The 144,179-nt window shown below is 43.2% G+C and overlaps 1 protein-coding gene across 1 annotated transcript; it reads right to left on the bottom strand.

The window, feature by feature from the left end:
• Nucleotides 1-11,446: 11,446 nt before the first annotated feature.
• Nucleotides 11,447-112,288, bottom strand: LOC147659594 (keratin, type I cytoskeletal 18-like). The gene is made up of 9 exons (XM_086951621.1): nucleotides 112,204-112,288; nucleotides 49,658-50,088; nucleotides 47,815-47,897; nucleotides 40,798-40,954; nucleotides 33,553-33,717; nucleotides 29,078-29,203; nucleotides 22,516-22,730; nucleotides 15,931-15,953; nucleotides 11,447-13,144 (listed from the first exon to the last, which is right to left on the bottom strand). The coding sequence occupies exons 2-9, from the start codon at nucleotides 50,078-50,080 to the stop codon at nucleotides 13,032-13,034; spliced, it is 1,305 nt and encodes a 434-aa protein (XP_086807747.1). The 5' UTR covers nucleotides 50,081-50,088; nucleotides 112,204-112,288; the 3' UTR covers nucleotides 11,447-13,031.
• Between the last annotated feature and the right edge of the window lie 31,891 nt (nucleotides 112,289-144,179).

A 144,179-nucleotide genomic window follows, 5' to 3' on the forward strand; every position in this document is an offset into this window, starting at 1 on the left:
CTTTGCTCTTTCTCCCTGCGTATTATCTTGTTTAATCGATCCTCTCTTTCTTTTTCTTTTCTTAATCTCTATTATGTATCTATCTTCTCTTTTTCCATTCTTATTCATGGGCTTTTATCCTGATTTTGCTTACTTTGTTTCCTATGGATTATTGTTTATAGTATGTCACTGAATATTGTATCGTGGAATGTTAAGGGTATTAACTCTCCAATTAAATTTCAAAGAATGTTATCACACCTAGCCAAATTGAATGTCGATGTGGCATTCCTCCAGGAAACCCACCTTTCCGACATAGAGTCTGCAAAGCTTAAGACAGGATGGGTGGGTGAGGTTTTTTATTCACAAGGTGATGGTAAACGTAACGGTGTAGCGATTTTATGTTGTAGATCTCTCCCTCTTACAATCATTTCTCAAGAGTCGGATACCAACGGCAGATGGACACATGTCAGACTATCTCTTAGAGGTGTTCCAATCTCTCTCCTTAATGTCGATGCTCCCACCACTGGCGAACCTTTCTTTTGGGCTGAGTTCTCTCAACGTATTACCCAATTTATGGATGAAAATGTTATCCTCGCTGGTGATTGTAATCAACCCCTAGATCCTTTTGTAGACAGGAATTCCGATGCCACTTATATTCCCAACAAATCACATAGACTCTTTACTCAAGCAATATCCCAACATAAGCTCCTTGACTCCTGGCGACTATGTAATCCGACCTTGCGGGAGTTTACTTTTTACTCTCCGTCTCACCGATCCCAGTCACGGATCGATTACATTTTTGTGTCTCACAATCTTGTCCAAACACTCACTGCTGCTGAAATTGGTCCGATCCTACTCTCGGATCATGCCCCTGTTCTAATTAGTGTTGACGTGCTCCCTAAAAGTGATGGGCCCAAAAGATGGCGTTTTAACAATACCCTCCTCCTGGATCCCAAATTCACCACTTCCTTCACTGCCTTTTATGATGAATTTTTCCTGTTCAATGATACCCCTTCCATCCAGAAACATACCATTTGGGATACCTGTAAGGCAGCAGCATGCGACTTTATTATTGGCTACGTCGCAAAGAAGCGTAGGATTGCACGTTAATTCACTAAAAATCTTCTTGGTGACATTAAGAGATTGGAACACGCCTACTTCACGTCGCATTCAAAAGATAGTCTGACGGCTCTTGTTGCTGCCAAGATGAAATTTCTTTTTTGGTGTTCAAACTGATTTATTGAATGATGAAATTTAAAGAGAAATCTACAGAAGATTCCTCCTTGTATTTGCTAAAGTCAAGTGCTAAGTTCTATGGTGGTAGGAACAAAGCTGGGAAACTTCTTGCTAATTATTTGAAGGTCAAGCACAATAAGCTGAACATTGAATCCATTTATGATACCAATTCTAATTTACAGCACAAAGACGCCGACATCCTTATTGAGTTCTCCCATTTCTATAAGACCCTTTACACCTCTGAGACTCAACCCTCTCTCCAATCCCTCACACACTTCTTCTCTTCTATCCAAAAACCTGAGCACTTCCCTCTTGATCTTTCCCTCTTGGAGACTGATATTTCGCAGAAGGAGTTACTTGCTGCGCTCCAGCATCTCAAGCTCAATAAAGCCCCTGGACCAGACGGTTTTACCATTGAATTTTATCTTCACTTTTCAAAATTATTGATTCCAAAACTCCATTCTCTCCTACACACTTTTGCTGCTCTAGGCAACTCCTCAGGGACCTTCTCCGATGCACACATTTGTTTAATACCCAAAGAAGGGAAAGATGCGAAGCATTGTAAAAATTACAGACCTATTTCCCTTGTAAACATTGACTATAAGATCTTCGCTAAGTCTTTGGCGATCATGCTGGACCATCTACTTCCTGAGCTTTTAGGCGAAGAGCAGTCTGGTTTTGTTAAAGGGAGGTACATTACCGATAATACCAGACTTTTATTCAACATATTATCAAAGTCCTCGCATCTCCAACATTCCCTTGCAGCCATCGCCCTAGATGCCGAGAAGGCGTTTGATAGGGTCGAATGGCCATATCTTTTCCACACTCTCGGATGGTTTGGATTTGGTCACAAATTAATTTCCTTAGTTTCACTGTTGTATTCTCACCCACGCGCTGGGGTATGTGCGAATGGTCAGATCTCCTCCTACTTTGACCATGGTAGAGGTGTTCGCCAAGGCTGCCCCCTTTCCCCTTTCCTTTTTAACCTGGCCTTAGAGCCCTTTTTATCCAAGATTCGCCAGAATCCCGACATACATGGTTTTCAGACCGCGGAATCTCCCATTAAGATTGCTGCCTATGCAGATGATATTTTACTCTTCGTATCCAATCCCACAGACTCGATTCCTGCTTTCCTAGAGGAAGTGCGGAACTATTCCTTAATCTCTGGCTACAAGCTCAATATCGACAAATGTGAGATTCTACTCCTGACGAAGTTCACTTTTAAACCTGATTTCAATGCTTCCAACTTTACCTGGAGTCCCTCCCATAATAAATACTTAGGTTTGCACATCAACCCCTCCATCTCAGACGCCATCTCCCTTTGTTTGACTAAATGCACTCAAAAAATATCTGACCTAACGACTAGGTGGCATCCTCTCTATTTGTCCTGGTGGGTTCGTCTCGACACCATTAAGATGATGCTATCCCCCATAATCCTTTACACAATCTCTACTATTCCTGTTTCCATCCCAGCCAAATTTTTCAAGAAAATCATTTCGGTATTATCCTCCTTTTTGTGGCATAACAAAAAACCCAGAATGTCCCTTGCTAGATTAATTTGTCCTACTTTTGAAGGTGGGGTTAATTTCCTGGACTTTCCAGCTTATGAAAAAGCCTTTTTGTTGTGCCAAGCTTCCCCCCCTGTGACCACTGCTGACTTTCTCTCATCCACCATTTGGCATAATAAATATCTTTTAATCCATCATAAGCCATTTTATTGGAAATCCTGGAGGAACAGAGGGTTGATTTGGGTCTCGCAGTTATTCTCACTTTCTACTTTTCTGCCCTCCACACTCTTTGTTCCTCCTTTGGTTTGCCCCCGTCCTTTGCTCCCAAATATCTTCTACTTAAAACAGCGGTCATGGAAGTCTACACTCGACTCCTACAAGCACAACCTTTCCCCACCTCTCCTACTCCTGCTCTCCGACTTCACTCTCTCCTACATGCTACTCCTAAGTCCTCTGTTATTTACAAGTACCTTCATGCCACCACATCTGTTCGGCCTAAGTCAAAGGTGGAGGAGCAGTGGGAACAAGACCTTGCTACATCATGGCCAGTATCCTTTTGGGACAAGATCTGGACAAAGGTTTGTAAAACGTCCAGAGCAGCGTCATTGACACAATCCTTGTTTTTTATATATAATATGCTGTTACATACTCCCTTTACCCTAAACAAGCGGTTCTCTACTGTCTCACACGCTTGTTGGTCTTGTTCCTTACCTTACGCTACCTTATTTCATATGTTATTTCTCTGTAAGCATGCACATGATTTTTGGTTGCAGGTCTGGGCTCAAATCAATGTAATTTTCCACACTTGTATTCCCTTGTCTCACACCCATATCTTTTTGGGAAGTCTTTCACCTTGTTGGGAGGGGACTGACCTACATGTTCGTATTGTTGACCTGCTGTTGGCTGTTGCGTTCCAACAGATTACCATCAATTGGAAAGCTGCTTCTAACATTTCTTTTAAAGCCTAGTGGTATAATGTTTGTCATAATCACAGGCTTGACACTGCTTTTGTTTTCCCTGCCCAAATGGCAACAAAATGTGCAGACTTATGGCATCCTGTTACGATGTATTTAGATAACTTTGCAAGTCTTTCATTTGGCCCACGACCTGCCCAGCAGGAGGTTCCCAAGCCTCCCTGATACCCTTTGTATTTCCTCTCTATTTCTGCATTATTATCTGATATGTTCTCATTTGCACCTGCTTTTGATGTATACCCACTGTACCCCTTATATTTAGTTTTATTGCCCATGAATTGTTTTTTTGTTACCTAACCCCTTGCAGAGTATACCCTGATTAACCAGCAGAGGTACTGTTGTTTGTTACTGTATTTTTAATTTCCGAGTAGACACAATGGAGTCGTATGGCACGAGTTGTTTCCAACTCTGGCACGGTTTTTATTTTAATCTCTGACATTTGTTCCTTTACACTCGGGGTTCTTGCATCGCATTTAATTAAATTTTTAATACCCTGTTTTTTCTGCAATGCATGCATACACACGAGCAGACATGATGGAGTCGACACGGACGTTGTGCTTTCCACTCTGATACGGTCTTCCCTCTAAAATCTCTGTAGGCTGGCTCTTGACACTCTGGGACTTAGCAGCTCTTACTGAATGCAGATCACCACTCCCATGGTCCCGAGCACCATCGTGACTAGCCTTTCCAGAAGCATGCTCTCCCAGGCATGTGCTGTTTTGCATTCAACACTCCCTTAGGTCTTCCTAATTTTGGCTTTTCAGTTTTGAATTGGGTGTTTCACGACGCTAGTATTAGCTGGTTTTTATTCTCCACCCAGATTTAATCGTCCTTCCCGCATTTGATTGACTCAAGGCCTCAGTCATTTTCAAACAATTCTTTTGGGACTCCCGATCCCGACCTTGACAGATGCGTTCCTTTTGAGGAGACCCTTTTCGATACACTTCCAGTAAGTCTGTGGTGCCCCTGTTGTGTCATTTATGACCTTTTTGTATCAAGCACCATTTAGTTTGGCTAACGGATACCTTGTTCCCACATGTGTCTTTTCACTCCTACAAAAGAGAACCTTTTCGAGAGCTACGGAACCCTCCTTTCCTCCACGATTGTCACGTGAGAGACCCCACCGTCCCCGCATTATTGGTAATAATAATTAACCTATTTGGGACAATTTTAAATCTCAATTATTATTTCTTTCAAAGTTATGATACATCATCCCTTTTTCTCTTTAGGCGCCCCTATCACTTACCACTTTTCACTTGTCATGAGGAAGACCCCGCGAGTAAGGTTCGAAATACTTACACATCAAATGGGGTTGAAACGTCGACACTTCAATGTTTGCCAATTTACTCAACAGTAAATTAATATACTGTGTAGTTCTGTGTGTTATGGCAATTGTATATAACATCTTATGTACTTTGATGAAATTGTACTGGACTATTTGGCATATGAAGACTATATGCTAAAACTGTTTGTAATTATATGTCACCATCACTTATAATCTTTCACTATCACTTCTCAATCACCCCTCCCTTCGTTTCGGGCACTTTTATTTTCAAAGTTGCTGTCTTTATATGTGACTTAAGATTTGTTCTTTGCATAAATGCATATTTTCAATGTGATTAAATAACATTGGGATAATATCAGCCTTGTTCATATATATCTTGAATGTTGCTTTGAATAGTTTGCATCCCCCTTCTATGTTACCACTGCACTGGGGCCACTTATTATGTACTGTCTAGCACCCAGGTCCCAGTGACTCCGGGTTTTACCTTTTTTTGTAACTGGAAAACAAATAAGAACACTAGTTTGCAACTATCTTCTTGACATCGACAACGTTTTCTCAGTTTTAGATTTGACTCTCCAAAGAGAAATCTAATAATCTGTATAGAAAGGTCCAATCCGAACCTAGTGAACTGTTTTCTTTCCTATACATTGTCGCCAGAGCAAATACATTTCAGAATCTATGATTGTTTTCATGGGAATATAAGCTTTTATATATGATTGCTCAGTTGTTTTACGTTTTGAAGTTCAATGTTACAGAAATAAATGATAGAAATAGAACCATGGATTATTTGGCGGCATTATTATACCATCTACCTTATACAGTGGTACAGGGGCCATCCAGATGTACTTTTAACATAAGTTAGCCAAACAACGTGTCCTGCTGTTCTAGTTGGAGTATGTCATCACTATCAGGTACGTTAAAGACGCCTTTAGTTTTGTCCAGATTGATATTCAGGACAACTTTTAAATAAAATAGCTGAACTTCTTCATGTAAAACATACCTGGATGAAGGACAAGGCGGGGCCTAAGAAGACACCTGCTTTCTTTAGTTTGAATAGAATTAACTTTAACGTTTGCCAGATGCATTTGCTCCATGTTGCTATCCTCAAATATTTCACCTTATACATCTTAATCATCTGAGAGAGTGCTTGGTTTCAAATTTCCTTGCAAAAATAACAAGCATTGGCAAAACTATCCCTAAACATGCTCACATAAACGTACATTGCCAAACAAATGCATACAAACCAGGAGATGTAAAGGCATCCACACACACACAAAAACACCTTCGAGCACTCATGCACATCTTCCGTCAAAGATTGATACATGCAGCGAAGGGCAAGGCAGCGAGATCCAAGGGATTAACTCAGATCCCCTGTGGGAAGCAACTCTGAGAGATGTTACCTGGGAGAAGCTCTTGGTGGCTGGATGACTTCATGGTTACTGATCATCCACTGATGATTTCTGTTCTAAAACCAGAAACAGCAACTACATGATCTCCAAGGCCTAGATTTACTAAGACTGTGTGTCAACCTTGCACCGCAAGGCATCACACTTAGAAAGAGTAAAATGCCTCTTTGGATTGTTTTTGTGCAGGAAGGTATTTCTTCAAGCGCAAAAACAATTGTGTCTGTAATGCAGGTATATTTGCACTATGGTGCAAGGGTGCTTGCTCTGGCGCTAGGCACCCACATGTGCTCCAGAGCAGGGAGAAAGCTGAAGGGTGCCCTATCTTAGAAGATATGGGGCTTTTCAAATGTCTCCCATTCACGCAACGCAGCAACTTTGCTCACTGCTCTACGTTGCGTGGACTTTTGATAAATATGCACACAAGTGTAAGAGGATTGACTAAAATGTAAGCTACTGTCTCTTTGGAGAGCCATTGATGAAAATAGAGTTCAAAGATTCACCTCACTTACCTACCAAATCTGAAGATGTGTCTGCGGTGCCCCTTTTCTGCCCATACTATGACCTAAGAGAGCGAGCGTGGCGAATGTTGTTTTCTTTCATCCACAGAGTTTGTGCTGAACTGGCCTCTTACAACCGCAAGTCGCAGGCAGTAATGTCAATAGTCTTGTAAAGGATTGAGTATGCTAACCAGACATACTTAGGGCTCCTGCAAGGATCCGTGTTTCACTTGTATTGCCACATAATACATCTAGGCGACTTCTACTGAGCCCAAAACATACCATTCTCATGTCACCTCTCTGGACGCTACACTGACTACTGTGGGAGCAACACAAATGGTTCACATCATTTTGCATTGACCGTCAATTATCAGGGTCCAATATTTCAGATCAATAAAATAAAATAAATATTTCCCCAGCCCCATATAGATAGCCTCTGATCATCATGTCTGAAACTTTTCTCTTATTTGCCATGTTTATGGCTTTACTCTTGAAACCTTAAAAAGTCTTCACATTGTACCGCCCTTTCTGCGATGCTGAAATAAGTCAATGTAGTGAATTGTTGTGGTATGTTTGACTGTATTGTTTCTTACCAATTGATAATATAGCGTTCTATTAGTAGGAAGGCATGAGAAAGACACTAGTGCTGGACATGCATGTCATCGTAGTGTGTTAATCACTACGGCATCTCTCTACAGGCTTCACATATTGGCAGAGGGTTCACATAAGCTTCCTGTTGATTACACAACTCCTGTTGGTAATAGCCACAACCTTCTCTACCACAGAGGAAGGAAGCAGAGACTCAAAACCCTCTCTTGCTTTCTCCGTCAAAGGGACTTCCTGTAGGCATGATGGCCTGGTGAGATCAGAAAATTCAAATTAGGAAAGACAGGATTTTTTCCAAGGACAAGTGTGCAGAATATAGGTTTCTAGTGTTGAGGCTTAGAACCCCAATATGTGGAAATGGCACATAGGTCAAGGTTCTTGCCTAGAAACCTCCCAACAAAGGGATCATAATAACCTTTTTAGGCTGGGTGGCCGATGGCCGTGCATCATGTTTTAGAAGAGGTGAACTACTAGTGGTGAGTGAAGGGAATTTACACTTGCAATGGCAGGAACTGGATAGGATTCTCTGCTAACTAGCGCTCCTAACCCTCCCACATCATGGAGCCATTTCGTCCTCTGAAATGGGATCTACTACCAATACAAGATGGGGCACACAAGAGTTACGTGGTCCATGTATCAATAACAGCAACGGTCGCACCTATGAAGCAACCCGTCCCCAATTCATCCAAAATCAAGTAAAGAAAAGCAGTACAAAAAAGAAACACCAGGAACACAATCGATTAGAAAACCCCAACAGCAAAAGGTAAAATGAAAAAAAGAGGATAAACCACCTAAAAATGCAGCAGTACCAATAAATTCAACCAATAAATAATCAGTGCATTCAATAAGGAATCAGCCACACTTCATGCATAAGACTGCAGCTAAGTTAAACAAGCAATGTTAAGAAGACAAAATATGCATAGTTTGAAACTCCAATTCATGAAAGAAGGAACCCCTTTGGCGGGCAGTACAACTTTGTAATTGTCTACCAACTGGTGGCTCAGTCAACGGATGCCCTAATCTAAGTGGAATGAGGGAGCAGCACGCTTTGAGGGGGTAAGAGAAGCACCAATTTAGAGCACTGAAGGTTTTCTGCATTGGGTTTACTTACGACTGGGTCAGCCAGGCCCAAAGTTGCATACAATTATGGGAAAGACACATCAAATGCTGGTTATACCAGCAGAGGTAGGACGTTGATGATATTGACAGTAACAATTCACATATCAGCAGCCACTTCTCTTTCCCTAAGACTAAGGGGCCCATTATGATCGCGGACGGACTTGAGTCCGTCTGCGACCATAGAGGATGAGGGAACCTCTGCATGGCCTGCGGAGTTCCCTCCTGTCCAATTAGGATGTGACCGCCACCCTGGCGGTCACATCCTCTATTTTTACCATTGCGGCGGGTGCGGCTTCAAGCCGCACCCGCCGCAATGGTAAAAATGCATACATTGCATTTGTATGCAGAAAGTGGCAGGCACCGTGCGGTGCCTGCCGATTTATGCATACAAATGCAGGGTGGTACCATAGGTACCCCCCATGTGCACCCCCCACCCCCCTTCACCCAGGGGGCCCGCAAAGGGCCCCCGCAGTGAAGTTCCACATGCTTTTCCAAGGCGGAAAACCCGCCGCGGAAAAGCATTTTTTAAAGCCCATCCTAATATGGCTGGCGGTGTCTGAGAGACACCGCCACCATATTAGAGCGTTTCAGCCGCAGTTGTAAGCCAACCGCAGCGGAAAAGCTGCGGACGGAAACCAGGACCCACCAGCCATCCTAATGTGGCGGTGGGTCTTTGGTGGGTTCGCTGCGGTTTTTCCACATCCTCCGGCCCGGCGGTGGCTTCCGCCAGCCCGGAAGATGCGGAAAAAACACAATCGTAATAGGCCCCCTAAGTGTCATGGTAAAGAAAGTACCACCACTGGCAGAACTCCTCAGTTGTAAATTACACCCCTGCATAGAAACATTCTCTGATTCTGAACTAGTGAAACAGGAATGGGATTCAGAAAGCAGAGTTTGTTTACATCCTTTTTGCTCAAGTCAGTCTTGTAAATAAATGCTTTTAAGAATTCTGATCAATAATATTATTTAATAACACTGTTTAAATCTTTAGCTAACAACATTTATGTATGTTTACCCTCCCTAAAATACATGCTAATTATGCTATTTGAACACACCTCATAGTGAAGTTTACTTCAATTGATTTGTCTGGGTTAATTTGACTAGGCACATTCTGGTTTTTTTGCCTTGTGTTGTCCTGCCCCCTTATAATTACATTAAATGGCTGCAGAAACAATCACTCTGTGTGTAGATATGTGCATTGTGGCTTAAATTCAATTATCTACATAGATGGTTCCTTGTGTGTAATTTCATAATGACTTTAAAGACTGAGGCTGTTTATTTTCTTTAATAGATGTTTAATATATTAATAAACTCCGAACACAGAAACATTGGACTAGAATAATAATAGCTTGCGGTCTGGAGACAGTATACAAAGCTTTTGCAGCATGCGCGTACGTCACAGCGTAAGCATAATATTTATAAACTGCTCTGCAAAAAAAAGAATTCCAGGACTAACATGCAATAACAGAGGTTCTACTGATATGTCGAACCACAATTTCATTCTTGGTCCATAGAGAGTTGAGGTTTGTAGTTCCCAGTGCTTGACACCCACACATTCACAAATGTCTCTGTTTAAAATGTTCACCCAACACAGTGAAAATATTTCAGGCATGATAGTTGTACAAATCAGTTAAAATCAGAAGCATTCTCATTATGAAGTGAATAATATTCTGCATAAAGTCTAGCTATTTTACTACATATTCAAATTTCAGGAAATTCAATTCAATGCAATGATTTTAAATGAAACTCGTTGGCATTGTCGGTGGAAACCCTGCAAATAAAGCACGTGTCCAGTCTTGATGGAGCAGCCTGAGCACCCCTAAAGCTTCACAGCTTCCATTACGATTGAATCTAATAAAAGTACAGTAAAGACCTAACTAATAATGTACTACGTGTGGACAGTTCTGTAGAGACATGCTGTACTATAGAGAGCCCCTTCTACCCAGCACCAGCCATCCATGAGAACCCTCAAGGTCACTCATAAAAGATGTGAATGAATGAATGAATGAATGAATAAATGATACGGGATCCCAACACTCAGATCACAGGTAGAGTCACCAGTTTTGGCAAGACCTCTATTCTTGTGTGAACAGCCAGGTTTTCAGTCTTTTTATGAACATGGAAGTAGATTCCACAGAGCTGAGTTCAAGAGGGAGCTTATTCCATACTGATGGGCCCAGATAGGAAAAGGCCCAACCCCTTTCTGCCATCTGGCCAAAAGATCTGCCATGTTGCATGGGAATTATGACCAAAAATCAGAACCTCGGTTTTGGCAGCGTTGCACTTTCATTGATTGATGGTCATTCAGTGAAATAAAGCCGCTAGACAAGATTTTATAGATTCGCCTGTAATCTCTTCTCCCTTTTCACAGGAGAAAAGTAGCTGTGTGTTGTTGTCGTAAGAGATCACGTTTGCCCCCAAAACTTCTGCCAGCTGAGCTAGTGGTGTAGGATAAATGTTGCACCATTGAAGTCCATCTTGAAAAGCAAATTAACTTCTACATTGGTGTGTATTTCTAATGTAGAGGGGGAATAGGAAGAGAGTTGAAGTACTCATCGTGTTTAGGCCTTTATTGTACAAGGTCTGTCAATCTGATGGGGCTAGTAATGGGAGTTTTTTGCCCATACAATTAGGTGAAATGTCTGTTTGAAAAACCTACATGCCAATGGCATAAAACATATGGGAATCAACACAGAAAGCGGAGTAATGATGGTTTTTCCTCCCCCGCCCCCAACCCGTACAATTGCCATCAGTCTATTTAAACCTTCACAACCAGTATAAAGAGAGACCAGGACGAGAAGTAAATTACCCCCGATCTTAAAAGGATACCTTTGACATTTTCCAAAATAATATAGCCGCATCTTACAAATCTCCTGCTGGCTTTCAGTCTCATGAACATATGTAGAGGTGTCGTATTTAATCACATTTAATCTAATATACGGGCATTTATTTAAACCTATTGTGCATACTAGGCGATCAAATGCCCAAGGTAAAAAGCGGAACAGGGACAGGAAGTGCTTGGTATTGTTTATAGCTCCCAGGAAGTGAGCTGGTAGTCAAAGACCAAACCAAACCTCATTCAATTAGCATGCTGGGGCACTAGTGCTGAGGATGGAGTGCTGAAGTAGAGATATTTGTGATTGGACAAATAGGGGCGATTGAGTCACGCCATGAAGTACAGACTGATAGAAAGGCAAAATAATTTAGGTCCATATTATTTATCTACTTTTGAAATTCAGTTAAACAGGCTGTCCAACAAATGATGAGACAATACATCTCAAAACATACTCTGACATCAAACAAAGCAACATTCTAGAATGCCTATTGTTGGTGACTGTTAGGGATGCAGGACCGGGGAAAAATGACAGTTTTTTCTCTTCTCAGAATTGCTCTTTTAAATGGAATATGTGCCTTACAATGGGATTTATGTTTTCTGCTGTAAACTAACTTGAAAGTGGGTGGTTCTAAAGCTGTGCATTTTTTTTATTTAGTGAGGATATAACGTTTTAAATCAATTATAAATTATCCAAGGTGAGCATAAAAGCGTCACTGAGTTCAGTAGTGGAATGTTAAGCATTGGTAGCCACATTAATTGATTACTGGTCAGTTTTCATGAATCTTGGGTGTCCATTCTAGACAGGAAGCCATGTTTTTACCTTCCTGCCTCGTCACCTAAATTGCACAGAAATCAAGACATCATCCACAAAACAGATACCCGCAGCGCGGGGTGGTGCGTAAGGTCATTCGTATGGAAGGGCGGGGATCATTGAATAAGATAATTGCAAACATATAACTTCCTAACACGTACTACGACGAATGAACATACACACAGCTTCCAAACTATGCTGCTGGTGAAACTGCTAAAAAGGCAGTCAGAAAACAAATATGCACCTGTAAAGTAAGTTAAAAACGGATACTAGGAAAATAAAGGAAGCAATCTCAGCTTTTCTGGCTTTTAAATACCCCCTGGGTGTCCCCTGTTTGCAATATACGATCGAAGCTGGACGATAGTGAGTGGAGAACAGCCACCAGGGAAGTGTTGTCTTGTGCAAGAAATGTGCTTATGGTTGCTAGAAAAGAGTATGTATACAATTAACTAGAGAGCCCTTTTCCCTTTCTCCGGTTCAACATTGTACTTTTGGGATTGTTTCCAGCAGATGTATTCATTTTCCAAGTAGTCACTTCTTACTGCCTTTGTCATGTTTTATATTGTATATATGTCTCTTAAACTGCGTCACAAAATCATTAAACTCTTTTTAAGTGGTTGGTACAATGTTATACGTAAGTAGCGGCATTTTTTCCCGTGATTACGTCAGGTATGTCGAACATAACAATGCAGTTAAAGATGACAGAAAAGTTTTCAGTGCATATGGAAGTAACAGCGCAGGCGCAGTCGTGGTGACATCATCTTCGTCTTAGCTTTATTTTTTCTTGACGTCGAATTCTTCAACCTCGCTGGATTCTTCGACGACCTTCCCATCAACCAGGGTTTGAGTAACAACTTTTACAATCTTCTTGGTTGTGGATTCAGGTTCTGGAAGGGAAGGAAACAGCATAATAGACACACATCGATCTTACAAGGGTGCATCATCTTAATTACATATGCCATTTTAAACACTTTATGAAATGTTTACATACACAATCCTTCGTAAATTCGAGTAATTCATTGTTTTTTTTTATAGCGTGTCATATTGCACGCTTGATGTTTCCTAATCCCCTGGAGCAATAGGTCTTACTATCATCCAACTTTTTGATATTTATTTAGGCTTGAATGTATGTACATAGGAAGCGGCTTTGTGGTACGCAGCTTAAACCTATGGAGTTTGATAGATAACATGAAGAGGATGGTATTACTGCTAGTGGTAAGTGAGAGGCAATGCAATCCATTGCGAGCAACAATCGGTATGCATATTTACGTAGCAGCAGGCTTGACAAGGATATATGAGAATTCTTAGTACCATTATTATTCTGGGAATATTTATTTCATCAACCTTGGAAGGATTGAGGCGTGAGTCAACCATGCCAGGATTCAAACTCCTGACCTTTAGATAACTGCATTTCTGAGTGGCAAGCAGTCAGTTCACTGAGCCATCCTGCATACTTGGGTATAGACATTTTTTTGCTTTCTTTTTGGACAAATATGGTCAATAATGTAACTTACACTGAAACATCATTTACAACCATGATAGAGTTTACGCAGTCACAACCTTAAGGTTGGAGAGTGCTCCCGGAGGGGAGTGATCAAGGGTGGCCAATGGGAATGCAGCAAACACCACAAAAATCATAACTTTGTGGGTGTTCACTACTATTCCCAATAGTTTCTTACACTTAATGTGATAATCCACACTCAGTGATACAAATTCTGCATTAGGTGCGTAAATTGGATGTGAAAGAAATCACTAACGGGATTACAGCAAAGAAAAGATTGTGTGTTTTCATCTTAACCCTAAACTGAAAGTAGTTGAAAGGAACCAGTACAGGATTAGAGGTATGCACAGAAATCAGTGATGGCTATAGATTTTGATGTGTAGACTTTGTGATTCTTATGAGTTCCAGAGAAGTATTAACTTTCTGACTTCAGTAGTCATTAAATATCCGTCATAAAGTTACTACTTTTCTGCACATTTTCTACTCACTCCTCTCCTCCTGCTCGTGGCGTCCTTCGTACACAACTAAAACAACGCGTAAAGCAAATCTTGAAACCTTCTTAATTTGCAAGGCGTGACTACATTTTTCTTTCCTGCTGTCTTGAGTTGGAAATTATCGATTGATCTCCATTTCTCCTTAAATTGCAATTTATTTTATTTAATGTGTTCTTCAAACCTATATTGGGCGAAGACTGATGCTGACACATCTGCATTCATCAAACTAAATGCTGATATCTCTTCTGTCTGAGCAACTGAAGTGAATAGGTCACCCCCTCTGGAGGACATGACTCTTACAAAGACAAAATCATGGAGCCTTCTGATTAGTCTAAAATGGACAAGAAACTAGAGAAAATTTGAAACTGTGTTTGACGGCCAGTCAATGCCATTCCACCAAACTCATTGAAAGAACCATCAACCCCCAATTCAGGAGGGTTAGGGTAATATCCGCATACCAGCAGCCTAGATACCTAACGACAAAGCATCATGGTTCCAATATGGATTTGACGATTTGCATGTCACAAATTCACATTTGTAGTAGATTTTCACAAATAGTCCCAATTTTTAGGCCTAGTAAGATGGAGCTATTTGAACAGAGACACACCATGTTCAGTCAAGTTACAGACCCATGCTTAGCACCTAGGTTTCCTATTTTCTAAGTTTGCCGTTCAGTCACCAGACTGCATCCACTCCTGCTGACATCAGGGTAGTAAAGCTGTGCCAGGCCGTGTTTGCCAGAAGAGAGTGTTTGCAAGAACAGACAGGAAGTCGAGGGCCAGTGCAAGGTTTTTTGGAGAGCCATACTAAATGAAAGTTTGTAATTTCAACTCTCCTCCAGCAACAAGGTTATATTTGAGACCATTTGTTGTAATCTGATGCCCTCCTCTGGCCACTTGTGGTAGTGTGGCAAGTCAGCTGCCCTCAGTGGCCTTACGATACATGCGGGGTAAGGCAAGTGAGAGTATAATTCCATATTTGGATTTGAAGACCAGAATGTAGAATTTATGGACAGGGTGATGTATGCCATGTGTTGACTGCTAGTTCTCAGAATCAAAAAAACCAGTATGAGAGTGAAGCTACGAGAGGCCCCTTTCTTGCACCCTTTCAGTGTCATGTTATTACATGTGAAACCACCAGCTGGGGTATAATAGAAAATTACTTGGCCTCATGTAAAACGGAGTGAAGAATTCTGAGATTGCAACCAATCGAATGCTCTGGTGCCCAACTCACTCATTAAATGGCCAATCCACTCCTGAATGGGACATACACTAAGTAGCATTTGGCTCCAGCTTACTTTATTGTTTTTAGCCCAAAACAGGTGGGGCCTTCTGCCCTGCGGGATCTAGGTTACAACCCTAATTACCTGCAATATTCATAATTCATAAAGCAAACGCAGAAACCTGTGCTAGCCAATATTGCTTAGTACATGTAGAACATGTTTGATTGTGTTCTCTGTATACAGATGTTGCAAACAGGGTTACTCTGCCTTTACAAGGCAATTATCCACTAGTTAGCACATTGCACTGTGCAATGAATTAAACGGTTGCTGACATTAAATGGTATTTTCATGTATGATGACATAGTAGACTGTGTAAGGAATATAACACCTCTTATCTTTCGTTTTACAGTGTTTTGTTATTAATTATGGAATTACAAGCATGCTTGAGACACCTACCTTTAGGGGGCAGTTTGATTTCCCTGTAAAAATAAGTATGGAAATTAGAGTTAGGAACGTGAAAAAGTATACAGATGGTTTGATTATTGTACACATCACTTTAATAAGACCTGTTTATACAAATATGCACTTCTCTTGGCCACCTGGGCAAAGGGATTTTACTTTTTTTCTTTTGGGTGCCCAGATGGTATTATCTAACAAATATGAATCATCCAGATTTTTATTTGCGCCTAAGAGCCTAAATGTAGACCTTGCTGGGTCTCCGGTCAGCCTGCCAGGTCAGTGGAGACCCTGACCTCCACTCCCCTGGCACAGGACTCCTGCCATATTTATAGGCACCTTTGCCTGCCAGGTATCTCTATTTTTTTTAAGTACCTTTTTAGTAGCTTTGGTTATAAAATTGAAACAAACTGATATGTTTTCACCTTACTGTTCAGAAGTAAAATACCTGTTAATGACAATACCTGTTAATGACAGATAGTGCATATACCCTGTCATCACTGTCACAAAATAGATATCACAGGTACATCCCATTCCCAACAGGAGAGTCTGAGAGTAAGGTTTATCAGAACTTTCCCAATACAGTTGTAAGAAAGGATGCACCCAATATTTTGACCAACTTGACATGTCCCAGTCTATCAATCATATCTTCGCTCACCTGAGGGTTGACCTCCCCACTCGGCTGCAGTGTATAATCCTAGGACACATGTATTTGTACAAAGTAAATTGTTCAGGTTCTACCTAGGTCTGAGAAATGGTACCAGGGGCCGTATCATACATTCTGCACATTTTCCATGTTTGCGCCAAAAAGGAAAATGTAAATGAATGTGTCTTGTAAAGCGCACTGCTGCCCTTAGGCGTTGTGGTGCTGTAGACCGCTGGGGAACCCGTCCTGGCTATCCCTGTGAGATGGTCCCTACTGGGTATCTCCAAGGTGAAACCAGGCATCCCCGGCAAATGTGGGGGTCCGTTGTAGAGATGAGGCAAGCTAATGCCCAGAGTTGCCGAGTGTGATCCCTGGTTAGAGTAGGCACCGAGGCGAGAATTATCGAGTCCGCTGACCCTGGTCCACGACCCTGCCGTGTGGGGAATTGAACCCTGGTCTCGGGCCGTTCTCTGCTTCCGGGTCTGCCGCCTCTAACCAGTGAACCACACCACTCCACACTCCACAAATGTGCCATGTTAGGAGGAATGCGCTGCCCCCAGGGCAGCGGGGAACTTGTGCTGCACTGATGGCAGAGCATTCATGTGAAAAAGGGTTGGAAGCCGCTCTGTATTTCACAGTGCAGGTGGCAGCCCGCCAGCACTTTTAAGGGGGTTAGAGGTCCCCTTGCAGGCGGGTGCTGTGAGTGACTGCACTTGCTTGTAAGGGGAGGTCTGGGGAGTCCATGAGACCCCGTTCCCCCTCCAGAGGGCTGCCATCAGGGTGCGTACTGGCAGTGTACGCCTTGTAGGTGACACACTGTCAGTGCGCCTCCTGACAGCTTCTTTCCCTCTGCTCCCACATCCTTAATGCGGGGAAGACGCAGAGGAAAAGGGATTTCCTCAATTGCATGGGGCCACGCACCTGTGCAAATGAGGGAACAACCTCAGATGACAGTACTGACGCTTACGTGCGCCAGCGCTATCGGTGTTACAGAAGGGGATGCACAAGGTTCTGTGGCCTTTCTGTAATACCAAAGTACCCCAAGGGCGTTCAAAGCGGGCGCAAATGCCCATTGCACCCCTGGGCACTCTGGTAACATGGCCCATAGTCATTTCACATTCAATCACCCTCACAACTTCTGTTAGTCACTCTTCATGTGACATCACAGAAGGGAATCTCCAATGTCGTGGAATGCCTAATTTAGCACCAGCTATGGAGATGGCTGTCCATCTACATTTATCATTTATGGAAAGTGTACATTCATGATAATCATGTAGGAAGGCTGGACACACAGATGGTTACAATCACAGGGTCAGGAGTGGTGGAGAGTGTGGTCAAGACCTTTGACCAGATTTTTTGGAGCGCTATGGATGAGGTCACGGTCTAACTGCAGTGTTAGCATTCAGAAAGTTGGAGTAAGCCAGCCTTCTGCAAATGATTAGTGGTCCAGAACCAATTATGAAGTCTTTTAGATAGTAGACTGCAAGCCTTCATTCTGTTAACAATCTTCCATGCAATTTTAAAAGAGATTTCCATTCATCGTCTGGGTCTTTGGTTTGGACAGCAGTTTGCCATGTGATCTTTGACACTAGCATGGACGTGGTAGAGTAAACCTGATCTATCAGCATACCATATATTCTCAACATAACATCCTGTAACCTTCCGGTTTGTATTGTCAAGTTCGGGATACTAAGATAGCAAAGACCTTTGGGAACCCATTTCATTGGGTAATTAGTGAGAAAGGCATGTGTAGTTGCACAGGATATTCATAGTCAGGTTTACTGCTAGCCAACAATGTGCTGAAACCAAACTGGAACACTGGTTCCAACTGGAGGCCCCAAAGGAAAGAGGGCCATGCTAGGGGACCCAAAACACGCTTTCCGACAGGGTTCCATGTCAGAAAGGCTGCCATGGAAACCCTTCTGGAAACCGTGCATCGTAATCCGGATGACGTAACCCGCGTCCATTTGGATTATGGGCCGGTCCTGACTGGCGGACGGACTCCTTGAGCCCGTAGGAAGCCAGCCAGAATGACCGGACGGTTTTAATTCTGACTGGCTGAATTAAAATCAGCCAGTCGGAATTGAAACCGACAATGTCGGTCGAAGGCCTCTGACATGAGGTCGGAGTTCTTACGACCGACATCGTAATATGCCTCAAGGAGTCTACAATCTGGTTGAGGCTATCCTGGTCTGATAGTGAGATCCTTACAGGGCCTGGGAGTTGGTCCTAAGGTCAGTCTTGTTCTATGTCATTACTGGTCCTTGTTTTTCGACCTGGTGGTTATCTCTCTGACAAAAGTGCATACACCTATGTGCCAAGTGCATTTCTGTCACCATGTGTTTTTTTGACTCACTCATTTGTTTTTATTTTTTAGAAACAACCCACGTCCGCCCAATGCTGTGATTTGTTTCTGAAAAAAGAAAAATGAAATGGCCTTGAGTGTCGGGCCATTGATTTTTTAATTTTCCTGGTGCCACCATGCAGTTCCTGCCTGTCAAGACAAGGGAAATCCAGGGGTGATTGCCTAGACCAAAACTGGGCAAGGTGACTGTCACTTTGGACAGGTGACCCAAAGGCAAATGTGCCACCAGATCTTGAGTTTCTAACAGTGCAGCCAGCTGAGGCTCCATGTCAGAAACCCTGAAGGACTTCCACTGCTAAATGGGCAGGAAGACAGCAGGGTGGCAGATGGGGCATCTGCCATTTTAGGCGGCTTCCCAACCCATGCTAACCTCTAAATTAAGCCATAAACATAAACCGGGGGGCATATTATTAAGGAACAGGGAAAATTAACGCTAAGGGCGCTTAGCGTTAATTTTTTAACGACCGCTATCGCTGGATAATATCGCCTGGTTATCGCGTTATTAATAACGCTAACCGCCTAGGCGATAAAAAATCCAGCGATAGCTGCATTTTGGGAGGTTATCGCTGGTAATGCAGCGATAAAAGTGCTAGGATAGGGATATCCTTGTTGATAGCCCATGGTGGATTTAGCCATGTAATCCACCTCGCATTAGATTACTTGGCTAAGTCTAAAAATTAGCAGACATAAAAAAGCAGTGTTAACCGTGGTCAGCGCTGCTTTTTTGTCTCCAACAGGGTTAGCGTGAAGCTTGATAATAGGAAAAATGCCGCTTAGCGACATTTCTCCTATTATTTTGCTCTGGAACGCCTACTTTGCATCTCATTAGAGATGCAAAGGGAAGCGTAGTGAAAAAGTATGCTAACATGCGATTTTGCATGTTAGCACCCTGTTGTTGATAGAGCGATATTTTTATCTCCGCTTCTTTGGCTTTTAAAACCAAAAAAGCAGAGATAAAGCCCTTGTTAATATGCCCCCGAATTTCTAAAGGGGTCACCTTTCATTTTCAGAATATGTTTCTTATTAAAGAAGGCTCATTTGGAAAACACATGAATGTCACTACAGACGAAAAAGACTGCGGAATGCCAAGTTTTTGACTCACAGATTCAAGGCAGAGCTACAAATGAGCCAATGAGAAAGTTTGCAAGCTTTAACTGCTTATCGAGCAAATAACTAGTTAGAGAAAGTGCCTAACCCTCAAAATTGCTTAAAAAGCCTTCTAATGTAAGAAAAGATAAACAAAACTGTATACGTTTATCTCGGCAATTATTTATGCCTTTTATTTGATACTTATTTGTAATTTTGATGTTTTAATTCATCAAGAAAGACACATCGTCCTTATCACAGGATACCACATTATTACAACATAGTTACAAACAACAACAGTAAATTGTGCATTATCAATCCTATAAATAAATCATACAAGTGTTGAATATATTTTAGAAAACAAACAAAACAAAATATCATGAACATTTCTTATGAACATGTTTTTTAGAAAGTATGAGATCTTTCATATACAGTTGCCCAATAAACACAATTTCCTGACAACTGAAAAATCCCTATTCATAGCCTTGTTATGAGAAACCTGTTAATTGTCTCTAATTTATCAAGGAATTTTAGGAATATGTATCCTATTTTCTGATTATTCATGGAATGAATGCCGTTGCCGACGCGTTTCGAGTTCTGGTTCAAAGTCACCGGACTCTCATCAGAGCTGTATTGATCTTAAACTTAAAACACTTCATATTTTCACGAAGCGAGTGGATTTAAAATGTCGTGAGTGCTGGTGGTATAGTTCTCATTCGTAAAGTATCTGATACAAATTGGGATAGAAGCCGGTGTTTCTTTTCGTTTGGCTGAATGTGAGTGAATCAAACCCAGGCGAGTGATTTGTTTTCAGGGTGTGCCTTGTTTAAAAATAGTGGGGCTGCCGCTTATGGAATTATTTGCGTTCAAGACTTAGCATCCGCGTTTGTCATGTCGACGGCCTTTTTCCTTTTCGATTACAAGGCTATGAATAGGGATTTTTCAGTTGTCAGGAAATTGTGTTTATTGGGCAACTGTATATGAAAGATCTCATACTTTCTAAAAAACATGTTCATAAGAAATGTTTGTGATTTTTTGTTTTGTTTGTTTTCTAAAATATATTCAACACATGTATGATTTAGTTATATGATTGATAATGCACAATTTACTGTTGTTGTTTGTAAATATGTTGTAATAATGTGGTATCCTGTGATAAGGACGATGTGTCCTTCTTGATGAATTAAAACATCAAAATTACAAATAAGTATCAAATAAAAGGCATAAATAATTGCCGAGATAAATGTATAAAGTTTTGTTTATCTTTTCTTACATTAGAAGGCTTCTTAAGCAATTTTGAGGGTTAGGCACTTTCTCTATGTGTTTAACTATAAGGCCCAGCCTACCCTCTAATCCCTAGGGCCGAACCCCTCCTTTTGCATAACTATCGAGCAAATAAAGCATAACATGGCCGTGATTGTTTATAATTTTTGAGAAGTACCTTTCTTGAGTTGAAAATGGTATGTTGCAGGAGCTCATATACTGTGCTTTTTTCTGCGCATCCCCTTTGTATCTCCAGGGATATATAATCATCATTTGACCAGTGCGAATTAGCAATCACAAAGTTTGTTATTGTGCCTTGATTGTGAGGCAAAATCCCTTGATAAAGGGCTGCACAGCAAGAGGTTTATTTGCTGCAACTGATTACATTAGATGGTTATTTTCTCATTGTTTATCATCACAATTTCCTTCATGTGGGCTAAGACATGGTTTTTTCCCTTGCTGCAAATACACATAGGTTAAAAACAATTAAATGGAGTGCCTCTAACAGACATTTCCAGTTAGTAAGACACAGTGGTTCAAGTAGTTTCAACCATCAGTATTTTGTTTACTCAATGAATCTCCTAAAGTGGGTGGACTTAAGTACTCAAGCTGCGCCCTACTGATGAATTGCAATGAAGCCTAAAAATCTCAGAGGTTGCTTTTGTTCCTGTGCAGTGCCTATGTGACCTAGTAGGTTTGGCTGATCTGCGTATGACGAGTTGCATTCAGTAATGGCTTTGAAGAGCTAAAACAATGGAATATAATGACATAGAGAATTCCCAATGAGTGAATCAGTGGTCCAAGCATTTTCGTCCATTGGTATTTTGTTGTCTCTGTGACTTTGTGTTGTGGAAGCTATGTCGCTGTGCCTAAGAACTTAAACTGTGCCTTATCTACAAGGTGTAATAAGGTCAATGGGTTTCTTGATTTCCAGTGAAAAGGGAACATAGCTAGGCAGTTTGGACTGGACTGGACTACTCTAATGGGTGTGGCTCAGAGATAATTTGTATATTGGTGGGTGTCCAGTTGCGACCCAGACAAGCTAAATACCAATAGAATTACATTTAATCTGAAGAATTCCCAGCAGTAATGAAACGTTGACTCAAGCATTCCTAATAATCATATTTCAGAAATATCCTTCACTGTTTGATAAGTTCACGCGAAGACTGAAATGTAATGTCAGTGACTCTCTGCCTATCTGCATCATCCAATAGACTTGGGTACTTACTCCTCTCCGCCCAGGAGGCGTCTGTAGACAGCAATCTCATTCTCCAGTGTCTCCTTGACCCTCAGCAGGGCTTCGTACTCCAGCTTTTCATTCTGCATGTTCTTCTGAATCTCCATGAGCTCGGCTTCCATTCTTGATATGGATTCCTGGAGTCTGTCCATTTCATCTCTGTACCTCAGGTCAGTTTCCTCTAGGTCACCCTTCAGGGCATTGACCTGTTGGGATAATGGATGAGATAAGACGTTTTGAACATTACAGAAGGGATATACAACTTGGAATGATTCATGATACCCCACCACTGAAGAATTTCCTTAGGTCCGTCATTGCCAAGTGTTGGTCGTGAGTAGACAATTGAATTATATTGCAATTTAGTACTTGTTCAATGGATTTATAATGGGAAAAGCAAAAATAAAGACACAACAGTGCAAAGAAGAAACCAAAATCCCTTATAGATTTGTAGTTTGTATGCCTGATCATACATTTAATTGTCTTTTAAACCGTGCCAACGTCAGAACAACGACCTTTAGTATCTGGCCAACCTATTTTCTCTCTTACAGCAATATATAGCAGTGAACTATCTTTACATCATTGGTAGCCTTGGGTCTGAACTAATATCAGTCAGGAAGCAGCAAAAACAGAAGGTGATAGGGAAGGAGAAGAATAGAAAAGTCGCTTATTTGTTTTAAACCAACTAAAATTTAAATACTAACTTGTACAACTATTCAGCGCATTGTAATTGTGTTCCGATGTAAAATCAATTGACCATATCTTAACATACTTTTTTCTCAATTTACGTATTGTTTTACTTCCGAAGGGGCATAACAAATGGTTTTATAGCAATAAAAAAATCATCCTGGCTTTATTACAGAAAGAGAGGTCTGAATCTTGCACCAAAGCCACTATTTAGAAATCACCACCAGAGAGATTATACATCTCATTAATGGAGGAAGAAAAAACACCAAATTTTTCTCTATTGTGTGATTGCCATAGGTAAAAACATCACACATTGCCATTGGGAGTAACCTGCTCAATGGTGTTTAAGAATGGCAACATTTGCCATGGGATATAAAATGCTTGATTCCGTTCTGGGAAGGACATGGCTTTTGTAGTTCGGACTGGACTGTTCCCATGTGGCAACAGGGTCAGAGCTGATTTTCATATCGCCATTGTCTAACCCAGGGTGGTGTGGAGTGCAAAAAAACGATGGATTTGGGCCCAGATCTTTTGACTGGGGGAGTGTGTGACATTGATCCACATTCAGTCCATCACTTGTTGTTTTAGTTCGGACTGGACTGTTCCCATGGGGCAACAGGGTCAGAGCTGATTTGCATATCGCCATTGTCTAACCCAGGGTGGTGTGGAGTGCAAAAAAACGATGGATTTGGGCCCAGATCTTTTGACTGGGGGAGTGTGTGACATTGATCCACATTCAGTCCATCACTTGTTGTTTTTGCAATTGCCGCCCTAAGTGCGCTGGGGATGCCCAGACGTGGGTCCCAGGCACTCCACACCACTTGGAGTCAAGCTAGCCGGGCTGATGAGAGGTGTTACCTCGAAACCGGTCCGGTCCTCGGATGCTTGATTCCGTTCTGGGAAGGACATGGCTTTTGTAGTTCGGACTGGACTGTTCCCATGGGGCAACAGGGTCAGAGCTGATTTGCATATCGCCATTGTCTAACCCAGGGTGGTGTGGAGTGCAAAAAAACGATGGATTTGGGCCCAGATCTTTTGACTGGGGGAGTGTGTGACATTGATCCACATTCAGTCCATCACTTGTTGTTTTTGCAATTGCCGCCCTAAGTGCGCTGGGGATGCCCAGACTTGGGTCCCAGGCACTCCACACTACTTGGAGTCAAGCTAGCCGGGCTGATGAGAGGTGTTACCTCGAAACCGGTCCGGTCCTCGGATGCTTGATTCCATTCTGGGAAGGACATGGCTTTTGTAGTTCTGACTGGACTGTTCCCATGGGGCAACAGGGTCAGAGCTGATTTGCATATCGCCATTGTCTAACCCAGGGTGGTGTGGAGTGCAACAAAACGATGGATTTGGGCCCAGATCTTTTGACTGGGGGAGTGTGTGACATTGATCCACATTCAGTCCATCACTTGTTGTTTTTGCAATTGCCACCCTAAGTGCGCTGGGGATGCCCAGACGTGGGTCCCAGGCACTCCACACCACTTGGAGTCAAGCTAGCCGGGCTGATGAGAGGTGTTACCCCGAAACCGGTCCGGTCCTCGGATGCTTGATTCCGTTTTGGGAAGGACATGGCTTTTGTAGTTCGGACTGGACTGTTCCCATGGGGCAACAGGGTCAGAGCTGATTTGCATATCGCCATTGTCTAACCCAGGGTGGTGTGGAGTGCAAAATAACAATGGATTTGAGCCCAGATCTTTTGACTGGGGGAGTGTGTGACATTGATCCACATTCAGTCCATCACTTGTTGTTTTTGCAATATAAAATGGTAGATACTGCAGAATCATATTTCCTGCAATTGATTTGTTGTATTTCTAGTTGTATTTTATATCACTGTAACTGTTAGAAATTGGGCCTCTAGTTGGCAGAGGTATGCACCCTGTCCATGTTGGGACCACAATCCTTGTCTGGGTAAGTCAGATACACATCCTAAATTAACCTGTGCTCACCCTCTGGTAGCTTGGCACAGAGCAGTCATGCTTAACTTAAGAGGCAATGTGTAAAGTATTTGTGTAACACTTCAAACAGTAGCACAGTGGAAAAACCACAAAAAGACTCCCCTTCTCTTTAGAAAAATCGATTAAGATTTTACAAATAAGACATAACAAACACTACAAACATACAATAAGTATAATTTGAGATATTAATTTTTAAAGATTAAATGTAAGAATAGCGCTTAAAAGCAATAAGGTCCTCTGGGGGTTATCTGGTCGGACTGGACCGGGGCAAAGTCAAGAGTGCAGGCAGAATGTGATGGATTGTGTTCCGTATACAGGAGCCACGCAAGGCCCGCTGAACAAAGAACCTTGATCCTGGTCGCAACAGCAAGATGTGGAGCACAGCTGAGCGATGTGTCAATGTAGATCCCACAGTCGATGTGATGCCTCAATTTTTTCCACACAACAATGGTGATGCATCGGTTCCGAAGACGAAACTCTGAAACTGAGATGCGTTGGTTCCGAAGCTGATGCTTCGGGTTTTCCCTGGCAGTCGAGGAGATGCGTCGATCTTCTCACACTGCAGAGGTGGCGATGTGGCGGTTCCGATGCATCAGTTCTGAAAGCAATGCACTGGTTCCGTTCACCCAACAGTGGCGATGCATTGATTCTGCTTCAATCAGCAGAGGATGCATCGGTTCCACTGGACTAAGCACCTGGATCCCCTTCCAATGGACCAGGCACATGAACAGGAGGTGAGAGTTTGATATCCCTAAGTCTTTCAGACAGGAGGCAAACCAGCATGCCCTTGGTGATTACTCTGGAGTCCTGCAAGCGTCCAGATCTCCCTCAAGAGTGGCAGAGGGTAGCAGGCAGCAGGGCCGCACAGCAAAAAAGCAGTTCTTCCAGAGCAGCAGTCCAGCTGAGCGGTAGTCCTTGTAGCAGCACTGCAGTCCTTCTTCCTGGCAGAGTTTCTCTTTAGGCCCAGAAAGAGCCTGATTTGGAGGGGTCACAGACCCAGTACTTATACTCAGTTGTGTGAGGTGGAAGTGACTTCAAATAGGTGCTTTGAAGTGCACAGAGGACCTTCCTTCCGATTCCTGGCTTCAGACTCACTACAGGGGGTAATAAACCCTTTGTGTGGGGACAGTACACTGCCCATGCAGGTGTGTCAGCTCCTCCCTCTCATCCTGCCCAGGATAAGCCATCTGGGTGCACAGGATGCAAATGGACACTCAGTTACACATAGCCTTCCTTTGTGTGTGGCTTTCTAAAGGGAATGCACAAAGTCCAGCTCTCACCCACGCCAGATGTGTATTGGAGACAGGCTGCACACAGAGCTTAAAGAGCAGAGAAATGTCATATTTCTAAAAGTGATGCTTCTAAAATAGTGATGTTAAATCCAACTTTTCCAGCAAAGAGGATTTATCAATATCAGTCCAATAAAATTAAACATCACAGAGCTACTCCTTCTCAACCAGGAATTACATCTTGAAAGTGTAAAAAGGAATTCCCAATGCTAACCTGTGAGAGGAGTAGGCCTCACAGTAGGGAAAAACAAATGTAAGTGTTTCTTACTATCAGGACAAGTAAAACGCAAAAGTACATGTTCTATCTTTTACTTAAACAACTCATTGCCCTATGAACTACCTAAGGCCTACCTTAGGGGTGACTTATATGTAATAAAAGGGGAGTTTAGGGCTTGCCAAGTCGAAGTGGCAGTAAAACTGTACACACAGGCTCTGCAGTGGCAGGCCTAAGATGTTTAAAGGGCTACTTGTGTAGGTGGCACAATCAATGCTGCAGTCCCACTATTAGCATTCAATGTACATACCATGGGCACAGGTAGTACACTCTACTAGGGACTTATAGGTAAATTAAATATACCAATTGTGGATAAGTCAATGTACCCATGTTTAGGGGAGAAGCACATGCACTATAGCACTGGTCAGCAGTGGTAAAGTGCTCAGAGTCCCGAGGCCAACAAAAAGAATACAGCAAAAAGAGAAGGTAAGAAGGTAAAAAAAATTGGGAAGACCACCCTAAGGATGTCAGGTCTAACAGTAACCTTTTAAAGAAGTATGGGGCATATTATCAAGCATGTGCGCTAAAATTATCGCCGCTTTATCGGTCGAAAACGGCCGATAAAGCGGCGATAATGGGCTTGATAATATGCTCTGTGGAATTCCAATCGAAGCCCATGTTAGATGTCTTCACATCTAACATGTGCTTCGATTGGAATTCCATAGAGCATATTATCAAGCCCATTATCGCCGCTTTATCGGCCGTTTTCGGCCGATAAAGCGGCGATAATTTTAGCGCACAGGCTTGATAATATGCCCCTATGTACTTTAATCAAAACACAAAGTAATTGAAACCCATTTCCGAGTAGCCAATTGATTGAAAACAAAAATTTTAAAAATACAGACTTGTCAATATTATTTGCCAAAAAAAAGAGCATTTGAAAAACTTACCAAAAATCCAAAATACCCTCAGGGTTTATAGAAAACCTCAGTTAGAAAGCACTGATTTAGTATTAAAGTAGATAAAAGTTAAGGATTCAAAGGGGCAGGGACACACGGTAGAGAAAGGGTTAAGAAGAATTATTAGGGTACTGAAAGGTACCCCCACAAAAAGTGTGAAAAAATAGAAAAATTGGGTATGTAGGAAATAACCAAATTATTGAAGATGGATGAAAGAGTGGGGTTAAATATACAAAGTGGGGAGGAGGAGTTGGAAGCAAAAAAGAATGTGAAAGGGGAAAGAGGGAATGATCGTTCGGGGTGGTGGAGTAGTTCCCGCATCTGCAATTTAAAAAGTTCCAAAACGTCTCCCAGTAACAGAAACAGATCATTGGGAGGAAAAGCAGTGAAGGCAAAAAAGGGTCAAAGCATGTAGAAAAATTAAGAGGGCAACACATTTCCATATCATTGCCATTTCCACCCCCAAAAAATGCTAGTTAAAGGTAATTTCTAAAAATGGCGTTCTATGAATTGGCCTGAATCAAATGATGTGGCTTATTTCTATGAAAAATGCCTTTCTTTTACCAGCCCTGGTTATTCTCATGATCAGGGGCCAGAAGTCAGCCCTGGTGAACCAATAGCTTTGGGCTAATTTTCAAGTATGCCTTTAAAGTCAGGATCTTTGAACGCTTCAACAAAACAGTTGGGTATCCAATTATATTAGTTACATTGTTTCTCTTGCTATTGTCTGCAATTGCAGAATTTCCATTTTAGCTACCAAATGTTGTGACACAGGCCTGGTTCCGGGTAATTACCACTAAAGGTAAATAAACAAACCCACAGGTGACAAGGATATATATCCTAAATTTAGAAAATTACTGAACAGTTCTCCCTTACCTGCATATTCAAATTAAGCATTATCCAGACTAAAGAGATTTGGTACGGAATTATTTTTAAATACCGTTAAGAAGAGTATACATATATTGCATATTTCTTATAGTATTTAATGTCAATTAGTGGGTACTGGTGCACTTTGCAGTAACAACAATGGAGCCCCAAGACTATTCCTATATTAAATAATAGAGGATTCTAGAAATAACAACGGGATCTGTAACAATATGCAAATCGGACAATATCTACCACTGCGGGGGGATTAGAAGGGATATGGTTAAGTATCTAATCACTGGAATATCTCAAGATTGAGGAGCTTGGCACCAAAGTGAATAGAGCAGACAGAAGGTCAAATAGTGACTTAGCATCAGTGTAGTGACTAGACCACTGGAGTAAGAAAGAAGGAGGAGAGATAAATAGAGAAGTAAGCTTGGGATGCCAGAAGTGGAATTTGAGATAATGATAGTGGCAGAGACTTGGGTGGTGCAGTGAAAATAAGAGGCGGAAACCTACATAACCAAGGGTAGGGAAGCATAGAAAATAACCAAACAGTAGTAATGACTAGAAAATCCAGAGCACCTGATTCTTTATGGATTCAAGCTCAATTTCCAGTCCTTGCAGAACGCGCCGTTTCTGAGTCATCTCTTCTTTGCCATTCTCTAAAGTCTTGGTGTCATGCTCCACTTGCTGCATAAGAGAATTCACCTACGAGGCATGTAAAAGAAAGAGAGGTTTTGTTGTTTTTCTTGCCAGTGCGTACAGTTTTGCTATTTATTTTCATTAAATATTGTGTTGCTATTTGCTTGCATAGCTTAGTTAATGCCTAACTAAAGCACATGTTGGTTCAGTATGAGTTGGTACAGCTTTGAATTGACCCAGCATTAAATTTGATAGGATGCCAGGTGATCAATACTGCAGCTGTGATGCTGTAACATAACATCCATCAGACCTTTATATTATGAGGGGAGCAGCCGACAATCACTGCTTCTAGCTCTAAATCTACTCCAAGAATGTGTAGCAGGCATAAGAGCTTCACTCTGAAGCACATTTTGCCAATCTTACCTAGTAGTCAAAATAAACGGTCTTGTTAAAATTAGGTACAACATGAATCATCAAATTGTTGATTAGTCGCAAGGTTCGTCAACTTTCCTTACTTCAAAGACTCGCCATCATATGACCAAAGAATTCTAACACTGCAGCAGTTTACAAACACCAATTATGATCATTTTGATCACAACCTATTGAATGCTGAATGAATACATTAACATTAACATAAAACAAGGCATGCAACTTTTGAATAAATACAACTAATAGTCACAAAAAACATATTGAAAAGACAGAAACTACCGACAGAGTGATTCACTTGAGTAACAACAGAAGCCAAGAAAGTTTTTCATCGCAGCACCAGGTCCAAAATAAAGTGAAGATCATCTGATGTTGTACATGTTTAAAAAACTGTGTGTGAATAACTACAGAAAGGGCTTTTTACTGGTTCTCGCTCATGTCAATGGTGTCAAGACAATCATCTGACTTTACCTAGCTCTGGTACGCCAATGACATATATCGCTGACTTGTATCCTATTTAATAAATTCTGCTCAGCACCTTCAAAACACTGTAGGTATGTTTCTAACAAGAGCGACCTACCAAGATCACAACTACCCTGTGCTGGAAGCACTTCACTGGCTACCAGTCAAGAAAAATCTGTTGAGTAGGGTTTCATATTTTCAACATTGACTTTTGTGGATTCAGCTGTTTATACAATGCTTTCCCACATCATGAAATTATGTTTTAGTCTGTGCAAACACATTTGTTTTTTTTATTTCAAGAGTTTTATTGAGAAGATTTTATAATACAGTACAGTAGTAATGCAAGGGCTATACAGGTGCAATATTCGGCGCATTCTTGGTTACATTAGGTATGCTGCAGGTTATGTTGGTCTTGGCCGTTTGTTCTGTACGAGGCCCGTAGAGCGAAAGGAGAGAATAGCGCAGAGGAGGAGAGAGTGAGAGTAAGGGGGGGGGGGAACGTGTCATTACTTGATTGTGCGCCTCTTGCCTGCTTGTGCATGCTGGTGGTGTGAGACAGGGTGGTCATATGACTATGGGGGTTTGTGGGACCCCAGGTGTGCGTCTAAGGCGGTCCACATCTCGTTCCTGGCTGTGTGGTTAGGTGAGTATTTTGCTGTGATGTTGTCCGCTCCTCTGAGGAAGGTGACCCAGTTGACCCGGCCTTTAAACGTCGCTTTGGCTGTGTTTTTCCAGTTTTCTAGAATGGTTTTGACTTCTGCAGTGAGTAGTAGGTCCACTAGGTCCCTGTCCTCTTTGCTTCCTAGGTCTGGAGCTATGCAAGCGGTGGCTAGACATCCGAAGCTTGGCTGTGTGCATCCCCCCCCCACCACTGTGTTTATTAGGTCACCAACTTTCCCCCAGAATGTCTTAACTTTACAGCAGTCGAAGATGAGGTGTGCTCGGTCCCCTTTTGCTTTGTGGCAGTAAAGCAAGAAATGAGGTGGTAGAGTTGTTTTCACTGTTTGCAATTTCCCACCAAATAACACAAAGGTAGTATGCAGAAAAGTACAACATCCTGAAGCACCAAAACCTGATGGTCTCCCCTCTCCCTTATCCCTACGACTAGTCACAGACTTGCTGTCTTAAAATCCCAAATCCCAAAGCAAAGACCCATTCATGGCACCATACCACTCTACACCTCCCACACATAGTGCCATATCTGGTGTCCTTCCATCCTTGTTCCCACCCATCAAACAAATCGTTATATCAAAAACATACCAGTCGCCCACCTTTAGGATAAAGCTCTACACCTGACACTCTTTCTCTCCCTCACCCATAAACAATGTTGTACCTGCTATCCATACAGACACCCTCAAAACAAAGCCTTGTGCCTGATGCTGTGCCACATGTTGGTGTCCTGCCACCCTGCGTCATTCAAACATAGACCCATACCTCATATTCACAAATGCTACCCCGCCCCACAGCTGACGCTATCTGTGACTACGGTGACTGAGCTCCTCGGGCATATGCTGAACAGGCTGGAAGGGCAAGAGGAGCAAGAGCTATCTTGTCACATTACCCCAGTCAACATTGTTTTAGATTGAAGTGACAAGAGGCTGTCAGGAAGGATGCCCCAGGCATATGATTTGCTGTTAAAAGGATCAGGAAGAGGAGCAGGATCACCTATGGTGACCATGCCCCAATCTACGCTACCACGTGTCAGGTTGCTGAGAACCTCCATCCAGTGTTTCCAGGTTCCCCTGTGCTGCCCTCTGTGGAGAAGTGGTAGAGACCTTACCTCTCAGCCTTTTCCGCAAGTGCTGTTCTACTTCGAAAAAAGCATTACTGGCATGATAGTAGTAGGAGTGCTAATACAGGAAATGCACTCGACTGAATCTGGATAGTGCATCAAAAACTACTGAAAATGAAATAGGATTTCCAGTGGCTTTTACATGGGTTTGCCGATTTAAACAACAAACCAGGAAATTTACCAATGTTTACCGTACTGGGATTCTACGACAAGCCTTTTACACTACTCGTCCATCAGTGAATTCGGATACTTCATCCTCTGTAATTTTCTATGTCATTTATATTCAGCCTCATTAGATAAGGTTACTGTTTCTTTTGACTGCGAAAGTCAAATAGGCAGGTAATGGATCACCATCATTCCATCTTTACGACCCCTTTCCTTGGAATGGTGGCTTTTGAGAATCACTTGCCATTCATCTAAATGCACAAACCATTTTTACTCTTTGAATTGCTGACCTCGAAAAACTTGTAGCTATTTAAATTGTGGCCTCAAAACGAAGAAGCTACGCAAATGGTGCAGTTTTCTAAAAAAATACATTTTGACACAACATAATGACTTCAGAAAACATTAGCGAAACACCCAGGCAGGCTGTAAATTATATTCACTGAGGTGATAAATGAATTTCTCTCAGGTTGAAAGGGAGGAAATAAGACCTGTGCGGATCATTTTCATGCCCACCTAGTCATTTCAACACAGTGGTCTGGTAGACCAACATGCAGGAATGACTATTTTAAGCGATGGGTCCGTGTGGGGTCCCACCACAAATGTGCCTTCTATGCATCTCTCTGTGGGTTTTCCCATAACACATAATTGTCTTCGGTAGCGGATGATGAGAGAAAATGGGAATCTCTCTTGAATGTAGTGCGCCATGCTAGGAAGGCTCCAGTTGGCCACTTCGAGTGGTGGTGGGAGAAAGCTTTCACCAGCTGGATTTCCCACCTGGCATCAACCTCCCCGTGTCATTAAAACGCTTTGTGTCATGAGTATGTATGGAATATTTTACTAATGTGATGTTTTGAAGATTAAAAGTAAGACACTACTGTACCATGGTTAACAAATGCAAAATATTGAATATTCAGGAAGTTTCTCAGAGTTGAAATTCCCATTCGTCATTAACATGTTTGTCATATGCATTTTAACAAAAGACAGCTTGTTGGTCTGCTCCTGTTGATAAGTGATCTAATTATTGAACACAAAGAGCAGCTAATGCGGACTTTTCTAGCATAGGTCTGTGAAGAACATTTAATGGGCAGATTTACTGAATATCAACTAAAGAGAACTTCAAATTCAATGTGTGTAAATGGACTCGGGAACATAGTCATTCTGAAAATATAGCATTGATCTGGATAGCTTGGGCTTATGGCTGACACCGCTAAACTTATCGACGTCTAAATTTTAGGACAGATGCCCACATGGATCAATAACATGCTCTAGTCCATCATTTTCATAAAACTTTGGGGTCTCATTTAGATTTAAGGGGAACTGAAAATCCTCCAAATTCTAGAGGAAACCCTAAATGTGGATAAGAATCCACCCGTTGATTTTTCCTCCACAATAATACCCTTATAGTAGAGGAAAACCACCTGGTGAATTGTAGTTTATTTCACAAATTGGAGGGTTTGATTTTCAGTTCTCTCAAAACTTGGAGCCTCGTGCACAGGTGTGCACAAAGTGAGAAACTATGCATAAAATATTTGCACCATAAAAAGCTCAAACCCAGATTGTTGGGGCTTACCTTAGACTTGAAAAGAGCGTCCGCCTCTTCCTTATTCTTCTGCATAATCGCTTCGTACTGAGAGCGGACATCGGCCAGGATGCTGGCGAGGTCGGGGCCCTGAACGGCGTCTACTTCCACGTCTACCTTTGAACTTGCAATAGATGCTCGGATTGCATCCATCTCCTGTAGAATGACATTTTTTTGTTAAACATTGTATTTATTCGAAGGTGTCTGTATACCATGGAACAGGAGGCAAGACCTTTATCAGAATGTTTCATGACATTATTACCTTCACAATAGTGTAAAAATTGGTAAGGCCAGTTAAGAGGACACATGTTTTCCATTTTGTCTGCCTGTCAGTGCTTTGAAGCATCCTAAGGATGGCATAACGCACTATACAAATAATTAACCAGGCATACCGTAAGGGTCTGTGCACCACATATACATCAGTTTATATCAGTAAATACTGACGCAGTGCCACGGCCATGGGCTGCCCTGGGTTATTGATATCAGTTTATCTGCATCTAAGAATCTGTATATGCCACTCAAGTTTCAGGGACAGTAGCAGACTGCCTTGCATTTCTGTAAGACTGTATCTCCTGTTTATGGCCTGTCCTTGCAGAGTTAAAGGGTCGGCTGGCAGAGAGGGCACTTGCCAATAGCGGCTTCTCTGATGGAGACCGACCTCCAGAGTGTCATGTCTGTGGTTGGATACCGGGATTTCAATAACCTGATTGAGCCATGTATCATCTACAGCCCACCTAGGAGACACATATGGACAGAAGGACACCACTAAACCAAGAAGTAGGGATGATATGTGTCAATTTTTATTTTTGGCTAGGATAGTCTAGAGGGCCACCTAGCCATGCAGATCCTTAGGAAACGTGCCATAGCTGTATTAAGGTCAGTGGATATGTCTATGCCTCAGGTTAGAAATCTATTAAACCTTTGGTTAATGTTCTAGGATTGCATGGCTAGGTGGCCCTCTAGACTATCCTAGCCAAAAATAAAAATTGACACATATCATCCCTACTTCTTGGTTTAGTGGTGTCCTTCTGTCCATGGATCACTGACATAATATAGAATGACAAAATATAGACTTACCAAAATATAGTCACCAAAATATAGAATGCCAAAATATCGAATTCCTATCTACAAACAGGTAAGTACAAAAATATCGAATCCAAAATATAGTCTGTAAAAAATATAGTCAGTCAAAATATCGATTTTTTTAAAATGTCTTAAAAGTAATTTAAAATTAATGAAATAATAAATATAATTAACTAAAACATACTTAAAAATACTCAAATAACCTTAAAATTAAGACATAATTAATTTAAGTTATTAATAAACAATGTACAATATTTTACCATAGGATAGCAGGAGGGTAACATTTAATATTACCACTCCAGTGAGTGCAACAGTAGGGAAAGCGTTGGATAGCGTAGGGGTAAAAAATACTATTCCCACTCCAGTGAGTGCAACAGTAGGAAAACGTTGGATAGCGTAAGGGTAAAAATTACTATTCCCACTCCAGAGAGTGCAACAGTAGGGAAAGCGTTGGATAGCGGGAGGGTAAAAAATACTATTCCCACTCCAGTGAGTGCAACAGTAGGGAAAGCGTTGGATAGGGTAGGGGTAAAAAATACTATTCCCACTCCAGAGAGTGCAACAGTAGGGAAGGGGTTGGATAGCATAAGGGTAAACATTACTATTCCCACTCCAGAGAGTGCAACAGTAGGGAAAGCGTTGGATAGCATAAGGGTTAAAATTACTATTCCCACTCCAGAGAGTGCAACAGTAGGGAAAGCATTGGATAGCGGGAGGGTAAAAATTACTATTCCAAATCCAGAGCGTGCAACAGTAGGGAAAGTGTTGGATAGCGTAGGGGTAAGAATTACTATTCCCACTCCAGAGAGTGCAACAGTAGGGAAAGCGTTGGATATTGGAAGGGTATAAATTACTATTTCCACTCCAGAGAGTACAACAGTAGGGAAAGCATTGGATAGCGTAGGGGTAAAAATTACTATTCCCACTCCAGGGAGTGCATCAGTAGGAAAAGCGTTGGATAGTGTAGGGGTAAAAAATACTATTCCCACTCCAGAGAGTGCAACAGTAGGGAAAGCGTTGGATAGCGGGAGTGTGAAAAATACTATTCCCACTCCAGATAGTGCAACAGTAGGGAAAGCTTTTGATAGCGTAGGGGTAAAAATTACTATTCCCACTCCAGAGAGTCCAACAGTAGGGAAAGCGTTGGATAGCGTAGGTGTAAAAAATACTATTCCCACTGCAGAGAGTGCAACAGTAGGGAAAGCGTTGGATAGCGGGAGGGTGAAAATTACTATTCTCACTCCAGTGAGTTTAACAGTAGGGAAAGTAATGATTTAATATATTATTAAAAATAAATTAAATATCAATACCAATAAAACATTAATTGAAAATAATAACCAATTTAATATTATTTAATAATTAATTAGAAATACAACTACATATTAGTTATTAAAAATTAATAACCTATTGATAATTATTCAACAACGAATTAATTTTAAATAACAAAAACTAATTAATAATAAAAATTAATACCAATTAAAAATTAACAGTAAATTAATTATCAATACACAAAAAGTATTTTTAATATGTAATTAATTACAATTACATTACTTCCCACCCTATTCCCCTATAAACCCACATCCCACTACAGAACATACATTAATACAATTATCATAATTATCAAATATTTAATTAATACAAAATAATTACCAATTAATAAAAATGAATTGCCAATTAATAGAAATTAATTACCAATCAAAAATTAATTAACAATAAATTTAAAATCAATACGAATAAATGAAAAAAAATATTTACTTTATTACAATTAAATTACTTCCCACCCTATTCCCCTATAAACCCACAACCCGCAACAGAAAATAAATTTAGAAAATTAACATAATTAACAATTAATCAATTAATACAAATTAATTGGCAATTAATAAAAATTAATTACCAATTACAAAATAACAATAAATTCAAAATGAATACCAATAAATAAATAAAAATATTTAAATAATTACAATTAAATTACTTCCCACCCTATTCCCCTATAAACCCACAACCCGCTACAGAATTAAATTACGCAAAAATTAAATAACATAAAATTCATTACTTAAAATACATTAAACATACATTATAAAAATTAATATACACTTTTCACACATATACTAACATACAAAACACTTTAAAAAATTGATATTATTAAAAAATCGATATATTTAATGCCTATATTGTATATTTCGATATTTTGACTTCTATATTTTGAAAATCGATATTACTTACCTTAAATTCAATATTTTTAACCACTATATTGTGTCCATTCGATATTTTGTCCATTCTATATTTTTACTTCGATATTATGTCCATTCTATATTTTGGAATAGATATTATGACTCTTTACCGTTTCCTAAATAGCTGTTTTGTCAATTTTGTTTTGGTTAAGGCCATGCCTCCAGCAGCTCTCTATTTATGAAAAAAACGTGGATGGGAAGAATGAATGTGATCAAATTGAAATAGGAAAATAGGAGTACCATTGCATAGGAGACTTTTGCATTTTCAGAGTTGTGGCATGTGCTGCACCTATGCAAATGGGGTCAAATGTAGGCCGCCACATCAGTAACTGGTACGTGTCAGACCACACATTTTGCTGGTGTCCCAGCAGGAGAAGATCAGCGGGCGAGTCAGAAGCAAGTTAAAATGCTGTCGTGCTTGCCCTGGCCTCGGTGTGGAGACAAAGTCACCTCTTTGATTCATGCTGCTCCTCTGTGAACTGTTGTTGCTGCTCCTGATTACATAGGAGAGAACCACCTTAGCAATATAGGGATGGACTGGAGACGAATGGTAAAATTGTACGAATAGAAACAAGGTGATGGAGAAATGAAGGAGAAGTAGATGTAAGCTATGCATATGTGGACTATGTGTGTGAAATTTGGACCTTCCTGTCTACTATTGGGCTTTTCACGAGTGCTGCCGTAGCATCAAAATCTGAGAAAAAGGCCAGTTGGGGCATAATGCCGCCCCTACAGCCCCTGCGCCGCAGGCGTGCCATCACTCTTCAGTGCCACCATTCATTCTTAGGAATATCTGTGACATATGAAGGTCTCATTAGTCCCACAACACATTCTTCATGGTGCCCCCATGATTGTGCATAACTCCACTGGCATTACCCCACAATTTGAGGATTTGCAGAAACTGCATTACTCCAGAAGCTAAAGTGAACAGTTTCCTCAGCAAAAGGTTGCAATAAAGCAAACACAAATGAATGTGGTAATGACGGCTATTCTGCATTCATTTGCACCAGCGGATGTATATCGTAATCTCTGAGCACTCTGTGATATTTTCTCCAGACTTTGTATAACACTATATGAAAAGTCCAAAAATTCAATCTTCTCAGACTAGCCACTCAAAATCTGAAACAAAATCCCCATTGACATCAGAAGTGACCCTACCATTCTGCAATTCAAGCAAAAATTGAAACCCATCTCTTCCCAGATCGTTATTATGAAGCCCATAGGTACCTTCCCCATTGCCTCTCAACACGTAGCATAGGCTCTTGTCCCTCTGATCTGTGCTTTGTTGCTTCTCAGCAAGGTTCTCTCCGTAAGCCCGCCACACAGGTACATACTGTAAATGAGCTCCGATGTGCTACCAATAGAAGACTGGGATAAGGGCTTGAGGTGGAAGGATTCCTAACTCAAGCTTCATATGCATCTGTCAATCTTTCTGTCAGTTTCCCATCCTTCATCCCCTACCTACAACACCTTCAGACGAACATACTAGCTTCTCACAATTGAAGGCAGACAGGGCTGCCTTAAAAAATTATATAGTTTTATTTTGTGCAGCTCTTGCTAACCTAGTCCATGGTAAGTAGTCCATAGAGCTCCATTTAGCACTCATAAAAGGATAAACAACTGAGTTGACCATGCTAGAAATCCTGCCTCTCATTTAATCAGAGAGCACTTATCTGTCTGGGACACTTTAATATAGCAGGGCCTTGAACCTACCACTCTGGTTGTAGTAATATAACACAAACGTGTCACTTGGTTGCAGCAGAGTCCCTTGAGTAACAGGACAACCAACCAACAATGCAAGGTTACAGCATGCACAGATGAACATATAAAGAACTCCTTGTGTACTGAATACAAAATACCATTGGGGGATAGAATGAGGCTAGAAAGGACTCACAAGAGAGGTTGAGGTAAAAGGGATAATTCTATCAGAGGGATAGAAATATAGTAAGGGCAGGAATTTCTACTTCTTTCTGCGGCACCAATAAAGGCAAACAGACTAACCGCCTTTGACATCTACAGTTTTTAAAATGTCCCAATATGTGAGTAAAAGTGATGCCATTTCGATTGTTGCAAAAAACACAATTTTAAGTTGCAGCCATGATTCCTCCACAGTAACTTTTTTAAGAGACTACACCGTTCTACGATTGTAATAGTCATAGAGAACACATACATAGTTTTACATACCACCATAAGGCAGTTCTTTGCTCATGTATAAAATTATATGAAACGTGAAAATGAAAAGTAACAGTGACACAGTGCAGTGAAAATGTGCTATAAAACCTGGTAGGATAACACCTAATCAAGACTTCAAACTATGTTGTGATTAAAAGTCCAAAAGTCACATAATGGTAACTCATTAAATTTCAACCTTTTGACCTCTATATTAGTCGAGGGTCCTCGTCAGAACCTTAAAACATACAAGAAACATCTATGATTGTCATTTCCACAGCAATCAAAAGATGCGGCCAGTCAGAATGCTGCAATATGCGAGAGGGAATAGAGAAAATGCAGCTCTCAGAGGTAGTTTAGAATCCGATTGAAGGAAAGAGTGGATTGAGAACACCCACAAGAGTTATATGTGGAGAGGATCAGGCTCACCTTCACACCTTTAGACAAACTCACACCAACATGGATAAAAATACTATCCCAAGGGAGGCTTCTCTTGATTAGTCAAAGTGCTCATCAAAAGCGTTTATGTCCTGATACCAGATTTGCCTACATTTGGACCCACGCTATACTGAAGTCATTATTGTTGGTTGGGATAAGCTGTTGCGTTCTGCTGGATGTTGTGGACCCCCTTTGAATTAGACTCAAGAAATCACTGTTTGGTGGTAAATTTTCTTTGTTTGGACAAAAGTCAATACAAGATCCTCTACCTTTAAGCCATCAACACGCTCACTGCACTCCTGATATGGGCTTAGTGGATCTATCTTTATGTTAACACAATTGGATGAGACAAAGCCCTTCAGAAGTGCATTAACTAGATTTGTTAAGGGAACTTCAAATCACTGGGAAATCCGATACTCAAATGCTCAACGCTTTACCAGCATGATCTTATTCTCCCATTATCCATAATGTACACTCACAGCTAGTACAGTTCTACATTTAATCCAAAATACCCCATTTGACTTTAAGGAATTCTTGGTGTCTTGCATCTAGGATATTTGACAAAGCAATCAACTATCAAGGATTTGAGCACTATAGTCTAGAATTATTTAATTCCTTTATATCTATGATGTTTAGAAAATGTGTTCCAAATACAGTATCATGATTATTCAGCCACGGCCCGTGGAGGGAGTTTCGGTGGGGCGGAGAGGCAGGGCCGGGGAGGGGCAGGGTGGGGGGTGCTAAAAACTGGAGTATGGATAATTGAAGGTAAGTAAACAATTTAATTAATAAAACGAATTTCGTAGCGCGCCCTGCATCGCATCGCAATGCAGGGCGCGCTACGAAATTTGTGATTATTGCCATGTGCCTAATATTGTCTTCCTACACATGGCAGCACACAATCAGTGCTTTGTATCCAAAAATACTTGAAGGTCTTCAACTCCCATGCACTGATTTTGTGTTTGGATAATATATTTATCCATTCTTCAATTTCCCTGATATTTTTTGCAAAAACATCATTTGCAATGTCCCGTACGTAGAGGACCAGGGATAGACCAGGAAATCATGGCCAGACTTCAGAGAATTCCACCTTTGCACCATCAGTGACACAAGAAAGTTGATTTAAAATGTTGAAAATGGTACAAGGCAGTGGACATCCCTGTCCCTAAGCCCTTCCACTATTCAAATATAATACAGCTGTTTAACTGCATCATTTTTCTCCATCGCCACTAACAGACAGGGGGCCACACATGTCTTTCTAATGGCAACACAATTTCCTTTTTAACAGAAGAAGTATGCAGCGTTATTTCAATACCTCTTTGTGGTTTTGGTTTAAGAAGTGTAGTTCATCCTCTAGACTTTCCAGCTGAGCCCTCAGGCTTCCAAGAAGGCCTTCGTGCTGCCCTTTTACACTCCTGAGGGAGGCGATATCTCTTTCCACAGACTGGCAGATGGCCATTTCTGTTTCCCATCTAGAAAAATGTCAAAGTATTTGGAAAAGCATTATTGTTATTTGAAAATGACGCTCAACAACTAGACTAAATAAAATATATTCACGTTAACAACAAAAAAAAGAAGAAATACAATAATCCGTATCATTTCGAAGGATCGCTTTCAAAAGGTTAAAAACCAATTTAGTGACAACAAATATGGGAATTCCTACAGAAGCCCAGGTTTGATGTCCTTCCCACCAGAACCTGGGCTTCTATTGGAATTCACAAGGGCATATTATCAAGCCCCTTATCGCAGCTTTAGCAGCAGTTTCCTGCCGCTAAAGTGGCGATAATGTTATCGCCCGTTCTTGATCGTATGGCCCTTCATCTTGTGCGCTGGGTCTCGTTTTGGGGGCCCTCATCTCCAGAAAGGATAGCCTTGAGATAGTGCAGAGATGGGCCACCACAAGTGTGCATGGTGTAAGACACAATCCTATATTTGGCAAAAACTCAAGAATTGCAGTATTTGTACAGTAATGGTAAACAGGAATGGGGATGTGAAAAACATATTCACGTTCTTGACTGGACTCAATATGACTCAAGAGCCCACATGATTCACACGAACAGAGGCCGTCCGTTCTAAGGTAAGTGTTTTAAAAAAACTAAATTACCCTTCGTCACCCCCGCCCCACCACCCGGCCCGGTAGCAGCCGCTACTGCCTATGGTAAGCAACTCTATAAATGTGTCCTTTGCTTTTGCTTATTGAGCTGGCTCTGATATATTTGCTAAGGGACCCTTTGGTTGACTAAATCTGTGATTCCCAAATATTGTTTGAGAAATCCTTTCAAATTTTGATTGATGTGCGCATATTTTTTTATAAGGCAGAGATTTGGTTCTTGTTGTACTCAGCATAGTTATATCCATTCTTCTGAGCTACTCAGAGATTAACCTAGACACATTTGTAGTTTTAAAATGTGCAGCATTCAGGGTTCGCACATACTAACATAACGTGTACAGGACAAGTGCATGCTTTGTATACATGCTTTGTATTGGACAGGGCAGAGTTCAGCATAGCCATATGTTAAGTGTTGGAGTGTGCTGTGATCAGTATAGGTACATGCACAATATTTTTAAATGCTGTGTTCAGCAAAGGGAAAACAGAATGTTTTCTGTAGATAACCCTCACCCACCAGGGTTTATTGAAGGTCACCATGCAGATAGGTCTTTCCTCTTTTTCTTTTGGAGGTAGAGTCTCTAAAATGGTGTCCCTGTTTTTGTTTCTGCCCCGTGTCATGATACATGATATGATTCTTGGTGGATAGTTCCTTGCCTCTAGTGTGGTTGCCAAAACGTCTGCTTGTGTTTTATAATCACTGAGTCAGGCACAGTTTCTCCTGAGTCTAAAAAACATGGCAAACAGTAGGTTTTCCTTGAGATGGCGGAGGTGGAAACTACATATAGAAGTTAACAGTTTTTTGCTGTAGGTTTTTCGTGAGTGGTGGTTGTGAGTGTCCCTCCGTCAGGTATGATGTGGAGATTAAGGAAAACCAATTCTTCCTTGCTCAAGGTGTGTGTGAATTAAAAAAATTCGTTTTGTGTGTTCACCCAGTATTCATCAATCTATTTTACACCTATAAGTGCTCCCACGTATTCTGTAGGTCGCAGCACACCACGTTCCATAGCAGAACGGGATAGACCTAAATGATGACTCATGCCACCAAGGGGAAACCCTGGTGGGTGAGTGTTATCTAAAGAAAACATTCTGTTTTCCAAATAGTTGTGGCGATCAAGTCCATGATCAATGGGCGGGGCCTTTTTGGTTATTTGATCAATATTGACAGGATGGCGAGTCCCTCTGGTATTTTTCTCTACCTCCCTCTTTGTTTTAAATTCTTCAGCAAGGGTACATGCCGATTATTGTCATTCTCAGAGCTAAGAATAAAAACAAATGTAGGGCCTTATTACGACTACACCGGTCCATAGGACTGCTGTGGTTTGATCACTGCTATCACTGCAGCACCGTGCCCTATATTATGAGTGTTGAGGTCGGACTGACGCAGGACCACTGCGAGTGTAGGTCAAGGATCCTGCGGAAGTCTTGCAGCGGTTGAGGGCAAATATGCTGGAGGTGCTGCAGCGGCACTGACAAGCATATTTCATGGCAGGGAGACTACCATGAAAAGGGTGGTAGTGAAGCAACCCCATACGCTTCTGGACCCTGGGGTGAATGCAGAGGGGCACATGTTGTACCCCCTGTAGATTTGAACCCTATTTCCTACATGGTGCAGTATCCACCACGTGGTGCATGCCTCACCGTGCAGGAATGTGCTGCGGCGGTGTCACAGCAATGCCTTTCTAAGGCTCTCCTTTGAGCCTTAGACAGGCACCGCTGTGACACCGATGCATCTTCGCCCGCCCACCAAAGATTACTATTATAATACAACAGCTCGTCTCACTCTGGGATGGGCGGTCCTCTGGCAGAGCCCTGGCGAGCCGGCTTGCAGGAGGACCGCCAAACTCAGAATAAGGCCCTTAGTGTTAGAATGAGTCTGGGCAAACCACACACGTGCATTCAGTTGTTAAAGTTGGACAGTTCAGCCTGTTGGCATGCTTGATAATGGAGTGAGTGTTGTCCTGCATCAGTACAGGTTTAGCAAATGAAAAGGCAGTGTCTAGCTTACAGGCATACTTTTAACAATGTGCAGATATAATCAGAAACAAATGCCTAGTTTTGGAATTTATATTGACCATATGCATGCTAATATTTCAAATTTCAGATTTAAGAACTGGCTCATGATTAGCACTTGGATACACAGTGGACAACCAGAGACACTTGCTTTGGGTGTTCTCATTTGTGTCGGTCAGGGAAGGTTCACATTAAGAAATGAGCAGTAACAGAAGGTTTCTATTGAAATGTATAGGGTTTAGCATCCACGTGCTTGTGTTTGGAATGTGGGTTTTGGGACTGGAGTGTGCAGTCTTCAGATCGACATTGGCTCTTTGTATTTGACAGTACAAGTCTCAGCATAGACAAATACTCTGTATTTAAATGTGCAATGTGTAGCATAAAGACTTACTTTAAGTATTGGAATGAGAAAACTTCGGCTTAGGAAATTGGTTCTGATACCTAAATGCACCTTTCAGGGTCAGTCCAAGCCCTAGAGGTCAGAATGAGCAGTTTTCAGTATACTTCAATACTATTGGCTGTAGAATGTCCAGTTCAATCTACATGAAATCACTGATGCTTATCTTTGAGTGGAAGGTGACTGCAATGTACTGGGAAGCTGAATACATGTTGAAACCTCCCAAACAAGACATAGCCTTAGAAAAGGTAAGGTTGCAGAGCTTGGTGGGACCAAGAGAGAAACTGAATCTACAGAATCTACAGTTTCACTGCACCTATAGGCTGCTGGGGATTCAATTAATTTTTCAGTATTTCATTTTATTCAAGGAAGGTGTGATGGCCCCAGATCCATGGTCGCAGAAGATGGTGGTACAGTGTAAAGATTTCTGATTGAGAGGTGAAAACGTTGAGCCAAGGAGATATTTGGCCCACGTGGAGCAATAGCTGGAGAGATCAGAAACCACTGAAGACAAGATTGGGCACATGGGGGCAGATTTATAAGCCCCGTACGCCACATTTGCGCCGCCGTTGTGTCACTTTTGTGATGCAGCGGCGGTGCAAAGCCAGCGCCATGCTGCAAGGGATTTACAACGTGACACATCTAGGGAGATGCGTCACGTTGTAAAGCCCTGCACCACATGTGGGCATTCCGGTGCGGGGGGGGAGGGGGCGTTCCGGCGCAGGAACGCCTCCTAAAAGTGGCTGAGTGAAATCTACAAGATTTCACTCAGTCACTTTTACAGCCATGCTGCATCAAAACCCTGTGCCTGCTTGAAGCAGGCGTAAGGATTGACCAGCATGTTAGGCATAGGGGCACCCGAGCCTTGCTGGCGCTGCATCGCAATGCGTCACCTTTACTGCAGCAGATACGTCACGCATCGGTATATCAATGCCCCATGGTGCACCGCATTGTAAATGCGGTGCATCCATGGTGGCGCAAGAGGTGTCTGCCGTGACGCACAATATCGGGCGCATCCCTGCTGATATGCAGGGATGCGCCAGTTATTGTAAATCTGCCCCATGGTGTTTAATTTTGGAGCCCCAGACCAGTCAAAGGTGGAGTTAGAACCTCTTCGGAAGCTAGGGCACAGAAACATCACTGATCGACAGAGGAGGACAGCAAATACAGTCAGCAGAAACCTAGAGAACCAGTGTGTGGAGACCACAGCAGGCCAAAAGGAGTCAGGAGCCGCATGGAAAGTATGTTGGATAAGGTAAAATCCTTGCCAAAAGAATGTATGTGGTAGTACTTATGACAGCCTATCACAAGAATAACTAAATTTCCCGGGAGAGTATCTCTAAAGGGATATTATTTTTATTACAATAAGAAAGCTCACAGAGATTATTATCCAAACTTAAATAGTGAGCCACATGCTGTATCAATTAGCAAAGTTTGTTTAATTCCTAATTTACTGCCTCAGTGTTCGAATATCTGTCAGGCAATATCTAGTCAATGCACATCCATGTATAGTTTTTTTTCCTTAGGTCATTAAACCTACATTGCATAGTTTAGATCCAAATAGCTTTGTCATTAAATTTACAGGGCTCAGTGTACAGAAAACTCAGCAGACAGGTGTTTTACCTTGATCAACATATGATGTTTCGCAGCTCTTATTTCCATGAGCCTTTCATTCTCTGTGCATGCTGTGATAAGCAACATCCTGGATGTAAACTGGAGGAGTCACACCTTGTGCAGCACATTCTGAGCCAGTCATCTGCACTTTTATTCAACGCAGTGACTAGGGTTAGGATACACTGAACATTGTTGTGCAGACCCTGACTTGGAACTTACATTTAACTCCCTACACATCTACAGAATTAAAGCAACTTTTAGGGTTCCCAGAGAACTAAAGGGTGTGGGGATTCCCAAACACCTCTACCCAGGTCTGGGAAGAGGGTTCAAGAGGATGCCTTGACAAGCGTGGTGGGACACTGCCCCACTCATTTTTACCCAGTGGTTCACTTCCATCGAGAGCTCCACCGAGCCCCAATGTCAACAATGAGAACGGAATAGGGCAATCAACCCGTTTTGCCAATTTTATGGGATGAGATGGTGTGCCACCTCTGGGGATGGTACTACAATATTGGATGAAATGAATATTGCATCCTAAATATTGTTTAAAAATATTGCCGATTGAAGTTAATAGGAAAGCGATATAAAAGGGGATGATGGACGGAGCGTTTGAGCAAATCAAACACTCACCCCAGTCAACTGATCTGGGTTTAATCAATCACCATTATTTAGCTCACTCCGCCACCCCAGTTCAGACATGGCCATATGGAAATCAGTCTGACCCTGTGCCTCATGGGAACAGTCCAGCCCGAACTGCCAAGCCATGTCTTTCCCGGACCGGAAACAAGCATCCTGGGGCCAGTTTCGGGTTCATAACCCTCATCAGCCAGGCTATCTTGAATCCAGTGGCAAAGTGAGCAAGGGACTCACGTCTGAGCATACCCTGCCAACTTAGGGCGAACAAAGCGATACAAAAGGGGATGATGGGCGGAGCGTTTGGGTAAATCAAACACTCACCCCCAGTCAACTGATCTGGGTTTAATCCATCACCATTCTTTAGCTCACTCCGACACCCCAGTTCAGACATGGCCATATGCAAATCAGTCTGGCCCTGTGCCTCATGGGAATAGTCCAGCCCGAACTGCCAAGATCAGTTGACTGGGGGTGAGTGTTTGATTTTCTCAAATGCTCCGTCCATCATCCCCTTTTGTATGGCTTTGTTCGCCCTAAGTTGGCAGGGTATGCTCAGACGTGAGTACCTTGCTCACTTTGCCACTGGATTCAAGCTAGCCTGGCTGATGACAACTGAAATGCCAGAAACCGTTCCCAGGATGCTTGTTTCCAGTTCAGGGAAGACATGGCTTTGGCAGCTCGGGCTGGACTGTTCCCATGAGGCACAGGGTCAGACTGATTTGCATATGGCCATGTCTGAACTGGGGTGGCAGAGTGGGCTAAAGAACGGTGATGGATTAAACCCAGATCTTTTGACTGGGTGTGAGTGTTTGATTGATTCAGATGCTCCGTCCATCACCACCCCCTTTTGTACCCCTGTAGCCACCACAACATGCAAGGGGTGGGCAATGGGTGTTGCGATTGGCGTTCCACCGCAACACCCATTGATTTTGACGCTGCCTCATATTTACAAGGGCAGCGTAAATAGGATGCAGCGCCAAAATTAAGGCAAAACGAGGAGAAATGCTTTATTTCTCCTCATTTTTGCTGTTTCCATGTGTGCTGCAGCCCACATAAAAACAGCAAATTGGCTATGAGTGTTTATGTGCAGGAAGGTCTTCCTTTCTGTACATAAACAATCCTTTAAAAAAAATTCGTTTTGGAACTTTTGTGTGTGCTCCATTAAGCAGCACACATAGGAGTTACAAAACGGAATTTAAAGATTGTTTATGTGCAGGAATGGGGACCTTCCTGCACATAAGTAATCTCCCTCTCAACACTGGCACCCTTGCACTATGGTTCCTACGTTGGCACTAGGCAGCTAAGGTTTGAGCCAGCACATGGCGAAACGCAGGGCTACACCATATTTTAGTAAATATGGTGCAGCCCGGTGTTTCTAAAGTGACGAATCATGTCGTTAGCATTCTTGGTTTAACGACACGCTTCGCCACATTATGTAAATATGCCCCTTAGATGCATTTAGGCTGAATGGTTTTCAATTTAGAGTTGCTGAATGTCGTTGAAGGTTGTGAATTGTTACACAACACTTGAAAGACCTGTGTAGTAGAAAGTGTGTTAGATTTACTCACTTCATTCTGAAGTCGCCCGCAGCCAGTTTGGCATTATCAATGGCAAGCAACAGCCTGGAATTTTCCTGGGTGATATTAGCAATCTAAAATAGAGACAAAGATTTTAATTTTACACACACACTGGATATTTATCGAAGAAAATTAAAATTAAAATTCTCTACCTGTTTTGGAAAATAATAAAGGTTTTCTTTGCTTTTCAAAGTTTGTTCAATTCAGTGCAACAGTTTGATGTTTGCATTATCACCTCATCCATCTTTCTCATCACACCCCTTAATCTATGATGCTCATTCTCCCTCTAGAGGTAAACAACAACTTTATTGCATTAAGAAAAATAATGGGGCATATTTCCAAGCATAAGCGATAATTATCGCTATGCTTGGTTAGCGGCAATAATTTTATTGCTGTGCTTTACCAATTTTTATCACTTAGGAACCTTGGTATTATCAAGGTTTATCTCCTAAGCGATAAAAATCGGCCGAAATGCATGAATATCGCTGAAAAGTCAGCGATATTCATGCATTACCGAGCAAATGCTCTTAGCCATGTTATCCACCTCCCATTGGATAACATGGCTAAGAACTGCTCAGGGCAGGCGTTAGCTTTTGGAGATATTCATGCTTAGCGCGAATATTTCCAAAAGTTGGTAATCGTAGATAGCGATGTTAGCGACTGTTTTCAGTTGCTAACATCTTGGCACGCCCATTTTGCATGTCATTAACGATAATTATCGCTGACATGCAAAGAGGGCCCCTAAATGCCAGCTATCACCTACAAGCTGTTGGTAACTGGTGTTAGCAACAGCTTGGTAATAGGGCGATGAAATTATCGCCGCATTAGCGGGAAAAAGTCCTGCTAATGCGGCGATAATGGCCCTTGGTGATATGCCCCAATGTTTCATTGGCCCTTTGGCTGCAAGAGAGCACCACAAACCTTCCTCTGAATGAGCAATGCAAAGGTAATCAATACTAAGGCAACACTGAGGGTGACGCGTGGGGCAGGGTGTAGGACTGTGATTAGGTAGGACTGGGCTCCCGGTGATGAAAACTAACAGTAAGAAACTGAGGTAATCGAATGCAGTTACAAAATTGATTAGTGTTGAGAACTAAAGTTGCTCAGTCACAGAGCTCTTTACTAAAGCCCAATATAGTTCATCATTCTATGAATTTTTAGACCCCGTTTAAAGATCTGTTTCTTCTAAAGAGTGACATATTGGTATTCTCTTGGGGCCTATTCACAGAACTACATGCAAGCTATTTTTTACTGCTTTTCTGCTTGTGCAAAGGGAAGTTAATCTAACACATTTGCATCGGTGTATCTTACAGAAGGATATTAGCACCACGGCCATGATGGGTGGAACTGTATTGTGAAACATTTGTGTAGTTACAGAACACTTTTTTATGGAGTAGAACATTTTACAAATAAATCTTAGCACATAAACAACCGGTTTTAATTTAAATTATGCAAACAGATTTTGTTACTAAGTTTTACTACTTATTTAATAAAACAGAGACCACCGAGTTTGCCTCATATATGGTCCTATCTTTCCCTTTAAATGAGGAGACATTGTATTTTCTTTTTATGTAAATACAGCTAAACGTGTGTTACAAAGGTCTTCGCTTTGTCTTATTTTGTAAAAAAAAAATGGAGGCTTTTAGCAAGAAGCAAATGTGGTGTAAACTAATTTGGCCCCTTTTTGGGCCACTACAAAATTTTGAAGCATGACCTTGGAGTTACAAACAACCCATAAAGACGGTTAACACAATTTAACACCATTTTATAAAAATAAGATTATAATCCATATGAACAAATGACCCATTAGCTGGGTAAGCAGAAGTTGTCTCACCTCTTGCACAAGAGTGTTTGCCTGGGCAAACATCGGTCCATGGTCCCTGACTACTGGGGCGTTTGCTATCACCTTTTCTTGAATTTTTATCTCCAGCTCTTGGTTTGTCTTCTCCAGGTAGCGCACTTTCTCCAAGTACTTTGCCAGCCGGTCATTCAGGCATTGCATGGTCTCCTTGTCGTTCATCTGCATGGCGGCGTTTATCACCTGCTCGGAGCTGAAGCCATTTTTGATGGGGGAGGTAGCAGTCAGTTTCATGGTGGACGCTGAGGCTCTGGACTTTGGGAGGGGGGAGGTAGCAGTCAGTTTCATGGTAGACGCTGAGGCTCTGGACTTTGGGAGGGCTCTTCCACCAACTGAGTAACTGCTAAAGGCAGGCCTCTGGCCAAAGGACTGACTTCTGACGGATAGGGTGGCTGCCATGATACCTGCTGGAGTACAATATTAATATTTTAACATCCACTCATTCTAATGCAGCACAACATTTAAAAATAGATGAATATAAAAAAAAATACTTTTTATTTTTGGCATTTCTAAAAGGCGGGCTATTTCAGAAGAAAATGATGGCTCCAATTTTTGCTATGCATTTTGTTATAGAGAGGCAGAGTAGCGCTACCAAAGGGCAGTGTGTTGCAGTAGAGTTTCAAGAAGGATTGGGAGGCACGGAAGTGACACACAACATCCCCTCAGTCTTTTGTCGTCACTTCCTGTCCCCTGCAGAACAGAGCTGCCCTGCTGTCCACGCATGCCTACTGGCTCTAGATGTAAACATGGCATGCTGATTCCATTTAATAGACAGCCATGTCCCTTTTGAAGGTTATGCATGTAGCTAACAGCAGTTTAATGGTAGTAAATGTTTTCAGCTGAGAATGTTAGACAATAAATTGCGAATGCTTGGATGGCAATATGTGTGTCAGTAAACTAATCAATTGTTGGAAATGGGGGAGTGTAATGATGGGCTTACATTAACATTGATGAGTCCCATCAAGTCAAATTCGACCAGCCCAGTGTTTATCCAGCAGCAATCTGCATGCCATGACGTAGGCCCATATGTATAGTGGGTCCATGCACCTACAAGCCCCTGGATTTAGACAGCGCTTGACTAAATCCCAGGGCTGGTTGAAGGTGACAGCATGTTGTGTGTCTACACAGTATTTGCCCACCATCTACAAGTGGCCTTAGGCTCCTGAATGTTTATTGATTTTCTGAATGGTTTTTGCAAGATACTAATAACAATGTATTTCTCAATTAATATGCTATTATACAATTTAGCTTAGGTCTAGTGTTTTCTTATGCAAATATTGGCATGTAAGACTGCAAGAAGGCCCATGAGATTCTTCATACACTGTGCCAGATATCACGTGTTGGCTATGAAACAGAGCCCTTAAGTATCACCCTGAAGTATTCAAGTCACATATAAAGAAACTCGACTAAAACTTAAGAATGGACTTTGTAAACCCATAATACACAAAAATTGATGCGATGATGTATCTCAGACACTATAGATTAGTTATTGTAATTTTCTCTATTGTTCGAAGAGCCAATATGTTAAAGACTAGGCAGACTGAACTGCCCATATTGGAAATGTGTTTGACCTACACTCTAGCCACCTGCATAAAACTATATGGTTTGGATACAGAAAAGAGCCCATATCCATTATAAAGAATATAGCCATACTACAATTATATAGAACATGACCCAAATAAGACACTAGTGGTAGTAACAGGAAGATAAGGCCCTATGCAATACCTTGTTATAGACCATCATCTACCCATTATGCTATAGCGTCACCTTTATCAAAGCAAATTACTTATTACCAAGTGCATTTCTAAAACAAAACACTGGGGTACTTAACTAGGTACATACTGGGCACAAATGGAAAGTAAAATAGATGCTCACATGGGGACATTATTTGTAAATAAAATAGGTGAAAAAAGTTAATTTCTCCTCAATTAAGTTGTGATCCTGTGAAGAGGTTTGTGATAGGACCTTTCAGAAGGATTTGCAGGGTGGTCTACGATAATGGGATTAGTGTTTTTTTCTACTATTTACTAGTACTCTAATCCCCTGGTGTGCACGGGGTCTCTCTCATTTGATTACCCATCGTGTGCATACACCAGGGCTACTGGGGTTATCCGGTAGCAGAGGTCCAAATTCAGTAAGAAGGCTGGCAAAATATGCAGCAATACAAGACAAATTATGTGGCAAAATAAGACCCAATCTTTAATATTATTCTTTGGATATGTTGTCATTTTCAGTGTCTGAGCGAAGCTGCACCTGATAAGTATTAGTTGAACACCAGAGTACATCAAACAGCAATTGAAATGTGGTGTGTTAACATTTGCAAAAGATATGACACAGTGCGGATCTGCGCATGGCACCTTTTGCTTAGCAATTTTTTATTCATTTGAGGTAGAAACTATTTTTGTGAATTCTGCAAATTATACGGTAGAGGATGGAATATGTGGCAAATGTGGCCAATCCAAAATGTTGCAGAAACCGCCATGTCCACATGAATTAATAATTTCACAGACCGACACACATAGAGGCAGGAAAAGAGGTACTTCTGTACCTCTTTTCACAGACGATCTCAAAGTGGAAAAAGTTCTTGGCAGACACACGCCTGTCTTGCATTGTTCCTTCCAAGAATGCGCAAGAACGTCATAGGGGGAATTATATTTTTGAATTACCCCTCCCACCCCCTCTTTATGGATTAAATACTCTGCTTGAGACGCGCACTTTAGGGCCCCTCATTGGCCCTGCGCTCACATCACCACTTGGACTTGAGGAGACTGCTACAGTAAACAGGCCGCAATATCTTCACCCACGTGGGTGGTGGCAGCAAATGAATGACGAGATATTGTGCGCGTGCCTGGCAGCTATTGTTGGAGGGTGGGTGAGCTTGGCACTTGTGCTCACTGGTCAGCCTTCCAATGGCATGCCCACTTCCGAAGACAGGCAGGCGGTTCGACGATTCACATTTGTGTTTGGATTGTGTCGAAACGAACGATGATTTAAGGATTTACACAAAGAAGCACTTGAATCGCTCACTATCCAGCTCCAATTACACAAGTGTGCAAGTGCTTAGAGTTTCTGTGCTTCCCACCATAAGCGACACATACACAGACGCTCTTTAAAAATTGGCTAACAGAACTTCACTTTTGTTTTTCACTGGGACACGCACACACATTTTAGTCAGGGCCGAAGTTTCACTGTGAGGCAACTCTTGGGATTTCCGGAAACAATGTGACCTGCACGTGACTTCGTGGGGGTTTTGGGCGATGCCCAGCACATATTTGTTGAAAGTGATAAAGAAATGTTTGGCATGTGAATTAGAAAATACCCCAAGGGAATGGGAAATGCAGCACCTTTTGGAAAGAATGCACAAAACAAAGAAGGGTTTCTTTTAGATTGTCTGAGGATGCTACCCGGAAGTTCACACACTCAAGATAACCGAATTCTATTGCACAAAGAACAAAGAAGTGTTTTGTAGATGGCCTAGGCTGTCAATCACCCGCAACCCATCCTTTGACCCTAAATACCCCACATAACCAAACATACCCTACTCTTTGGAAGCTGGGAAATGTTTTTTCTCCCATGGAATGTTCTCGTTCTGACTTGTCGCCAAATGATGTGTCTTCTGGCTGTTTGTTGACTTTACTTGACTCAATACATTATTACTAAAAGCTAGAAAAAGAGTATCCTACTTTCAAACTCCTCAAATATTTCAGGCTTTACTTACCTATATACTTAAATCTTTCTCGGATTCAGGCTTAACTTATCTAGTTAGGTAAATATTTCTCTAGTTCATCAATATTTTCACCCATCCATTGATACAGTCATCTGTTTGTTCCTTCTTCTCATGGACTAAGCTCCCACTACAATGCCACCCAATGATTCACATTACCAACTTCATCTGCCACCCGTCCACTCACCAGCCATCCATCCGACACTGATGCATTCGCTGTATTAGTTATTGATGTTATGCTATGTGTAGCGCTTTATATCTACTAATGTATTACATTAATATTGATATAAAATCACCTCATGGACTTCTTTATTTATTGAGGTTTTATATAGCATGAACAAACCCCAAGAGGGGATCTGAGGGCCAGATGTAGGTAGCCCTTTACCGATCGGAATCGGCCGGAAATACCGATTTTCGGCCGTTTCCGATCGGTGAAGGGCTATTGAGATGTAGGGGCACATTTTCGGTAATTTTACCGAATCGGTATCATTACCGAATCGGTAAATTTACCGATTCGGTAATATGTACCGAATCGGTAAAATAATTACCGATTCGGTAATATTTACCGATTCGGTAAAATTACCGAAAATGCAATGTAGGTAGGCAATGTACCTTCTGCACATGGCTTACAGAATCGGTATTTTACCATGGAATACAAATCCATGGTAAAATACCGATTCCGGTGTGCATGCACATGTGTGCATGCACACCTATGTCATGTGACAGGCAGACCTGCCCTTAGGGCAGGGATGCCTGCCACATGGCACCTGTGCCTGTTTTGGGGGTGCCAGAGGGTGTCAAAGTGACACCCCCTGCACCCTTGTGAATTCTTTAATTACCGATTCGGTAAATACCGAATCGGTAATGCCTAATCATTCCTATGGGCTTCAAAGCTGGTCCCTGAGGGACCCCAGAGGTTAAAGCATGACACATGGATGAAGCGCTACTTGAGGAAACCTGAAAGGTTCGACCCTTCAGGAAGGAGAATAGCCAAGCCAAAGCATTTTCCTGGGTCCCCAATTGTGTCAGTCTCCCTAGGAGCATGTCATGGGACACAATATCAAAGGCAGCGCTCAGATCGAGTAGAATCAGCGCTGCTGTAAATATGACGCATCATTGGTGTCGCAAGGAGGGCGCAATGAAAAGTGGCGCATCGCTGTTTTCACGCTGCGATGCGTCACTTTTCATAATTGAGACCCCTGAGATCTTGCACTTCCCTGCCCACTTTTTCGCATACAACTAAAGACATGGCTGAGCCGGGAGAAAATGTATCTTTTTCTAAAAGCGCCGGGAAACCCAAAGCATTTTAACGTAACATAACTTATACTACTGCATACAAACAGTTTACAAAAGAATAGCTAAACAGGTTTTACTGCATTCAAACATTAAATTAAAAAGACATCTTACAAAAGAGCATAATCTTATAAGTAATGGTTATTCAAATAAAGTTGTTAAAACTACAATAACAAAGGTTGAACAGAACTAAAGGTTATTTATTACAGTAAATGCCTGGCTCATTTTTTTTTGCGAGAGGAAAAGGTGCTGCACATCAAAAAATGCTGCCAAATCTGTCTTTAGGGTATATAAAGCATTGAGCCATCTAGATGTTTCTCCAGGAGTCCACTCTAACAATATGGCCGCTTCCTTGAAGGCTACAGAGTATGGATGATGAGTTAAGCCAGCTCAGAGTGTCCTTGCTCTCAGGTGTGACTCGGAGAGTATACACTTCATTGGGAGCTCGGTGCATGGCTAAAATCACCAAACTTGTGGGGAGACGAAGGCTCCTAGAAAGGTTGCCCTGGTGACCTTTAAATATATACTGAGGACCTTACGCATGCTCCCCCGAAGTGCTCAATAGTATCCCACCTTCTGCATAGCCCTCTACGTAATATGGAAGCTCACCTTACATACAGATCAATGAAACACACCTTCCCTAAAGCCCTCTATGGTTTCACCCCTTCCGTAAATCCCTTATTGGTGTCAAACCATCCTGAAAATTCTCTATGGCCTCGCACCTCCATTAAAGCCCTCTCTGGTAGCACATCTTCCCCAAGGCATCGATGATAGGACAACTTCCAGGAAGACTTCTTTTGTATTCTATGGCTGCTCAAAGCCTTATATGATAGCACACCTTTCCCAAAGCCCTCCACTGTAGCACACCTTCCCGAAAGACTTATCCAGTAGCGCACCTTCCAGAAAGGCTAATTTTGTACCACAGCTTACCCAACAAATCTTCCCCAAAACCCTCTATGGTAGTATGCCTTCCCCAAAACCGTGTATTGTAGCACATCTTCTCCAAAGCCTTATGTGGTAGCACACTTTCACCAACGTCCTCTATGGAAGGCACCGTATCTAAAATCCTGTATGGCTTGGACACCTATGCCAAAGCCCTCTATGTTACCACATCTTCCCCAAAGCCCACTATTGCTGGACACCTTCCCCAAAGCTCTCTGTAGCTGCAGCACACCTTCTCCACCCAAAGGATGGCTACGGGGGACACCTTCCTCACAGCCCTCTATGTCTACACGCCTTCCACAAAGGCCACTGTGGAAATATAACCTTCCCCAAAGCTCTTTGTAGTAGCACGCCTTCTCCACAGTCTGTCTATGGCGGGACACCTTCCCTAAAGCCCTCTGGGGCATATTTATGAAAGGCTTGCGTTACGTTTGCACTACAGAAAGTAGCACATGTGTGACGCAAGCCTCTAAGTCAGATTTCTGAAGCCACATTATGTGGCTTCATAGATCTGGAGTGAGGCAAAGCAGATCAAATTGCTGTATTGCCTCACTCTGCTCAAGGTAGGCATTCCATGGATGTTGCGGTGGGTGCTCCAACGCAACTCCCATGGTTTTTGATGCATTCCCAGATTTACAGGAACTTGTAAACCTGGGAATGCTCTAAAATCATACGCCTCCCCAAGTGAGGTGTAAAGAGGAGAAATATCTTTATGTCTCCTCGGTTTTACATCTTTCTACGTGATCTGCATTCTGCAGCACACATAGACCAAGGAAAAAGCCTCTCAGCATTGTGTTTGTGCAGGAAGGTGCCCGATCCTGCATGCAGAGGAGGCACCCTTGCTCTATGGTGCTGGATGCCTACCTTGGTGCTAGGCTGTCAAAGCGGTGCCGGCACAAGGGGAAGGACAGGGATGCACCGTATTATATAAATAAAGTGCATTCCTGCCCTTTCTCCCTGCTCCACTATTTTCATAAATATGCCCCTCTGTGCCTACTCACCTCCCAGAAAGCCTACTTTTGAAATACACCTTTCCAAAGCTCTGTGAATTAGCACACCTTAGCAACGGGATGACTACTGTGGGACACCTTCCCCAAAGCATTCTATGTCTACACTGCTTCCACAATTTCTCCGGTGGTAGTAAACCTTCCCAAAGCCCTCTGTGGCAGCATATCTTATTGGCAGGATGTCAATGGCGGGACACCTCCCATAAAGCCACCTAGGACCGCACACCTTGATTGAAAGTACACCTGTCCTAAACTCCTCTATGGTTGGACAATTCTCCCAAACTCCACTATGATAGCACATCTTTCACTGCTGTATACACATGGGCATAACACAGGCTCCTGCAGCCCCTGAGGCACACAGGGTCCCAGAGCCTTTAGAGGCCCAACCATTCAGAGCACCCCCATTTAGCCCAATGCCAATGAATATCTGTCACATATGGGAGGCTTCGGGGCCCGCTCATCTATATTCTGCAGGAGACCCCCATCATTTTGCCTTATAAGACTCTACACAGCGACACAGGCATAAACAAATTCTCTGAATGAATACATCGCTAGCAGGTTTAGCAGAGGTGAAAGTACAGAGACTTTACAATATTGATAGCAGCTCAAGCACAGCATGATAGAGCATGCATAGAGCTTGAGATGGAGTTTGCTACTGCAAGGACCATCATGTAAGGTCATGCCTTTAGCAAGGTGACTCAGTGAGTTAAGTGCTTGCCACTGACCTCTAAACAGTGGAGTAAGAACGAGGGACAAATGGGTGCTGCGGAACCTCTGATTCTGAACACTTGAGCGCTGTCATTGCTAATTTAGGTAATGTCAATAAAATTAAGACTACTAAACACACATACCATAGACGCGTTTTATATCTAGTTTACAAGAGATACTCTATTTTCTAGACTCACTCCCCCCACTCCACACGTCATTTACATTGAAGTGTGCTTCTCCCTTACTACAATTGGTCCAAGATTTTAACAGCATGTTCATATTTTAGCGCTTACTGTTTCAGTTCTGCAATTTCAAAGCACTATGGTATAGCTATTTCCCAATGTAATGGCCTCCAGAAAGTCAGAGAGGTTGCATGCGTGGTTGGCCATGGCCTGATTTGAACTCGTGCCATGGAATTCACACTCAGATGGTGCTGCGTTCACTGGCAGGGCAAGGGAATGTAATCCTGATCGTGCACCCTACACACTCTCTTTTACCATCTCGTTTGATCATAAAGATTCACTGGAAAACTAAGCAGTATCACTGCAGAAACCGTAGGAAGCGGCGGTTTCTGCTTGAGCGCAGGGAAGCATCGCTCCCCGCCTACTGCAGCTGGGCTAAACGTGGAGAATAAAACACCAATGAAAGTATTTCATTGCCATTTTATTATTCACACAGCACTGCAGCTGCCAGCCTACCACCAGCCGGGAGAAATGGGGGTGTATCCTCCTTTGCTGCCGATTGGCAGCAGAAGACAGCAGCAGTGGCTGGCTGGATGCTCCTAAGTGCGCATGTCACTTTGACCAGCAGTTGTGGGCCGCCCAAAGTGACATGTGCACTTTGAAGCTCTCCACTCAGCTGTACCAGACAGCTGGGTGGAGACCAAGCACAGGCCTACAGGGCCCGAAGGAGCGTCCAGCCAGCCTGCTCCATCCAATCCTGGTGCTTCTCTCATGCTGGTTATCCGCATGAGAGTAGCACCAGGATTGGTTAATGGAATTGACTGGAGCACTCGGAGCCGTAGGACCGGAGTGAGGACGTCGGACGTGAAGCAAGCAAGGTAAGTGGCTTTTTTATTTTATTTGTAGCTGCTTACATTGCCTGCATGCACGCTATCACCCACCACCCAATTGCCCACCCCACCAATATAAATTCCTATCCGCCAGTGCCGGCTCGTGTAGGGCGTTCCACCGGGCGGTGACGTGGGGCGGAGGAGGGGCAGGGTGGGGGGGGGGGGTGTAAAATACGGGAAACAGACGATTACAGGTAAGTAACGTAAAAAATAAATAAAACAAATTTTGTTGCGCGCGCTGCATCACATCACATTTGGCGTTGCAGCACGCGCAACCAAATTCGTTTTATTTATTTTTTACGTTACCTGTAATCGTCCATTTCCCATATTTTACACCCTCCACCCTGCCCCTCCCCCGCCCCACGTCACCGCCCGGTGGAACGCCCTAGACAATCCGGCACTGCTATCCGCTCCTGCTAAGGCAGGGTTTTGCTAAAGTTTAAAAGATGGAGGAAAAGGGGTAGTAGTCCCACTTTAAATCACAACAAGCAGAGTACGGGCAAAACAAAAGAAGGAGGGAGAGCAGTAAAGAGGAGTCAAATAAAGTATGAAAGATAAACCAGTGAGGGGAACACAAGGAGGGTTATATTTCCATTGTAAAATCCGTTTAATGGCATGCAGAGAGGGGTAAAAAAAACCTTCCTTACGTTTGCTATGAACAAGTATCCTCCCTCTCAGCACCTCATTTCTGGTGCAGTTTGGCTCATATCTCAACCCGGTTGGCAGATTTAGGAAGGTTTTGCACCAGTGCAAAGTCACTCAAAGTGACACAAATCGGTTCACAGATCTTGATAAAGTACTTACTTTCCATCACAAAAGTTTTTTTGCACTTGAAAGGTTGCTCTAAAAGTGATGTGACTAGTGCTTTGTACTACTTTGTGATAAGGGGATGTACCATTGGAAATAAATGGGCATTCCCACGATCCACCCATCATTGTGACACTAATCCCTATGTACGAAAATTCCAACGTTTCAATTTCTTCTACCTTTTGTGCTGCACTGCATGGCACACATCTAATGCATGCAAAGTATTTCAAGTTATTCTAAGCAATCGTACCTAGGCAGGTAGCCTGTATGTGTGCCAGAATCGGAGAACAGGTAAACAGTGACACATCTTAAGAGATGTGTCTCTGCAATACTGTCTTCCCCTGGTGCAACACGGCACACGTTTACTTGCTGCACTGCATTGAGATGAACAGTAATACACCTGCCCAGAGATATTATGTGTGCCAAGCTGGCCACAAAAAGTTGCTGCTGAAGCCTATGCCCTCGTTGCATTGGAGGGGCCGCCATACCACAGTGCGTCCATGTGTGGGGCACCCAATGCTTTGCATGTGTTTTGTGCTACACAAAATACATCTGTGCACGTAGAACTCACGCACGTACAAGATGCACCTCAATTGGGACACTACTCAGTTACCACCACCAGGGGCAGGGGATACTGAAAGAGAAAAGGGACTCAGGGAAAACATTGGATAACATCCTCCAACTCAGGTGTTCCTAAGTGACTGAGAGGTAGCATGTAGTGCCTAAGAATGGAAGAGTCAGCCAGGCCCAGAGACAGAGGAGTGAACATAAGGCGCACCAGGGAAGCAGAGCTAGTGGAGAAAAAACTATAAACACGTTATGAATAGATTAGGGTGACCAAAGGAATCATTAGGTGTTGAAGGCTGGAGACCCAGCAGCTTCTGTGAGTATTGAAAAGAGCAGGCAAGGAAAGGCAGACTGTAAGTGCACCTGCCCACTAAATTGCTTCTCTGGCTAAAATAATCTTAACTTTGGAATACTAGTAAATCAGACACTTTAGTCCCTGATACCGGGAGTGGTGTTAAACTGGCGAGGGAGGGCATATAAGCCCTACTCTCAAATACGCTGTACATCTGAAGAGGGCGTGTGACTCTCCATTGACGATACTTACAACTACATACCCGAGGAATAGAGCTCTCAGGCGTGGGTGTCTGCCCCTTAATCAGGTGTGTAATTTACATACCTAAATGCATGCTTTTCGGCAACATTTCTAGCATATTCCCGTATTTCCTAACCGCACATGGGTGCATCGACAACATTCCGTGTATCTGCATGCATAGGGACGAGAATGTGTTTCCATGAATCATCGTTTCAGTACTGACACTGCTGGCAAAAAGAGATAATAATGCTGCAGACCAAATGCCTGTACCATGGATGTGTAAGTTAAGAACCGAAGACCAGGGTGGGAAAGGTTGTGTACTGTTTGTGAGTGAATTCGATAAATATGAAGCCACGTGGGGGGTTCCCTATCCTGTAGGAGTTTTGTGTCACCTTGTCAGCTGTTGACATTTACTAGAATGCTCACAACAAGTCTTCTAAGCGCTTTTCCTACCCGTGTGACAACTCTAGTGGTTGTGATTCACCTTGTCAGCTGTTGACATTTAGTAGAATGCTCACAACAAGTCTTCTAAGCGCTATGTAGTAGGGGATACCAACCTATTATGGGCGCACTACCTTAACTTTAGGGTACTAAGTTGTAACTAGTGACAATAATCATACGGTGCTTCTAGAGGAATGATGCGTATCCTACATCAAACAGCTTCATGTGAAGCAACAATAAGAACAGTATCCTCTGAGCACACCCACAGTTCACACATATAGTTCCAACGTATATATGGCAAGCAACTCCAATCCTCAGGAGTCGGATCAATCAATATAGTCTCCAAGGTCAATGCACAAAATAGTCCACTTTCTGTATTTGCAGTCCTTTTAATGAATTTCAAAAGTTGATTACACCAGCCAACACGTGTTTCGTCGTGCATAAATTATACCTCGACTTCTTCAGGGCTGTAATCAAACAGAACATTTCCTACAATCAGTAAAAATATTTTCCTCGTATCTTAAGAAAGATGTGGGATAGTACCAACCACCATCTAGTCAGATAAAGGTCTGCCAAGTGAAGAGTTGGAAGTAGGAAAATAATTCGTCAAGAAACCATTCCAGTACTAGTAACCACCCTGTGTATAATAGAAAAAGACCCCAACCACCAAGATATATAAGCACGGTGGGGGTAACTTATCACCTCTATATCTTTCCGTAATCTCTCATCTTTATATGATCCTCATAGTGTAAACAAATCTATCAGTCTGAAAAAAAGAGGCATTTCAAAATGATATATACCCTAAGTACTGTCACTGATATCAAAAGTGCAACTGAATATTTCACTGGTGAGTCCAAACAGAATTAATTTGCCAAATTAAAATCCAACGTTCACCCCCTATGTTGTTATTAAATTGGGTTTACCTTTAGAATCTCCTCCCAATTCATCCAGCAATGTGTCAACCACCTCTATTTCTTTATTCATCTATAATGTCAACCGAAGTCAAAAATAAATATATTACAATCCAAGTTATTATTGCTGGGTAGAATTGATACAAACGTATATCCTACAACACTCACCCAGTAATTATCGTCTGGTGTGTTCTATACGTGATCGTTAAGGCTTCACTTGTCCACTATATTCTAAATAATAGAGTAGGCACATGTCACTCCCCGATTTCAGGTCCATGTACCATGCATAAATTATTAGACCATCTTGTGAGTAAAAACATATAACTCAATGCATACTCCTAAACCAATTACAAAATTAAATAGAGTTATTCACATAATCATTCTGTACACGAGATTTCCTTATCTTCTACATTGCTAGTATAGAATTCACCCCCATCATAAGCGAGAGCAGTCTATTACCGGTAACTCAGTAGAATAAAGAGCGCTAATCTTAAACCTACTCCCGCATCAAATATTGTGAAATTACTTGTACTCACCAACGGTAAGTATATAATAAAATGTGCACAGGGTCGTCGTCTTCTTTCGGTCAGTATACGGCTATCTGTGTCAAGGTAGCGACATTAGTAAGATAGCCCGTGTAAGAACTACATTTACTTCAGGTAAATAAAGTTTAGCCCACACTCACCAATCGTCGGTTTCTTATAATATCTCGACTACCTGAAATATATATACAAGGAGACGGCATTAAATATCTCGTACCGTCCCGAAATTAATGTCTAAGTATAACCCTAGCTAACTTTGCTAGAAAAATTACCTGTGTTCAGCTTATTAGCTTGTCATATCATCCGGCCTCATCCAAGCATTGGCGTCAAGCATGGGCGCCATCTTGAAGTATCCTTAAATATACCGGTATACCGGCTACCTTGACACAGATAGCCGTATACTGACCGAAAGAAGACGACGACCCTGTGCACATTTTATTATATACTTACCGTTGGTGAGTACAAGTAATTTCACAATATTTGATGCGGGAGTAGGTTTAAGATTAGCGCTCTTTATTCTACTGAGTTACCGGTAATAGACTGCTCTCGCTTATGATGGGGGTGAATTCTATACTAGCAATGTAGAAGATAAGGAAATCTCGTGTACAGAATGATTATGTGAATAACTCTATTTAATTTTGTAATTGGTTTAGGAGTATGCATTGAGTTATATGTTTTTACTCACAAGATGGTCTAATAATTTATGCATGGTACATGGACCTGAAATCGGGGAGTGACATGTGCCTACTCTATTATTTAGAATATAGTGGACAAGTGAAGCCTTAACGATCACGTATAGAACACACCAGACGATAATTACTGGGTGAGTGTTGTAGGATATACGTTTGTATCAATTCTACCCAGCAATAATAACTTGGATTGTAATATATTTATTTTTGACTTCGGTTGACATTATAGATGAATAAAGAAATAGAGGTGGTTGACACATTGCTGGATGAATTGGGAGGAGATTCTAAAGGTAAACCCAATTTAATAACAACATAGGGGGTGAACGTTGGATTTTAATTTGGCAAATTAATTCTGTTTGGACTCACCAGTGAAATATTCAGTTGCACTTTTGATATCAGTGACAGTACTTAGGGTATATATCATTTTGAAATGCCTCTTTTTTTCAGACTGATAGATTTGTTTACACTATGAGGATCATATAAAGATGAGAGATTACGGAAAGATATAGAGGTGATAAGTTACCCCCACCGTGCTTATATATCTTGGTGGTTGGGGTCTTTTTCTATTATACACAGGGTGGTTACTAGTACTGGAATGGTTTCTTGACGAATTATTTTCCTACTTCCAACTCTTCACTTGGCAGACCTTTATCTGACTAGATGGTGGTTGGTACTATCCCACATCTTTCTTAAGATACGAGGAAAATATTTTTACTGATTGTAGGAAATGTTCTGTTTGATTACAGCCCTGAAGAAGTCGAGGTATAATTTATGCACGACGAAACACGTGTTGGCTGGTGTAATCAACTTTTGAAATTCATTAAAAGGACTGCAAATACAGAAAGTGGACTATTTTGTGCATTGACCTTGGAGACTATATTGATTGATACGACTCCTGAGGATTGGAGTTGCTTGCCATATATACGTTGGAACTATATGTGTGAACTGTGGGTGTGCTCAGAGGATACTGTTCAAGTCTTCTAAGCGCTTCTCCTACCCGTGTGACAACTCTAGTGGTTGTGATTCACCTTGTCAGCTGTTGACATTTAGTGGTTGTGATTCACCTTGCCAGCTGTTGACATTTATTAGAATGCTCACAACAAGTCTTCTAAGCGCTTCTCCTACCCGTGTGACAACTCTAGTGGTTGTGATTCACCTTGTCAGCTGTTGACATTTACTAGAATGCTCACAACAAGTCTTCTAAGCGCTTCTCCTACCTGTGTGACAACTCTAGTGGTTGTGATTCACCTTGTCAGCTGTTGACATTTAGTAGAATGCTCACAAGTCTTCTAAGCGCTTCTCCTACCCGTGTGACAACTCTAGTGGTTGTGATTCACCTTGTCAGCTGTTGACATTTACTAGAATGCTCACAACAAGTCTTCTAAGCGCTTCTCCTACCCGTGTGACAACTCTAGTGGTTGTGATTCACCTTGTCAGCTGTTGACATTTACTAGAATGCTCACAACACGTCTTCTAAGCGCTTCTCCTACCCGTGTGACAACTCCAGTGGTTGTGATTCACCTGTCAATTTTGCATGCAGTTTTAGAATTTGTTAATGGTGTAAGCTTGGAATTTAGAATTAGAAACCTTTGTGCTTCAATCCCAAAATGTTCAAACACAAGAAGAAAGGGATGGTGATTGGGCAAGAGAACAGGTGAGGCATATAGATGGAGTGGTGTGTGGGGGAGAGCTGACAGCTTTTCATTCTAAGAGGTCTTACAAAAGCCATCATATAAAACCCGGTATTTGTAAAGCGCGAACTAATCACCCCTAAGTTTCTCAAGGCGCTGGCGGCCATCTGAGAGTATAAGCGAGCTATTTATTACGCAGGTCACATGGTAGCAGCCGGAAATCGAACCATGAGAACCTCGGACTCGGGAGGCAGCCGCGCTGGCCGCTGCGCCACATCTCTCCCTCCGTATCTTTGCATGGGAACTAAAGGTCTGGTTCACAAAGATTTTCGGATGAGGAGTTGTGTTGTACTCCTGTCCTGGATGTCACACCTGAATATCCAGGTTTTCTAGAGTATGTGAATATTCTTTTATAGAGCCAAACAGTTGAGTAAACCGCGTCCAGGCGCCTATGATAGATAATATGTACATTTCCCTGTGGGTAACTAGAAGGTCAGAACAATTATTATTTAAAAATAATGCAAATTCATGTCTAGCTGAGCGAGGTGTGGGTGTTCACACATCACTGCCTTTCAGACTTCATTCCTAATTCAAAAGGCGTAAGGAGAGACAAACCACCTCCTGCAGGTTCAATTACTAAGAGCAGAAACTTCCCTAAGAAAGAGACAAAGAGGTCTGGAGCTCCATCAGAAAATGAGTCAAATATTAAAGTAATTTGAGACCTGGTCGCCGAAAATTGAGGTAAGGAGTGAGCTAAACCCACTGAGCAACCTTGCCATCAAGACTGCAGGAACGGATGAGCAGCTGGTCCTGTACGAGTGCCCTCAAATAAGCTGCTTGTCATGCGTGCATTGTAGACATTTAATAAAGCACAGACTTAGCTCCTAGAAGCAGCAGAGCGCTTTACAAAGTATATTGCAATTGTCACAGAAATTCCAGACATGTTGTGCTGAGGGCAAGGGTGGATGTAAAGGTACTACTCGTAATTTACCTTTGTGATTACCAGAAGTCATAAACTTAGACTTTTGATGTAAGTGTACCTTTATGAATCAGGCCCGAAATTGGCATTCTGATGTCTTAGACAGAAAGCCACGAGACCAAGGGACAAATCAAAAAAATGACCAGATCTGAGTACAAAGTTGCTGGACACTGGTGCAATGTTTGGGCTACAGCTCCATATATCCTCCAATTTATCTCTGGAGTTCTGATTTACTACATTCTCTGGGCAAATTTATCAAGAATTCGCAAGAATGAAAACTTGCAGAAAGTGACACAAAGCTGCACAAAGTCTTGATATGATATTTTTCTTTCCAGCTATAAACTTTTTTGCGCTGAAAAAGTTCAATTGTTTTCAACACAAACAGCGCTTTGCACCAATCTGCGTCGAAGGGGTGTTACAAGGGTGGTACATGGGTATTTCAGTGCAAGACCCATGTTTTTTAAGCATAGCCATAGCTACTAACATTTTCAGATCAGGTTGTGTGTATAAAATAACAGCTCCTCGAGACAAGCACAACATTGGAGCAATATATTTACTTCTTCAAAAGGTTCACATATGATCACATGTGTACTGCACTGAACGGCACACATGCATTGTATGACGCCTTTTACAATGTGCCTAGTTATTGGAATTCGTACTGGAAGGCTTCACTGCCAGTTCAAAAACGACACTAAACATCACACACACACTACACCTTCGCACCATGGTGCAAAGCTGTGTGCATTGCTCTAGAGAGTCTGTTTGTGCACCAGTTTAAGGAAATAGAGCAGCAGGCCACATGAAGTCAATATGGCCCTGCACTGCTCTCTCCCCCTCGCGCAGCGCAGAACAGCAGCTTTGGTAGTTACACTGGGTTGTGCTAATGTTCGTAAATCTCCCCCTCTGCGTGCCTTGGTCCCCATGGCCACAGACAGTGCTAAATAACCTAGAGAGCCTTTTCGATCAATCCCCGTATACTGAACTGCGAAACATTAAAACTTTTTCCCATGGCATATTGTCCGAGACTTCTTCTTGAGCATGTGTATGCCATAATTGCATGTAAGACAGCTCAGTGAGTCAATGCTCAAACTGCAGGCACCTGTGCGGAATCTACAGGCTACTGATTTCACGCCCAAATCTATAAAACGAACAATATTGGCGAGGGTAATGGTGCACTTTTTCGTGCAGTGCTTAGAAGGAGCGATGCTCTGGAAGGAAGCGCTGTATAATGAAGAAAGTTGCACCACAATGAAACGTTCCCTAAGACTCATTCATCAGTTTTCCTTTGCTTGGGAAATAGGTTGAGCGGTAAGAAACAAGGTACGTCCCTTTACCAACCGCTGAGCTCTTGACGCAGCCTGTCAGCTGCAGGTTCGATTACTGGCACCGTGGGTTCAACCTTCGGTCATTACGATTTCACGAGGGGAATCATTGAGTATAGTGGGATTTAGGATAACAACAATACAGATTATTTACAGCGCTTCGAACGCACACGCATGTGGTTAGTAAGTGACATTAAGTCCTGTGCCTGTGCCAGGAATGTATAAAACGCGGACATGTTTCTGTGTCCAAGAATGCCTGCTCTGTCATGTATGTCTCTGCAGAGGAGGCGATCCCAGCAATGATAAAAGTAGGTTTAAAAGGGGACACTTACTGTCTGTGCTGGGCCGGGCAGATGCTCTTACAGTCTGTGCTGGGCCGGGCAGATGCTCTTACTGTCTGTGCTGGGCCGGGCGGGATGCTCTTACTGTCTGTACTGGGCCGGGCAGATGCTCTTACTGTCCGTGCTGGGCCGGGCAGATGCTCTTACTGTCTGTGCTGGGCCGGGCGGGATGCTCTTACTGTCTGTACTGGGCCGGGCAGATGCTCTTACTGTCCGTGCTGGGCCGGGCAGATGCTCTTACTGTCTGTGCTGGGCCGGGCGGGATGCTCTTACTGTCTGTACTGGGCCGGGCAGATGCTCTTACTGTCCGTGCTGGGCCGGGCAGATGCTCTTACTGTCTGTGCTGGGCCGGGCGGGATGCTCTTACTGTCTGTACTGGGCCGGGCAGATGCTCTTACTGTCCGTGCTGGGCCGGGCAGATGCTCTAACTGTCTGTGCTGGGCCGGGCAGATGCTCTTACTGTCCGTGCTGGGCCGGGCAGATGCTCTTACTCACTGTCCGTGCTGGGCCGGGCGGGATGCTCTTACTCCGTGCTGGGCCGGGCAGATGCTCTCAGACGGTGCTCTAGCAGGGAGGGTGTCTCGCCGTCACCCGAGGATGAGACCGGGGATGCTTATATTGCCAGGAGAGGCAGGTAAGCTGATCTGCTTCACCAGGCGTGGGCGGGGACTCCGGGCCACGCCAAGGAAGCGCGGTGGCTTCGAGACACTAATTAACCAGATGAGGCCTCGGTGGCGGCTACATTACAGCCCCTGTAACCCGAGACCCACCCGGAGCAGGTTCGAGGCTCCGCTGCCCTCCCTCAGACCACGGGCGGACGAGCGCTGCACCACCCGGCACAGGAAGCGGCCTTTGTTAGACATGAAAGGTGTGGGTGACAGGTGATATACCCAAAAGGCAGAATTACTAGCAAGCACGAAAAAAAAGATGTGAAAAAGTAAATGAAATGAGAATATCTGAAAACGGGCTTTCCCAAGAACGCGTCGGAAGCGAAAATGTTAGAAGCAGCACAAAGGACAGTTTTTATGTGGTTGAGCTTTGCTAAGTCCCTGGAGTCTGGGCTCATTGTAGAATCCGGCATCAGCTTTCAGGTGCAGTTTGTATGGACTGCAAGATACTTTTTTTGTATTCAGATGCCTGATAGTCAAATGTTTAGTAGTGGTTTGTTGGGGGAGATATAACCTATATAGTTTTAAAGGGGGCAATCAGTGTAGAAAAAACACATTTCTAACAATCACCATCAACAGGCATTCCAGAATGTACCTTTGTGAAATCTATTATGACCTCTATCAGGGAATGGCTCCTTTAAGACACCCTCCACCCTGGATCTCCTTTCGGTCCCTGTGCTGTGTGACTTCCTGTCTGCACCTGAAAGTCATGCTCCCACCATCTTGTGACTCCCACCATCTTGTGACTCCCTGTAGCCAAGCCTCATTGGCTGCCTAACCTTATCTGAGACCAAGTGGCATCCGATTTCTTTTTCATCGCCAAGTCTCAAGCAATCAGGGGAATTGTAAGCACACTCTCCACCCGTGAGGGTCTCAAGGTGCTGGGGGAGGGGGTGGGAGAGGCAGCTCCGTTCAGTCGAAGAGCAAGGTCTTGAGTGTCTTCCTGAAGGTGTTCAGGGAGGGTGTACATCTGATGTCGATCGGGAGCTCGTTCCAGGGTTTGGCCTCGATGTAGGAGAAGGCTTTTCCACCTGTTCTGGCTCTGCGGATGCAAGGGGTTTCGGCGAGGTCGGCGGTTCAGAGGTTTCTTTTGGGTAGGTGGTTCTTTCATTGAGGTATTGGGGTCCGATGTTGTAGAGGCATTTGTAAGCATGCATGAGTATCTTGAAGGTGACTCTCTTCTCAACGGGGAGCAAGTGGAGGTTTTGCAGGTGCTGGGTGATGTGTTTGTGTCGAGGGGTGCCAAGTACGAATCTGGCTGCGGTGTTCTGTATGGTCTGGAGCTTGCGTAGCTGAGACTTGTTGATCCCGGCGTAAAGGCCGTTTCTGTAGTCAAGTCTGCTGGTTATGAGTGCTCATGAGGTCATCAAGTTACTCTCTGCGCAGTACTGTGATTCGTGGCCTCCCTTTTATTTCTGAGGCTGACCATTTTGTGACCCCCTCAATACATCAGAGACTCGAGGATTGAGGGTGGTCCGCCCTGCCTATACATGGCACTCATGGGATGCCCATCCACCCTGTGGCTCACTATATCTGAGCAGCCGCGGCCAGTGGTGGGAGTACCGGCCGGGCAGTGACGTGGGGAGGGGTAGGGGCAGGGATGGGGGTAGTAATGTATGGATTACGGAGTTTAACAGGTAAGTAAACATATAAATAAATAAAACAAATTTCGTTGCATGCACTGCATTGCATTTGTTGATACAGTGCACGCAACAAAATTCGTTTTCTTTATTTATGTTTACTTACCTGTTAAACTCCGTACTCCATACATTACTACACACCACCCTGCCCTTTCCCCTCCCCACGTCACCGCCTGGCCGGTACTCCTACCACCGGCCGCAGCTTTATCTGAGACTGCAGAGCAGTGACTCCCTGTCTATAGTGAGACTTATGCGCAGTCCACGTTGCGACTCCTTATCTATACAGCCAAGACGCGCAAGCTCTATGCAGACCCAGGGCTTATGATCCCCCCACCCTGTGACTCCGTCTATACATGAGACCAATGGGCTGTTGCACTGTGACCACCTTATCTATACTTGTGACTCTAGGACAGATCACCCTGTGCCCCCTATCCAGAGCCGGGCCTTATGGGCTGCACATGTTATGACCCTCTAGTTACATCTGAGTCTCAAAGGGTATCTATACGCTAACTCCCTGTTTACACTTGAGACTCACGTATCATCCATCTTGTGACCTCCTATCTATCACCAATACTCTTGAGTGGATCACCCAGTAATCCTCTATTCATTACAAAGATTCATTAGTGATTTACTCTGTTTCTCCCTCCCTATGCCCAAAACTATAGGAACATTTATGCATGACTGCCTATCCATTCCAGTGCTAGTCGGCTGTCTGCCGGGTGACATACTGTGTATACTTGACACTCATGGAACGTCCACCTTATGACTTCCTATCTATATATGGGCCTACCACCGTACAAGTCAGAGGCCACCGAAGTCATCTGCGGCCTCCCCCAAGGATCCTCGCTGAGCCCCACCCTCTTCAACGTCTACATGAGCCCCCTCGCGGCCATCGCACGCCAACACAACCTCAGCATAATCTCCTACGCCGACGACACCCAGCTGATCCTCTCCCTGACCAACGACCCCGCCGCCGCAAGAGCCAACCTGCACGAAGGGATGAAAGAGGTAGCCGAGTGGATGACGACCAGCCGCCTGAAACTGAACTCAGACAAGACGGAGGTCCTCATCCTGGGCTCTTCACCCTCCGCCTGGGACGACTCCTGGTGGCCTCCCGCCCTGGGCACCGCACCCAAACCGACAGACCATGCACGCAACCTGGGCTTCATCCTGGACTCCTCCCTCTCCATGACCAGACAAGTCAACAACGTCTCCTCGGCGTGCTTCAACATCCTACGCATGCTACGGAAGATCTTCTGGTGGATCCCCACCGAGACCAGGAAGACCGTCACCCAGGCCCTTGTCACTAGCCGACTGGACTACAGCAACGCCCTCTACGCCGGTACCACCGCCAAGCTCCAGAAGAGATTCCAGCGGATCCAAAACGCCTCAGCCAGACTCATCCTCGACATCCCACGAACCAGCCACATCTCCGGACATCTGAGAGACCTACACTGGCTCCCCGTCAACAAAAGAATCACCTTCCGCCTCCTCACCCACGCACACAAAGCCCTACACGACCAAGGCCCGAGCTACCTCAACAGCCGAATCAACTTCTACGCTCCCAAACGCCACCTCCGTTCAGCCAACCACGCCCTCGCCGCTGTCCCCCGCATCCGAAGAGCGACCACAGGAGGAAGGTCCTTCTCCTACCTGGCCGCCAAGACCTGGAACTCCCTCCCGACCGACCTGCGCCTGACCCAAGACCACCTCTCCTTCAGGAAGAAGCTGAAGACCTGGCTGTTCGAGCAGTAGCGGCACCCCCCTACCCCCAGCGCCTTGAGACCCTACGGGTATGTAGTGCGCTCTAGAAATGTCTTTGATTGATTGATTGATTGAAGGGTCATCCACCCTGTGGATTCCTTTTTATATGCACAACTTAAGTGTCATTCACCTTGTGGGTGTCTATCTACACACAAGACACATGAACTGCCTCCTATCTATACCCGAGGTTCAAGTTCCTCCTGTCTGAAACACCAACGCTGTGCTAGGGATGCATGACATCTGAAACCATACCTGAGATTTATACACCATCCATTTTGTGACTTCTTGTTTATAGCCAGGGCCCATAGTCTGTCAACTTTGTGACTCTGTTTATTGTTGACACTCATTGGATGTCCACCTTATGATTCCCTGTATCTCAGACTTCAGTGCAACCACCTTGTGTCTCATTATGTAAATCTGAGATTCTAGGGCCACACCCATATGTAAGACTGTCTACCTCACGGCTCCTAATCCTTGTTCAAAACTTTAGGACAATCCGACCTTTGCATCCCTGTGTAAATCCAAGGCTCATGGGCCATTCACCTTGTGGGTCTCTATCTAAAGAAGAAACTAATGAACTGCATCATTGAGAATCTTTACCTGTAGTCTGTAGTCAGTCCACCCTGTGAATCAATAGCTATACCGGAGGCCCATGATTTTTCAAGCAATGACTTCCCATCTATACTTGAAACTTGTAGTCCATCCACCCTCTAACTCCCTATCAGCACCAGCGGCGGCTCATCTGTTATGGTGCAGGTGCACCGCCCCACTTCTCGGAGGCAACTGATAAAAAAATAGAATGATAATAAAATAATTTATTAGCATTTAATTTTTTCCTGGCTGAGCCAAGTCCGCCGAATGGCCCGAGTCTGTGGCGGGGTTATCCTCTCTAGACAGCAGCAGGGAGGAGGTGAAATGGGCACTGTAAGTGCCCATGTCGATTTGGCAGCTATCTTAGGATGGCCAAACCCACATGCGCACTTACATTCCTGCAACCCAACTGTTTTGCACAGCCAGATGGAGAAAAGGCACAGGCTCTCTGTCCCTGAGCAAGCATCAAACCAGCACACTCAGACCAATCATGGATAATAGCATGAGAGCATCATCTGGATTGGGTGGGGAATCTAGGACCTGTGCAGTGTGGCCCATGGACTGCGATCGTGGAAGAAGCTGGACCCTAGCAGGTTCAGTGGCAGGTAAGTCCTTTAAAAATATTATTACTCCAGTGCTTCTCACCACTTTGTATTGGAAGCAGCCGCCACTGATCATCAACTGAGACTCATGGTTCTTCCACCCTCATGCTTCCTATCTACACCTGAGTTCAATGTGGCATCCTTCCTGTAACACACATTCAACAAATCCCTCAATAGATGGTTTAGCCCATTGAGTGTCATCTTTCGGATTGCAAAACTGCCTATCCTGTAAAGCGCCCTTATACCCTCACGGGTCTGGTTTGCGCTCTATAAAACTCTAAAACAAATAAATAAAAAAATAAAAACTGCCATGACCAATAGATTATAAATATATCTCTGTAGTAGGTATAACAACTCTCTGGTCATCTTCAGTGACCTGTGGATTACACACAGATCTCTCACTCATGTTCTAACCTGAAAGATGCAGAAGCACTCACCATCAAACCCAAAAACTGTGCACCCCCTCTACCTCTTTAGCCTTTTGTGTGTACCCCTGTCGTCTCCTGTGTGTGAGCAGGGAGCAGTTTCCACTCTAAAAAAGCTAAACTAATTGGCTTTGTGGATATTTTTTTAGAATATCTTTAGTGATTTGTCCTATGCTTGTTGCAACATGGAAATAAGAAACTGAAAAGTCTGAACGAGGAAACCTGGAGTTGCTCTCAAGGGCATTACACCAGACATCAGTGGAGGTGCTCTTTCTATGATACATGGGCTCAGAGATGGGCTTCATCCATGGCTTCGTCCATGGATCAAAATGTCCTCTTTATTCATTGGCCCAGCATCACTATCCAAGGGAGACATGTTGATTCCTAGTCCTGCATGCTTTACATTGAAGGAGCCAGATAGGGAGATTTATTGAGAACCCTGAACAGTCCTTTCGACCTACAACTCAATATCCAGAAAGTGTCCTCTCAATGTGTGTCGGAGAGTGAAGCAGTCAACATTTGGTGTCTCAGCCCCTACCTCTGTAGGCACAACTCATCATTTAGCCATTTTGGTGTCTCACCAGACCACCGGCACAATTTAAGCTAACATCTCTGCCATCCCGGCACAGGATCACCTAACTGCATTTAGAGGTCCAGGCCGCCTTGGCAGGGATTCCATCCCAGGAACTGAATCCATTAATGCACTTTTCCTCAAACTGCAATGCTGGCTGTTCGCCACGTCAAAGTAGTTGTGCGGTGCTTCTGTTTGTATTACAGAGACAATACACCAAAGTGGGGGTGGGTTTCCGAAAAGCAACAAATAAACAACCCTGAAGTGGAGGTATTTCTGTTCCTGCATGTGGGGGCATTGATCTTTTTTCTTGCCTGGGTCCTCCTTGCTTCGCAAGGAGATCCAGAGCGTGAAAAATACGGATCCAAAGGCTAGCCCTAAATAGGAAGAGCCTTCTAATACACTGACCAGGAAGTCCTGTGGCCAATGAGCTGTCAATTCATAGATTTCCAGGAGATGAGTCAGCTATGGCTTCGTCACAGGAAACCTGGCCGTTCCCCCACCATAGTGAGGTGGGGGAACTACAGACTGGAGCATTGCTGAGTCATAGAAGGGATATTACTCTGCCAAACTCTGTGAGGCCCACTGATGTTCCTGAGGGTCTGGAAAAGATTTTGGTAAGTAGAATGAGCTTCCTTGGAGACAGTTTTTGATGATCTTATTTGGTAGATATATTCGTGGGTGATGCAAAGGCCCTGTCTGTGAACATTTGAGGCCTGGTCTGGAGTGGGTTGATCAAATCCCAGGGGCCTCATTTATGAAAAGTGACGCATCGCTGCGTGAAAACAGCGATGCGTCACTTTTCACTGCGCACTCCTTGCGACACCAATGATGCGTCATATTTAATGTATGACGCATCATGTCGCAAGGAGTTACAGATACGTCAGTATTTCTGACGCATCTGTAAGCGCAAAAGTGACGCATTGCTGAAGTGTGTCACAAAAGTGATGCAACTCCAGCAATGCGTCCTTTCACATGGGGAAAGCCCCATGTGAAAGGGCTTGCGTCAGTCTTACGCCTGCTGTGAGGCAGGCGCAAGATTTTGACGCAACCGCATCCTAAAAGTGACGCAGTGAAATCTCATAGATTTCACTGCATCACTATTACAAGGCTTTTTGCGGGGGAACGCCCCCTCTGCATACATTATACCTGACGCAGGTATAATGTGGCGCAGGGGTTTAAAAAGTGACGCATCTACCTGGATGCGTCACTTTTTAAATATGGCGCAACAAGGCGCATGTTTTACGCTGCCGATGCGTCACAAAAAGTGACGCATCCGCAGCGCAAAACTGACGCAAGGCCTCATAAATGAGGCCCCAGGATTTTTGGCAGTATGATTTCAGTGTTTTGAAAAGCTTTGAAATAGATTTATTATGGTGCTGGGCCAAGGTAGTGCCGCACAGTCAGGAGTGTATTGTGTTTACCACTACTATTCAGAGGGAAGCGGGAGTAGCAAAGGGGATGACAGAAATCAGGTGTTAGAGAAGACAGTGAAAGTGTTGAGAGGCAGGGTGCATGGCGACGGCGCAAGTTATAGTTACTTTAGGGCACACGTTATAGTTACTTAAGATAACTATAACTGGTGAATAGCTGTGGTTTTTAGAGTTTATGTTGTTTTTGAACATTTAACCTAACTATAATGCTACTTTAACCTTTATTTTTTTCAGTGAACACAAAACAATCTATCTATCTATCTATGTAAATGTAAATGTATTTGAGCTTATATAGCGCACAGCTACCCACAAAGGGTTTCCCGGCGCTTGCTTAGGGAACCCGTCCTGGTATTCCCCTGTGAGATAACCCCGGCAGGGTATCCACAAGGTGAAAGCCAGGCATCCCGCCGCGAGGGGCCGTTGTGGAGATTAAGCAAGCTATTGCCCAGAGTCACAGAGTGTGAACCCGTGAGTCGAGAATTATCGAGTCCGTGGAATTTTTGAGCCCAAGACCCGCCGAGGCGGGGTATCGAACCCTGGTCCAGGGCCGATCTCAGCTTCCGGGTCTGCCGCCTCTAACCCCTGAGCCACACTTCTCCACATCTATCTATGTATCTATCTATCTATCTATCTATCTATCTATCTATCTATCTATCTATCTATCTATCTATCTATCTATCTATCTATCTATCTATCTATCTATCTATCTATCTATCTATCTATCTATCTATCTATCTATCTATCTATCTATCTGTCTGTCTGTCTGTCTGTCTGTCTGTCTGTCTGTCTGTCTGTCTGTCTGTCTGTCTGTCTGTCTGTCTGTCTGTCTGTCTGTCTGTCTGTCTATCTATCTATCTATCTATCTACATTTTTTATCTGGTGTTTTCTGAGCCTAGAGCCCGATTTTTAAATCGGTACAAACATGGAAAATAACAGGTGCAAATTGAAATTATACTATTTGTGTGTGCTGTTTCAAAAAACAAAAATACGCTGTTCCCCCACAGTTATCACCAGCAAAATATGATAGTGCGTGCGAGTGAAATCTGTGAGTGCAGTTTGTACAAAGCTCGAAAAGAGCACTAGCACTTAAACGGGCCCATTTCAGCTCGAGCCCAAGGTCTACGTGACCTTGTCTGATCTCTATTTTTCCATGGCGATGTTAACTTAAGGAGTTGTTTAAGGCACTAGGAAGAAAGAAAAAAGTATCTAGTTGTGCGTCAAATTATGTGACCCTATCTCTAGGCCAATCGCACGTGCCTTTTGTAGCACTGACCTTCCCAGGCTCAAAACCGCTGAGCAAAGCCCCCTGCACTCCTTTCAAGGGGTTTCACTCCAGTGCTTGGTTTAAGTAGATGCCTCTGTCTGAGATATTTACGAGGCTGCTTTAGGAGGCTGTAAAGGCTGGAGGTTATCTTATCTTGTCATTTGCTAAGTACACACGTCGCTATGCTTTACGTCTTCCAAAGCCTCATGTTTGGCCAAACATATGTTGTGTATCAGGCAGCTCCTGGGGAGAGGCTCTTACCTAACCTTCCCACAGGAGTTTCTTGGGCCCCAGTCAATATTTGGTCCATACATAGCTCAGTCAATTGATAGGAATGCTTCTTTTTGCTGTTGCTCTCAGTTAAAATGTAACAGTGTTAATTCATTAATCAGCGTTACTCACCCCTGAAATTAAGGCCAGATGTACAACCCATCTATATGTTCAGAGTTTTCGACCATGGCTTTTCTAATGTACCAATTCCATTTTAAGAGTCAATACATTTTTATAAACTCCTTAAATGAGATTGAAATGCCATACAGAATCCGTATTCGAAAGTGGTATGATGTGGCCGTCCCTTCTAAATACCGGAACAGTAAGTGACGTATTAATGTTTTGCAATTGTTATCTGGTTGAAAAACATTGAAACATTAAATACTCATGATTTGGGGTGATAAGACATTCTCAAAATGGAAGGGGTCCCATTGGGTCCCTTACCCTTTGTGATTGTTAAAAAAAAGTTTGTTTGAGAGTAGGCAGTAGCCCAGAAAACCACTCTCAAACAAATTTGAGAAAAAGGAAACTTTTTTTTAAACAAAGCAGTGTTTCCTTTAAGGTAAAGGACTGCATTAAAAAAAAAACTTAATTGAAAAGCATTCACAGACAGGATCGTCTGCTTACCTTACAAGGCCACCATCCCTGTGTTGGCCAACAGTTGGGGTGAGTGACAAGTTGCTTTCTACCTCCTTAATATTAATTAGGTAGGTCAGATTTTGACCCACTTGGATTCAGAACTTCATGAACCTACCCATTAGTACATAGGCCAACTTGTGAAATTTTGTATTGGTCACAAAATGCAACAACGTTTTTGCAACCAGTATTTAGCACACGTGGTCCTTAACATTAACATATGTATTTCTGCTAAATTCCTGGACTATCAACGTATCCCTAATTTGCAGCGCAATCACACGAGAATTGTTAAACATTGAAACCAAGAACAAGTTGCCAAATACATTGCACAGCTTTTCATGTATTAAGCTCGCTATTCACACACACAGCAGCCAGGTGCCACAGAAATGCCATTGGACCAATTTCCAGTTCTGATCTTAATGGCCATATTGCAGTTAAGAGCATTCCCTAATGGGCTTTTGCCCCATTTTCGAATCACAATGGAAAAGGTTGCAGTTTTGCAACAGTAGACTGATACCCCATTGCAGGAAGGTACAGTCAGCAATGCTACCTACCTTTGAGCATCCTTAAGACCACTGGGGATTCCTTGGAGTTGGGTTCCTTCATCCCATGAAAGAGTGGTGGGTGAGACCACTGGTCTGATAGGGTATGCAGATGGCATGCTTGTGCAAGTATATTTGCCACCGTCAGCAAAATGTAATTTTAAAATCGCCCTTCTCAACTAATGAGGCTGCATTTGAGGCTTTCAAGATCATTCTGGTGTCCTATGCTGTGGCTAGGTTTGATTTTTCGTAGAACTCACCTGTGCTTGGCGCTCATCAGGACATCCATGAGGAAGGTTGTACATTGCAGGAAATTGCGACAGGCACAAGTTGAACCCCTGAGATCCGCTTACAGTTTTAAAAGTGCAAATGTAGCCTATTTAGGTCTACTTCCATCCATTGCGATCCATGTTTCGGACATATTTTTCCATAATGTGGCTGCAAGATGCATGTCTTAGCACAGCTTTCTTACTACAACAAGTGAAGTCACAGCTATTCACATCTTCACATTAGATGTCCTTTCCAATAACATTATCAAGGCAAGTATTATCTTCAAGACAATCTCCTCTACAAGCACATCTCAACTGTGTGTAACCTTTTGAAGGATGGACCCTTCGTTTAATTCCACTTTCCACTTTCCTGCTTACATCACCTCTTGTCTCCTATGTAATATTTTCACCTTTGCCCTACGTCTATTGGTCTGCGTGAGCATCTGGGCATCTAAGTAGTTGAACCCGGAGCTCGATCCAGTACATTACCGTGCAGTATTAATTTATAATGAGTTTCAATTAATCTGTCAGAGATATAGGAATGTACTATGAAAAAATTGTTTACTTTGTTGTTATTGGAAAACATTTGTAGACCGTGGCTGTTTTCTCTTGTTTTTTACCTTGCTTATATATTGCACTATATCTCTTTTTTTCCCCTATGAGTGTGTGAATGTGATATGGTTGTTTGTGATATGCTTGGAATTTCGAATGAATGATTGAATGTATAGTTAATGCTTCAATGTCCCACGTGTTTTTTTTTAGAAAAATCCTTTTTGTACTATGAATTAAACCTTGAAACATATTCTTTAAAAAAAAATTTGAATAAAAAGCTATTGATTAGCAATTCCCATTCCTGAATTTTCTTTTCTTGATGTGGATGGACATTGGTTTGCCTAATCTGTGGCATGGAACTTTCAAGGGGTAACCCAAACAAAAAATATTCTTTTGGTAATAATACCATGATTAGACACATGCAGCGGAAGCATCCGAAAAACTATTCTGCTGCAGAGATGAGAGAACTGGCCAGTAACCCTCCCCATTCTTCAACCACCACCTCCAAAAGAAAGCAACCCACTCCATCGGGACCAGAGACAAGGGAGACGATCCCTTGCATACAACCACGGTTTCGGGAATTCAGAATTACATGTATTTTTTGTGGTAAGACCATCTCCTATGGTGAACAGAGCATAATGCTCATCCTCCTTGCTGGTGACAACCACAATTGCCCCAAAAAACCCTAATTTTTTCCTGATTTTTTTTTGCTTCAGTTGAGCCATTTTGAATTCCCTGCTTTTTGTTTCCCCCCATAAAAATAAAAAATAAAAAAATAAAATAGTTCATAAAAGCCAAGAAAAGTACAAAATGTTCAAAAAACATCAAAAAAAATAAAACAACAAAAAGAAGAAAAAAACAGTTCTTTTTAGAACTACCTCCAATTTATAAAAAAAGGCTACATTTTTAAAAAACTCTGTCATTCTTTTTCCCCCATGGTACGCTCCCCAGTCCGCTCCCCGGTGCCCGTACCGGGCGCTCCCCCGTGCAAATCGAAAAAAACAAACATTTTTTTTTGGTCCCGCGGGGCCCTTTTATGGCCCCCACATCAAACCTAGGGGATCAAGGGGGGTCTACTCTGCCCCCTTATGGTCATTTCCCCCTTCGTTTTTGCCTCCTCTTGTGTCTCGATCTTACCGAGACACAAGATGGCGGCCGCTCCGGATTGTTTCGAATGTTTACAGACACCCGAGAGCCAATCAGCTTTCCGTGCGCAAGTCGCTTAGCGCGCCCGAAGCACTCTCCGGTGCGCGTACCGGAGTGCGGCCATAGATATATATATTTTTTTAACCTAAATTACTCAAAATCCACTGGAGCACATATCTTGAGACATAGCAAAGGCACATCGGGTTACCAGTCCCTACAATTTTGCCAAGTTTGGTGGAAATCCATTCAGCCGTTCGGGCTAAAAGTGAGGTTGACCACCCTATGGAAATGAACATGGGGAAATCACATTTTGGGACCCCCCTTTTATCTTGGCCCCAGCTTGACGAATCCCCCCCAAACTTTCAAGGAAGGACCAAAGCACCGAGAGGCAAATTTGAGGAAATTTTCAGGCAGATTCCTCAACCGGCGCCAAAATTATTCCCAATAGAATGTTGAGATTTTGCATTGAAAAAAATCCTAACTATAACTACCTACTGGCGACCGCCAGTAGGTAATATATATATATATATATATATATATATATATATATGAGGATAATTTGCATAAAATGAATTTCATGTGAAATTATGGCATATTCCTAATATGTCCAAAAACATTACCTGATTTTGCCGTGATGGTTCAAGCCCAGCTCTGACCTAAATGAAGAGACATCATGCAGATAAGGAGTGATTTCTTCATAAACACGAACTGCCAAGGAAAGGAAGAATGGGTGGTATCAACCCCCCACCATGATGTTCAATCAGTCCTCCCCATTGTCCTTCAGATAGTCCATTGCAAATCGCTATTTGGTAATCACTATTACTAATGTACAAAGGGATTATTTAGCACCTGCTCTCTCAATGGCGATTTGCAGTGGGTCACAAATAGGTCTACCCCATGAATATTGAAGAGGTAGGTTGCAATTTGTGACCCACTACAATTCGCTGCCATCAGCAGCAGATGTTATGTTATGTTATGTTATGTTATGTTATATTGATTTATTATGCGCACAGATACCCCAGCCAAGGGGCGTCCCGGCGCAGAGACAAGGTAGAACATAACACAACAGGAAACTAAAAACATGAAAGCAGCTAAAACAGGAAAGTTTTTAAAGCCCTCCGGAAAGTCAAGAGGTCCTCCATCAGACGAATTTCAACAGGAAGGGAGTTCCATGCTGACGCGGCCTTTACACTAAACGAGCGGCCACCCATGCGACTAAGCCTAAATCTGGGGACCACCGCAAGGGCCAAACCCTGGGAACGGAGGGTGCGGGTGGGAACATAAAAGGAAAGACAGCTGGATAGGATTTCCGGGCCAATACCTCTCAGAATCTTAAAAGCGAGACACAAGACCTTAAAAAGGATGCGCTTCCTGACAGGGAGCCAATGTAGGGTACGAAGGACAGTTGCCACCGAGCGGAATCTGGGCAGGCCGACAATCGCCCTCGCCGCAGCATTCTGAACCCGCTGCAGACGGGTTAGCTCGGCCTGGTTAGCCCCAGCCAGAAGAGACCTGGCATAATCCAGGCGGGAGATGATAGTTGCCTGGATCACCAGCTGCCTGGTCGGGGCGTCAAAGAACTTGAGAACAGGTCTCAAGCCCCTTAGGAGACCGAAACAACAGGCCGCAGTTTTTTTAGTATGCCCTACAAAGGAGAGGCCCGCATCCAGCCAGACCCCCAGGTTTTTCACCTCAGATACCGGGGTCGGAGTGGGACCCAGCTCAGAGGGCCACCATTGGTCACCCCACAGCTCCACTCCCTTACCGACAACCATCACCTCCGTTTTTGTGGCATTTAGCTGAAGGCAGTTGCCTGTCAACCAGCTAGCCACCGCCTTCAGTCCAGACTGAAACCTGGGGGCCTCAGTCTCCGCATCCCCGCTGAGAGTAACCGCCAGCTGTGTGTCGTCGGCATATGAGACCAAAGTTAGGCCCCACTGCCTAGCGACATCAGCCAGCGGTCTCACGTAAAGATTGAACAACGTGGGACTCAGCGAGGACCCTTGCGGAACCCCCATGGCCAGCGGTTGGAAATTGGACTTGAAGGGAGGGATGGCAACACAGAAGGAGCGGTTATCTAGAAAGGAGTGGAACCATTGCAACACCTGACCGCCAATGCCAGTCTCCTCAAGCCGATGCAGGAGGATGCTGTGGTCTACCATGTCAAAGGCGGCGCTAAGGTCTAACAATATAAGCGCCGCCGTTTGACCAGCATCCAACCTTGCACGGAGATGTTCCACCATCACAAGTAACGCGGTTTCCGTGCTGTGGCCGGCACGGAATCCGTTTTGTGTGGGGTCGAGGGCATTGGTCCGTACAAGATGTTCAGACAGGGCCAAGTTGACATGGGCCTCAGTAATCTTGGCTGGCCAAGGTAGCAACGAAATGGGGCGATAGCTTTCAGGCTTGGCCGGGTCCAGGGAGGGCTTTTTGATAATTGGGGACACCACAGCTTGCTTCCACTTAGCTGGAACTACTCCCGTTTCCAAGGAAAGGTTGACGACGGAACATACAGCTGCACGTCCCATAAAAGCCTGATCTCGAAAGAGAGCAGGCCTTACTGGATCGGATGGAGATCCAGATTTGACGCAAGTTTATCAAACCCGTCCAAGGTAAGGGGGGGGAAGACAAGCAGTGTAGACTGATGGTGGGTCCCATTGATACTTTCCCGACCGGACCCTATGCTAGGGAATGTCCGATAAATAGCTTGGACTTTCCCCAGAAAATAGGAAGCAAGGGATTCACAGTGGGAAAGAGAGCTTACGGTCGTAGAGGTAGTCCGATCATGATGTCTGTGATTGCTTTTAAATAAGCAATATTTTAAAAAAAAATACAGCCTGTTTTTCTTAACGAAAAATGAGATGCGTTAAAAAAGAAAGAAAAGATTCCTTTTTATTTTTTATTTTTCAAGAGTAGGCAGTGGTCCCTGGAACCAATGCCTGCTCTTAAGTTAGGTTGGCTCTAAAGTGCAAATGTTGCATTTCGGTTGCAAAACATTTGTACATACCAATACATATCGTTATTTGGAAGGGACCCCTTCCAAATGCCAATTTGCAAACCCAATTAACAGGTTACCAAATCGCAGTTTGTACATCAGAAAAGCCATTTTTGCATTCGCAAACTGACTGATTCTGTGAATTGGGCCATTTGCGAATGCAAAAACTTTTCATACATCTAGCCTCAGATCCTAAAACAATATGGGTGCAAGTAGCACTCCCTGCAGTATTGTGAGGACACTTTACTCCAGGTCCTCTCTGGTGATAATGGCATGTGCCGAATTGTGTAGTATATGTAATAATGCATGCAAGACCTGCTCAAAAGTAACTACCACCAGTTGTTCCACATTTGTACACAATATCAGGTATAAACAACAAGTCTTATTCACATGAAAATGGAGCAGGGTGGTGCTGCAAGCAATTCTGCTGCACCTAGCTGCGTCATTTTAAAAATGCAGGGATGTGCTGTATTAACAAGAATACAGCGCATCCCCGTGGTCACCCCTGCACCGGTGCTGAAAAAGCTGCCTCGCACCACCGCAGGCACCCTTGCACCATGATGGATTAAATCCAGATCCTTGTGACTGGGGGTGAATGTTTGCATTGTCCAGCATTCCGTTCATCAATTATTTGTTTTGCAGTGGTGAATGTGCAGAAAAGGACACCTTCCTACACAAAAACAACAATGATGAATTGGCATTTTGCTCCTGTGTGTGCCATAGAATGCAGCACACATAGAAAGAGCAAAAAATGAGGAGAGGATTTCTCCTCGTTGTGCCACTCTAACGCCTCCTTTTGAAAGCAGTGTAAAAAAGCCATAGGTGTTGCTGGGAATGCCCACAGCAACAACCATTGCCCACCCCTTTGCCACATAAAGCTGCATTGCAGAGGGCCATATTTAAAAAGATGTGTTAAGCCACGCTAAAGGGCTTAGCGCCGTGTTGTAAATATAGGCTAGCATAGAGTGCATGGGAGCATCAAACAAAGTGAGGCTTCAGTGGCGCGGGTCTTGTAAATATGCCCCAACATCCAGTAAACAGCTCATGTCTTTTTTGTGTGTGAAATGTTTTCCTCCTGCTGTGTAGACAAGTGTGAATAGGTGCGATAGGAATGTGTGTGCAGCCCGACATTTACAGGTTTGAATCCTGGTGTAGCTCACGCAGGGTCTCATTCTTCCTACGTGGATGTGATAAATATAGACAATTTGAAATCGATAATAGGAGCCCTGGAATTTTAGAATCACTTAGATGCTGTAAGGAAATGGTGGCAAATAGCTGAGGGATGCCATGATGCGCCCAAAGTAGGTGATGGATGGAAGGAAAGAGCACCCGGCTGTAGACTGAACCACTTGAAAGAGCATCAGGTCCAGGCACTGGTGAAATATTTATGCTGCTGGCCTCGTGCCATCTCCTACCGCCCTGCAGTCATTTTTTATGTTGTGGTTTTTTGTTCTTGCTAGAATGAAGAGCTGACTGCACAGGTTTTGCAGGAGGCACCTGTTTGAAGTTTAAGTGTCTTTTAGTATGCCACTCAAAACAAACAATTTTGATTTTGTCTGCATTGTTGGAGGTCCTAGTTAGAAATTCATGGTATACTGAAGCTCATTTACTAGGCACGCTAATTAGCTAATCATCAAAGGAGTAAGCGATGCAAGGCATGTTATGTTAAAATAAGGTAGGCCAGTCGTGTTGTTCTAGTTGTTGGAAGAATATTGCAGGCTGTCAGACATTGTGGGGCCAGGCTCCACTGTTTCAATAGCGAGCTTTGTTTTCTTATGTTAGAGTTGCTCTGTTTCTATGATAGGTCATTAGACTCAAGGCAGAATAAATACAGCTACTATAGTTCAAAAGGATAAACAGCATTGCTACTAACAGCCCCCAAGGAAGTGGCAGAATCACATGGCCTGAATGAGCATTCTACTCCTTCTGTTTGGTTCATTAGGAGATTGTTCATGAACAGTGAAGACAGATTTGCATCACAGACATGGGTATCAGCATCACTCTTCCCATTGAGCACCTCCCTCAATAGTTTCTCAATGAGACCTCCTTTGGTGATCAAGCAGGATCTCCAATATCGTTACCCATTCCACTGCACTACGCACTACCATGACTACAACAGACTACACATAATAGGCAGGTGGCACACTAACAAACCTCTTCAAAGGTTCGGTATTGATGTACCTTCTGCCGATGACGTTTGTACGGATTGAAAGCTTCAATCTTCAATCCATTTAAAGTAGCAGAAACACTTTAATGTACAAACCCTCAAAGAATATGGCAACCTAGACCTCTCTTCTTATTCAGCAACATTTCCCATATCCCCAGAAGTCCCTCTGATGGCTTCGTATTCAGCCTCAGCATCACTAGATGCACAATTATTACAACAGTCTGAAGAGAACAGCTCACACTTGAGTCAACCCCACGTAAGAATGAAATCAAACTTCAACAAGTCCAACATTGTCACAAACTCATTCCTTTAAGAACTCTTCACAAAATCACTCAACTTCTAAAGAGCCACCAGATTGTAATGCTAAGAAACCCCAAAGTGAGCGTAACCATATAGAAATGTGAAATACACATGTTAGAAAACTTCTACTTAAATCAAAAGATCTAGCTTTTCAAGCCCAACAATACAGCAATACCTTCCAAGAAACGCAAATCCCCCTAAAAAAGTCAAACAAAGAAAAACACACAAAGACTAGAATACCAAATTAAAATGCTGAAATCCAACTCCTGAAATGCATAGAACAATTGTCTAAAGCAGAAAACAACAGCATGCAAGACATACAAATCCTCTAAAAAATACAGAGAGGACATTCCTTCTCCATAATCATAACACCATGGTTGAAAATGTTTTGAAATAACTGTTCCAGATCCTACAAAGCTTCAGTACCATGAAATAACACTACAGATCTTTGCATCCTCTCATATATCATCAAACAGTGCACAACTGCAGCAGCGTCAATAGCTGCTCTTTAAGCAGAGAGAACAAAACCACTGGCCCATACTCCGAAAACAACAAACCAAAAGGGTATTTGTTACATAGAGACTTCAGGAGCGAAGCTGAGATAACAACATCGCCTATTTCATGAAGTACAAGGTAATAAATAAGGAGCCCACACGCAGCCTGTCCTCATGCATCAGACGCTCAACGAAGACTGAGCAACCAATGCGGGACAACAATGCGGGCCATAAAGCAGTAACTTAAAAGGAAACATAGCAGCCAGAATACTCTGGAGTAATGGAGCGCGTTATAAAACAGCAAATAATAATAATAATAATAATAATTTACTTGTGACAAGTGAGCTCACTCTGCAAAGCAGGAGCTCATTCACTCATAAGAAGTTCTTGAAGGTACCGCACACTCCATACATTACTGCAATGTCTTATGGTACAACACCTTGCTCATTTTTAAAAAAACGAAGGAGAATACTTTGTATGAAGAATTATAAAATAAAAATATCTAAAATAAGCATAACAACACAATATGTACATCACTACAGCTCTTGCTCTATTTTCTAAGACATATAGTAATACTTACATTTAGATGGCTTAGTAGTATTTCATACAGCTCTGATGTTACAGGACGCAATGCAATTGTTAGATTGTTTAGGAACAAGGGGGCATATTACCAAGCAATAGCGATAATTATCGCTATTGCTTGGTTAGAGACAAAAATTAACCGCTGAGCTGCGGCGATTTTTATCGAAAATAAACCTTGGTATTACCAAGGTTTATCGCAAATGCGTTAAAAATCCGCCGCAATGCATGAATATCACTGAAATGTCAGCGATATTCATGCATTACCGAGCTAATGCTCTTAGCCATGTTATCCACCTCCCATTGGATAACATGGCTAAGAACTGCTCAGGGCAGGTGTTACCTTTTGGAGATATTCGCGCTTAGCGTGAATATCTCCAAAAGTTGGTAATAGGAGATAGCGATGTTAGCGACTGTTACCAGTCGCTAACATCGTGGCACGCCCACTTTGCATGTCATTAGTGATAAATATCACTGACATGCAAAGTGGGGCCCAAGATGGTCGCTATCTCCTACTAACTGTCGCTAACTGGTGTTAGCGACAGCTAGGTAATAGGGAGATAATTTTATCTCCACTTTCTTGGCTTTTAAAGCCAAAAAAGCGGAGATAAACCCCCTTGATAATATGCCCCAATGTCTGTATCAGGTTGCCTAAGAGTAAGTAACAAATCATTTGCCTTTTCAAACTGAGATGACTCTTGACTGTCAGTTGAATGCTCTTGAGTTGTTTCCCACCAAGTGCTTTCAAAAGAGGAGTTGTTACCATCCTAGCCTCCCACAGCTTGAATTTTTTGGCTGCCTGCACCTGGGTAATATTTAACAGATTTCTCTCACTCTACCAGCCTTTGTCCTTTATAAGTGCTGAGCCTTAAGACACTCTTAAAAAATAAACTGGTTTTGAAAATTTTGATAAATCCTTCTTGAGACACTCTTTAAAAAGAAACTGGTTTTGAACATTTTGATAAATCTTTCTCGACATTAGTGCGATTTCTGATCAACACCCAATCCCCTGCTTTCAATGTTAATTCTTTGACATGGTGTGTTTTGTCAAAACGTTCCTTAACCTGACTTTGCATTGCTTCAACACTGGATGCAATAGTCTGCAAGTCAGGTGTGCTCTTTTTGCTTACATCTCTCACACCACCAGGACATACAGAAGCCCTTGGAATTTTTTTGCATAACATCATAAATGGGGACTGTTAGACTTGGCATCCTTGGCGTGGTTTCCCTGACTTTGTGCCTCCTAACCTCCTGTTTTGATTACTTCTTTTTTGCTGGCTTTAGGATTATGGGCACTTTACCATTGGTAAACAGTGCTAAAGTGCATATGCTCTGTTCTCTAAACATTGTAACATTGGCTTGTCCACAATTGGCATAGTTAATTTAATTGCAAGTCCCTAGTAAAGTGCACTACATGTTCCCAGGACCTGCAAAGTACATGCTACTAGTGGGCCTGCAGCACTGATTGTGCCACCCACTCAGTAGCCCTTTAAACATCGCTCAGGGCTGCCATTGTAAAGGTCATTATTTATGGTGTAGGAGGGGGAACATCTTTGGTAACTTTTTCAGAGGCTGGGTGCAGCCATGTGCCTCGCCAGAAGGTAGAATGTTTTTTTGTTCGTTTAGAAACTGCTCTGTTCAACAAAACTGGCAAACTGGGTTTTTACATTTAATATTTAAAAATTAATATCTCAAGTTCTACGTATGTCATTTTTGTCATTTTCATCTTGTTTTACTTGGATAAATATTCTCTATGTTTCTTAACTGGTGTGGAGTCTAATTGTGGTGTTTTCACTGTGTTACTGTAATTTAAGTGTTGCACAAATACTTTACACTTTTTCTCTTAAGTTAAGCCTGACTGCTCTGTGCTAAGCTACTAGAAGGTGAGCACAGGTTAATTTAGGGTGTGTATCTGTCTTACACTGAGTAGGATGTGGCTTGGGCAGGGTGTATACTCGGTCAACCAGAAATGTTAATTTCTAACAGGGACATACCTGTTGTACTGCGCGGAGTTACTAGATTTAACCAAATTGTCTTCCTGAGAACAGTTTTATCCTCAAGACCCATGGTCAAGGCTGTTTGCGCACCCTTTTTTAAAATTGCATTCATTGTCTGTAACAATTTCTTTGGGTGCTTCTTCTACATCAAAAATTCTTTTTATGTGATTATAGAGTCATTATTGAGAACAGAGGTAAAACCAAAATACACCTATTTTGAAAAATAACGAATTAGAACCATCATGTATCTTTTGTTAATAGGCAATAATTCAAATGGACCCGCAAAAACAAGTGGCCCTTTTTGCCAAGCTTCCTCCGGTAGAGAGATCATATGCATAGGTGACTTGTGTACCTTCAAGTGTTTATCAGATACCAAGCAGATGGCACAATTATCAATACACCTAGAAACATAAGCTTCCAATGCAGGGCACGACTACATTATTTTTATGTATGTATATGTGCTACTGACCCCTAAATGGCCCTTGAGTGCATCCTTAATAATATCATCTCTATTAGTCACAGGAGGCACACAAATCAATATGTACTAGCACCCCTTCCACAACTGATAGGTCCTCTGAAATCTGTAAACAAGGTCTCACAGAGGACTCAACATTTCTTTCCTTGGGCCAACCTTCTTTCATGAATTTGAAAACAGACTGTAACGTGACATCTTGTTTGGAAGCTTTTTGTATGTGATCACCCCTTTATTCCACAGCATATCCTCCACAAAAGCAATAACATTGTCATTGTCTTGAAGTGTGTTGGATTCTTCACCTCTGGATTACCCATCCAGAGAGACAGTCTGCTTTTATGTTTTCCCACCAGTTATGTATTTTACCATAAAATGTCATTCTTGCAGCTTTGATAACAATATGACTAATTGTGATGATGAATACCCTGAACCATTGCCACTCAACTGGTGGGGCAATGGGTTGTGTTCTGTAAATAGATAAAAATGGGAACCCCAAATGAAAGTCTTCAACCTTTCCACCTCCCAACCGCATGCCAATGCCTCTCACTCAATGGTGCTGTAATTAGCTTCCGCACTACTGAGAGACCGAGAGGGAAAAGCAATGGTGTTTTATTTGTCCTGACATAACCTTGAAAACACAGCCCCCAATCGAACTTGACTGGCATCAACAGTTATGATGCACTTTCTGTCTACAAAAAATGGAGTTAAAGTTCGTTGGTTTGATAATGCCATCTCCAACTAACTTCTCTAATATATTTTTCAATGTTGCTCTAACACTTAAGGGAACAGTTCTGGTATAGCATGCCTTTTCAACCTAATTGTGTGCATTTATTTCTGAATGAGCCCAATCTTACCAGAAAAAAATCAAGAAATATTTTAACACTACCTTCAGTGGGGTTAAAATCATCAGTGGTGAGTACATACACATTTGCTACCCTGTCTGGTGGATCAACACCAGGCACACAAGCATAAGACCAAGTTTTGCAAGGTCCTGTCAGCCAACTATATTTCTACCTTTGACTGCAACATAGATTTTAGTTGACATTGATCTGCCAAGACAAGCACAGCATCTAAGAAGAACCCAACCATATCAGTAACCTGACCCCCATAAGCTTTAGGATTTATATCCAGTCTGCTCAGGATAACTTTAGACCCCTCACTGTTGGTAAAATAAACTATCAGATATGATAGTAATAGGTGCACCTGTGCCACACATCATGTTTAGAGTTATATTGGAACCTAGAGTTACCTGGCATAAAGGTTTCTTTATTTTGTTAGTAGACAAGAAGTCAATCTCCAGATTCAGGACCATATTTGAAAGATCCACAGGACAGTCCCCTTTATTTAAGTCAACACAGAGTACATTAACTTGATGTTTACCAGATCTGCAAACACTGTGAAACTGACCTAATTTCTTGCACTTATTGCATTGTTTGCCTACTGCTGGACATTGCTTTTAAAAACATTTTTTTAAATTTATTTTGGAAGGTCAGGTATTTGCATACTTGCATAAGTTAATGCTATTACATCATGTTTATGCTTAAAGCCAGTGTTTCAGTACAATACATTGCCTTGAACATTCCATATTTACATATTTACACATTGATTCCTGTATTCCATTATTATTTATCCATAACAATAGGGAGTCCCATATCTTCATTCCCTTCTTCCTTGGTTTTTCTCCTTTACATTTGTATAAGGAAATTTCTTGTCGGCTAATACTCAATACCCGGTGCAGCCATAGATAATATGTAGGAGGCTCTCTATCTTTCCATACATTAGCTATCAACAGGCGCGCTATAGCTAATCTTATGCATACAAAATCTCTTTGTGCTGTATCTAGATTTGCCCGACTGTCATATCCTAGAAGCATCGCGGCTCGGGTGATCATAATTTCATTATTCAATGTCTTTAGCCAAAATTCCTCTATACCACTTTTAAGGTTAGATAGCTTAGTGCAGGAATAGAACATATGGATAATGTCTGCCAGTCCACTTTGGCACCTCAGGCATTTATAATTTTCCTTCTTACCGATCCGTAAAGCTTAGCTGGTGTGTAATACAAATTATATAGGGTTTTGTAGTGCTGGGCTTTTAGATTGGCTGACAGAAAGATATTTATCCCTAACTCAAGTGCTATGTCCAAATCGACCTCCCCGTCACCTAGCTTTCCTTCCTATTTTGATTCAGTTTTATCCATATCATCTGGGAGGGGCTTAATTAGTTTGTGATTATAGTTCCTAATCCTACTATCCTGGCATTTTATAATTTCTAGTAATGGAATTTCCTCCAGATTAATAGAATCTAAGCATGGGCGAATTTTGCGAATCTGGCGTTCGCGAATTTTGCGAATTTGCGAACTCGCAATCCGCAAAATCCGCGAATTCTCGCGAATTTGCGGATTTTTTTTTGTGTTCGCAAGGGTTTCTGCCAGTTCGCGAGGGTTTGGTACCAGTTCGCAATTGCGAACTTACTTGTCGGCTCGCAACGGTCGCGACTATGTTGTTTCTACGTCTGGTTCATCATCACAGGTTCCCAGCAACCTCTGTTCCACCACTGCCACCCTCTGTTTCACCCATGCCACCCTCTGGTACATCAATGCCACCCTCTGGTTCATCATCACTGTAGATTATGGGGGGGAAAATCAAGCACACCTGCCCTGCTTCAACTGACATGAATTAATTTGGGGTTGGTTTATTAATGTGTCACTGTTTTAAAATTCCAGGCCTGGCACCTGCTTCCTTATCAGTAATTTGCTTTCTGTTGCAGTGCATTTTTTTTTTCCAGGACCTTTGTGGCCTACTTGTAGCTATTCTATGAGCCTGCTGTGAGGGTCAGAGCAGGGTTATACAATTGTTGCAACTAGCAACTGAACTCTGGAGGGGCCCCAGTCAGGAAGCACTACAGGGAATGGTTACTAATGATGAATTTGAACTCTTGCACCTGCTGAGTGCTTTCAGTTTTGCAAAACTCGTTTTTCTGCAATTTCGTGGGATTCGCGGGGCGCGTACTTGCGCGAGATCGGATTCGGAAGCCGCAAATTCGTGCGAATATGCAATTTGTTTTTTTGCGGAGTGTTAGTTTGCAAAGTTTTGTGCGTTTTAGCAAGCCGCTTGTAGCGCAACGGCGCGAAGTTACCCTCGCGGTCGTTCAAGGGCGCGGCCATCTTGTTTGCATGACGTATTTCCGTTTCCGGGCGCGATGTGTAATCTCGCAAAGTGTGCGGCTCGCTAGTACAATTTCGCGTGTGTTCGCGAGGAAAATCTCGCGCGAACTTACCCGCGAGGTCGTGAATGGGCGCGGCCATCTTGTTTCTCATTCATTGCTATGGTTCTGGGCATGCTTTTTGTATCCTCTCTGTATATCTGCCATCCTTTGCTTGTTTGAAGTTTTTTTTAATCTATTTTACTTATTATCGATCTCTCTATTTTTCTAGCTCTATATTTTTGTGTTTTCTGCTACTTTTGGTTAATTTGAAACTACTTTTTTAAACTCTTTTCTTTTCTTCTCTTCCCTATTCTATTTTCTTTATTATTTAGCTTCCTTTCTGCCCAGACCATGGTGAAGGGAGCCGGGAAGCATCCCGAGAAGGGGAAGGGTCCCGCACCCCGTGCCCGGCTCCCGTACGGGCGTTTGAGGGGGGAGCAGGTCCACCCCGGGAGATCTTCAGCCCGGAGGAGGTGGCCGCACTCATTTTTTATGTTCAGCGCCGCCTCGCCAGGACCATCATGGCAGGCGGCAGGATCGCTAGCAGGTACGGAATCCAGGAGCGCCGAAAGCGGTGGGAGAAGGTGTGCCAGGCCATGTACCACCACTCTCGGGTCCGGCGCACCTACAACCAGGCCACCCACCGCTGGATGGATGTCCTGGACCGGGAACGCGATCTGCTCGACCTGCTCGGCCTTGAGATCCCCGGGCTTGGTGAGTAGTAGTAGCTATTTCTTTACTATGTTTTCTCCTGCTCTGAGTGTTATTATCTTGCAAATTTTTGATTTTACCAAGAGCAATAATGCTGCTGATTACATTGTAGGTAAATTCTATTTCAAAATCTTCTGTGCATTTCAGGTGCACTGCTCTCCTTCTCAGTAGCGCTGCTACTATGCTTATTTGTTTTCGATTTTGTGCTCATTTCATTGGCCTGTGAAATTATACATGAGTGTAGTTTAAAGAACTGCCTAATGCTAGACACTAAGGGTCAGATTTTTAATTACCGGCGCATCCCTGCAAACTAGCAGGGATGCGCCAGTAATTGTGCGCCACGCCACCACCACCCATGGTGCACCGTATTTACAATGCGGCGCACCATGGGCCCAAAACGTCACCAAAGCGTTACGCATCTGTGCCGTAAAGGCGGCGCATTGCTGGAGTTGCGTCGCAACGATGGCGCAGCTCCAGCAATGCTCTGGGGTGCCCTATCTCCCCAATGCTGCGTCAAGCCGTACGTCTGCTTCAAGCAGGCGCAGGGTTTAAGTCACGCATCATTGTCCTCAAAGTGACTGATTGAAATCTTGTAGATTTCCCTCAGCCACTTTTAGGATGCGTTCCTGCGCTGGAACGCCCTCCCTTGCGCCGGAACGCCCCCTGATGGCGCAGGGCTTTACAACGTGATGCATCTCCCATATGCGTCACGTTGTTAATATACGCCGCACCATGGCGCCTCTTTTGTTCTGCCGCTGCGTCACAAAAGTCACGCAACAATGGAGCAAAAGAGCCGAAAGGGGCTTCTAAATCAGCCCCTACAGACTCAAGTCCAGTCCTTCCTTTGTACACATGGCGATAAGAAGAAATAGTGGTGGTGGATTGATAGTTTGAGTATTTTAATGACTGATTAATGTAGTAGGAAACTTTACTGTTGTCGCTGATCTGTAATCACGATGGACTTTGTCTGTCACTTCGTGTGCTGCGGACTGCTGCCTGCCAGTCCTAGGAAAACCTTTTTAGTACTTTTTTTAGTGAGTTACATAAGAACTTTCAAAGTCGACGGTCCGCAAATCAAGCAATACTGATAACGTAGTAGACCACATGAGATCGGTCAATATATCCCGTGGAATAGTTGTCTATTTGCTATTTCGCCAAAATATTTTGTTATTGTTCTTTTGAAATGTTTGATTTGGTTGACAAATCTCATCCATGTTTTCTGGTCTTTCTTTCTTTCATGTTGTACATCAGCTCCCCCAGGGGCAAGAGGGCATTGGAGGAGGCTGCTGCTGCTGAACAGGATCGGTCAGGCGAGGGCTCCTTTGCTGGCCCCGGTAAGTTTTAATTTTAATATAGAGTACCTATTTTTTCCTAGCGTTCCTCATTAGATTTTTTTCTAAATCGTCTTTGATCTTCTTGTAGACTGTATCTAAATTCTTATCCTGCCTCGACTATGACTCCCTGTGGTATTACTAGATTATTCTTATTAGTCTGTCTGTGTAGCTAAGTAAGATTGCACATTTGGCAATTCCATTGGACTCCCATTCTAGTCAGCAATAGCTCTATGCACTGAGTGCAGTCCTCTGGGATTGTCCATAATGTCTTTTCAAGTCTTCTAAATGTTTATGCTTTGACAATTGCCAACAATAAAAAGGTGAATGACCACCAAGAATGAATAAGATACTACTTTACTTTTGGTTTGGATAGGAGGACAATCCATTCTACTACTGTTGCAGGGACAAATCTGCACAAACAGAACTATGGACACTAAATAGTGCATTGTTTATCAATTATAATAGGCGCAGGTAGACTTTCCACATACCTCAGTGATATCAGACTTTGAAGAACCCCCAATCTCCTTACTGACTAGATAGTGTGGCAGAGTCATTTAGCTCCCGAATTCATCGATGATTGATCCCCAATCATGATTATTATCCAATGCAGGACAAGAGTACGGAGTCAGACTCCAGAAGTGTCAGAGGCACGGGCTCATGCTTGCAAATTGCAAAACCTTTTGCTCATTCACTCATGACCAAAAAACACAGAGTCTATTTAAGTTTTAAAGCTTTATTAAAAGTAAAAATATTTATTAAAATCAAGCTTGTCATAAAACAGAAACGGTCGATTAAAAATGGAAAAGTGCTAATAGTTATTAATTTCACACATTTATTGTGGGCGAGCCGAGCCCTCACCTGGTTTGAACTTTAATTTTTCTTTTTGGTGATGAATAGTTGGTCCCTCTGTCCTAGTGGTGATGATGATGATTGTTTCTTAGAAGTGAAGCTTCTGTCTGTTATGAGAAAAATGGTGCGTGTTAAAAAGCAAGCATTCATCAGTTGTGCCAAAAAGTGCAGCAAGACCAGACCCTTCACTGGAAAATTTTACTTTAGAGTAGACAGTCACAAATTATTAGATTGGTTTCTGTATTCACATTTCTTCATTCCTAGACAAAATGCTAGTGAGTGGTGTATGTCTATGACATCTAACATTCTTAAATGTACTTTGTAGGTGGAACATCTGGTACTGGGCCCAGCGCGGAGGTGGAGGAGGGAAGCTCTGGGGAGGAGGCGGTGCAAGTGCCGGAGCCGGACCAAACTGCTGTGTGGGTTGCCACGGTAGTGGCGGGCAGTGGTAAGCTCTTATATTCCTTACTTTTTGAGATTGCAGACTGCATAGTGTGCTGCTCCCCGTGAGAAAACGTAAGGTTTGTCCAGATGAGAGACATGAAGAAGAATGATTGACATTTAGGGGCCTATTATGATGGCGGACGGACCTGAGTCCGTCCTCCACCATAGAGTAGGAGGCACCGTCCGCAGGTGCAGTGGCGGTCCCTCCGTGGTAATTAGGATGTGACCGCCACCCTGGTGGTCACACCCTGTATTTTTATCATTGCGGCGGGTGCTGCTTGAAGCAGCACCCGCCGCAATGATAAAAATGTAAGTTGTGCATTTGCATGCACAAAGCGGCAAGCACCACGTGGTACCTGCCGCTTTGTGCAGGCAAATGCAGGGGGGTACCATAGGTACCCCCCATGTGCACCCCCCACACCCCCCCTTCACCTCTGGGGGCCTGCAACGGGCCCAAAACAAAAATCCGTATGCCTTTGCACGTCGAAAATGCTGCCGTGTAAAGGCATGTGTTCCTCCAGACATCCTAATATGGCTGGCGGTGTCTGATAGACACCGCCAGCCATGTTAGTGCTTTTCCGCCGCGGACGGGAGGCGACCGCGGCGGAAAAGCTGCGGACTGAAAAACGATCCCCCAGCCATCCTAATCTGGCGGGGGGTCTTTTTCAGTCCGCTGCGGATTTCCCGCATCCTCCGGGTCGGCGGTGGATTCCGCCGGCCCGGAGGATGCGGGAAATCCGCAATCCTAATCTGCCCCATAGTTTGAACGGATGGATGCCTGGATCATGGTACTATCTGACTCTTAGATAGCATATGTGTAACTAGAGAGAGTAGACGGTCACTGGATGAACTAAGTGTTACTTTGAAGAGCATGTAACACCGCACCCATACGTCAGTCCCAGTGTAGGAAAGGCAAGGAAAAGAAGTTGTAATTTTGTCCGAATACTACCATGCACAGTAGCAGTAGTTTGTATTGCAAGCACAGCATATATCCGGCTATTACGATGGCCACTCACTACCTCTGTTAATAAGTTTAGTAGAACTCGGTCAGTCATGTGTGGATGTATCACTGTTCACTCAATAAAAAGCAAAGCACCTAAAGTCATCCCATATGTAAGTAAATACATACCATGTGCAGTGATAGATAATCAGATTATTTATCTTCTTCATTTTCCTTTTCTAGTATTCATTGGCACTGTAGGGTGAAACTTAAATTAATTAAGCAGTAGCCCTTGTAACAGTGTATTCTCAGTGCCACCCGTAATAGAAAAGTAACAGCATCACCACCTGTATGTACTGGACTGGTACAGTAACGCAAGTCTGTCTCACTCATCATGGCGGGCGTCTGTTTTCCTCGGGTGCAAGTTGACTGCGCTGGCATGATGCCGGCTTGCAGAAGTTAACGTACCAATTTTGCTAAACAAGAGAGAAGAAGAAGAATAAGACTGGTGTACTGTCATAGTCGACTCTAATGGAGTGAGTCCATAGTGCTCGTAGAATTGATTCCTTAAACTCCCACTAATGTTAGAGCAAGGGTGAAGAAGTGGGAGGTTAGATAGATACTGGCCACAATAGTTATGTACTGCACTTGCAAGTTGCTAGTTCTACTGTGACACAACTTTCTGCTGAATCATTTTTTGTTAATCTTAAAGAGCATTGGTTACAGACTATGTCTTTCTTTCTTCATATAGATGCTCCTTCCAAACCAAGCCGAAAGGAGCTGGCTACACGGGCCCGGCAACGGAGGCTGGAGGCCACTGTCGCTGAATATCGGCGGCTGGTGGCCCAGGAGGAGGGGGACACGCAGTCTACCACTACATCTACAGGGACTGCTGCATCCTCCCCTGCGCTCCCTGGGTCACCCAGACGGCGCAGGTCTCCAGAGGTACGGAGCCGGGGTACCGCAGCCACCCACCACCGCCGAGCGAATAAATCAGCTGCCCCCCACAGCAGTTGGAAGAAACGTATGCACCGCCTTTCCCTGAGGGTTTCCTATCTCGAGCAGGAGCTGCTCAACACCAAAACCCTGCTCGAGACCCTCCGTAAGGAGCATTCCGACCTGGCCTGTAAATTCAACAGCAGCAGCCAGCAGTAGGAGGAGACTGTCCCTTGCCCCTTTTTTAAAGAATTCTGGGGGGTGGGAATTGGGAGTTGGGTTTTTTCACTTTTTTGGACTTTTCACGGACATTCGTTGGGGTTAGGGAGTGGGGGTGGGTTGGGTCTTGTGGGAGATTATTTTTGTCAGGGATATAAATATACTTTAAACTCTATCTTAGCATACATTTTTTTTACTGCTTTTGAGGCTGGTGGGTGGGGGTTCACAGGAACTTTGTTTTGGTGACACTTAAGTGGCATCTTGATTCAAGTTGTGTAATTAATTGCCCAAATGTTTTCAAAACTAAGTGCCTCTCACAGAGTAAGTGAATTCAATAGTCCTAGGACTTTACAAGTACTAGCGTCAGTCTCTCGTCTCTCCTAATACTCCATTATACTTCCTCCCCCCAAACGCTTATCTTACCTGTAATTTGTGTTTGGAAATAGGGCTAGGCACAGGGCTGGCTGCACGTCAAATGGCGATATGGCAATCCTGGGCGGATGAAATGTCATCATTGCGTTGGTACTAGTGGTGTTACACAGTGGCAGTTGCAGCATCTGAAAAAAAAGAAAATGAAACCTCGTTTGTCCTTACCGTAGCATTAGAACGGTACGATAGAGAATATAGCAGCTGACAGTACACTAGAACAGTGCCACAATGTAGCCTAACAAATGGTAAAGTATTGAAAGTATAACTAGTACTTGCGTTGAATTTTTTTGACATTGGCTACTACTACAAGAAATAGTACTGAAGCTGAGTAAGTCTAGAATATATCCTTGGATTCCTTCACCAGCCTGTTGCTATGACCTTATCCTCCCCAGCAAGTGTGTGGAATTATTGATGTCATTTAGTCACACATCAATCAAAAATACACAGCCCGGGGGAAGAGGGTTAGGGTTTGGAAAATGGATGGGAATGGGGGTTTCTTTTTGGGTAGGTTTTGTTGAGAGAAGAAAAAAAAAGCACAGCATGGACAAACAATATTTGAAGATAAAGAAATCTTTGGGTACAAAGCTAACCATAAATCTTTTAAGTGACAAAAATGGAAGTGCATGCATTACTGCATGCATTGTTACTGAAAAGTAAGTAGTACTTTCGACAACCGTGAATGACAGAATGCGACAGTACAGGGCTGCAGCGTTTTCACTTGCCTATCTCTGCACTCAGAGAAACACTTCTTACATTAAATTAGGTTTAAAAAATAGCCGAAGTAAAACCTATAGAATGGCGTAGGGATCAATTTAGAAGCAGAGAGAGATCCAAGAAATGCAGTCACACTCATAGAAGAAAACAATGGATACTGTATCTGTATGTTGTTGTAGTTGTCCTGTTGAATTTGGTAAGTAAGTTGCATGCAGCAAACAATTCCTCTTATTAGCGGCACTCCTCCATTCCAGCTGACGCTTCGTCCATCAATGTTGGTGACCAGAAGACACCCTGTCCACTGCCTGCCTGGCGGATGCTGAATTGCGGCTCGCTAATGTGAAGCCTGACTCCATCCTTTTTTCCCAATTGCACAGACTGAAACCCGACCTGTAATTATTGAACGAAAAACAGGAAGTGATATTACAACACCACTGATAAATAAATATAAGGTATGTACGCTGTGTAGTGCAAAAAGTCACACTTTGAGTTTCCTAATAGACAGTACAATATTTTTGAAAGTGCGTACTCTGTCTGAGTCTCCTTTTGAAGGATAAATAAGTATGGGCAAATTAATTTAGCGGATCTTTCCCCTCAAGCTAGGTGTACTGTAAACTGTGTTTTAGAACAAAATTAGACCTTCCCAGCAGTGCTCCCACCCAGACCCTTACTAAAGCCAGTTGCAAAAATGCAGAAGACCCCCAATCAGATCTCAAAAAACGAGGCCTAGAAGAAAACTGGTGACAAAACGTACTTTGAAAGTAAAAGTAGGCCCAAATACCCCCTTACTCACAGTGGATTGTATTCAAACCACTTGCAAGCAAGCAAAAGTATCTATAGCCAGCATCGCTCCAAGACTCGAAAACCCCCCCACCAAAACACATGCAATAGAAATACTGCTAACCCTAACGAGCCCTAAGTTAAGAATAGTGGCAAAGGCTTTCTTTAACTATGCCAAATCCCCCCTTTCCCACCATGGATTTTCTTCAAATGACTTGCAACCAAAATTACACATTCTCACGAGTGCTCTAAGACCCCAGAACTCAGTTGCAAAAATCTAGAACACCCCGAAACACATGCAATCCTGCTGCTAGGGCTAACCCTAACGAACCCTAAGTTACGAAAAGTGCCAAAAGGCTTTTCCTTATGGATTTTGTCCAAACCACTTCTATCCGGTATTAGACCTTCCCAGGAATGCCCCAAGACCCGCCAACCCACCCGCAAAAAAGCACAACACCCCCAAAAAGGAAAATCTCATACTTACATTATTTCTCGGCCTTCGGTCCAAACGCGCTGTGCAGCTGGGTCATAAATCCCGTTTTCCACCACGGATTTCCTGAAAAGCAAATGCAATCAAGATTAGACTGTCCCAGCAGTGCTCCCAGACCCCAAAACTCACCCACAAACACCCGGAACCCCCCCAAAGAGCACCTCAAAGGCAAGCAAGTGAGCAAAAACGCCCAAAAATAATTTTCGCCTCCGATTTGGTCCAAACCACTTGTATCCGGTATTAGAGCTTCCCAGCAATGGCCCCAGAGCCGTCAATGCAGGCGAAAACTAGTAGAAGACCCCCAAACAGCCAAAAAGCAAAAGTACAAAAATGGGGACTTAGTCATTTTCTTGCCAATTTCCAAAATCACTCCGCGCGCGCTCTGCAGCTAGGCCCTAACTCCCCTCTGCCACCATGGATGTGCTTCAAACCTCTTGCAATCTAAAGTATCCATAGCCAGCAGTGCTCCCAGACCCCTAAACCCACCCAAAAACACCAGTAAGCCCCCCAAACAGGCCCCCGAAAACGCTACATTGAGCAAAATGTCAGAAATAGCAAAAAAAAATCTGCATGGATTTTGTCCAAACCACTTCTATCCGGTATTAGACCTTCCCAGGAATGCCCCAAGACCCGCCAACCCACCCGCAAAAAAGCACAACACCCCCAAACAGCCAAAAAGGAAAATCTCATACTTACAATATTTCTCGGCCTTCGGTCCAAACGCGCTGTGCAGCTAGGTCATAAATCCCGTTTTCCACCACGGATTTCCTGAAAAGCAAATGCAATCAAGATTAGACTGTCCCAGCAGTGCTCCCAGACCCCAAAACTCACCCACAAACACCCGGAACCCCCCCCAAAGAGCACCTCAAAGGCAAGCAAGTGAGCAAAAACGCCCAAAAATAATTTTCGCCTCCGATTTGGTCCAAACCACTTGTATCCGGTATTAGAGCTTCCCAGCAATGGCCCCAGAGCCGTCAACGCAGGCGAAAACTAGTAGAAGACCCCCAAACAGCCAAAAAGCAAAAGTACAAAAATGGGGACTTAGTCATTTTCTTGCCAATTTCCAAAATCACTCCGCGCGCGCTCTGTAGCTAGGCCCTAACTCCCCTCTGCCACCATGGATTTGCTTCAAACCTCTTGCAATCTAAAGTATCCATAGCCAGCAGTGCTCCCAGACCCCTAAACCCACCCAAAAACACCAGTAAGCCCCCCAAACAGGCCCCCGAAAACGCTACATTGAGCAAAATGTCAGAAATAGCAAAAAAAAATCTGCATGGATTTTGTCCAAACCACTTCTATCCGGTATTAGACCTTCCTAGGAATGCCCCAAGACCTGCCAACCCACCCGCAAAAAAGCACAACACCCCCAAACAGCCAAAAAGGAAAATCTCATACTTACAATATTTCTCGGCCTTCGGTCCAAACGCGCTGTGCAGCTAGGTCATAAATCCCGTTTTCCACCACGGATTTCCTGAAAAGCAAATGCAATCAAGATTAGACTGTCCCAGCAGTGCTCCCAGACCTCAAAACTCACCCACAAACACCCGGAACCCCCCCAAAGAGCACCTCAAAGGCAAGCAAGTCAGCAAAAACGCAAAAAAATTCCGCCTCCGATTTGGTCCAAACCACTTGTATCCGGTATTAGAGCTTCCCAGCAATGGCCCCAGAGCCGTCAACCGAGGCGAAAACTAGTAGAAGACCCCCAAATAGCCAAAAAGCAAAAGTACAAAAATGGGGACTTTCATTTTCTTGCCAATTTCCAAAATCACTCCGCGCGCGCTCTGTAGCTAGGCCCTAACTCCCCTCTGCCACCATGGATTTGCTTCAAACCTCTTGCAATCTAAAGTATCCATAGCCAGCAGTGCTCCCAGACCCCGAAACCCACCCACAAACACCAGGAAGTCCCCCAAACAGGCCCCCGAAAACACTACATTGAGCAAAATGTCAGAAATAGCAAAAAAAAAATCGGCATGGATTTTGTCCAAACCACTTCTATCCGGTATTAGACCTTCCCAGGAATGCCACAAGACCCGCCAACCCACCCGCAAAAAAGCACAACACCCCCAAACAGCCAAAAAGGAAAATCTCATACTTACAATATTTCTCGGCCTTCGGTCCAAACGCACTGTGCAGCTAGGTCATAACTCCCGTTTTTCACCACGGATTTCCTGAAAAGCAAATGCAATCAAGATTAGACTGTCCCAGCAGTGCTCCCAGACCCCAAAACTCACCAGCAAACACCCGGAACCCCCCCAATGAGCACCTCAAAGGCAAGCAAGTCAGCAAAAACGCAAAAATAATTCCGCCTCCGATTTGGTCCAAACCACTTGTATCCAGTATTAGAGCTTCCCAGCAATGGCCCCAGAGCCGTCAACCCAGGCAAAAAACTAGTAGAAGACCCCCAAACAGCCAAAAAGCAAAAGTACAAAAATGGGGACATTCATTTTCTTGCCAATTTCCAAAATCACTCCGCGCGCGCTCTGCAGCTAGGCCCTAACTCCCCTCTGCCACCATGGATTTGCTTCAAACCTCTTGCAATCTAAAGAATCCATAGCCAGCAGTGCTCCCAGACCCCGAAACCTACCCACAAACACCAGAAAGTCCCCCAAACAGGCCCCCGAAAACGCTACGTTGAGCAAAATGTCAGAAATAGCAAAAAAAAATTCTGCATGGATTTTGTCCAAACTACTTCTATCCGGTATTAGACCTTCCCAGGAATGCCCCAAGACCCGCCAACCGACCCGCAAAAAAGCACAACACCCCCAAACAGCCAAAAAGGAAAATCTCATACTTACAATATTTCTCGGCCTTCGGTCCAAACGCGCTGTGCAGCTAGGTCATAACTCCCGTTTTCCACCACGGATTTCCTGAAAAGCAAATGCAATCAAGATTAGACTGTCCCAGCAGTGCTCCCAGACCCCAAAACTCACCCACAAACACCCGGAACCCCCCCAAAGAGCACCTCAAAGGCAAGCAAGTCAGCAAAAACGCAAAAAAAAATTCCGCCTCCGATTTGGTCCAAACCACTTGTATCCGGTATTAGAGCTTCCCAGCAATGGCCCCAGAGCCGTCAACTCACCCGCAAAGAAGTAGAGCACCCCCACAAGTGCTGAGTCTTTCTTCATTGGGCGTAATCCAGCCCTCTGCTTTGAGGGAAATAGGAGTCTGGAGGAGGAGGATAGAGGAGCATGTTCTTCTGAACTTGTGAACCTGAGGAATGCAGACTGCGGCACCTTCAAATCAATAAGCAAACAAGTGAAGACAGTTCTGCTGATGGGCTTGTTTTTGTGTGTTCAGTGATTAAAGTTTGAATTAAATTAACTGTGCAAAACAAAGAAAGACAGACACACAGGAATAAAAGTGAATAAGGACGAAAAAGAAAGTTATTGATTCATTGTCTCATTTTCAGGGCTCGGTGTCAGGGAATAAGAATAAGAGTTCGTCATCATACTCTGCGAATTCAGGCAGGGTGAGGTCAGTGTCACCGAACAGAGAACAAATTCCCTCATCTACGTTGCTGTCCTCCTCGTCTTCATGCGGCGTGCTTTCTCGTACTTTGTAATCTGGTGGTATGAGGTGCTGATTCATCTTGATCATTGTTAACCTCTCCACATTTTTGGGCGAGAGGTGGCTCCGTTTGGAAGTTACAATGCCACCAGCAGCACTGAAAACACGTCCAGAAGACACGCTTGCGAGTGGGCAAGACATGTAGTTTATAGCCAGGTTGGAGAGCTGTGGCCACAATTCTTTTTTCCCATGCCAATACGCCAATGGGTCAGCATTAACATAGACCTCTGTTGAGTCATTGAGATAGTCCTGCACCATCGACTCAAGGTCCTCCAAGGTTCCTCCACTTTTCTTACTTTTGGCTGTGACCTTTTGAGAACCACACCCAAGCCGATTTAGCCAATCCTCTTCTGCAACCAATGTTACTGTTGTGTCTGGTGCAGATGATCCGGTTGCCAGTGTCTTTAACGGCTGAGAGGTTACTTGTGCCACAGCCACAGGTGCAGAAGTGGATTGTTTTGACTGGGGATGGCCTGCTGATGCTGATGTACTGCCTTTTCCTTCAATGTGCTGCCGTTCTCTTTCAAACCTCTTGGCTGACAAGGCTAGCCAACGTTTGTACTTTGTAACATCTTCATCAGCAAAAGGAAAGAATGCTCGGCCTGCCAGCGCCTTTTTGTAGCGTGGATCCAGAATAGTAGCACAAATGTAATGCTGTTCTGAGTGGATCATTTTAAGACGTTCATCACCACGTAGGCGCTCTAATAATTTCTCCGCCAAAACAAAAGGGTCTTGGTTTTTTTCATCTTTTTGAAACACAGAAGACACCGCCTTCAGTTGGTGCTCCAGCATGCACAACAAAGGGATAGCTTTTCCCAAAATACAGTCCTCCTTGCTGACTGCACGCGTGAAGACCTCAAAAGGACGAAGCATGTCTGTCAGGCTTTTAACTAGGTCCCATTGCGCCGCATCTATCCTCAGGTCCTTCTGAGCTGTACCCAGTGTTAAGAAATAGTGATCGAGTACCGTATACTGCTCATACAGATGCTCAAGCATGTAGAAGGTTGAGTTCCAATGTGTTGGCACCTCCTGGATGAGTGCATTCGACGTTCATGTAGCAGGCTCCTCAGATGCTTCCGGGCCTTAAAAGAATGGCTGAAATGGTTGCACATTCTTCGGCAGGTGGCCACTAACTCGCACGCTGGACTGTCTTCATCACTCAAGAATTTTTTAACAACCAGGTTTATACAGTGCGCCAAACACGGCACTCTGAAATAGTGACCCAGCTCTATGGCCTTAACTACATTGGCGCCATTATCCGTGGAAACATAACCAATCTGGCATTTTTTGGGGGACAGCCAGTGAAAGACCTTTGTGTTAAACTCATTCAAAATGTTTTCTGCTGTGTGACGTTTCTCCAAGCCAAACATGGCAAGTGTTGCATGTTTCCGAGCAGCTTTAAAAACTTGGTCCGGGTCAACACCTGCGTTTAGCTTTGCTTTAACCCCTGAAAAAGAGACCCAGTGTGCAGTGATGCACATGTAATCAGCGCCTGCGCCACTGGTCCACATGTCTGTTGTCAGATGTATAGTGTGAGCAGCACTCTTCTGCAAAGCTGCCCCAATCACCTCCAGCACATCTTCATGTAGTGCTGGAACCGCAACTCTGGCAAAATAGAACCGGCTAGGAACCTTCCATTAGGGCAGAGCGCTGCCACTAATTCTAGAAAACCAATCCCTTCTACAAAAGAAAAAGGGAGAAGGTCCAGAGCTAGCATTTTAACCAGCTTAGTGTTATACAGACGCGTCAGTGGGTGGTTGCGTTCATATGGCGCTTCTGAAAACAACATGGTTCTAATGTTGCCCTGGACCAAGCATTTACGGGATGATGATGACTTCTTTGACCCAGTTACGCTCGCTGATTAACTTTTTCGCATTGGTGTCTCACTCTCTCCCACACTCTTAGTGTGACTCACATGGGGTGTGCTGCTGACAGGGGTACTGGGTGTAAGTGAAGTGTTTGACACGTCTTCTTCCGCCTCGTCATCATCAGATGAAACATCAACGTTTTCTTGACTTGCAATTCGGGCTTCCATGATCTCCTTTAGGTGCGCAAACCATTGGACAGCGCGCTGTCTCCTAAGATGACCTCTCTGGCCTCCGGTACCATAGTTGGTACCAAACTTACCACGACTAACTGCATGCTTACAAATGCTACAAATGGCGAAGTTTTCCCTTTTTTCTGCAAACACTAAAGAAGTCCCAAACTGGGGACTTGAATTGTCTGTGGGGGCCGGAGGAGGCGGCGATACTGGTGGTGGTGGTCATGCTGCTAATGCCAGATGAAGTGGAGGATGTGGATTGCCGAACTTTAGTACGTTGTGCACTTTCACCACCACTAATTGAGGTCGAGGTGGATGGAGGTCCCTTCTGGTGAGGAAGAAATATGGAAGCGGTACGTGTTGGTGTACTAGTTAACTCCAATGATTGTGGTGTTTCCACTGCCTCCTCGTCGACAACATCATCATCACGCTCAGCAGCTTCTCGGGCCAAAATGTCTGTTTGCGGCATGCCCGCTGGGGCTGCAGTGACCTTTATGATGACTGGGTCGTCGTCGTGAGAGTCTTCATCAACAGCAGTATCCGCCACTTCTTGTTGAGCCTCATCACACTCCATAACTTTGAGACTTTGGACGCGCATCCTTTTACGCTTAACTACCTTTGTCAGATCATGGTGTGCCTCACTCTCAGACGGCAGTGGTGGTGGTTCCCAATTTTGATCCATATCATCAGAAGGAACTGTGCTTGAAGAAGATGTAGACACCACCCTTGATCTCTTCCTTGCTAGGGGTGTGGAAGATAATGAATGATCATCAGGAGGAGTGGCTTCCTCAAATGATACCTCGCCTTGATTGTCGATTTCCTGATGTGCCCCTACTTCGGGAGGAACAACTATTGTGGGCACTTGTGACCCTCCATGCACCTCTGCTTGCGCATCTCCTTGCGCTGCGTCTCCTTCCACTTGTACTTGGGCTTGTACTTGCACATGTGGTTGTTGTTGCTGCTGTGGTTGTTCAACACTCGTCAGATGAGTTACAACAACCTGTGTTGATTGAGGGATGCTGCTACTTTCTTGCGATGAGCCAACATCACTGGTCGATGGTGATTGAACAACTAGACTGGCTGCCTCTAAAGCACTCAAGGGCTTGGACTTAAGTTGGCGTGGTGAGGTGGCACTGAGCCCAATGGAGCGGGGGTGCTGCTCCCAGCTTGTTTAGAGGTCAGAACAGCAGGCCGCAGTTGCACGAGTTGCAGAGTTGTCTGTGGCCAGACGTGATGTCGCGTGACGTTATGCTGCACACACACACCGCTGCAGGACTTCTTCCTGGCATTGGTGGTTCTCTTGAGTCTTGTGCACCTAAAAGCAATGGAAGACAGAGGAACATCAGTTCAGTTATACACCCCAAAAAATCGAAAATCACAGAAAAATCAGCACAATCCCATGCCATCCATGCCCTCCATGATGTATAAATTCAAGACACCCCACAGAAAGACTAGGCCCATGCACCACTCACTACCCCTGGTGAAAAGGCCACAACAACAGCACAAAAAATCAAAAATCACAGAAAAATCAGCACAATCCCAAGCCCTCTATGATGTTTAAATTCAAGACACCCCACAGAAAGACTAGGCTCATGCACCACTCACTACCCCTGGGCATAAAGTTTGAAAGCTAGGCAAAATGGTTGCAGACCTAAGAACACTGCCTGCATTCAAAATGGCCCCCTGCTTCCCAGCACATGGCCAGGGCCTGCCTGTAGCAGCACTCAAAATGGCCCCCACCCACATGGCCTGTCCCCACGAACACCCCAAAAAATCGAAAAACACAGAAAAATCAGCACAAACCCATGCCATCCATGCCCTCCATGATGTATAAATTCAAGACACCCCACAGAAAGACTAGGCCCATGCACCAATCACTACCCCTGTGAAAAGGCCACAACAACAGCACAAAAAATCGAAAATCACAGAAAAATCAGCACAATCCCAAGCCCTCCATGACGTTTAAATTCAAGACACCCCACAGAAAGACTAGGCTCATGCACCACTCACTACCCTGGGCATAAAGGTTGAAAGCTAGGCAAAATGGTTGCAGACCTAAGAACACTGCCTGCATTCAAAATGGCCCCCTGCCTCCCAGCACATGGCCAGGGCCTGTCTGTAGCAGCACTCAAAATGGCCCCCACCCACATGGCCTGTCCCCATGAACACCCCAAAAAATCGAAAAACACAGAAAAATCAGCACAATCCCATGCCATCCATGCCCTCCGTGATGTATAAATTCAAGACACCCCACAGAAAGACTAGGCTCATGCACCACTCACTACCCCTGGTAAAAAGGCCACAACAACAGCACAAAAAAACAAAAATCACAGAAAAATCAGCACAATCCCAAGCCCTCCATGATGTTTAAATTCAAGACACCCCACAGAAATACTAGGCTCATGCACCACTCACTACCCCTGGGCATAAAGGTTGAAAGCTAGGCAAAATGGTTGCAGACCTAAGAACACTACCTGCATTCAAAATGGCCCCCTGCCTCCCAGCACATGGCCAGGGCCTGCCTGTAGCAGAACTCAAAATGGCCCCCACCCACATGGCCTGTCCCCATGAACACCCCAAAAAATCGGAAAACACAGAAAAATCAGCACGATCCCATGCCATCCAGGCCCTCCATGATGTTTAAATTCAAGACACCCCACAGAAAGACTAGGCCCATGCACCCCTCACTACCCCTGGTGAAAAGGCCACAACAACAGCCCAAAAAAACAAAAGTCACAGAAAAATCAGCACAATCCCAAGCCATCCAGGCCCTCCATGATGTTTTTATTAAAGAGACCCTACAGAAAGACTCAGTCCACCCACCACTGAGTACCCCTGGGCAAAAGGCCCCAACAACAGCCAAAAAAATCGAAAATTCCAAAATTGTAGTTGCAGCAACGGTAATGCCCCAAACAAACTTACTTGTGAAATTTCTAATCCAAAAGTGATCCAAAGAAAGTCAAAAAGGCCTCAAATCCAAATATCCAGCAGCATCCACAAAAAGTAATCCTTCCAGCTCCAGATCCAAATGAAAAGTGACCAGGAGATGGACAAAGCACTGGGAGGAGCCTGCTGGACAGGAACAGGAAGTTGGAGACTGTGGAGCACTTCCTTCCTCCCACCCCCCTCCCCAAAATGGACTCCTTGCAAAAAAAGTGCAGGCAAATGTCAACCTGAGGAGTTATTCAAATAAAAATCATCATTTTCAGAAGGTTTATGCTGCTTGCTGGTGGATTTCTTGTGCAGAATTGCTAATTTTGTATTTTCGCGAGTGCGAGATTGTTGCTGCCCGCCGCATCTACGTGTTCGCAATTGCGAACTCACGCGATACGTGATCACGGCGTACTCGCGTTGACAAACTCTCGCTGTGTAAGGTGGCAAGCCGCGATGACGTAATCGCGGTCGCCAAACTCCTGCGGGATCCCGCAGCAAGATCCAAAATGGCGCAGCACTCGCAAAATATCGAGAAAAACAACTCGGCAAACGCTGAATGACGGTAAGTGAACGCCGCACACCGCAAAATTGTATCACCAAGAAAAAAAAATCTGCTGCTTGCGAATTTGCGGATTTTGCGGGAAATTCGCGAATCTCGCGGATTGCGAATTTACCGAAAATCCGCAAAATCTGCGAGCGGAACGGATTTTCCGCCCATGCTTAATAGAATCCTTGAGGAGGCTTCTTATACAGCTCTGTACTTGCATATATTTAAACTGTGTGTTCTTATTGAAGCCAAACCTCTGCACAAGTTCTGCACATGGCATATACTCATTGTTCTGGAATAAATCTGCCACCCGCTCTATCTCCGCCTGTTCCCAACTTTGAGACATGCCATCATATGATACTTCCGGTAGTAGAGCTGAGCGCCACAGAAAAGTATATTTATTATATCTGGAAATGTTAAAGATTTTATTCACCTTTTTCCATACCTTCTAAGCCCCCATGTTTGTAATAGATTGGTTCAAATTGCCTTAAAAAGAGTATTTCTGCGTCTCCCGATAGCCAACTGATAGATTGTGGGTAAGCTCGGGAGCTCATCTCTACATTGGCCTGGCTAGAAGTAAGATACCCATCTGCTGGAGGGCGGTGGCCCAATAATACAGTAAGATATTGGGGGCTCTCCATCCACCACGCTCTCTTGGTAGTGTCATAAACTTCAGTGCCCGACGTGTCTCCTGATAGCCCCAAATAACATGACGTTGACTTTATTTATCTTACCTTCTGCTAACTCCAATGGTATTGCCTGGAGAAGATATAATATCGTTGGAAAGATTTTCATTTTTATTACATTAATTCTACCTATTATTGTAAGATGCAGTTTGTCCAACTGCTTAAGTTCCCCTTTTATTTTTTCCATGACCAAATCAATATTGGCTGCCCATAGAGTATCCAGACAAGATGTTATGTAACCCCTAGATAGGTAGCCACCTCACTTTTGCGGGGATCTTGTAACTGACTCTGGGAAGAACAGATAATTTGGATTTTCCCCTTATTCAAAAGGTATCCGGATTTCCTCCCAAGCTCCTCCGCCATTTCCCTAATTGCCACCCCTGGTTCTGGCGTACAATTGCAATGTCGTCCGCGTACACAAGGATCTTGGTTTCGTATCCATCAGTAGTTACGGGTTGAATTTCTTGATTGGATAAGATTTGATTGCCATACGGGTTCAAATAAATGGCAAATAAGATAGGGGAACAAGGGCATCCTTGCCACGTCCCTCTAGCAATCTCAATCCTCCTGGACGTATTTCCCATTGTTTGCAGCTGAGCATGAGGTTTATAGCACATATCTTGGATAGCTCTCAGAAACCATGGACCAAGCCCCCTTACTACCAGGGTGTCCTAGAGATATTGCCATGATACCCAGTCAAAGGCTTTCTCCGCGTCCAGGAGGACCACAGCCATCTCTCTAGATTCTACCTCTGCTATATCGAGAAATGCGATAACCCTCCTAGTGTGGTCTGTGGTCCCCCTGCCAGGGACAAAGCCATGTTGCCAATGTGATACCAATGCCACAATGATCTTTTGCAGTCGTTTGGCTATAATTTTTGAGTATACTTTAGCGTCCAAATTCATAAGTGAAATCGAGCGATTTTATTGTTATTATTATTATTATTATTATTATTATTATTATTATTATTATTATTGTAGGGGACTTGTAAAGCACATGGCTACCCATAGGCTTCCCAGCGATATGAGGTTGGCAGTTCTGCTGGTTTACCCTTTTTGGGGAATACCACCACGTCCGTCCCCTGCCATGATAAGGGCAGGACCCCACTGTGCTGTACACCAAGAAACAGGTCGTGCATAATTGGGACAACCTTGTGTGAAAGTATTTTATATACTTGTACTGATATTTTGTCAGGGCCTACTGCTTTCCCATCAGAGAGGGACCCCAACGCCTCCTGGACCTATTCCAAAGCAATTTCTCTGTCCAGCTCCTGGGCTGTAGCTTTGTCTACTCTTGCTAATGCCGGGCAACTTGGGGCTTTGGTCTGTCTGGCTTGTTCCAGAAATGTCAGCTTTGTACAGCCTTCTGTAGAACTACTCGAACACCTCCATAATCTTTTCCAGGACGGTCACTGATTGGTCACTACTGTTCTTAATTTTTAAAATGTTATTCCTGGTGCTTTCCTGCCTCATTTTCAATGCTAATAGCCTCTCTGTTGTCTCACCATATTCATATATCCCCCCCCCAATAGACCTGATACCTTTGGTTCACCCTTTCCTGGAAGAAGCTATTAATTTACACCCTTACTAGAGCTAGCTTTGTCATATGCTCCCTGACTAAGTCTTCCTGCTCTCCCTTGCTAATCAATTTGAAATGCTCTGCCTCCAGTTCCGCCAGTATCTCTATTAATCGGTCACCTCTGCCTTTTGTTATTTCTGACATTTCCCTACAAAGTTAATAACTTCACCCCTCTGGGCTGCTTTAAAAGTGTCCCATACTATCCTACGCGTAGTGCTATACCTATTATTACCAACGAATTCCGTAGTCCATTGCCTCATATGGGCACTGAAAACTTCATCCTCGATTAGCTTTTTGTCAAGTGACCACGTACCCTGTTTATAAGCACCGCCCAATCCGGTTATCTCTAACAACAAAGGGTTGTGATCCGAAAAGAGCCATGGCAATTTTTTAATTTCCACCTTATCCATAATTTTACATGATGCTAAAATGTAGTCCAAATGCACAAACCTCCCATGGGGTAAGAGTAGTATGTATATCCGGGGTCATTCAAGGCTTTTTCTGCCCATAAATCGACCAATCTGTGACTTGTTTTAAAGGCATTCTGTGCCCTATATACTTTGGGTTTCCTCCCGCCATACTTCTGGGTCTGGGTTTTTGTCACCTCTAAATGTATGTTCAGATCACCACACACTATCACTGGCTCTGGCCAAGAGGCAAGCTCTACTTCAAGTTCTTCCTAGACATAGGTTTGTCTTGATTAGACCCGTATATAGTCGCCACTGTCACCCCCATGGGTATCCTTTCTATTGCCCATCACCCCCATTTATCCAATTCGGTTCGCATAGCCATTCCCAAACCTTGTTTAATATATATATCAACTCCTCTAATCATAGAGGTCTGGGTAGAGCATGTTGCCAGGTTGCAGCCCCTGATCTGAAGGGTACTTTTATTTCTCCAAGGTATCTGCATTTCATGTAAGCAGATTATATCTGCATTAATAGTTTTAAGTATTTCATAAACCCTACCTCTCTTATTTTTTATCATTTAGGCCGCCGACATTAGCTGTGCATATCTTGAGTCTATCCATATTGTCCTGCAGTTTTCCTCATTATTAGCCTTTGCTCATCGCATTTCTCAGCCCTTTTCTTTCCTTCCTTATTGTTTATGCCTGTCTTCCCTTTTTCTTTTTTCACCCCTGTCCCCACTTAACCTGACTCCTCTGTCCCTTTGACCCGACCTTCCCTCCTTCCTCCACCCTTCACCCCTGTGCCCCCAGGCCCCCTGCTTACCCTCCACCGTGGAAGCTTCCAGACTGAAGGTCTGTGTGTGTGATGACGCAGTGCACCACCATGATCAGTGACATCCACTAATCGTAATCCTAAAAAAGAAAATATAAGAGAGAAAAGACTTTTGAGAATATACAAAGAGTGAAAATATCAGAACATAGAAGGTTACGGAGATCGCCTTAACTTTCACCCCAAAGCATATTGTAGCCTATAATAGCTCAGTAGTTTGTTTACTTTCATTATTATTTTTCATCAGGCACCCAACCAGCCCCTGTTTACCATCTTCTATTAAGATATTTTCTAGCGCATTTACCATCTACACAGTATTCATTCCTATATTACTGTCCCCTTGTCAGACATTAAAAAAAAGAAAAAACAACCTTGCCCACTATCCCCTTAGTACTGCCACAGCCTCCTTCGCTTTAACCTCTGAGTTATAGAAGTGGGTATGTCCTCCTACTACTATCTATAACTTAGTGGGGTCATCAGATATGCCTGGGCACCCTTGGCTTGAAAAGGGGAAATCATCTGTTGCAGCCTCCATCTACCTTTCAACTGTTATGTGGCAAAAATCTGGCCTTGCAAAGGCAGCTACATCATCACCTTTCTGCTTAGTTTCTGGTTTGGTTTTCTCCCAGATATTTTGGCATAGTAGATAGTTCCCAAAATAAACCAAAATGGCTCTAGGTTTCGTATCTGGCACAGCTGGGTTTTTCATGTTGAAGGGGATTGGGTGAGCATGTTGGACTTCTTGTTGCCAATTCCACCCTTCCAGGTCAGGAAATGCCTTATCCAGCAGCTTGGTCATATATAGCCGCACGTCGGTGCCTTCTCGACCCTCCGGAAGGCCTAGAAAGTGCAAATTGTTGCACCGTTGGCGGTTTTCTTGTTTCTCCAGCTTCCCTTGAATGTCCGTCAGTCTAGCCTCTTGCGCCTCTGACTGTGTCTGAACCCCTGAAATGTCCTCCTCTAGAACTCTGTTAGCTGCTCGCTGATATTATTACAAACATTCACCACTTTCCGTTTGTTGTCTTGTCTTGTCTCTTACCGATGAGACATAATTGCTTGTAATATAACATCCAGTGTTGAGACCGATTTATCTTGAGGATCGGCATCAAAGTTCCGTGCGGAACCCCCACTTAGTTGTAAGGTCGGAGAGTAGTCCCAGTTAGGATCTCCTTGCCCTCCTTTTTTCATAGTTGTATCTTTCCCTAGCTGGCTAGACCTTCTTCGTGCTTTGTGTAAAGTTGTTGCAGAGTCTACCGTGCTAGCATAGCTCTCGCTAGATCCTGTCAATGATATAGACTCGTCCCCCGAGCCAGTGACGTCCGACACGGAGTAGAAACAGTCTGTCGCTTCTGAATCATTTCCTTTTTTTCTGCCTGGCTCTCTCTACTGCCTTGTGTTTTACTGAGCCCTACCCCATCAAAGAGGATAGTAGGGTATTATAAGGCTAGTAGTACATCCTCCTGAGTAATTTATTTTATATAGGGGGTTCTTTTCTGGAGCTGGTTCTACCCGCTTGCCCTCCATTTGTTGGAGGTTGCTGGGTACTGCTCCTGCTTGTGCATGGGGTTATGGAGGGCCATTGATTATTAGATCGCTATTCTTAAAGCTGGCTGCGTCCCCCTCTGCTTCTTTTGCCTATTTTGGCCCTTCCATACTTTCCCCTCCACTCTCTCCACTCCCACTGCATAACTGCTGCTGCCTGGTACCTGCAGTCATGATCTCTATGTTCCCAGTGTCCATTGTTTTCGATTCCCTCGCCGCTGCTCCCCAAGCTCCCTCAGTGATTTCCATGCTCCCTACGAGGGTGCATGCTTCAGGGGCTCCATCTGGCTCACTGAGCACTGCACTTTTTCTTCTTCCGGATCCCCTCAGCAGGTCCGCATCTGTGTGACCGGGCAGACGTTGCTGGCACGTGGCTCCGTTTTTCCTCTACCCCTCCGAGGTGAGCTCGTTCCGGATCACACCCGGGGCTCTGCATCCCAAACGACACACCTTTCCTGCCCCTAGCTCGACGTCAGTGCCCGTAGCTGCAACTCCGGTGCCCTCTATCCCTGGGCCGTTGCCAGCCGTGGTCATCAATCCCCTTCCTGGCGCTCTAGAGTGAGCAGACTTCGGCTTCATGATGCACAGTGACTGGTAGTTTGGGTGGCGCAGTTTCCTAGAGCGATACTTAATTTGCAGTGAGTAGATGACGGTTCTTGTTGCCCCGCAGTTATTGTATCCTCTGTCGGGCAGCTGTGCATCCACTCTGCCAAAACTCTTTGTAGGGTGCTCAGAATTAGCCATAGAGGTAGCAACATCCTCTCCTTTTCACCCGCTCCATATAGGTTTTATCTGGGCTCATAGATCATGGTGCTGCGATCTGCAGTGGTCACCTCAGACGACCGCCATCTTGCTTCCCAATCTCACTGCTGGACATTGCATATAATAGGGAATTAGATCTACACCTGAAACAAAAAGTGTTAGTATTATTCTGAACATTCTTTGCCCTTACCGTACACAGCATTAACATTCAATGCTTTTGGCCAGATCATCAACCTCTGACAATGGAGGGTCTCTGCGACTGAGTAGCCTTTCTTGTATATTTTTTGAAAAGCAGATATTTACAAATTGAACTTGACTGTATATGTCAAAGGATGCAACAAAATTACATGTAGCAGCTCTTCAACAGTTTCTTCAGTTGTTTGTTTCTTCTTGAAAAAATTAAATCACTCCAATGGAACACTAGGTTGTTCTGAGAATTTGATTTAAATCTTCTAATCGCTTCTGAGTACTCATTAGAATCCCTGGATTGCCCAGATGTGGCAGCAGCCAGAGGAAAATTATCAAAACTTGCTGCCCTTCATTTTCCAAATGACTAAACAGAATACCAGCCTTTCTTTTAGGTTCAAAGCCATCTGCTCCAACTGCGATTAAATAGTTCTAAAAAAAATCTTAACCAAGCATTTCACTTAATCAAAGGCTTGCCAGGAAGTTGAAGAAATGGTGAGATCTGAGCTAAATTTTAAGAAGCCATTATAAACAATTGTTTAAGATGCCACCAACCAATGAAGAGTTGAAATAGGTAATGACACAGTTCTGAGAAGCCAATAAGTATTTCCAAGTTCCCTTGAGCAAAAACAAACAAAAGCTCTCAAGTTATAAAGAAATGTTGCTGTAAACTTGAAATATCCAAGGCAATCTAGCACTGGCATTGAAATATAAGGGTGTTGGCACAATGCTCATAACTTTAAACAGAAACAGATTAGACAAGTAAACTTAGTGCCAGGAGGACATATGTGCATGCAGTTAAGTATTTACATGTAGGACAGGCATGTAAACTAAAGAAATGGTCTCAAGCGCATACACAAGCACGGTGGCTCATCCGTGCTGATGAAGAAGCGGAGCACACAGAGCAGAAATGAGGAAGTGGGTGGAGCGGCACTCGAAATAGCCCCAAAAAAGCCTTTTTCTGTGTGGTCTCCAGAAAGTACAGGAGAAGCACTCATTGGGTAACGTCTTCAGCGAGTTAAATGGTACCTACGATTGCGTAGGTTATCTAGAGTACGCTGTAGACCCCAAATTCTCAAAGGTCTCACATTTCTTTATAAATCATCTCCAAAAGTTACATAAAAACTTCTGGACACAGGCGGAGATATGTACAGTGTTTATTTTGTGAAGTATAAGGTAATAAATAAGGACCCCCACATGCAGCCTGTCCTCATGCATCAGACGCTCAACGAAGACTGAGCAACCAATGCAGGACAGCAGCGCGGGCCATAAAGAAGTAACTTAAAAGGAAACATAGCATTTACTTTTGACAAGTGAGCTTGCTTCGTAAAGCAGGAGCTCGTTCACTCATAACAAGTTCTTAAAGTTACCAAACACGCCATACATAACTACAATGTCTTATGGTACAAACGAAATACTGGACGCATCCATTTTATTCCATCCTCTTCCTAACTTCAATCAACTACCAGCCTTCTCCAACCATTCTACAGCAAGCCGACTCAGCATATGCATGCATCGTCACATCACGCCACTGCATCATACCCTTTCCTTTCACTCAGAGCAAACAGATGTGTTGTAAAATGTTGTGATGTCATCAGTGATCACACCACAGCTGGAAGGGGTTGAACTTCACTTTATTCAAGTCAGCCAGAACAGCAATGCTCCTTGCCAGGCAGCCCCACACATCTACTAAGGAATGCTGCTTGAGGTTTGAACTGGTTAGAGGCGGCAGACCCGAGAGCAGAGGACGGCCCGGGACCAGGGTTCGATTCCCGGCGCGGCAGGTTTCTGGACCAGGGTCAGCGGACTCGATAATTCTCTCGCCTCGGTGCCCACTCTGATCAGCGATCACACTCGGTAACTCTGGGCATTAGCTTGCCTCATCTTCACTAACGGCCCCACCAGACTGCCGGGGATGCCTGGTCTCACCCTGGAGATACCCAATAAGGGACCATCTCTCAGGGAAGCCAGGAAGGGTTTCGCAGCGGTCGAAGCACCTTGGGACCCTACGGGTAAGTAGTGCGCTATATAAATGCCTATACATTTACATTTACATTTACAATAGTGAGGAATCCTCAAGTCATAGAACACTAGGTTGCATTCCAGAAATTTGTTACAATTAGAAAAGGGATACAGACAGTGACCAGAAACACCACTGCAAATCAGATATAATACAGTGATTTTTATGGAAAAAGTAACTGGACAATTATAATACCACAAATGAACTATTTTACACAATACTCTAGTCAGTTGGGAGTACACCCTCGCCTGTTCCCACTCCAAACCTGGGCAAGGGATGAATGCTGCCCACAGATACCTTGTCCACTTCACTATTGACAACATATTAGATGCAACACCAATGCACTAGTATCTAATTCTCTCTAATCTGTATTGATCTAGGCCGGACCCTACAGAGCCACAATCATAAATGTGCTGATAAGGAACAGCTATCTATTAGCAGAGATGCTAATACACTTTGTAAACAGTTCACCCTACTGGCGGTTTGGTTTCCATCATGGTTACTTTACTCCAATCCAATAACTGCCTGAAAATTAGCTTTATGCTAATACCTTTGATTACCAACTTTTTATTTTCATGAATGGTATATACAACTGCTACGCAAATATTCTTCTCAAGTAGTTCACCATAATATAATTGATGTTATGGTTTTTATCATGGTAACTTTATTTCAAATTGAGAACTGACCTTCAATTAGTGTTATGCTAATGCTTTGATATTACCACACTTATTCCTATTTTGGCTACTGTACACATGCCTTTCTGTTACATTTGTGTGAGCCCTCTTTCACTGTTTAGCTAACTTACTAAAAGATCTAATACAGGGCTCTCCAAAGTCGGTCTTGAAGGGCTGGAGCCATGCCAGATTTTTAAGATAACTGCATTTATCTAAATGGAGATATGCTAAAAATCTGGCATGGATCCGACCCTCCAGGACCGTCTTTGGAGAACCCTGATTAATAAGTACTTGCACCATGGCAGTGCAGCTCTGCTCTGTTCATTAACCTTTCCTGTAATTGGACAACCTGTTCTTCTCCCTTTCTAATATAGCTGACATACTTTGAATTTAAAGTTTGCCATAATGCTCTCCTTAATATGGTTGACACACCTTCTGCTGACTTCTCTATTCATAACAGTTCAGTATAACAAGACTGTTTTACTTCCAGTATGGCCAATGCACTGGATTTCCCACATATGCACAAGTCTTTGCTGCTCTTCTCCAATGTCCTTGCTACTTTAGCACTTATATACCTTCACCTCCTGCTCATTTTGTCCACAACACACAGGTCCGTACTGCCTGCTCCACAAGTTGTGACTTTTATAGCAGCAGAAGAGAAGCTTTTGTTTCTTATAGATGTCACAACTCCCCTGTTACCAATACATTAGGTTTTCACTTCACTCATGTGCTAGGGTTGCCACAATGGTCGGGTTTTACTGGCCTGGCCAGTGTTTTTCTATGGAGGCCAGCAAAACAAAAAGTGGCGCCCCTACACATACCTTCTCTTCCTCATTTTACCACAAGCCTAGCTTTTTCTTGACTTCATAGGAGGTATCATAGCCCTATAGCGTTCACCGATTGACAGTGTGAACGTGGATGTCCTGAGGCGGAATCCGGGACCGGCATGTGAGCGTGTGTTGAGCTTGCGACATTTCATTTTAATTGCACTTGCACTAGCGATCGTTTTTAGCACTACTAGCTGAATTTTAAAAATTGGGTTATCGCGCTCCCTGCGCAGGCATTACCCGCTGTAAATCTTAAACCACCCACCATGAAGTGTGTTCTTCCCCATTGCAGCCGATTAGGTGCTGCTCGGGGTGTATCATTTCAGGCGCCATCTTGGGTGAGGTGAGGAGCAGACGAGCGGTCTAGTGCTCGGCCCCACCCGCCCTCACAGGCATAAAATGGTTCCCCCTTTTCGGAAGCACAGCGGACCCGCAGGCGGCGCGCCAAAGTCAAGCCCGTCTGTGCTCGTCCGCGCCCAAACGGGACCCTGGGCCAGGCATGCTGCCCGTTTGATCTCATATTCCCGCCATCATCTTTTGACTTACAACAAAGGCAATGGCCACATACTAAGGGATACATACAGCAAGGCTAAGAGACTAGGGATCTTGGCAGATTGCACCACACTCGGTGAAATCCCCACTACACCGTCCATTGGCCCCTACAGTCAGGTTGAGTCTGCTTCCCATCCTTGCTCCTTGGCCATCTTTTATTTAAACACCCGCTCCCTCGTTTAACACCAGCAGGACATTTTTCTACTGTTGATTATTGAGCACCCTGACATCCTTTTATTAACTGAGACCTGGCTGACCCCAGACTCTGCCCCCGATATAATAGCAGCACTTCCCCCGAATTACTATATTATACATGTGGACCGTGTTTCAGGTAAATCTGGTGGGGGGGTGGCAGCAATTATTCATTCTAAGTTACCACCCTCACCTGCCTCAATTTGCCGGACACAGATAACTTAGGGGGTCATTAGGATGGAGGATTTTCCGCATCCTCCGGGCCGGCGGAAGCCACCGCCGGCCCGGAGGATGCGGAAAATCCTCTGCGGACCCACCAGGACCCACCGCCAAATTAGGATAGCTGGTGGGTCCTGGTTTAGGTCCACAGCTTTTCCGCCGCGGCTGGCTTACAACCGCGGCGGAAAAGCCCTAAAATGGTGAAGGTGTCTCTTAGACACCGTCAGCCAGATTAGGATGCGCTTTTGAACATGCTTTTCCGCGGCGGCTTTTCCGCCGTGGAAAAGCATGTGTAACTGCACTGCAGGGGCCCATTCCGGGCCCCCTAGGTGTAGTGGGGGGTGGGGGTGCACATGGGGGTACCTATGGTACCCCCCTGCATTTGCGTGCACAATGCAGCAGGCACCGCGCGGTGCCTGCTGCTTTGTGCACGCAAATGCGGTGCTTGCATTTTTAACATTGCCGCGGGTGCAGCTTGAAGCTCCACCCGCAGCAATGTTAAAAATAGAGGATGTGACCGCCACCCTGGCGGTCACATCCTAATCTGCACAGAGGGAACGCCGCAGCACATGCGGACGTTCCCTCATGCTCTGGGGTCGCGGACGGACTCAAGTCCGTCCGCGATCCTAATGACCCCCTTAGTCTTAAAACTCGAAACTCTAAATACTACCATTTCGTGTGTACTTCTGTATCGACCCCCTAATTCCATGCCATCCTTTCCTTTAATGTTTAGTGAGCAAATTGCTAACTTAGCTATGGAACATGCCAGGATTTTTCTGGTAGGTGACTTTAATTACTGGTTTAACGACCCCTTGGAAGGCCCCCACTCAAGTGAGCTTACTGAGCTTCTCACAAACCTGAACTTCTCACAACAAGTGCTTTCGCCAACCCATTGTAAAGGACATATATTGGACCAGATTTGGTCCAACTTTTCCTTAACCACAACCCCAACAACTATTCCTTTCCTTTGGTCGGACCACCTCCTTCTTAAATTTAAACTTACCTGCTTCCCTACTAAGTCAACTGCTACCTTAGCCGGAAGTAGAGCAAGGAAATGGAATACATTAGACAAACCAGAGTTTCTAAATACATTAGCTAACACTGTCCCACCTTCTCACCCTGACATCAATTCATCCGAATCCAACCTTGCTGGTTGGCTTCAAGCAGCAAGCGACATCCATGTACCTTACAAGGAAATCAAACAGGCTCGGCGCACAGATGCCCAACAATGGTTTTCGCAAGAATTAAAAGCAATGAAACTGTCCCTGCGCCAACTAGAGCAACAGTGGCGTCGCAGCTATTCTCCTTACCTAAAATCCAGATTCATCACGGCCAGGAAAGACTACATGAAGGCCATTCTCGCCACAAAAGCTGCTTATTTTTCCTCCCGCATTCTCAACTCGTCAGATAGACCTTAAGATTTTTTTTCAATTCTGAATGAGTTGACTAATTTAGACAGTGTCCGTCCTAGTGTGACTCCAATCCAGATTTTCTGTGATGCACTTAATGGTTATTTCATCGACAAAATTGTGAACATCAAAGAGAGTATCCCAAAATCCCTTATTAAAACCTCATCTGAAATTCATACCACTACCAACACGGTCCTACTTAATAGCTTTCCCACTATTACCCCAGAACAATTCCAGGAGCTGTTGGTAAGAGTCAAATATGGTGCCCCCTCGGACAAATGTCCCCCTTACACCCTCAAAGAGTGCCTCTCCGCTCTTCCGACTTTGGCCTACACTCTGCTGAATGACTCCCTTACCTCGGGCCTAGTATCCCTTGCTTTCAAGGAAGCGACGGTCCTACCACTCCTGAAGAAACCCAGGGCTGACCCAACTTGCATGGCAAACTATCGCCCAATCTCTCTGCTCCCTTTTTTGACAAAGGTAATGGAGGCTCACGTCGCGAGATGCCTGTCCAATTTTTTGGAGGGATCTAACTGCCTCGAACCCCACCAGGCAGGATTTCGTCCTGCCAATTCAACAGAGTCAGTGGTAGTCACGGTCCTAGACACGCTCCGGGACTGTGCTGACAGACGTTCCCCCCAGGCCTTGGTGCTGCTAGATCTGTCGGGCGCGTTTGACACGGTCGACCATAACATCTTAATCGACCGTGTCAACCGGGCCGGCATCGGGGGCTTAGCTGCCTGTTGGCTGAAGTCCTTCTTAGAGAACCGATCCCAGGCGGTTCGTCTTGGAGATCTGGCCGTAACTAAACAGACCATCACTTGCGGAGTCCCACAGGGCTCTTAGCTGTCACCCCACCTGTTTAATCTCTATATTCTTCCTCTAATCCAGGCCTTAAGAGACAAACAGGTGACGGTGTTTAATTACGCAGACGACCTGCAACTGCTCTTTACCATCGACAACTCTATTTCCTCTCTTTCCCATTTTCAGTCTACTATGAGGTTCATCCAAACTTGGATGAACCAAAATCATTTAAAACTAAACCCATGAAAAACCGAGCTGGTGCTCACAGGAGACAGCGCTAAACACTGGGGCCCACATTACTGGCCGTCAGATATGGGTCAAGCCCCAATCCCCTCCTCCTCAGCAAAGACACTCGGAGTCACCCTGAAGAGTGATCTTTCACTAAAAGCACAAGTGGGTCAGGTGGTCTCCAAGTGCTTTTTCCAGGTCAGGAAAATCCGGAAGGTGCAACGCTTCTTCACCCCAGAGGCCATCATCCAGGTGGTGATCGCCACCGTGCTCTCCCACCTGGATTATGAAAACTCCATATACCTAGGCCTACCCCTCTATCTGCTGAGGCGCCTTCAGATGGTGCAGAACTACACGGCTAGACTGATCACGGCACAACCTAGATGCCTTGCTTAAGAACCTCCATTGGCTCCCCATGGCCCAATGTTGCTCCTTCAAAACCGGCTGCATGATCTTCAAGTCTCTCCACTGCATAATCCCTAAATTTATTGACAAACTCATCACTAGGCATATCCCTTCCCGCAATCTGCGCTCAGACCATCTGGCCCTCCTCCAGATACCTGCCTTCAAACGCAAGCTTACTGGAGGCTGCAGATTTGCTGATCTGGCATCCCGTCTGTGGAATACCTTTCCCTTTGAGATCCGGACCAGCCCGGACCTCATGTCATTTAGGAAAGCATTAAAAACCTGGCTTTTCAGACAAGCATACTAGTAATCCCAACACATTCATGTCCTCAGGCTTCGTTCTCTGTCTATTATCAGCCCCAGGAAACCAATCGGTGGCAGTGCGCTTAACAAATCATTTTTAACATAACATAACATAACATAACATAACATAACATAACATAACATAACATAACATAACATAACTATAGCATATACCCCAGCTGCTCTTGCTTTTTGAAGACTGAGATTCTACTTCATTATAGTATACAGGTTACTACTGGTGTTCCCAGAATGCATTGTGACAGATTTTGGCTATTGCAGCAATACTCTCTGATATGATGAGATCATCATATCTACTAATCCACATATGTAAGAAGTCATGTATGCCACCTATGCCCTTACACCTTGAGAACACTTACTAACTTAGCTTAGCATTACTACCTCATCAACTCTCCATCTTGCTCCTAGAAACAGTTTGACTAAAAATAACTAATACAGCCCCTCTCAAGAAACTATTTTACTCCAGTATGGAATGCAAGATCATACTCTTCAGTAACTTGTCAAGATTTACAGGCACATAGATGTCTATGATATCAGACCACCTTATGTCCTCTAACATGTGGTGACTTTCAGGAATGTTTTCACTTCCTCCCTCAACAATGAGTTCTTCTCAATATTAATCTTTGCTTACTCTTTGCTCAAATCCCTGATTACTAACAGATACACTTGCCCTGGCAACCTTTCTTCTCTTTTATCACTTATCCTAAATGGGTTGGTTAATGACTCAATGTGTGTGCACGTGGTTACTGCACAAACATGGCTTTGCAAAAGATCACTACTTGCTCACCCCAACTTTGATTTCTTTGTACAAAATACTACAAAAACCAAGATAAAAAATAGGAAATGTGAAATCTCTATACAGTGTCAGTTATACTTTATTATCCTGGACTTACAGCTTTGAAGAATTCCCTAAAGAGATTAAACTTATGTTGGCTGCCATATTGATATTCTGTGTATATTAGGAGCCCTGCTGGGATTAGCACAAGGCTAACTAAAAGGAGGTGTTTGCTCTATGCAGAAAGAAGGGAACTCAGGTAGAGGGGTTTAGTGTTCACAAGAGAGTACATGAAAGCTCAGAAGGAGAGTGGGACAGAAGTTGAGTACCAGAGCGAATTAACCCCTTCACTGCGGCGGCTATTCTGCCGCAGTGCTAAGGGGGTGGGGGGGGCCGCGCGGCGGTCCCGTGCTCGTGACGGAACCGCTCTGTCACGGCACGTGGGTGAGCTGTGCTTGTGACGGAACGGTTCCGTCACGGCTCCGCCCGCGCTACAGAACGTTAGCGCAGGCGCGGAATTCGCGCCACGCAGGCGCAGCGAGAGGGCCGTGACGGAACCGTTCCGTCACCAGCACAGCCCACCTGAGGCTCGTGATGGAACGGTTCCATCACGAGCATGGGAGGGGTTAAACAAACTGAGAACTGGAAACTGGTCATGAACTGGGAAATCCAACAAAGAGAAATTCGTTATACAATACAAATACAAACTACAAACAACAAGAAGGAACAAGCCGGTCAACAATAGACAAACTATCATAAATAATAGTTTGCTTGCTGATCTTCTACCTCTGTGAGGTAAAAAATCTCACATTAAGGCAAGGGGCACTAAATCCCACAGAGTCTTAGAAGACCAGACACTCAAATGGAAGAAGAGCAGAGCGAGACTCTGTGCAAGAGGCTTCAGGCCTCAGAATTTCACTGGCACCCTTGGTAACAATGATCAAGGTTTCACTGCAGACACAAGAAGAGTACAGAAGTAAACACTGAATACAGAACTGGGTTCAGGGGAAAGCTGGACAGGAATTGAAAAACAGGAACAGGACTGGGCTAGAAGTTCATACACAGAACTATGAATCCTGGAGTCAAGAAGGGAAATCAATAACAAAGGCAGGGCAGATGTTTGCAGAGAACACCAGAAAGCAATACAAGGGGTCTGCATAAAACCAGGAGAGATCAGGAAGTATGTGGGCTGAATTAGAAACAATAGGAACCACAAAGACAGAAATAACAAGAAGGAGAAACAGCTAAAAGTAATAGCAAAAAACAGGAAATTGTGAACAAGTAATAGGGGAAACAGAATCAAAGAGCAAACCTGGAAGCATAGCAGCCTCACCCTTAAGGACTGTTGTGAGCCTCTGCACACTGAAGTCAAAGAGCAGAAATAGCTAAAAGCTCAGGGGAGGGACAAAGCTGCAGGTGCAAGGAATTAGCCAAGTGCTAGAAATCATGGATTCACCAAGAAGGGAAGGCTGCGCTGAGACTAGGCAAGGGAAAGACCATGAAAACCATAAAGCACAAGAAGGAAAACAGGAAAGCCTAAAACAAGAGTACTGATTGGAGCTGGGAAAGAGAAATGTCCAGAGTGAATATCTGAAGGGGTCAGAATATCCACAGGATTAAGATATAGTACAATGCTCTACCCGTAGAACATGATCTAGAAAGGGTTTGGTGACAGAGGGAAGTATAAGGACATGATGCAACTGGAAGGTTGTGTGAAAGCCTTGACTGAGATATGATGTCAAGCTGGGAATGCAAGATGTTGGAAAGTGTTCTGTCATATACTGATGTAAAGGTTAGACCCCACAGTGCCTTCATGAGTGCCAACTAGCAACGGTATGGGATAATCCTAACAGTATAGTAACAGCCGTCTCTTTACATGATATCACACTTGCATAACTGATGGACTGGTGCTTCTTGGTACATGTAAACTTATTGACTTACTAATGTAGGTGTGCGCCTGTTAAAATTGCTATGCATTTCCATCATAATTGCTATTGTAGTGCTGGGATTGGAATTCTCTCCAACAGTGTCACCCTGGCACCCCTGGTGACAATGGGTGAAATGATTCAGTACCTCCCATCTCTATTAACATCAGCCTCATTATTTTGCAACTGTATTGCTATATCTGGATGAGTATGACATTCTGTCTACTGCTGTCTTTGTAATAGATTACAGGTCTAGCAGTAGGTGACATATCTCAGTGCTCAATTTTGGCACCTTGCCTGTTCAACATCTATGTACAATGATGAGTATATGACAATCTGGCTCACAAAGATCTGATTGTGGACTTCTTTGATGGCAAAGCTAAACTTTTCATGTAACTCTAACGCCCCACTTTTGACACAGAACATGTGCACCAGTCTAGTCTAAGGGATGTGTTCTGTGACAGTCAGGGTTCTGATCCACCCTGACGGCAATCAGATGGTGGATATCAGCTATTCAACTGAAATTGAACCGTCACACATTGAAGCAAGTTCCTGCAGTCTTAGGGATTGATTATGAGTATGGCGAAAAGGGTCCTGCGATTGAAACTGTGTCTAATTCTCCACTCGCCTAGTTGGTGGTCCGCCCACTTTAATACGATATTGGTGAGTTGCTGAAGGAAAGGCCGTCAGAGTCTCGTCAATGCTGCCAGCCATTCACAAAACGCCTTGATGGTGGCAGGGGGAAAAGAAGCTGTCAGAGGGCGGAACAGACAATGTTACCACTGTTGGGATTGCGAGGTGCCTTTTCTGTCGATCCGACTGTGGCAGGGAGACCACCTGCTTTGAGTTGGGGAAATCGAAGGAAATTAGGTTTTTCACTACATCAACTTGACCCCAAAGAAAAGAAGCCTGTTGCCTATGAAATCCAGGTAAGTCAATTTCACACTTTTTACCCATTAACTGGACTGGGCAAATACGGTCCAGACTTCAGCAATGGGAAAGTACTGGCACAAGATATTTTCTCACACCTGTCATGCATATGTTTGCATTTTACAAATTTTTAATCACAACACATATGAAAAAATATTCCCCGCTGTCAGAAGCAGTGCAGCGAGGCCTGCGGTGACATCGTGAGGGCGAGAGACAGCCGACTAGACAGTGTTCTTAGGACTGCAACCACGCCGGAATTGTGGTAAGACCGCCAAACTCATAAACAGGCCCTTAAACTCTGCCCTTTAGCTTGTCTGTAGGGGTGAGTGCCCTGAATTATTGAAGCCAGATAGGATCCTACTTGAAAATGCTGCATCGAAACTACTGCTGAACCTTGGAAAATGCCATTGTATCTCAAGAGATTTTTTCTCATTCCATTAGTTTTCCGCTTTGCAAGATGGAATCTTTATTTGGAAGTACAATAGCCCACCACTACCAGATCGGAAATCAAAAGCCTACATCACAGCTCAGAAGACAATATTGAAATGTTTTGCCTCCAATGGTCCTTTTGTTGAAAGCTGTTGGTATGTTTTTTTGTCTTGCATGGGTCTCAAGTTGTGTTGTAATAGAGGATCTGGTTGCTAAGATATTTGGTGCCCAAGCCTAGTTTGATTTGTGGGATGTGCAAAGCATTCTGAAAACTATTACAATTTCTCTGCTAACCAGTACAGGGATTGGAGTCAAAAAGTTAGTACTCTGAATATTTTAGGGCTATCTCAAACCTTGCAACTCAGTTTTGTAGGAGTTGAAGTTGTTTCAAGATTTGTGTGGATGGGGCTTATGTCCATAAGATTTTAGGCATGATAACACCTTGCATGTACTAAATTTACTTTCAAATGGAAGCTGAGTTTGGGCCAGAATTGTTTAAGCATATGACTTTTTTGCCTGCAGTGTTGACTTGTAGCCGAATAGGATTCTGTTCCAAGATAATCACCAGGATTCCGAATTTAGGGCCCGATTAGGATAGTGGACGGACTTGAGTCCGCCCACGACCCCTGAGGAGGAGGGAACGTCCGCAGGGGCTGCGGCGTTCCCTCCGAGCAGATTAGGATGTGACCGCCAGGGTGGCAGTCACATCCACTATCCTTAACATTGCAGCGGGTGCATCTTCAAGCTGCACCCGCCGCAAGGTTAAAAATGCATGTTTCGCATTTGCATGCACAAAGCGGCAGGCACCGCCCGGTGCCTGCTGCTTTGTGCACGCAAATGCAGGGGGGGTACCCCCCATGTGCACCCCCCACCCCCCCTTCACCCAGGGGGCCCGCAACGGCCCCCCGAAGTGAAAGTCCGTATGCTTTTCCAGCATCCTAATATGGCTGGCGCTGTCTGATAGACACCGCTACCATATTAGAGCTTTTCCGCCGCTGTCGGAAGAGGACCGCAGCGGAAAAGCGGTGGACGGACTTCTCGTCCCCCCAGCCATCCTAATCTGGCAGGGGGACATTGAAGGCTCTGCTGCGGAGAATCCGCATCCTCCGGGCCGGCGGTGGGTACCGCCGGCCCAGAAGATGCGGATTCTCGGCGATCCTAATGAGGGCCTAAGTTGCAGGAATTTGAAGGTTACCCAGTGATGGTTGTTCTGGAATAGTATATCTCCTAAATTTGCCTTGCTGATGAGTATACCTTCCACTTTTGTCCACTGAGAACAGCTTTCCTTCACCTATTATTGAGTGCTTGGTGAAGCAGGTTGAAGTATTTCCTAGCTCTGTGCCTAGGCGTAGTATTATCTGACTATATTTTTTGTCTATTTATTCTTTTTAGATTTAATGTATGCTGCATTGATACAGGTTGACCTAGTTACGGGTGGGGAACAAAGAAAGGCACTTGGAATAATAATGGTGGTGGCATGGGGGTGTTCCACCATAGTTTTGACTCAAAAATATAACCTCACGATAATATCATGGTCAAAATATTGTGACTATAAAAATATCAAGAACTAAAATATTGAAGTTAGGTATACAGGTTTTTTTAAAACCATTTTATAGTTATTTCGAAGTTTAAATATAGTCTGCTTTAAAGGTAGTTTATGATGGTGTTTTTGTATAGTTTTATTTTTTTATTTTATTATATGTGTTATAGGAAAAAAATGTTTTACATCTATTTGCTCATAAATATATTTGGGTTGCTGTGGTTATTGGGGGATTGAGTTGGTAGTTTGTTTTAAATCATACATTAAATTGTTAATTAAATAACTTGTTATTTGTTCTATATCTTAATTTCTATTTCTATTTTTGAATGTTTATTACACTGTTTAATTATGTACCAAGATTTTTTTTGAGTAGTTGGATTAATTGTGGGATTCAGTGGATGGATTTACTTAATTAATATAAATTAATGTTAATGAATTCATTTGTTTTTTCTGATGTATCTTTTAATTGTAATTGTTTATGATTTTTTTTAATATAGGTATTTAATTGGACTTTTGGACTGTTGGTTTATTAGGTATTCAGTGGGTAGTTTTTAAACATTGTATAATTATGAATATGAATTGATTAATATGGTATTTGTTTTTCTATTGTTATTTGTTTAGATGTTTCATAATTTATTGAGTTAGGTATTCAGTTTTAAAGTTGATGGGTGGGATTTATTGAGGAACTATTTAATTAAATATTTAAACTTTGAGATTTATTTATTCATGAAATGGTAATTAATTAATTGTATTTTTAATTACGTTTTAATTGGAAAAATATTATTTTACATAATTTTTATATGTAATTGCTTGAAGAGCTGGTTGGTATTTTGCGGGTTTGAATACATTTTTTTAAATATTTGTGTTATAATGGATACAATCTTTATATTTGTTACATTTTAAAACTTTATATTTTTTGTGGATATTAATTTTATGTGCAACATTGTCTTTAAATATGGGTGTGTTTCATGGATGAGTTTAAAGTCTTATTTTTTTATTTTCTAAACCTGTTTCTTTATTAAAGATTCTAAATAATTTTCACAAATTAGTGGTAACGATAATATTTAGGTGGAGTAAATGTGAACCCAAAAATGTATATTATCTATCTCCATGATTGCTATTCTGGAGTTTGAATAGTAACACATCCCCTTCTCCCAATTGCATTTGATTGGAGTTAGAATATTAATTCTGGCCACCCTTATGTATGGCCTTTCTCCAGTGTTTGCTGGACTGAAGTTAGAATAGTAAATCTCCTTCGCCCCTGCCATGTATGTATTTAAGGCAACGTATGATAGAGTGGAGTTGGAATAATAAATGTAAACCCCAAATGTATGTATTTTTCCAGTGTTTGTTGGATTTGAGTTAAATAGTAGATTGTTTTCCCAAATGTATGCACCTTCCCAGGTGTTTATTGGGCTGAATTTCGAATAGTAAATCTCCCTTCCTTCCCCAAGGTTTACACTTTCCCCAATGTTTTTTAGACTTGAGTTACAATAGTAAATATTACTAAATATTACTCAATGTGTGCAGTTTCAACAATGCTTTTGACTGAATTTTGCATAGTAAATCTGCCCCCCTCTGACTTTCCCATTATGTATTGGACTGGGGTTATTATGGTTTATTTAATCCCCAGTGGATCTGTTAAGTTGGAATCATGATGAGGAATCAGAATTCTGCCTAAGCCCAAAATGTATGCATTTATGTATAATATTTGCAGATTTGTACTTATAGTGGTGCATTTAAATTTTTACTTTACTATATTTGACTTTGACTTTGGTTACTCTTTTATTTCTTTCTGTATTTTTCCAATAATTATTTTGAAGGGGTTTTCTTTAAAAGTATTTATTTAAAAACCGATTAATTTTTTTATGGGTACTTTGTTTTTTTAAATGGTTTTCTATTGACATCTTTAGTCTTATATGTACTAATTTATTTTCAAAAATAATTCTAATAGTTTAATAATTCTGTACTGTTTTTATATTTTTGTTAAATAGTTATAATTATACATGTTTACATTGTTCTACTTTTAATAGAATTGATATAAAATTCGTATTTTATTTGAAGTTGATACTTATATATTAAATAAATATACATTCTTTAAAAATATTAAAATAATGTTTATATTTTATTATGTTATCCATATTTTTAAATGTATACACATTTCTCTAAATCTTGATTTCATGTTTTTTAAGTTACAAGAATTTTAACTGCAATTAAAAATATATAATTACCTAGATAATGTTGATATTTTAGTCCACAATATTTTTGTGTTTGATATTCTAGTACTTTATATTTCAAGTCCGTAGAGTCAATATTTTTGGCCTCAATATTTTTTCTGCAATATTTTTGTATTGCAATATTTTTTAAGTCAATATTACATCAAACAAACGGCATGGGTATTCTATAAAGATGCAACACCAGACACTTTCTAAACCTAGTGGACATCCATTTCCAGTTGTGTGGTAGATGGAAAAGTCTTTGGGACTCATTGCGAGTTTGGCAGTGCAGGAGTGGAACCATCCCGCTCCCGTACCGACAGACCTGTGATTTAACCACCCGCCATATTAGGAGTTTTCTCCTGTCTGGCGGCAGTTCTTCGGCGTTCCCATTACGGGCCTATGAAATAGGCATCCCATTTGGAACGTCAAAGTCAGTACCTGCATGGCATGGACTGCTGCAGTCCATGCTGTGCAGGTACTGGGGTGCATGCACACTAAGGCGGGGGGCACAACATGTATCCCCCTGCATGCATCCCATGGCGCAGAGGCACAAGGGGGCGCAATAGGGCCCCCTTTGTTTCCTCACTGCCACACTTTTCATGGTGGTTGCACCACCAGGAAAAGTGTGGCGGTGAGGAAACTCGCAATATGCTTGGCGGGGCCACAGTTAAATCGCCTAACATATTGCGGCCTCAAAACTGCTGCACCACTGCCATGGTCCCAGAGCGGCCCAACCGCTCTGGTCGTAATAAGGTGGTTTGAAGACCACCACTGCTGCACCCGTGATTATGACAGTCCATGGACTGCCAGACTCGTAATGAGACCCTTTGGGTGGGTGTACATCGGATCATAACCATTGTGAGGTATCGGATTGTGGGTTCCATGCTAATGGGCCAGAGGAATTGAGCTATGTTTATTTAATATCATCCTGTTAACAAAATGAAACAATAATAGGGCTGGACCACTGGCCTATATGTGTACGTTTTGTAGAAAGATTAGAAAGATAAGTTTATAGATTTTCTTTTAAGTATAGAATGTTATTGACATTTCTAAGACACAATACTAACATCAATTGAGCATGCTACACCACAACTTCAATTGAATGATAAACCCTTGATACGAACCTCTTACCCCACCCTGCATAGGCTCAGTGACAGTGAATGCATGGTCAAAATCGTTACAATAGTTTCCCAGTGATCAATAACAGTGGAGCAGAAAATACTCATTGAAATCATTTTTAATACACGCACAATAGGTCTCAGGCATCTTTCTTTCTATTACCCTCCTCTGGCTAATTATCTTCACTTAATCAGGATCTACAGGGTAGCTCATCTGGAGGAGCCATTAGCTCTGAGAGGATTGCCACCCAGGCCCTCATGTCATCTTCTATTTTGTCATTTTTGAGTACCTTTCTCATGTGGCACGCCTCAGCGATTAACCATTCAGCCATATCTTTCAGCCTTCAACTTTCGGTGGTTTGGGAGAGAGCCATCCTATTACTATCCAATATTTTGTTAGTGTCAGCCGCATGATGTTAGGAACTTTCTAAGTTCAGAGATAAATATAGGACCAGTTCTGGATAGGCTAGATTGTATGCATTTAGTACCAAAAGGAATCTAAATAAGGTGGATGTTTTCAATGTCATGTTTTATTTCTTGGTAAGATCATTATTCTGATCCCTACTTCAGCTAGTAACCACTCAATCATTCCCAAATTGAGTGATTACTTTCCATCAACATCAGAAGGTAAGGTGAGAGTGAGATGTCCAGAATTTCACTTCTATTGTTAAATGTTTCATTCAGCAAGCCAGAAATCACATATGGTCAACATTCACAACAGTGCACGCTGAACTTGGTGTGTGTCTGTGCCATCTGTAGCTTGTCTGGGTGTGATTGCACATGCCTCTTTTGTCTTCAACCCTGCAAACATCTTCTTATAAAATTTTACTTCTGTACAGTGTTTCCAGCAACTAATATCTTGATATCCGTACCTGTAATTTATGTAGCCCTTCACTTGGCATCCATTGAACCATTTCCCAAGAATCTGAATGAATATGCAACTGGATTATCTACTTCCCTCTTCTAATCTCCAAATGCCATCTCTAAGCAAGTCATATTATTCCCATGTTGTCTCCCATTTTTAGGTCTCGCCTACGGAAGGGAGGAGCTATTGTGTAAAATACCAATAGTTAGAGTACGTTTTGGGTCAGCCTTTTGCTTATCACTGGTTGGCTCACTTGTCAATCTCATTTGCTTGCTTCTTATTTGGTGGCTTTCCTTTCCCTTAATTTTTTTCTTTTGTCCTTATATGCCATGTTGTTTCTGACTGGAAACCTCCAAGTTTACCTTCTGCTTAGTAGTCTGCCCTGCAAGGGACCTTCGAGATGGCAGAGTTTTGGAAAGGGAGTGTTGACTACTTTGTCTTCTCCCCAGGTGGCTGTAATCATCTGACTCATTCGACAATGTGCCAGTTCATTTCGCTATTATATTTAGCCGTAAGAGTTTTTATCTTCCCTCATTAATTCCACCCAGTTAGTCAAGGGTGCCCATAACTTGGCCATTTTTTTGAGGAGGAATGACTTAAGTCCATCATATAGACATACAATACTGATTCGATCAATTTAGGTTTTGAAGGGGATGCCAAATGAATCCAATATTTTCAAATCTATCTTCTTCTCAGTAACATTAGATAGAACGTCAATTTATTGCCATACCCTAACTGGTCTCCAACTTCTGGTAACAACCCAATTATAATGAATTCAAGGCTTACCTCAATTTGAGTGTGCAAGAGGTCATTCTTGAAATTACATACTTCTTTCCAAAAATCCTGAATGTTGGGACAGGATACAAACATATGGATGTCATCAGCGTCTTTAAGCTGCATTTCTTGCAATATACCTCTTGGGACCCCTTCAGATTTGCTAGCCTTTTTGGTGTCCATTAGGTGGGAAAAAAGATGGTTTCATTTTCAATATAATGGTTTAACCATCCAATATGATAACTGAAAGGATACTTGCCAGAATTGGTAGAGACTTATATTTGATGTTTTTTCACCCCATAAGTAGTTCTGTGTACTTTGCTCTTTCTCTGAGATACCATTATTATTTCATACCAAGTTGCCACCACCTTTTTTCGTTGTAGGTTTTTAATTAGGTATTCTTCCAATTCATTGGTATCACCTTTTTCTTCTTCCACCGACTGGGTTGGAGAAACTTAAACTCGGAGACTGACTTATTGGTTACTCGTTGGAACTGTTCCCAACAACATCGCTGCCCCTCTTGGAAAATCTGACCCCATGCAATGATACCTGCTTCTCCTAAATTCACTGCCAACCTGTTCTTCAAACATTCCCGGGAACCTATACAGTACCATATTGGTGCATACCTGCTATAATATGACAGGTTTGTTATCCGTTGATTCAGTGCCCACCGTTGGTCCGCCACCTGCAACATTTTTAATCTTTTTTTTTTAATGCTTCTGGTCTGTAAAATTTGAACATACATTTTGACCCACCATTTTCCACTTCCTTTAACATGGTCTTCCAAAGCTGGTCACTCCCTGACCCTCCCTTGTCACATAGCAGGGAAATGCCTCCTTTATCATACTTCTTCCACAACTTCCTTCATGTGAATCTTGAGCCCTTAGACAACCATATAAATGAATATATTCTGCCATGAAGCTTTTGTAACCAAATATTCTTAAAATGGAGGGGTATCATATTAAAAAGAAAGATACATTTCAGAAGTATTGGCATTTTAATTTGATTAGTCCTCCCAAATATCGTTAATGGAAGATAGGACCAGCTGGTTAATAGCCTATTCATTTCTGCCATTATTTTGTGATAGTTTAATTCTGCCTATCTTCCCAATGAGCAGCCTGCCCTTATGCCCAAGTATTTTATTTCCCTTTTAATCAGCCTGTGGTTCTCATCCATATTCCACATCATCGCCTCAGTCTTAGTGGAGTTAACCTCATACCCAGCGACCTTCCCAAATTCTGCAATCAGGAGGTTTAAGCTTTCCAGCGTTGCTGCCAAATCTTGTGTATATACCATAACATTGTCTGTGTTAAGAAAGAGACTTTCTTTGATCAAGTACCATATGAGAATGGGGTGATCTGTTGTTCTAGCCTGATCTCTTCAGCAAAAGGTTTGATGTGCAATTTAAAAAGCAGTGGGGAGAGGGGACAACGCTGTCTAGTCCCTCTTGTTATCTTGAAGCTTGATGTAAGTTTCCCATTCAACAAAACATTTGCAGAAGGAGCCCTGTAAATGTCCTGTTGTGCCCTACAGAACTTATTACCCATATTATAGTGGTTCAGCATAAAGTAGATATATTGCCAATTCACCCTATCAAAAGCCTCGGTAGCGTCTAGTGTGATAATCGCCAGAGGTGTTTTACTTTCCGTTGCCAAGTCAATTGACCCTATTAACTCATGGCTTAGATGGTGCATAAATCTCCCTTTCATGAAATCCTTTTGGCCTTCCACTATCAACCCACCTATTACACTGCTTAGTCTACTATCCAGGATACTAACATAGACCTTATAGTCACAATTCAAGAGCGAGATTGGTCTATAAGCTTCACAAGACAGTGGGTCTTTCCCTGGTTTTAGGATTAAGGTGACTATGCCTCCTCCCAAGATTTTTGGGGTGGGGCTCCTTCTTCTCAAATATCCACCAAGAGCAGGGTCAATATTGGGCATAACATATCACTTAGTTTTAAATAAAATTCAATAGGAAGTCCATCAGCTCTGTCCGCTTTATCTTTTTTTCCCTTCTTAATCACTGAAAGTGCCTCATTTTGGGTAATTCCTCATGAAGAATGTATTTTTCTTCTGTTGAGAGCCCCCTACATTTTGTCCATCCAACCATCTATTAACCTGATCTTCTGAGAAGCACAAATCCTCTGTATACATTTTCAAAGAACTAAACAAAGGCTAGTACCACATCCTGAGTTTCTCTTAAACTATTTCCCCTTATCCTACATTTTATCTTACTAATATTGTGTCTTGTGAGATCTGCCTTAGTCTGCTATGCCAAGAGTTTCCATGGATTCTCACTATATTCAAAGTGTGCTAGTTTGCTAGCTTCCCAGCGTGCCCACACCCTGCTTTCCAGAATAGTAATGAGACTAAGATTACCATCTTGAATTTCTTTTTGTCACTTACTCAGAGATTCTTCCCCAACCATTGGCTGTCTACACTTTTTTTCCAATGCTAGTATCTCATTTTCCAGGTTTTCGACCATCTTTTCATATTGCTTGGCCTTTTTGGGCAGATAAGCTGGTCAAAACCACCCTAATATAGGATTTGAAGGTATCCCACACCATGGGGGTCATTAGGATGGGGGGCGGATTTTGTCCGCCCACCATCCTATCAGGAAATGGGACCGCCCGCCATAAGGGCTGGGTTCCCATGGGGGGCATTAGGATGTGCCCGTCACAGTGGCAGGTGCAGCCTGCATTTCTGTCATTGTGGCGGACGGTGCACTCAGCACCGCCTGCCACAATGCCAGGAACGCATGTTGTGCACTTCCATGCACAACATTGCAGGCCCGGCGCAGTGCCTGCCATGTTGTGCAAGGAACTGCAGCGGGGTACCATAGGTATCCCCCCATGTGCACCCCCTCCCAGAGTCCTTGGGGGCCCGCAACGGGCCCCTGCAAGCAATTACCGCATCCCTTTCCTTGGAGGTAATGCCGCCACGGAAAGGCATGTTTCCGCACCCATGATAATATGGCTGGCGGTGTCTGCCAGACACCGCCACCATCAGATTAAACTCTTTTCCGCCCGGTCACCATGTTGACCGGGTGGAAAAGCGGCAGACGGTCTTTCCGTCCGTCGCGGTCCCCACGCCATAGTAATATTGGAGGGGGAAATGGGTGGCGGGCGGGGACGGATCTCGGGCGGATCGCCACCGCCATGCGGGCGGTCGCGATCCACCCGAGATCCTAATGGGCCCCTATATGTTTAGCTGCTGATGCACTATTAATCTCGAAGAATTTGACTGTTCTTACTCTTAGGGCCCAATTCCGATCCGGTAAAATTATAGTCCGTTCGATTCTCATCCGGAGCCGTCTCCGTACGACTCTTACACACGCCGTACGACCCGACGAGTACGATCCAGACCGGGGTATCAGGATGCGAATCGTACGGTCCAAGTCAGGTAAGGGCGATTCGTACGGAAAAGCGCACAAACACATACACACCGTACAGTGCGTACCCAATGTACGCTGGGTATACGGCACGTACCCCCCATGACTGCAGGGGTACGCGCCGTACCCCTGCGATCCTGGGGCATACGTGCCGTACACAGGGGGGGTACCGTGCCTGTTTCGCGGTGAACTCTGCTTTTACGACTGTTTTCAGCTCCCGTAAATAAAGGGTCGTATGATGCGTACCCGACACGAATCGTACATGCCGGGTCGTATAAACCAGCTGCGAACCATACAGAAGTCGCGTACAGCGGGTTCCGAGTATTCCTCGTACAGGGATTTCATTCGTACGGTCTCTGTGCGATTCATACGGAGTCCAGCTCCTGGTACGAATCGTACTTCGTCGTACGTACGGAGACGTTGCAGGGTACGATTCGTGCGGGAAAAACGCTCTGTGCAGTTAATCGGAGCGCTTTTTCCAGGATCAGAATCAACCCCTTAGTGTATCTATTATGGCCCTTTTAATAAAGAGCGATCTAATATCCATCTTCTTAGCTTTCTCCCCGGTTTTGCTTTTAACTCTAAAACTACCAACGCTTAGTAAGACAAATGAGCGGCTACATGATTCACTTCTTTAACGTCTGTTCTTAGAGACTTATCTAGCAAAATATAATCGATTCTAGAGTAGTGATTATATTTCTTGTTGTGGAAAGTATATTCCTTCTCATCAGCATGCGTTTCTCTCCAAATATCACATACGGTAAATTATTTTAACAGGGATTTATTATATGTGTGCATTTTAAAGCAGAACTTTGATCTACTGTTGTTAGATTTATCCAACTGGTAATCCATCAGAACATTAAAATCTCCAGATAGAATGATCAAGAAATGAGAACTTATCAGTTATGTACTCATAGTTTGTACGGGCTCTATGTCGTTCCTGCCAACATGTACATCCTACCATACATTTTCGTGGATGCAATGGCCCATCTTCCCCTTTTATCCACTTTCCAATCTAAAATAGAAACTTCTGCTCCCATTTCGTGTGACATGTTTGTTCTGAATTGTTGAACCCATTTCTGGTTTTGAAGATATCTAAGTAGGATCACTGACAAAATTTCGACCTCCAAAATATCGACCTACAGAAATATCGAGTCTAAAATATCGAGGGCAAGAATATCGACATCCTATCTACAACATGGTAAGTACAAAAATATCGAAAAAATAATATAGATGTTAAAAATATCGATGTTAAAAATATCGTTTTTTTCTCTTTTAAAATATAATTGTAAAATAAATTAAATAACACTAATAAATATGATTCATGGCCTGCCCAAATATCACTGTGCCACCCCTCTATTGCAGGCATTACACTGGTTGCCTGTGAGAGAGCGAGCCTTATTCAAACTTGGCTGCCTCACCTTTCAGGCCAGAATGGGCACAGCCCCTGAGTTTATATGCTCTGCCATCAAGCCCTACACGCCGGGTAGAGAACTCCGTTCCACCCACATGGCACTTTTGGTCACTCCACGTTTCAAAAAGAAGAAAGCTGGTGGAGCAAAATTTGGTGTCCTTGCCCCAGCTTTCTGGAACTCCCTTCCTGCGGGGCTCCGCAATTCACTCTCCTATATAGAGTTCCGGAAAAATCTTAAAACGTTTCTCTTTTCTAGAGCTTTTGCTGCCTAATCTCCCCCTGCTGCTGACGCTGGTCGCAATCTGAAAAGCGCCATGAAACCGCTTGGTAAAAGAGCGCTCAATAAATGTTTTTAAATTCAAATTCAAATTCAAATATAATATACATAGTTATAAGTATCTAATAATGTTTAAACTTAATAAATAATACATATATAATAATAATATATTAATTCAATATATACTGTAAATATATAATATATATGTTCTGAACAATATGTTGTAATAATTATTTTAATAACTTATAAATTATTAAAATATATTCTAATTTACTAATACATTTACAAACATAAAACAATAACATAAATAAAATGTACAAAACATAAAAAATTTAATATACTTTTAATATTTTTACAATTAATTATATAAAATGTTGGATAGCGTAGGGGTAAAAATTACTATTCCCACTCCAGAGGGTGCACCAGTAGGGAAAGCGTTGGATAGCGTAGAGGTACAAATTACTATTCCCACTCCAGAGAGTGCAACAGTAGGGAAAGCGTTGGATAGCGTAGGAGTAAAACTTACTATTCCCACTCCAGAGAGTGCAAAAGTAGGGAAAGCATTGGATAGTGTAGGGGTAAAAATTACTATTCCCACTCCAGGGAGTGCAACAGTAGGGAAAGCGTTGGATAGCGTAGTGGTCAAAATGACTATTCCCACTCCAGCGAGTGCAACAGTAGGGAAAGCATTGGATAGTGTAGGGGTAAAAATTACTATTCCAACTCCAGAGAGTGCAACAGTAGGGAAAGCATTGGATAGCGTAGGAGTAAAAATTACTATTCCCACTCCAGAGAGTGCTACAGTAGGGAAAGCGTTGGATAGCATAGGGGTAAAAATTACTATTCCCAATCCAGAGAGTGCAACAGTAGGGAAAACGTTGGATAGCGTACGGGTAAAAATTACTATTCCCACTCCAGAGAGTGCAACAGTGGGGAAAGCATTGGATAGCGTAGGAGTAAAAATTACGATTCCCACTCCAGAGAGTGCAACAGTAGGGAAAGCGCTGGATAGGGTAGAGGTAAAAATTACTATTCCCACTTCAGAGAGTGCAACAGTAGGGAAAGCGTTGGATAGCGAAGGAGTAAAAATTACTATTCCCACTCCAGAGAGTGCATCAATAGGGAAAGCATTGGATAGCGTAGGAGTAAAAATTACTATTCCCACTCCAGAGAGTGCAACATTAGGGAAAGCGTTGGATAGCGTAGGGGTAAAAATTACTATTCCCACTCCAGAGAGTACAATAGTAGGGAAAGCGTTGGATAGCGTAGGAGTATAAATTACTATTCCCACTCCTGAGAGTGCAACAGTAGGGAAAGCGTTGGATAGCGTAGGGGTAAAAATTACTATTCCCACTCCAGAGAGTGCAACAGTAAGGAAAGCATTGGATAGCGTAGGGGTAAAAATTACTATTCCCACTCCAGAGAGTGCAACAGTAGGGAAAGCGTTGGATAGGGTAGAGGTAAAAATTACTATTCCCACTCCAGAGAGTGCAACAGTAGGGAAAGCGTTGGATAGCGTAGGGGTAAAAATTACTATTCCCACTCCAGAGAGTGCATCAGTAGAGAAAGCGTTGGATAGCGTAGGAGTATAAATTACTATTCCCACACCAGAGAGTGCAACAGTAGGGAAAGCGTTGGATAGCGTAGGGGTAAAAATTACTATTCACACTCCAGAGAGTGCAACAGTAGGGAAAGCATTGGATAGCGTAGGAGTAAAAATTACTATTCCCACTCCAGAGAGTGCTACAGTAGGGAAAGCGTTGGATAGCATAGGGGTAAAAATTACTATTCCCAATCCAGAGAGTGCAACAGTAGGGAAAACGTTGGATAGCGTACGGGTAAAAATTACTATTCCCACTCCAGAGAGTGCAACAGTGGGGAAAGCATTGGATAGCGTAGGAGTAAAAATTACGATTCCCACTCCAGAGAGTGCAACAGTAGGGAAAGCGCTGGATAGGGTAGAGGTAAAAATTACTATTCCCACTTCAGAGAGTGCAACAGTAGGGAAAGCGTTGGATAGCGAAGGAGTAAAAATTACTATTCCCACTCCAGAGAGTGCATCAATAGGGAAAGCATTGGATAGCGTAGGAGTAAAAATTACTATTCCCACTCCAGAGAGTGCAACAGTAGGGAAAGCGTTGGATAGCGTAGGGGTAAAAATTACTATTCCCACTCCAGAGAGTACAATAGTAGGGAAAGCGTTGGATAGCGTAGGAGTATAAATTACTATTCCCACTCCTGAGAGTGCAACAGTAGGGAAAGCGTTGGATAGCGTAGGGGTAAAAATTACTATTCCCACTCCAGAGAGTGCAACAGTAAGGAAAGCATTGGATAGCGTAGGGGTAAAAATTACTATTCCCACTCCAGAGAGTGCAACAGTAGGGAAAGCGTTGGATAGGGTAGAGGTAAAAATTACTATTCCCACTCCAGAGAGTGCAACAGTAGGGAAAGCGTTGGATAGCGTAGGGGTAAAAATTACTATTCCCACTCCAGAGAGTGCATCAGTAGAGAAAGCGTTGGATAGCGTAGGAGTATAAATTACTATTCCCACACCAGAGAGTGCAACAGTAGGGAAAGCGTTGGATAGCGTAGGGGTAAAAATTACTATTCACACTCCAGAGAGTGCAACAGTAGGGAAAGCATTGGATAGCGTAGGGGTAAAAATTACTATTCCCACTCCAGAGAGTGCAACAGTAGCGAAAGCGTTGGATAGCGTAGGGGTAAAAATTACTATTCCCACTCCAGAGAGTACAACAGTAGGGAAAGTGTTGGATAGCGTAGGGGTAACAATTACTATTCCAACTCCAGAGAATGCAACAGTAGGGAAATTGTTGGATAGCGTAGGAGTTAAAATAACAAATTTATAAATAAAATCTTTTTATTTAAATAATGATATAAAGTATTGAAATAATTTAAACCTTATACAAAACCTATACATAATTATAAAAAACATGATTACCTAAATATATTTAAGCAAAAATTAATATTTAAAAATACCATTTTATAATATTTTATTACCATTTACTAATTATTTAACAATTATATTAGTTACAAAACAATCATTGAAATTTTTTTTTTACTTAATTACATTTACATTACTTCCACCATATTCCCCTATAAACCCACTACCCACAACAGAACACATTTATCTATTTATGAATCAATTGAAATTATTTACCAATCAATTATAATTAATTACCAATTAATTAAAAATAATTACCAATTATTTACATTTAATTTATAATTCCTACTAATGAATAATTAATTATACATAATTAAATAACTTCCCACCCTATTCCCCTATAAACCCACAACCCGCTATAAAACATATTTATCAATTAATCAATTAATTAAAATGATTAACCAATTAATTAAATTTAATTACCAATTATTTATAATTAATTAATATTAACTACTAATTATTAATCAATTTAACATAGTTAAATTACTTCCCACCCTATTCCCCTATAAACCCACAACCCGCTATAAAACATATTTATCAATTAATCAATTAATTAAAATGATTAACCAATTAATTAAATTTAATTACTAATTATTTATAATTAATTAAAAATAACTACTAATTATTAATCATTTTAACATAATTAAATTACTTCCCACCCTATTCCCCTATAAACCCAAAACCCGCTGCGGTACTAAAACATATAATTAACTTATCAATACATTTATTAATATATATATATATAATACACATATAATAGTACTTATTTTAATTACTTAAGTAAAACATATAACACATACATAATAAAATACAACAGAAATAATACAAATATCGATATTAGTGTAATCGAAATTAGTAACATTAATATATATGCTATCGATATTACTAACTTCGATATTACTTACATCGATATTAAGTATTTCGATATTACTTACCTTAGGGTCGATATTCTGTCCAACGATATTCTTGTCTTCGATATTCTGCACCTTCGATATTATTGACACAATATTTTGGTACATCGATATTTCTAACTCGATATTTTGACTGTGTACCATCTAAAGTATTCTGCTTTGGGCAAATGTGACTCCTGAAGAATAATGATTGTGCTGATGTATCCCTCAAATATTGGAGAACTTTAGTTCGCCCACTTTTGTCCAGAAACCCATTAATGTTCCATGACAAGATTTCAATTCCCTTCCCACCGATCTGAATCTTTCCATCTGTGGTGATTCATATTCTTGGAAGACTGTTAAGGCAATAGGACTTTTTTTTCCCCCACTATGCTCCCAACTCAGTGCACCCCACTCCTCTCTCATCTCCCCACCCTCCCCCGGAGAACCCTGCCCCCACTCTACTTGGCTAACCTAGCCATTTTGGCCCTGCCAGGGATCAAGAGAAATTCAATTAAAACTAAACCAGCATAAAAGTGAAGAAGTGCTCATGAAAGTAACATATACAAAGAAAGAAGGCACTAGTGTAGCTCTGGGAGATAAGTTAAATCTCTAGTTAAAAAGAAAAAAAAGAGAGACAGTTCGAAGGGTAGTCTGACCCACCCCTAACTCTATTTCGTGGGGCCTTGGTTCGACCTAATCGTCTCTAGTAACAAATCTGCCTCTTTGTTGTCTCTCAAGTTCTGCATTTCATTGTTTCTCATCACTCTAAGGAATTTTAACTGTGAGGTCCCCTCGAACTGTTCAATTTCATTCATTCTTTTCTTAGCTGCCATAGCCCGTTCAAAGTGGTTTGTGAAATATCGGATCTGATGTTGAAGTAGAATCCTATCCCAGCTAATATTCCTGCTTTGAAGGCTGCATTCAAAATCTTCTCCTTGATGGACTATGTAGGGAAATTCACTAGGATTATTTGTGGCTTTGATCTGTTTGCAACCTTCCTGAAGGGTCTTTGTATATCCTGCATCACCTTGCTTTGTACTCTAAGGATTCCAGTTTGTCTTGGGGTTCCTTGAATTTCAACCTCTGCCTATTAAATGCTTGTCTATCTTGTGTTGTGCTTTCTTTTTGCTCTGCAACTGAGGATTTGTATGCATGTGTCTTTTGAGATGAGGACTCAAACTTCTTTGCAAGCCCCTCACAGACACCCTGAATCTCCTTCTGGTTTGCTTGGGATGTATCAAACCCATTTCGGACCAACTCTGCAAGAGATTTTATTATCTGTTCCTAAGAGTTAGTCTGGGAATCGTTCTCAGCAATATTTTGCAAGATCAACTCTGGTTTGGATTTTCCTTATAGGAGAGACATCGGGTTGAGTTCTCATCCTGCTTCTCCTGGCCCCCTAAACACTTTACTGCTCATATCCGCATCCAAGTCTCTTCCCACACCTGCACCTTCGATAGAGTCATCTTCGGCTAAACATTGGTATCGGTTAGGGCTGACTGGAATCTGAGGCACTTCCCCTGTCTTCATGCTGTTATCTTGACCCAGAGCCCTCGGTGTGTCCCTGGACTCACTATCCATTGCCATAATGGTCATTCATGTGGGATTGAGATTTAAAGCTTCCGAAGAGGAAACTTTTGGGGTGTAGGGAGACAGAGGGTCCTTCTCACACTCACTCAGAGCTTTTTTCCCGCAACTTAAACTTAAAGTAAGATCTGAGAGAGGGGGTGATGTTTAAGATCTTAAAACTTGGTGGTGGGACTATATTGCCCAATCTGCAAGACTGAAGGCTCCCAAGTAACTCCTGTGACTCTAAGGTGGGTGAGGTCCCCACTTCGTACCATACAGAGAGAATTTTTTTGCCTTCCTTTGCAGCTTTTACTTTTGCTTTTTGAGGACCCACCACCACTTTCTTCCCTGGAGAGGTGAGAGGATTGCCCTTTGGGTGAGTTAAAGTACCCACTCCCAAATCCCCCTGCACTTCTTAATGTAAATCTATTAGGTTCTTGTGTCCTTTGTGCTTTCCCACTCATTGGCCAGACCCCAGTCCTCTAGACAGGCCAACTTGGGGTCTCCTTCTGTCTCCTTCTCCAAATTGCCACCTCTGCTGTATATCCTTCTGAAAATGGCTTACTTTTTGCTGCTGGCTGTACTGTGCCCCAGGCGTGCAGAAACTGGAACCACGACGTGCATTCCAGGGCTAGGGAGCTATACCTAGTCATAGTTGCTCCCCCCTCTCCAGACGACCCTGGAAGTGGGTCTGCCTGGCCATTCTCCCCTGGCAACGCTGCTCTCCGGTCCTCATTCACCAA

Source organism: Lissotriton vulgaris, unplaced genomic scaffold, assembly GCF_964263255.1.
Source record: "Lissotriton vulgaris unplaced genomic scaffold, aLisVul1.2 SCAFFOLD_2027, whole genome shotgun sequence".
In the NCBI taxonomy this organism is placed as follows: Eukaryota; Metazoa; Chordata; class Amphibia; order Caudata; family Salamandridae; genus Lissotriton; species Lissotriton vulgaris.

Bases quoted from the DNA above. Each gene is read 5' to 3' on its own strand.
- LOC147659594 (XM_086951621.1), bottom strand. From the start codon at position 50,080: ATGGCAGCCACCCTATCCGTCAGAAGTCAGTCCTTTGGCCAGAGGCCT. The intron at 40,955-47,814 runs GTGAGTAAATCT...ACATTTTTCTAG, and splicing joins GCGGGCGACTTCAGAATGAA to ATGGGAAACAGAAATGGCCA. The intron at 29,204-33,552 runs GTAAGCCCCAAC...CATGCCTCGTAG, and splicing joins ACGCTCTTTTCAAGTCTAAG to GTGAATTCTCTTATGCAGCA.